The sequence below is a fragment of the Carya illinoinensis genome, chromosome 4 (genome assembly GCF_018687715.1).
Source record: "Carya illinoinensis cultivar Pawnee chromosome 4, C.illinoinensisPawnee_v1, whole genome shotgun sequence".
Classification (NCBI taxonomy): domain Eukaryota; kingdom Viridiplantae; phylum Streptophyta; class Magnoliopsida; order Fagales; family Juglandaceae; genus Carya; species Carya illinoinensis.
Window position 1 is genome coordinate 10,665,056 of NC_056755.1, and position 144,179 is coordinate 10,809,234.

The 144,179-nt window shown below is 35.3% G+C and overlaps 6 protein-coding genes, 2 long non-coding RNA genes and 3 pseudogenes across 15 annotated transcripts; 4 read left to right on the top strand and 7 right to left on the bottom strand.

The window, feature by feature from the left end:
* Positions 1 to 4,855: 4,855 nt before the first annotated feature.
* Positions 4,856 to 6,141, top strand: LOC122307757 (nuclear transcription factor Y subunit beta-like). Its single transcript, XM_043120839.1, has one exon. The coding sequence runs from the start codon at positions 5,319 to 5,321 to the stop codon at positions 6,018 to 6,020; it is 702 nt and encodes a 233-aa protein (XP_042976773.1). The 5' UTR covers positions 4,856 to 5,318; the 3' UTR covers positions 6,021 to 6,141.
* A 5,019-nt stretch (positions 6,142 to 11,160) lies between these two features.
* On the top strand, positions 11,161 to 15,072 carry LOC122307442 (protein CPR-5). Of its 2 annotated transcripts, none has more exons than XM_043120337.1 (5): positions 11,161 to 11,732; positions 12,304 to 12,360; positions 12,602 to 12,637; positions 12,779 to 13,516; positions 14,127 to 15,072. In XM_043120337.1, exons 1-5 carry the CDS (start codon positions 11,334 to 11,336, stop codon positions 14,655 to 14,657), a joined length of 1,761 nt encoding a protein of 586 aa, XP_042976271.1. In that variant the 5' UTR covers positions 11,161 to 11,333; the 3' UTR covers positions 14,658 to 15,072. The 2 variants fall into 2 exon arrangements, with proteins under 2 accessions (XP_042976271.1, XP_042976272.1); XM_043120338.1 differs by having other exon boundaries at positions 11,162 to 11,732; positions 12,782 to 13,516.
* An 869-nt stretch (positions 15,073 to 15,941) lies between these two features.
* Positions 15,942 to 24,528, bottom strand: LOC122307680 (protein HEAT INTOLERANT 4-like). The gene is made up of 14 exons (XM_043120713.1): positions 24,099 to 24,528; positions 23,351 to 23,389; positions 23,213 to 23,266; positions 23,066 to 23,129; positions 22,843 to 22,901; positions 21,779 to 21,903; positions 21,614 to 21,673; positions 19,232 to 19,290; positions 18,867 to 18,946; positions 18,611 to 18,649; positions 17,945 to 18,007; positions 17,811 to 17,858; positions 17,596 to 17,724; positions 15,942 to 16,304 (listed from the first exon to the last, which is right to left on the bottom strand). The coding sequence occupies exons 1-14, from the start codon at positions 24,258 to 24,260 to the stop codon at positions 16,257 to 16,259; spliced, it is 1,029 nt and encodes a 342-aa protein (XP_042976647.1). The 5' UTR covers positions 24,261 to 24,528; the 3' UTR covers positions 15,942 to 16,256.
* A 1,924-nt stretch (positions 24,529 to 26,452) lies between these two features.
* LOC122307681 lies at positions 26,453 to 34,153 on the bottom strand. Its single transcript, XR_006241797.1, has 2 exons — positions 33,873 to 34,153; positions 26,453 to 31,931 (listed from the first exon to the last, which is right to left on the bottom strand). It is a non-coding gene; the product is annotated as an uncharacterized LOC122307681 (long non-coding RNA).
* A 5,646-nt stretch (positions 34,154 to 39,799) lies between these two features.
* Positions 39,800 to 60,194, top strand: LOC122307197 (E3 ubiquitin-protein ligase RKP). 4 transcript variants are annotated; one of them, XM_043119895.1, is made up of 11 exons: positions 39,804 to 40,006; positions 40,269 to 41,956; positions 44,084 to 44,911; positions 45,988 to 46,148; positions 48,087 to 48,225; positions 48,644 to 48,727; positions 49,335 to 49,613; positions 49,710 to 49,841; positions 57,605 to 57,813; positions 58,532 to 58,736; positions 59,328 to 60,194. In XM_043119895.1, exons 2-11 carry the CDS (start codon positions 40,457 to 40,459, stop codon positions 59,625 to 59,627), a joined length of 3,837 nt encoding a protein of 1,278 aa, XP_042975829.1. In that variant the 5' UTR covers positions 39,804 to 40,006; positions 40,269 to 40,456; the 3' UTR covers positions 59,628 to 60,194. The 4 variants fall into 4 exon arrangements, 3 of the variants coding, with proteins under 3 accessions (XP_042975831.1, XP_042975830.1, XP_042975829.1); XR_006241645.1 differs by lacking the exons at positions 58,532 to 58,736; positions 59,328 to 60,194 and adding an exon at positions 56,666 to 56,788 and having other exon boundaries at positions 39,800 to 40,006; positions 57,605 to 57,743; XM_043119897.1 differs by lacking the exons at positions 57,605 to 57,813; positions 58,532 to 58,736; positions 59,328 to 60,194 and adding an exon at positions 53,444 to 56,659 and having other exon boundaries at positions 39,800 to 40,006.
* A 1,789-nt stretch (positions 60,195 to 61,983) lies between these two features.
* On the top strand, positions 61,984 to 78,113 carry LOC122307536 (protein ACTIVITY OF BC1 COMPLEX KINASE 8, chloroplastic). 2 transcript variants are annotated; one of them, XM_043120461.1, is made up of 21 exons: positions 61,984 to 62,635; positions 67,863 to 67,998; positions 68,463 to 68,629; positions 70,335 to 70,455; positions 70,587 to 70,687; positions 71,056 to 71,154; positions 71,951 to 72,061; positions 72,169 to 72,248; positions 72,375 to 72,444; positions 73,220 to 73,293; positions 73,396 to 73,465; positions 73,583 to 73,671; positions 74,315 to 74,439; positions 75,146 to 75,226; positions 75,316 to 75,376; positions 75,467 to 75,521; positions 75,612 to 75,710; positions 75,796 to 75,885; positions 76,269 to 76,328; positions 76,417 to 76,540; positions 77,594 to 78,113. In XM_043120461.1, exons 1-20 carry the CDS (start codon positions 62,177 to 62,179, stop codon positions 76,531 to 76,533), a joined length of 2,265 nt encoding a protein of 754 aa, XP_042976395.1. In that variant the 5' UTR covers positions 61,984 to 62,176; the 3' UTR covers positions 76,534 to 76,540; positions 77,594 to 78,113. The 2 variants fall into 2 exon arrangements, with proteins under 2 accessions (XP_042976395.1, XP_042976394.1); XM_043120460.1 differs by having other exon boundaries at positions 61,985 to 62,635; positions 77,626 to 78,113.
* Positions 78,114 to 79,606: 1,493 nt separating this feature from the next.
* LOC122307537 lies at positions 79,607 to 81,001 on the bottom strand. Its single transcript, XR_006241772.1, has 2 exons — positions 79,940 to 81,001; positions 79,607 to 79,849 (listed from the first exon to the last, which is right to left on the bottom strand). It is a non-coding gene; the product is annotated as an uncharacterized LOC122307537 (long non-coding RNA).
* Positions 81,002 to 83,655: 2,654 nt separating this feature from the next.
* Positions 83,656 to 87,377, bottom strand: LOC122306898 (cytochrome P450 71AU50-like). Of its 3 annotated transcripts, none has more exons than XM_043119455.1 (4): positions 87,221 to 87,377; positions 87,007 to 87,044; positions 84,599 to 85,509; positions 83,656 to 84,519 (listed from the first exon to the last, which is right to left on the bottom strand). In XM_043119455.1, exons 3-4 carry the CDS (start codon positions 85,484 to 85,486, stop codon positions 83,905 to 83,907), a joined length of 1,503 nt encoding a protein of 500 aa, XP_042975389.1. In that variant the 5' UTR covers positions 85,487 to 85,509; positions 87,007 to 87,044; positions 87,221 to 87,377; the 3' UTR covers positions 83,656 to 83,904. The 3 variants fall into 3 exon arrangements, with proteins under 3 accessions (XP_042975389.1, XP_042975391.1, XP_042975390.1); XM_043119457.1 differs by having other exon boundaries at positions 84,599 to 85,530; XM_043119456.1 differs by lacking the exons at positions 87,007 to 87,044; positions 87,221 to 87,377 and having other exon boundaries at positions 84,599 to 86,987.
* Positions 87,378 to 93,391: 6,014 nt separating this feature from the next.
* On the bottom strand, positions 93,392 to 94,968 carry LOC122306736 (annotated as a pseudogene).
* A 34,827-nt stretch (positions 94,969 to 129,795) lies between these two features.
* On the bottom strand, positions 129,796 to 131,582 carry LOC122308337 (annotated as a pseudogene).
* Positions 131,583 to 134,871: 3,289 nt separating this feature from the next.
* Positions 134,872 to 136,438, bottom strand: LOC122306235 (annotated as a pseudogene).
* Positions 136,439 to 144,179: the final 7,741 nt, after the last annotated feature.

Below are 144,179 nucleotides of genomic sequence, written 5' to 3' on the forward strand. Positions count from 1 at the left end.
GTCTGTATGGAAGTTTTTTGTTAACTTGCTGAGATTTGTAATCAAATCTCACTGTGGTAGTCCCAACTACCATTCCCCCCGAATGGTAGATCTTATTACAGGACCTGAAGGAGGATCAGGAGCTGACCAACTAGACACAGTCGACTGAACGACGGTGCGTCGTTAATGTTAATATAGTAGTTAAATTACTACTTGTACGATGGAGTTGCATCTCCAGTACTTTTGGATCATAACTATTTTGGAATAGTGCTGTGATCTTAGTTATTCAATGGATCTTTATGTATGAAGTATGTTTTAAGTATTGGGATATTTTCAGTTTGGTGCATAGTATTGCTAAAGAAAAAAATTATCCGCTGCGAATATTGCATAATGTTAGATGCATGTTAGGATTATTGCATCTTATATGTCATGAACGGGGGCAGGTAACCTTATGTTGCATGTCTCGACGCTTCAAATGTCCGTCCGATCCCAAACGGAATTTGGGAGCGTCACACGAACTGTACCGTCACACATCTTCAATTTGATGGTACCAATACCAGCAATCTCCAAGGCATGATCGTCTCCCATGAACACAGATCCTCCTGAGATAGGTTCATATTGATGGAACCATTCTCTCCGGGGAGTCATATGCCATGTTGCTCCTGAGTCAATAAGTCAGACATCAGCGAATCTTCTTCTACCTTCAGTAACTGTTGTTGCCTCACTGTATAAAATTTCACCATCATCTGAGGTGCTTGCTACACAACCCTGAGCTTTTGACAACTCAGGGCCTTTTCCTTTGGCTTCTTCGTTCTTCTTGAGATGCCAACACTCCCTTTTGTAGTGCCCTTTCTTGCCACAGTGATGACACTTGACATTCTTCTTACTTTTGGATTATGATCTACTCTGATTTTGACTCCCACTGAGGACACGTTCCGTTGATCTTCCTCTCGTCATTACCAAAGATTCGGCTTGCTGTGAACCTCCTGGTCTATCTTCTTTGCTTTTGCGCCGACTTTCTTCTTCAAGAACCGCAGCTGCAATATCATCGAAGACTAGAACTTCAATGTTGTTGGTTAAGTTGATGATGAGTTGATCATACGAATCAGGTAGACTTTGAAGTAGAATTTCAGCACGTTCACCCGTCTCTATGTTATGCCCCATTGCTGTGAGCTGTGAAAATAAAGTGTTAAGGGTGTTGATTTGGTCTGTCACCATAGTTGACTCCATCATCCGAAGGGTGTAGAGTTTTCTTCTCAAGAAAATTTTGTTGTGTAGTGATTTGGCCTCGTACAATTTTGTCAGAGTATCACATATCTCTTTTGCTGTCTTTTTCTCCGCCACACTTGACAATACTCCATCAGCTAGTGCTAGGTGCAGATTAGCAATAGCATTGCCATCCATCTCGTTCCACTTGCTGTCGTCAGTGATCTCATCGGGCCTATCTCCAATTGCCGTCAAGCAATTATTTTTCCTCAAAATTGCTTTTATTCTCATTTTCCACAATGAGAAATTACTCTCATTGAACTTCTCTATTTCGTACTTCGTCGCCATTATTGAAGATGCCTCCTTTCCACTAACTGGATCTAACTGTTGCACGAAAACCGGCTATAAACCTGATGCTCTGATACCACTGTTAGGCGCTTGTGGTACGGGGCATACAATTACAACTGAAGTAGAAATGAGAAAGAATAAAAGAAATAATAAGGAACTCCAATTGTAGAAGAATTTCACTTATAGCAAAAGGATTACAAGAATTTCTCTCTTGAATAAGGAGAGCACAATTGACAATACCCTCTCTTATAAAAGGAGAAAACTCACTCTTTATTATAAAATGAAAGACAATATATAGGAGAAACCTCACTATTTTTCTCTCTAAAACTCTCTCTCTTTCTCTAAATTTTTCTTTCAAAATAGGATAGGTTTTTAAAAGCAAAAACATGTATTTATAGGAGTTAAAGGAGGTAGAAGATGGCGGAAGCAAATGTGAACGCAAGCTTGATGTAGGTTGTCAACTAGCCACCATTTTTGACCCATAAAGGTGGCTTTGGCGATGGAAGATGGCGGAAGCAAATGTGAACGCAAGCTTGATGTAGGTTGTCAACTAGCCACCATTTTTGACCCATAAAAGTGGCTTTACCGCTACACTTCAGAATGCCAAAGAGATCTGATCTGGTGGAGAGGAACAAAAATGATAGCTCGAGCGAAGGCTTTGGGTCCATTACCAGATGCGATTTGGGAATTCTTTTGTTGTAGTCTTGGTGCAGGGAATATGAATCGAGAGAGTGTGTACTCTTCAGCCATCAAATGTGTCAAGAAGCCCATAGATTTTGGATGGGCTTCTACGAAGGATGCCATACCAAATGTGGCCCTTTGTTTGAAATCCCTAGGAAGATTGTTTTAGAAGTAGTCGATACCTTGGTGAGGTTGGTGTCTAATGGTGTGTTGATTTCAATACGATCACGTTGCCACACGCTTGCACAATAGTATGTGATGGCAAGATCCATCTCGAGCGCTAGATGTCCTCCCTTCCCAGCCATCACGTGATTCTTATTAAGTGCATCCATTGAAGGAGAAGTGAGATCGATCTAAAAGTGAAAGAAATTAATTTCAGAATTTTTAAAACAGAGGGAAAAGGAATCTTGGTGGAATCACCGTCCTTGCTCACTCTTCCTCTTCCACTAAAGCATGAAGCTGCTCCTCCATATTGTTAATTTTTTTTTTTCAAAATCCTTCTTGCTATCAATTACATGTTGATGGAGAATTTTAAGATTCTTTTGAATTCTTTCCATTAACTCTTTGATTTTGTCGAGGAGTACGAGAATTTCTTCCAAGATAGCACAGAAACTAGTGTCTCTCTGATATCACTTTGTAAACAAACCTGAAAATGCTTGATAAAATGTACTTAGAAATAACTCACTTCGAGGAGAGTAACCTCCAATTGAGAAGAAGAAAATAAAATGAAAATAAAATTATATTCAGATTCTGGACAAAGCAATCCGTACGCTCCCCACAATTATATGTAGGAATTCCCTAATGAAGGCTTCCCATCTGCTGGGCCTCCTGGCCATGGTTTAAATAACTAACATAAGCACAATAAGAAAATAGAAAGAAGTCCATTACATCATTACACTACTGGGGCCTAAGCCTATATACTTTGATGGTAAACAATGAATATTTATTGAAGCAATGTCTAACCCTGCCGGGCTTGATGAATATCCAGAATTAAGGACAATATTATATATAGCTCGGTGACGAAGATCTATCTTTATATACTAATTGCCTCATGAGGTGATGTATTGTTTGTTCAGATGCTTCCCGACATGAACAACATTTTGTTAGTTTTTTATTACAAGCTATTAATCCACCACTACCACCACCACCAGCATTAATATTGTTATGCATTTTAGTATATAGCAATGCTACATACAGTCGTAGAATTGTAAATACTGCGCAATCGCTTTGAAAAAGAGTGGGGTCTACGATTAAAAAGTTAGTTTTTTTTTTTCATGTGGATCCCATATTAATTCATTTTTTTCAAAGCGACTGCACGCCGCTTGCACAACCACGACTGCAAATATCATTTCTCTTTAGTATATATATACTTTGCAAGAAAGAGCACACAATTAAAAAGTGATTATTAATCTGGCCCTGGGAATGATCCACATGGTTCTAGCTACCACCTTAGTAAAACCCTTTTGTTTGAATATTAATGTAATTTTGGATTTCATAAAATACATGTATATGTTCTTATGTGTGAATGATTTGATCAAGAACCCGGCCATAAACAATGAATTAATGCTCTGATATTTATATATAAAGACTGATGATGAGCAGAGTAAGTAGCTTGCAAGAGATGGAGATCAGACGTTATAATTAAGAGACAGTTTCAAATTAGTATCATGTGAACTTAACAATGAGCTGTACGTATGTGAACAGGTAGGCATGCATTATATATTAGTGGCTGTTGCTAAATGCTAAATAAGGCAGCCATTTGTCACAAGCCTGGCCTGTTGAGACTTGATCAGAAGCCGCCGTACCTAGCTTCTAATTGTGTATATTATAACTATAATTAACGTAGCTAGCTATATATATATAGAGTTTGAATTTTGAATCACTTCATGCGGTATTAATAATTTTAAGTAGCGATCATGAATGAAACAAGCAAGCTGCTGAGCATATTTCAATAAATTAGAAGAATATATATATATATGCAGATAACTTTGGATCATCGCAGGCTACGATCGAGATCATGCAGGTCGATTTCACATGCAGGTCGAAAAGGCAAATTAATAAAGCCGATTCATAAAAAAAGGAAGAAGAAAGTAAACGGTCTTAATCACGTACAGCATATATATAAATCCTCAAAAATCAATTAATTCATTAGGATGCATGCATGCATGATATACTTAATTATAAGCTAGGCGTAAAACAAGTGTATATAATATATATATATATATATATATATATATATATATATATGAAATTCATTGAGGGAAGGCCGGTAGCTAGCTAGGGAACAAGGCGATTTTTCTATGAATTTCAGAGAACTTATAATTAAGAACCTGCAGCTTGCTTGATTAGGACAAGTTTGCACGCATGATCCTCGATCCATTTAACTGATCGCTGGCTTGAGGAATTAAACTGCTTCTAGAGAAATGGCATGCATGCAGCATGCCTGGTGGCTATCCTGATGTGATGTAGAGAATATTAGAAAGATAAAAATAAAGGGCAAAGTAGTGAAGAATATGTGCTAATGCCCTCCTCTTTTTACATTCCTTTTCCTAATTAAGATTGAAATCAACAGAGCCATTTATATAATTATATGTTGCTGGAATATTAATAAACCCAGTAAACATGCGCTCAGTAGCTAGATTTATATATGCAGTTAAGCTTCATGAATGTCGACCAATATTATTCATAATCTGGATTAATTTATTCCATCATTATTTGGCCATGTATATATCAAAGCGATCATCATGTCAACAAATATAAGTTATGCAGGGTACTTGATGTTGTTTAGTTATAAATGGCAAAAAATAGAAAATTTCAATGGTTTATAAGTAAAGATCTGGTTTTCAATTATGGATGTAAGTGAGAAAAATTCTCATAGATTGTTAGTCACCAAATGGTTTGTTTCCTATTTGTTCACATCAAACCGCCTTTGCACTTTTGCATTATTTTTTCTTTCTTTTTCCCAGCTTCTGTTAGCTTAAAAAGCCCATGCCTCCTTCCCAGTTAGTATTATAGATTCCTCAAATCCCTGCCTTCCCCTAAATATCACAGCCTTTCTTTCTTCTTTCCCCAGAAATAGACACAAATATTTTCTGTCCTCGGCCATGACAGGGAAAAGAAGCCAAACCAGCCCAGTTGGGAGCCCCTCGTCCGGAGACATCATGATCTCTTTGAAAGAACAAGACCGGTTCCTCCCTATTGCCAACGTGAGCCGTATCATGAAGAAATCGCTCCCGGCTAATGCCAAAATCTCTAAGGAAGCAAAGGAGACCGTCCAGGAATGTGTTTCTGAGTACATCAGCTTCATCACGGGTGAAGCATCAGACAAGTGCCAACGAGAAAAGAGGAAGACCATTAATGGTGATGACCTCTTGTGGGCCATGACGATACTGGGGTTCGAGAACTATGTCGGACCCCTGAGGAACTACCTCGGCAAGTATAGGGAGACAGAAGGAGATAAGACTTCCATGGCTAGACAGGGAGACCAATCTCCGACTGATTCCTGCACGGATCATGGCACTAATTACAATGAGATTCACAGAGCCATGAGTAGTAGTACTACTACTGCTAATTCTGTAGCGGCGAACGCAGATTTTCAGCGTTTTAGCGGTGGGTTTTATTCATTTGAGACACAAGTAAATACGGATAGTTATGGAGCAAGTGGAAGATCAGGCACGGTTTATGAAGAGAATATGGTGATTGGTGCTTTTAAGGGAAATGAATTCTGTGAAAATGGAGATGCAAATGGCAATAGAGCTGTGGCTCAAGCTCATGATCAGCTTTATCACGAAGTAGTTGAGTGGTAGAGATTAATGAAATATATAATTAATATGTAGTACGTAATATGTACGAGTTTCATGTATTTGTTGATGATAAATAAATGTTACATATATATATAGATTATGTACTTATTATGATCAATTATACTAAGGCTAAAGTTTAATTGTTACTTTATGATCTCTCAATTTTCGTAACGCGAAGCCAAGAACAAAAATGACTTTTATTGACATTGGAAGGGATATAAGAAATGATACAATCGCTCAAGTGTACTGTTTATTATTTTAAACTTTTTTTCAATTTTTTTACTTAGTAATTAAGAAAGTAATTTTTAATGTATCGGTATATTTTTTATTTTTTTAAAAATATTTAAAAATTATAAAAAAAATACAAATGTGCTAGGCGGCACGCCCAACGATCATTGCTGACCAGCAACCTAACACAACTTAAGGAATATTTAGAGTCTCAAATAAATAAGCTCATATATTAAAATGTCCAAATCTGAGACTCTCCAGGGGCTAAACTATGAGCCCAAAGGTTGATTGTAGTGATATATATTATAGATAATGGAAATAGGTAACACCTTCAACCAATCAAAAAGGTAATTATTTTAATTTACACGAAAAGTTTTCAAGATAAATATCGGAGGTCAATCATTATCACCATCATCACACCTAATCTATAAATAACGCCTAAAAGTAACATATTTAACGCATTCATTCATATACTTATATTGATATCACTTATATCTAACTTAGGCATCGGAATTCACTAGGCACCACGTGCCGCTCTCTCATTTCATTGTAGGTTATCCGTGGTATTGGTGATGTGAAACAAGTTCTTAATAGATATTTTGACAAATTTGTTGATGGTTGTCGAAAATGGTTATTAAGGAGGATGATCAAGAAATCAACAGAAACATGATTTTGAAATGGGAAATGCTATATCAACCGATAGTTTACCCATTTAAAATTTTTTTTTTTAATTCTTAGTGATTAAGTAAATATTATTAAATTTATGTATTTTATATAAAAAATATTTAAATTTATTAAAAAATGAATAAAATAAAAGCAAAAAATAAAAATAAAAAAATTCTAAAACAAAGTATTCAATTGGATCTCAATCCTTCTAACATGATCCTTTTGAAATGGAAAAAGCTCCCTTGCCGCCTGAGTGGTACCGACGAAGTGTATGCTTAAGTAAAAAAGAAAAATTATTTAGTAATTAAAAAAATAATTTTAAGTGTATTGATATTTTTTTTTTTTTTACTTTATGATTAAGAAATGGATTAAAAAAAGTGAACAAAACAAAAAAAAACAAAAACCACTCGGTATGAATGGGGCGGCACCCTTTTGAACTTGACGTTTCTAGGGTGCACTAAGGTACGAATATTGGAGTTAGTATTTTATACTCGAATGGTACTTTTAAGGAACATGTGGATTGTTGAAGGTTTTTGTCTTCGTATCATTGGTTTTGAAGTTGTCAAAAAGGAAAAAAAAAAAATCATTGGTTTTTCAAACTATATATTTGTCTTCTTAAAGAAATTAATAATAAATACAATTTAATTAGTCTTCAAAATTCATCCTCATTAAAAATTATATATAAGATTGAGAACTATAATATATAAAAGCAAAGTTTTAACTATTAAATAGTTAGAAGAAAAATATTGTAATATATCAGTACTGTAGAATTACAAGAAAAATATTGTAATCTATCGAGTATTTCCATACTTTTTGTGACATCCCCTTTTTACGTATATTTTCACTGAATGAGTATTTTAATTTAATTAAAATATTAGTTCTTTTATTGTAAATTATTATATTTTAGTTGAATTTATTTAGTTGTAATATTTGTTTTGTGGAGCTTTCTTAATATTAATTATCGTTTTGATTTTAAATTGTTGTATAATTTATTTTAGTTTGTTTTTAGTTTTAAAATTATGTTGTCTTTTTTATTAGTTATTTATTATATTTTAACTTGACGTGGTGTTTAAATTATTTTAATCATTTTATAGTTTTTTAAATTGTTTTCATTTGATCAGTTTCTTAATTCAAGATATGAGAACTGGATCTCACTTTCTTTCTTTCCTTTTTCTTTACTCCTCTTTTTCTTTTCTCCTTTTTTTTTCTTTTTCTTTCTTTTCTTTCTTCTTTTTCCTCCCCTGCTTCTTCCCCCCAGCCTGTGCGACCCAGCCCCCCTCTCCCTCTATCCGTTTTCCTTTAGCCGCCCAGCCGGCGCCACCTCCAGCCGTCGTGACCCACCTCCACCTCCGGCATGTCCCTTCCACACCGGCGAGCTCTATTACACCGGTGGTATGCTACATCGGCCACCCAATATCTCTTTTTTCTCCTCCAAACAAATGGGTTTTCAAGCCTTTTTCTCTTCTTGGAGCCACCAAACACGGCCAAATCAGCCACCAAGCACCACCAATGGATTCACCACATCAAGGGCTTCCTCCCCATGACTTTCTTTTCCCCTAACTCTCTCTTTTTCTCCGATGGGTCTTCATAGTTAGAGTTTCAGTTGTACCACCGTACGCCGCCGTACACGGCCACCCATGGTGTTTTACCACCACCATCTTGTTCATCTCATCACCATAACCTTCCCCAAGAAATTTCATGGCCAACGAAGTTGTGTATAGCTCTCACTCTCCCTCGGCCTCTTTTTCTCAAAGTTGGCCGATCTCTACTGTGCGCCACCACCTACGATCAACTCTCACTTCTAATAGCTTCATAAACCCCTTTAGGCCATTCTCTATCAATTTCAAGTCTTGGTTTGTCCCCGTTTGAAAATGAATATTTTACAACTCATGGCCAGTATATTTTACACTGTTACGTTACTTTTTCTCCACCGTTTGCAACGTCGTGATCCTTTGAAAAATATCTTATAGCGCTGTAAGTAATTTCTAAACTCTATTTTAGATTTAAATATATTATTACTTTTTCAATAAATTCATTGACTGGTTGTTAATTCTGGACTGAGTCCAACGAGTCAGGGGTCGGATGGATTGAGGATAGAGTTGCTTGTTATTGTTGATCTTGTTATTTATTGGATGGATTATGTCTTGAAGTGTGCATTGTATTGTGCATTTATTAAATTGAGAAAAACTGGCTTTATTTGTGTAAATGGGTTTTCAGGTGCATGAGTATCATGACCCTAAACCGGAATGGGATATTATCTCGGTGAAACTCCTCTGGTCATTCGGGAATGGATAATACTGAGTGACATCCCCTGCGTTGTCACTGGGCGACGACCGGATCGCACGATACGGTAACACTGTCGTGTTGACTCCGTGGTTCCTAGGCTAGCGGGGACTAGAGAATGGCCTGGTCCAGGTACGCATTGGGCGCAAGAACTGGGTATCGCTCGTTTAGGTATCACACTCGTAGTCGTTACCTGTGGTGTGGCACAGGAGCCAAACTGTGTGGATGATCCTTTGGGGAGATCATGGTGCATGCAATAATTGGATCGGGTTTTTAGATATTTGATACGGGTCATTTTCTGAGAAAATGTCGAGATTATGTTTGAGACTTTGTGATCCATTTTCTGGAAAAATGGTAGTTTCTTGATTTGGGATATTATCTGGGATATTGGCAAGGATTTGTTTAAAGGATATCTTTTAGGCCAAAATGAGATTTTGGCGTGCGTGGAAAACAGAAGTTTTATGGGATATGTGCATTTAGCATTCTTTTATGCATATTGTTGAGTATAATATATTTTTATCTTGTAGCGTTTGAATTTTTACTTACTTGCGACACTATTTTGGTACCGTAGATTTTGATACAGATGTCGAGGAGGAGAAGGATGAGCCCGAGGAGCCGGCTCTACCAGAGTTTTGATTTGGAGTTTTATGCATTGTAGTTTGGTTTTGAAACGATATTTGAAACTTGTAATATTTTATTATGTATGTTTTAATTGAGTTTGTATTAAACAAAAATTCTGATACTTAGTTATAAGATTTTTGTTATCCAATGCGTGTTTTTATTTACACACTTGTTACATGTACATACATTTGGCACTTGACGATAGGGTGGTAACCTGTATTGTCATCATTCCAACGTCTCGATTTCTACGTGTCCCTATGTGAGATTTGGAGGCGTCACACTTTTTATCTTCTTTATTTATTTATTTATTTATTTATTTAGTGGTTAAATAAGTACTTATAAATGATATTTTAATTTTTTTTAAATATCTAAAAATATAAAAAATACATAAAAATAAAATAAAATAAAACATTTAGCCTTCTCGATGGACAGTTTCAAGCATTTTTATGAAGAAATGATACGAGTCTCCCTTTCTTTCAACTCTGAGCTTATGTCTTCTATATATGAGTTTTACACCCCCATCATTTGATTCATTTCATATATTATATATCTCAAGATATTCTAGTTCTCAAGTAGAAATAAACTTTTATTCTTTAATGAGGTGGGCTTTAGGGGTCTCTTTTCCCTGCTCAAGCCCAATATCAGATTCCCTTTATTTAGCCCAACACTAGACAAAATTTAGAGGTGTAATTCAAAAATAAAAAATTTACTCATTATTTTTTTCTTATTATCTTCTCATCATTTTATAATATAATATCAAATATTTTTAATAAATTTTTTATTTATTTTTTAAATATATTATTAAAATTTATTTTTTTATTTTATATATTAATTTTTACAATATAACATATATCAGTTTATCTATTTTTCTTAAATCATTTAATATTATACTTTTTAATACTTTGATTCTAATATAAAATTAACAATAAGAGAGAAATTAATTTAAAATATTTATAATGATGAATATTTTTTTCTATATTTAGTGAGTTCATGTAATAAAATATAAAATAAAAAGTAGAATACAAAATTTATTGAATGGGACTTTTGAGAGAATTATTTAAAAAAAAAAAAAAAATTGTATTATAGAGCATTTATTTAGAGTGTTCTTAAATTATAGTTTTACAAATAAAATAATAAATAATTTTTAATTATTTAATACCATAATGAGAAAATGATAAAAATGGGGGTAGTTTCAAAATTTGTCATAATTATTGTACCGTTAGGGGATTATGAACAAATTTAATAGAAAATGAAAAGAAAAATAAGAATCACTCATCCCTTATAATATGAACGTGGCAGTCTGGGACACACTCCTCAAAAGTCAAACGTATCAAACTTCCGAGTTTCCTTTGTTTTTTTGGTTTTTTTTTTTTTTTTGAAAGGGATCAATTGATCAAACTTCGGAGTTGAGACTTACGCCGTACTTCCTTTCTTCCTTAAATCCTTCCTCCCACTTTCTGTCTGTCGGAAAATATACGTTACAATTTTCAGATTCAGAATCGTAACCCTTGCCTTTCCATGGAGGCCGCTCCCTCGCCTCCTCAGGAACCTCTTCAATCCAGTGCCTGCGCCCCCACCATCGATTTAGTTCCAACTCCGGCGGTCGAAGACCTTTCTCTTCCTTTATCTAAGGATTCCTCCGGCGACGAGAATTCGAAGCCCATCACCATCGTCCAAAAGAATAAGACCAGGAAAAAGAAGATTAAGAAGAGAAGGGTATTCCGAGGTGGATCTGATTTATTGTCTAATTCGTCGTCTGCTTGTTCTTCCTCATCCTCTTCTTCCTTTCCGGCCGCGCGCTTGGTGCTGAAACGCCGAAGCCCTAGGCCCCTTTTCGGTGCGGCGCGGCGCCGCGAGGGTAATGTGGCCGCGATTGCTCTACCTTTCGGAATGTCTGTCGCAGCTCTTGTTGCTCTGGTTCGAAACTCAAACCTTTTTTATTCTTGTCTTCTTTCTTGTATTTTTTGTCATTTCTATCTTTTGTTTTTAGTCGGAAAATCTTGGTTTGGTGGCGAAGTTTTATTTTGATGGCGGGTTTCCTTCTAATTCCGGTTCTTTTTTATTGTTCTTATTTGCTGCTGAATCTTTTTATTTGATAGGGATTTTCAAATCCTAAATTGGGTGAACAGGATTTTGATTTCTTTTTAATGATTAAATGCACTTGAGTTTTGCACCCAGTGGGATTTAGGCAGAGAACTCAGACATGGGCTATGATTATAAAGAAAAAAAAAATTGCGTAACTCAAAACACTATCACCATGTGAAAAGTTAAGTGCTTTGTGTGGGGTTCGTCTGAATTCAAGTAATTTTACTGAGCAAATTTGGCCACGAGGACTAATATGTAATGAACAATGTGTTTTACTTGTTTGAAAGTGTAACATATGCCACTTAAAGTATCGCTTGCGTAGATTTAAAATGGAACTTGTTTGATATATGTGCCTCCTTTTTTTGCTTTTTGTGGCTGACTTATAAAAAAATGTTGATTCTAGGTTCTGGAAACGAAAGACCCAGCAGGTGGAAGGCTGTCTGTGGATCATCTTTCAATGGTATAATCCTAGCCCTCTTATACGATTAACACGATTATAAACTTTGCCTAACCTTAGAGGGATCTATTCGGTCCTAGACCACATTGCTTTCCATTTATCATTCTTGGCATGCCCAAGGAAATTAACCAGTTCGTAATTTTTTGCACTGTTTGGGCAAACCTCTTGTACTTATTCTAACATGCTTATTATATGTGTTTGAGTTTGAATGATATATTCAATGTTGATTCATTCTTGCTTGTAGATCTGCACTTTGGCTGTCAGAGAATCTCTAGTCAATGTAAGCCAGATCTTAAACTGCTGACTCATCCATGACTCTGGTTTTACAAGTTAAGTTTCCCCTTGTAGTTCTTGCCAACATCACTCGATACAAGCAGCTAAATTTTTATCTTCATGCCTCTTTTGATTGCCTCTCTGGTAGCAGGTCTTTGGTGACAAATGCGATTGTTTTATGAATAATTTTGAAAAGTCATTTGGGAGCACCTTGAGGACACTTAGAGCGATCAATGATTCATATTTGGAAAAGGGAGGACAACATTTTAGCAACTTAAAAGTAGAAGGTTCTGCTTCACCTACGAGTTTTAACAAAGAAGGTTGCATGAGCAATTCTGCTAGAGAAGATTTTCAGTCAGAGGCATTCATGCAAACTTTTGCATGTCGGGATCTTTTAAATACCAGTGATGAGATAAGAGAGAATATGCTAACTGATTCTGGTAATCAGGAGTTTTCCCTGCATGGGCAAACAAACCAATTGGCTAATATCTTGCCAAGCATTTCTGGTTCTGTAATTGGGCAGTCCATGGTTAGCACCATTCAGAAATCTGTCGCAGAGCACACCCGTTCTAATGACCTTAAGACTTTCGAGCTTAGTCTTGCAATGGAAAAATTGAAGTTGAAAGAGACCCAGCTGGCTCTCAACTTAGATTTAAATCATCTAGAGCGATCAAAGTTGGCCATGGGTATATCAAAGGCGTCCTTTAAAGCTGAAAAATTCAAGAGCCAATTAGAAGACATGAGACACGCTGAGCTGCTTAGAAAGTGCATAGACTGCCTTGTTACTGGTCTGCTTTTCATGTCAGCTTCACTGATATATGGTGCTTATGTGTTTTCATACAAGAGGATTACTGACGCAACTGAATCTTGCACATCTTCACCCCAGGCAAGCATCATTTCTCCCTGGTTTGATGATTCTCAAAGATCCTGTTGCTCTTGTTTTGCACATCTTTACTTGCTTTTAAGTTTCACATATTATTATAGACTTGTTGTTCTTGTAGCAATAGGGATAAGAGTAAGAAATATATGTTGTTTGGATATTTATATGGTAATTAAATAGATTGCATTTCAAAATAAAATCCAATAATGTGAGTTCTCCAATACATCGATTATATCCCCAAATTACATTCATATAAAATAGAATGATAAGAGGCAAAACAGTCTGTGCTCTCGAAATTTTTTCCAGGACTTGTTTTGTCCAAGGTTATCTCTTAGTGGAACTCAATTTCTTTTGCCATGCCTATTGCTTTTATCAATAAAATTCTTCTTGACCTATAAAAAATAAAAATAAAAAACAATTTCTTTTACTGCTGCTGTTATTTTTAGAAATTTTCCGATCTTCAAATTAGTCGTCTGACATGAGTAGGACTCACATAAGACTGTGCACGACTCAACATATAACAGATGATTTAAAAAATAAATAAATAAACCTACATTTCTTGCCAATGCTAATTTGCTTGTTTAGGGGACAGATGATGTTATTTTCTCTGTTTCAGGAGTCCAAGTCTTGGTGGATCCCAAAGCCGGTGGCATCTTTTAATTCAGGGCTGCACATCCTCAGGTGTCAGGTTCAAGTTGTGAGTCGAATGCTGTTTGGTGTCTTAATGATTGTCATAATTGCTTGTTTGCTTCTCCAGCGTTCAGCAACGACAAAACAGATAATGCCAGTCACTTTCATGCTTTTGCTGTTAGGACTTGCCTGTGGTTTTGCAGGCAAGCTTTGTGTGGACACACTAGGAGGGAGTGGGTATCATTGGCTCCTATATTGGGAGACACTCTGCTTGCTGCATTTCATTTCTAATGTATGTACATCATCGTTGTTCGGTATTCTCCATGGACCTGTCAATGTGTCTCAAGGAACCAAAGGCAATGTTATATTACCCTACTGGATCCGTCGGTTTCTGTTCTATGCCACCTTGCTCCTGTTTCTGCCACTACTCTGTGGTCTTGTGCCTTTTGCGAGCCTTGGTGAATGGAAAGATCACTTTTCACTGCGGGTAAATGATTATCTGTTTCCTGGTGATTGAAGCTAGAGTTGGGTCTTTGAGCAGCCTAACTTATGAGTCTACTGTATTAGAAGCTGCCAACAGTTGTATATACTGAAGATAGCTCTGCTAGCACAGCCAGGTGTATTTATTCACGTGTTAGTTACCATGTGAGCCGTTTTTCTCTACTTGGGTCATGTGAGAAGATGTCAGGGATTCTGCTTGGTGTGAATTGTAATGTGATGCTGTTGTATCTTAGCCTTGCATTAAACTTAATAGATAATAAATTTGCTCTTGTATCATTCTGTTTTGATCTGTAGAAACCGGCACAAACCGGTTGAATGTCCACCGGAGGTGAGCCAGACCCATCTGTCTTTTTTGTGAGTTGGATTAATTGCCACAATTTGATGACATAAATGCTGAATGTATTCAATGCAAGGTTTTGAATTACGTTCCATTTCAGCTGGAATTTGCCGTTCTAGTATAATGTCCGGTACATTCTATTACTCCATTCTATTTTGCTTCAAATTCTGGTTCCGTTTTGGTTATTTTGGTCAAATTTCAGTCATTTCGGCTGGAATTGAACATTTTGGTCCCCTTTCCGTTTTAGGTTATTTTTATAATTTTCTTATACTTAAATAATATTTTTGTAAATTTGAAATCTAAACTATATTTAATTAATTATAAAATATAATATTTATATAATTTTAATTTTTTTATAACTTTAAATGTCTCATCATTCTCTATTTTTTTAAAATATCATTATTTTTAATAATTTATCTATTCTTTCATTTTGTTTCCTTATTTTTGTATCTTAACTCAAGTTTATGATTTTTTTTAATATATATTTATTTTATAAATATTCAATTCTTCTACATATATACACATATACATGATACATACTTATATATATATTTATTTCATTAGTTGTTAGTTTATATATACATATAAATATTTATATAATTAATCTCGAAACATATCAGCATCGAAATATTTCGTTCCAATGTTTTAATCAAAATAGTCATCAAAACAATATTCAAAACTTTGATTCAATGCTTTTAAAATTGATTCATCATTATTTCAATCTGATTTATTTATTTTCACATCCATTTACACGCCATATCTCATGAAGTAGAGGTGGAGGTGGCTAGTTTGAGAATCTCTCGCCACTTCGCACATTGGACAATGATTTGCTCTTGGCAAAATACACAGACAAGCTCTTTATTTCTTATTGTTTGCAAGATTGACATTTTAGTTGTGCAAAACTAAAGTCAATGGAATAAAAAACAAATATTCCTGAGAGAAATGGAAGAACCACAACAAACCTGAGACGTCGAAAACCCTTGAGTATTTAACTTGGGAGCTCAATAACTCATTTTAAAAATTTTGAAAAGCCTCAATAATGTATCTTACAATTTCATCCTATGGTGAGAAGAGCATCTCATTTGTCTGTCTACAAATTCTGAAACTCTAGTTTACATCCTCTTTTCCTCAGAGACACTTGCGCTCTGTCTATTAATGTGACACAGGCAACCGGGGCTTGCCTCCTAAAGGGGGGGAAAAAACTTTGGGCATCTTAGCTGCTTTGGCAATCTTGGCAGGCTGAGACCACACCTCGGCCATACTGATCCTCGAGATCAATCACAGAATCTCGTGAGCTTTTCCATAATACCTGTTTATGAAAGGAGCCTGCAAGGCCAAAGCACCAGACAAAAATGGTCACATACTTCCAAAGTTTTGCAGTTATAATTTTGAGGAAGACATGGCTTACTTCATAGCAGGCAAGGGGTCTACTTCAAAAAATTTTAAATAAATAAGGATGATTAAGAAACAAATCCTCAGCGCCTAAATCCATGTCCGAAAAGCCAATGCAGAAAAGAAGTAAACAAGTCCTACTCTTAAGCTTTGTCTCTATTCTCAGAGTACATACCAAGTACAATGCATCGAGGAATAATAACTTGCAGGACTTTCAGATTCTTGATATCGATAGTCAGGTATAAGTTCTCTTATAAAATCATGCTTGAACTTTTCTTTCTATTCTTTTTATGACGTTGAACCTCCCCAAGGAAGGACCCTTTGAACCCAACCCAGGAGAGTAAACCCGGATATACAACCCCACCCACCAGAACCACATAATATCAGACAATCCATGAAACATTTAGAACCAAGGAGTACAGCTCAACTAGGTTGCACCATGACCGGTAAAAGTCATGCTCAACTTGTCACAGCATACATCACAAAAATTGAAGCAAATATTTAGAAAGAGTCCAAGTCTGAGAAATGAATGAAATTTTGCACTCCCAACAAAGGTTAACTCTGCTTTGACCAAACAGACGTTTTCTGTTCTAACTACTTAAGGGTGTAGAAAAGGAGGGAGTTCATATGTTCTTCTCTAAAGGGGAAATCTTTCCTCAAGTTTCTGTAAAGGGGAAATCCTCCTTGATCAGAAAATTGAATCCTTCACGGTATCCTTCGGAGTTAATAAAAATTAAAATGACCAATCCAACCATTCAACGAATAACTTAGTAAATGGCAAACTACAGAGTCTCTCTTTTTTTCTTTTTTTTTAATCAATCTTTTACTAAATGACAACTGGTAATAACTCATAATTTTGACAAGTCATATACAACTCAGCTTTCTTTTTCAGATTGAACTTTTAAGCCCATTAACACTTCAAAACTTCAGAAATAATGCGGCAATAAACTGATTTGACCACAAGTTGTAAACAATCAGAGTTAATATCAAAGACTAACCTTACATGCTTTGTCAGCATGCAATATGCGTATGTGCAGATCAACTATTCATAACCTAGAAACTACAAATCAAAATCCTATCCGAGTCATTATTAGTATTTAAAACCTAAGATATTGTAAGTTGAATCCCGAATGCCTGGGTGGGTGGGGAGAGGGGACGTTATTATAAAACTCCAACATTTGGTACACCCGAGTTATTTGTAAAGCAGTGATTTCCAAAGATTTACCTTAACATTTGATACGTCAGGTGAATCTGGTGTTGGCACAGGGTAGAACTTGTAAAACCTCATATTCTCAAACGCCGCCTTAGTTTCCTCACTCATCTCTTCAAGCGCTTTTTTCCGAGCTTCCCTTGCCTATGAAAGAAGAAATTAGCAAACCTAATAAAAAATGTAAGCTCTTGAAAATGACACTTGACAACCATATCTGCCCAAGTACCTACCTCTCGATTAGCTTTCTTCGCCTCTCGAACTTTCTCCTTAACAAACTCCTGAAAAAGAGGAGGGGATCAACTCCTGTGTTGGCTTCTACAGATAGAAAAACTACAAATTACTTGCACATCAGTTGTTATTTTACCTTGAAGGCATCCTTTTGATCTTCAGACAATTCCTCTTCCTGGATTAGCTTGTCTGTGAATTCCTACAAATTATAGCTGCAATTTAGTACAATATCCGCCTTTTGCCCTTCTCCAATCCTGCTTCTTATTACCCTTTTTCAATTTTTTGTTCTTTCCACAGAACTGACAGGTGACTGCAAGACCTCATCTTACACAAGTTGGGAAAATCCCATCCTCAGTTCAGATATTTCACATTAGAGTTTATTAATGTAATAAAAAGTTGTCAGTTACATGAACAAACACATATAAAAAAATGACTGCCATAAAAAACAAATTCAAGGAGAAAGTTTGAACATCAATTGATTAAATGGGCAAATCCATCAAATGGCATAATAATTGCAGTAATTAACACAGGACTCAATAGCCATAGTGAATTAAAGTGAGAAGACCACAGGACTATAAATTCACGACTGCATTTTAGTATATAATAGAAGAAAAATATTGAAATTGATTCGGTACCTCAAGTTCATCTAACTCCCAATCAAATTCAAATGGCATAATAATTGCAGTAATTAACACAGGACTCAATAGCCATAGCGAATTAAAGTGAGAAGACCACAGGACTATAAATTCACGACTGCATTTTAGTATATAATAGAAGAAAAATATTGAAATTGATTCAGTACCTCAAGTTCATCTAACTCCCAATCAAATTCACAGAAAACCTGCACGGAGAGAAAGAGAAGTCAATTCACACAAGATTTAGGAGTCCATCTTCCATTATTATTCCAACTCCATTGAGCATCATGGAGGGATGTATAACAAAAGTTTGGATTACTTGGATGAACTTAATTCCATCTATATCCAAATAAATACAAGCATCATATTTAACCATCACATTTTGTAAGCACCATTATTTTACCAGCACATTTCATAACCTACCGGCTTTGGTTCTGCTGGAAATATTATTTGAACCTCAGTACTTTGCTCCAATTCATCTTCCTTTAAGGGCTGGTAAAAATCTGCCAAAAGAATTAGTTCAATTACATAGTGGCAAAGTAACAAACGTGGGAAGAGTTTTAAGTCTTCTCCAAGATGCTTCAGGAACTGTCTATAGGGTTTCGTAAAGCCAAAAGAAAAATCAAGAGAGTTTTTAAAGCTTTACTTTTTTTAAAGCCAGTTATAAAGACATTGATCATCCAGTCAATCAGGGTAAAGAGGGAGCTCATTGTCTTGTATTCTTTGGTAAGTGGTGATAAAGTTAATGTTGACGCAGCAATTTAAACAGTAGAGATTTGAGAACTAACAAGGCAAGCAGTACTCGTATTTCTTGACACGGTCTAACTTCAAGTGTTTCAAAGCAGCCCTGCACAAACAATTCATAAACAGAAGGAATAGTAGAGGTTATTATCTTGGGAATTAAAATCAAATCCATTAGCAGAGATAATACTTTGCTCTAGATTAAAATTGTGTATGATGCAGAAAAAAATCATAAATAACAAGGACTACACCAGTGGGAATCCAATACACTAACAACCTCTATAGGGGCCAAATTGAAGCCACTAGCAAACTATAGGGACCAATAATGGATTTAACACTTAGTGAGATTTCATGCTTTTCCTCCTCTTTTTCATTCATTCTTTCTTCCTGCCAACATACTTCATGCCTCTATCCAACCCCCCCCCCCCCCCCCCCCCCCCCACCACCCTCCAAGCGGCGTGTGGGTGTTGCTAACCCTCAAATGAACTTTTTTGGGCAAGGGGGAGGACAGGAACTTCCACTTGGTAAGCTGGCCCAAGGTGTGCTCCCCATTTTCCAAAGGAGGTTTGGGTATACAAAGAATGACCACGTTCAATAGCATTTTATCGGGGAAGTGGCTCTGGCACTATGCGAATGATAGAGGAAGTCTTTAGAAGGAGGTATGGTCTTGAAGTATGGTAGTTGATGGGGTGATTGGAGCTCCAAAGAGGTGAATGGGAGTTACAGTATTTGGTTATGGAAAAATATTAAAAAAAAAAAAAAGAAAGAAAGAAAGAAAGAAAAGATTAGGCAGAAATTTTCCCAACACTTCATATATAAGTTGAGGAACAAAACAAGGATAAAATTCTAGGATGATGTATTGTGTGGCGACCAAACCCTTTCTCAGATCTATTTGCCATAGCTAAGGAGAATAATCATAAATGGCAGACATCTTTTTTGTTATCAGTGCATTGATGGCACACAACTTAAGACTATCAAATGGATTTTTTCCCTCAATGAGAAGTGAGGTTTTTTCGAGTAGGATTGGGAGGTTGCTTCACTACCGCCTTTTATGCTAGGGTATATTCTAATTGACTAGGACTGGGATGGGAAGATAAGATGCGGTGGAGCATATTGAAGAGAGGAGTGTTTCAAGTAAAGTCCTTTTACAACACACAAATCCCTTATGACACCATTACCTTTTTTTTTGTCCCTTATCACCAGTACATTTTCATAAAAGACCATTTGGAGGAGCAAGGCCCTAATGAGAGTTGCCTTCTTTACATGGACAACTGCACTCAGTAAAATCCTTCCCCCAATTTAAGAAATTGTCTTGTCATGGTGGTAGATCTTTTAGAATGTTGGTGGGAGGTATAGTGAGAGATTGTGGAAGATGATCCCAATTTACTTGATGTTGGAGGGAAAGAAATGACTGTAGTTTCATTGACACCCAAAGAACATCAAGACTTTTTGTAGGCTTTCCTTTTTTATCTGCTAACCCATGCACCTCTAGCCTTACTTTGCAGGATTTCCTTACAGTAGTTTCATTGACACCCAAAGAACATCAAGACTTTTTGTAGGCTTTGCTTTTTTATCTGCTAACCTATGCACCTCTAGCCTTACTTTGCAGGATTTCCTTACTGTAGTTTCATTGACACCCAAAGAGCATCAAGACTTTTTGTAGGCTTTCCTTTTTTATCGGCTAACCTATGCACCTCTAGCCTTACTTTGCAGGATTTCCTAACTGTTTCCAATTTTTTGCACCAGCTGTATTTGTTGTATAGCCCCCAGTGTGCTTCAATTATAGGTTGTTCTCTTTCATTGATTATTAATAAAAATTATATAAAAAATTTAACCACAACCAAACTTCTTCTCGGCCTTGTCAAACCCATAAATTTTATTTAAGAGCTTTAACAAACCCACTATCAATTACAATCTAAACCCAAAAAGGGTTCAGATTTGTTTCTTTGAACTTTTCAACCCCAAGACAACACCCTTGACTACAGCTTTCCTTCTTAATTTCAATTCTAAACCCTCCTGTATATACCCAAAATCCAAATATTTTTCACCTTTTTGAGCCCCAAACCTAGCATACAGCCACAAATCCCTCAATTATCTGTTCTCTAAAATTTCTATAATCTCTACTACTTTTCTTGCAAAACTTCCTTCCAAATAAAATGAAATTCCACATTTTCCTTCCCACAAGTATAAACCTAGAGCCACAACCCGCCTAATTTGTGTTCTGATAGAATAGGAACAGCCAACCTATATTAATGGTAGGAAACTGCTAATCTACAAATTTAAGGGGCATCAACAATGAAGAGAGAAAGAATGTAAATAGTACCTGCCTCAATTGCAGGTAAAAAATATATGAGAATATAAATATATATGTATGCATGTATGTCTTTTTGTAAAGAGAGAGGAAGAGAGATAATGCAATGGCATAGTACCTTCTTTGAGTACATCTCAATATAAATATTTGAGAGTGCAGTTTATCAACTTGGCTCTCTCTGTAGAAGAATTAAAATGTGTAATTACATCAGAAATCTGAAGACTTTGGAAGACGGCCATAAGAAATAATCCATAAAATCAGTTGAAAGCAATATATTCAGTACCTGTTCTCAAGAGGAATATAAGGAACCCAGTCCATTTTCATTTGTTTCATTGGGATAATTTCTTCAGACTCTCTCTGAACCGAGTTTATCCCAATCTTATCAGAAGGAGGGAAGGGAGATACAACCTGTTAAACAAGGTAAAAAACCAGTCATTTTTTTAATCAACAAGAAGCTAAATCAATTAAAGAGCAAGAAAATGGAAATACTTATTGCAACACGAGCAATTATTTACTAGCATCAACTGTAATAAATATTTGATCAAATCCTTTGTTGCCTACAGTATAATTAATAAGATATAAGAAGAGCGATTATTGAGAAATCAAAAGACATGATTGCACCAGAGTCTAGTAAGAAATGAAAAAGAATATACATCTTTTAGAAAAAAATGGCAGTCTGCAGAATATTATAAGAATAAATGAAAAGCTCTAATGGTGTGACAGTCCAGAATCAACATTATTGGAAACCTAAATAACCACGTGACAATTCAAGTTATATACAAACTGTATCACTCATCTTACGTATTAGACATTTAACACTTACAATTGATAAAACAGACAGATATGACAAAAAATGAAGAAGATTCTCAGTAAAGTTTCACCCAAAAATAACATCAACAGGAGAAACCCAAATGTATCATATTGCACTAATCACCTGCATACTTGGATAGCACCTTTTGTGCTTTTTAAGGAAACTTATACTACTTATGCAAAAAATATATATCAAAAGTTTTAGTCTTTTAGTATAAGACAATATAACTTTTGTGAGTTAATATGCCCACGGATTACCGATTACATAAAAAAACTCCTAATTGTGCATCCAAGATGCAGTAACCCAAAGCTTCAAGTGAAATTTAGGGCAACACAATTCATGATAGAGAAGACTCGAGCATCTAAGAACAGCAACTGTATGATTTAAAGCAGCTGCAAAATTACAACCCCTAACGGACTAACTTCCACAGATCAACTTTATATACATTGATCATTACCTAAATCACCTAGATAGGTGATTTCATATAAACTTAGTTTCAAATGAATGTGCAAAAGCAACAATACAGAATAACTTACAGCCACTATAACAGGTATGCAGATAACTTTGCTATCACCCTTGAAAAAGACCAATTGAGCTGCAGTAACGTAAATGATGTGAGAACAGAATGTGAAGGGGAAATGAGAAATAATTGACGTCTAGAAACTTGGTGACTGAAATGTAATCAGATATAATTCACATGAAATAAAAAATGTTCTCTCATTTAATTTATTAAGTAATCCAAGTCAGTAAGACACTCACGTTCTGTACAACCAAAGAGATAAACTTTCTTCCCATGTAGCTTCCCCCCTTCTTCAAATGCATCCTGACCACAATTAGATCATTTCTCTAAGAACTAATCATTCCAAGTAAGCCTTTAGACTAATGAAAACGTAAGTTGTTACTTACTTCTAGATTTGAGAAATTCCACTTGAATTGGTAGACTGAGTCCAATTGATCCCACTGATACATTTTTTTGGTAATATATAAGCCAGAAAATGACAACAACAAGAACCTAACATGAGATAATCAAAAGATTTATCGAACCTCTGTCCCAACTGGGAATGCTTCCTTCCATAGGTCTTCCTGCATAAGCAAGACAGAAACAAACCATAATAGCTTCAGATATGTGCATCTCATTGTGGAGACACTACAGTGAATTTTTCGCTAAGCAAAACAAAAACATAAACCAAGACTGCAAGAGTGATGCCTTGTGATAAACTATACTTTGCCATAGCAATGCTTAGCAAAGCTATGACTCAAAATCCGCTCACGGTAAAAGTTAACAAAGGAAAATGATATATATATATAACATGCTTCTATGTGAATTCTTCTTCTTCTTTTTTTGTCTTAAACTGCTTGAAATCCTAATCGAGCTAAAAAATCCACTCAGCGGAGCTCCATGCAAGTACTTAGGTTAACTCAGCCAAGTGTTCATATATTCTTCGAAAATAGAATTGGCATGATACATTAACATTCTTCTATTTACTGAATTTCTTCAGCAACCAAATGGAGACAATCAAAATTGTGTTTGTCATCGTCGGCCTAAATAACGCAGATAAGAAATTTTATGATAACACTAACAACAATAACAATAATAATCACAACACAGTCATACATTGCAAACATACCACGAGGAGCTTCAAGAATTGGAGTAAATCATACAATGCTAATGCAATTCGTATCCAAATGAAAATAGCTTGTTTCCACGAATCAAAACGACAACCAACCAATCCGATATACAGAGTCAAATTCAATCGAGTTTGCATGCGATAACTAGGAAAGTGAGGTATACCAAGTTGCGCTTATCCTCGAAGTACTCGGGCTCGGAATCGGGTTTGCTGGCCTTGACCCGCTTAGCCCTAGTAGAAGTTGCTTTCTTTGACTTCTGAGGGCTCTCCTGCGAAGGCTTGGCTTCTTCCCTCTGACTCGCCTTCCTCTTTGCACCTTTCCTCATTGTTATTTGCAGCTCACAAAGATAGAGATACAAAATGGACAGAGATAGAGAGACTGAAGGAACAGAGATAAACAAGTTTGGGGCTTTGATTCGAAAGCGGTGGATCCAGATTTTGGAAATATGAAACTGAGAGAATTACAAAATTTAGTAGCAGATATATATAATTATATATAAACACACGCGCATGTATATGTATATGGATGTGTATATATGAGAGGGTTTGTGCGTGAAATAAACGCGGATGGTCCGAATTTGAAGAGAGTGAGAGAGGCGCGGAAACGTATAGGGTTTAGAGACTGGGACCGGAATTATTCAAATTTCCTGACAAAAAAATAAAATAATATAATATTAATATTAAATAATTCAACGGCGGCAAAGAAAGGACAAGAGTGAAAACGAACGGTAAAATATCTGTAATTTGTCCTTTACTTCGAAACTTCGATGTGCTCTTCTTTCGATGAAATGACATATTTATCCTTATCGAAAACGTTTTGAGTTTATGCTTTTTATTTGCAATTTGACAGATTTTCATGTAGAGGTGTAATTCGACACTGATTACATTCATATATTTTTTGTTATAAAAAGAATAATCGAAATTTAAATTTTTAACGTCACCTATACTCAAAACAAGTTTTTCATATATTAAAAAAAACAAAGGAAATGGGTGAGTATAAGGCCTATATTGAGAATATTAACCCAAATAAAAACCAATGATTCATAACCTTGAAACCTATTCAGCTTTTCTATTATCTTCTAAATTTAATTACTTTAACTTTTAAATATTAAAAATATTTTAAAATATTTTTGAATAATAATAAAATAATTTATAAATAGTAATAAATAACTTATAAATAATAATAAAATAATTAGAAAAAGAAGTTGTATTCCCACTTTTTGGCAACAAATGAGGTTGAAATAGAGGCGATAGGTGATAGATGGCATTGGCTTAAATGTGATATCAGTTAGAAGGCGCTTGCTTAGCAGCTTGAGAAAATGAGAGGCACAAATTTCTCAATCTATCTCACCAGCATGGGACTCTCCATGTGTATGGTGAACTCGTCAAAATTTGGGAGAGTAATCTTTCTTTTTAAGTAAATTAGATTTTTTAAATAAATAAAGAAAAACCCTAAGAGTAGAGTAACAATGGGGTGGAGAACTCAATAGATATCCCAACACAAACATTGTAACATGTAAAATTTTTTATAAATAAAAAAAATAAAAAAAAAAAAAGGAAAACTAAAATGTAACGATTCCAATTCCATAATCTATTAACTCGTAGGTGAGAAAAGGCCATCATAAAGGCACTTCTGTTAATTGAAGGAAAGTTCATTAATGCTGGGATGTGCACAAGAACGGTTCGATTTGTGGCTATTGTTGATGATCTTCTCTCCATATTGTTGGACAATTGAATATCCAAATGCAATTCCATAAAAAGAAAACACAAAACTCTTTACAAAAAGAGGCAGCAAACTTTGCAATAGTGCGTGAGGCTAATGCGTTAATCAAAATGAGGTGATGCTTCATGGAGAGGTGGAGCTAAACACTAGGAAGCTCCCTGTGGGGGTGTGTTTGGTAGGGTGGTGGGTGGCGATTGAGTGCAAATGCGAAGTTGATAGTCCTTAGAAGAAAGACAAGAAAAATCTTAGGGAAAAATGAAACATATTTTCATATCATACATGAAAATCCAACTAGCATCCAATTATAATTTGTTAGTGTCAAAAGAAGTTAGAGATTCGAGATGATATGGTGGTGCGTGATAGCCACGTGTGTTGGTGGTGGCACATGGTAGACACGCATTGAGCGATGGATGATGATAGGACAATGTAGTCATGGTGGATAAAAATTGAGCGGCACTACCAATGGCAGGATGAGAAATACTTTTCGAAAGTCTTCAATTTAACACACCCCGCATACCCTCAATGTCAACATATATGAAATATCAATTTTGCCCTCATTTAAATTAAATCATTTGCTTTAATATTCCTTTATTTCTCCACCAAAAACTAGCTCCTAGAGAGAGAGCATGTGAGGCTTCCAAATGTTCTCTAAGGGCTCTTCAAGCACAACAGAAACCGACTCGAGAGAGTGTTGCTCAAAGGCTTTTGATTCTTCATCTAGGGCTTTTCATGTTCAACAAAAACAAGCTTAAGAGAGAGCTACTTAGAGGCTTTGAAATCTTCACATAGGGTTTCTCTCTCACCACGCTATCTCTCTCTCTCTCTCTCTCTCTCTCTCTCTCTCTCTCTCTCTCTCTCTCTCTCTCTCTCTCTCTCTCTCTCTCTCATAGCTTGTCTCTATGTTTTTTTGTTTGAAATCATGCATGTGATTGGGAATTGGGTTTGGGATTTAGAGCTAGTTTTTGTTTCGAGGGTGTTAGAGATGATGTTTCTTAATCTAACTTCATGTTAGTTATGAATTTTCAGGGGGTGTTAGAGATGATTTGACTTCATATTAGCTATACTGTAATAAGAATGTTAGTTGTGATTTTTTTACTTCATGTTAAATACGTTGTAATTTTTGCATGTAATTCACAGAAACTGGTTTGTCAATTAACAACCATTTATATTGACAAACCATTACAGATACTAAATACTGACCATAGCTAACTGTATAGACCCAGAATACTAGCTTAAGTTCAAAAAATTATAAGTCTGACCACATGTAATGGTTATATGTACAAACCCAAAATACTAACTATAGTTGCTATGTGCTATCTATTTTCAACAAATTGGCATCTTATAAAAAATTGGTCCATATCATGTAGAGGTCTAGTGGTTGTCTTAGTTAAGTATGGCATCTTCATAATCATTTGCTATTATCAATAGGATTTGGCTGGACTTACCCCTATGTTGGTGCGGTTTGAGAGTACCACTCCAAATATCACACATACAAAAAATCCAGGGTGACAATTTATTACTTGCCCAAAATATAACATGGTAATTTCTCACACTATTATATATAAAAGTGTGAATATGTCAATATATTAATAGGTTCTTAATATTAACTAAATTGTTGCTTTCAATGGGTTTTGAAATACAGTTTTTCAAGTAGGTAAATGATACTAACAATAGAAAAGTTGAACTCATAAATACTATTTATGAAAGAAACCTTAGAAAGAGAGCTTTATGTTTAGCTAAGGGGGGATGGAGTCTTAAAGAGAGAGTTTCAAGTTTAGAAAATGGGAGATAAAGTCTTAAAAAGAGAACTATAAGCTCAAAACAACAAGGATAAACTCATACAGATGACAGACAATATTGAAAATAAGTATGATAATCTTCGAAAACAGGAGGTGAAAAATAGGTGGCACCATTATATTTGTGCACATGTTGGGGATTGTTCATTATAATTAACTTGTTCATTTTCAACCATTTTGGAGCAAATGGTGGCTCCAGTAAAGAAGGTCTTCCTCCATGATTATCTCTATCAATGTAGAAAGCACTAGTGTTGAATATTAGGCTTATATTATACTAAATAGTTTCAGACAATTATTTGATTAGGCTTATATTGTATTAGGCTTATAGTGTACTTTTGTATTACTTTTTTAAAAGATCCACTCTTCAATTTTGTGAATGAGATGTTGTAATTCAAGATTGTGATTTACCTTCTACTCTATGAATAAGATGTTGAAAAATATTTTGTAAAAGATCTACTTTTGAAGATTGTGTAATACTGTGTCGATCACCTTGTAGATGTTGTTCTCGTGAATATCATCAAGATTTTGTTTTCTTCATTTTAGGCACTTTGTTGTGCAACACATAATAAGAACATCAAATAACCAAATAAATTCGTGAAACCGATGTTCATAGTTCATACAAGTGATGTTCATAAAGGGTATTCAAACCCTGCGCGGTCAATTCCAATACAATTAAAAACAACCATACAATTGTTCATAATTGCTCTTACAATTTCTGTCAAAGCTAAACAATTGGCAACTATCAAAGCTAGACAAAAATTTTGTACAAAGCTAAACAATTATCTCATGGCAGCCATCAAAGCTAAACAATTGTCATAATTACATCCACATACTCAGATTTGTGTCAATTTAAAAGTAAATTGGAATAATCAATTCAAGGAAGATCTCTATTAGACTCTAATGGGTATTGTACATTCTTTCATTAGACTCCAATTTACCTTTCACAATATTCAGACTGAGACTTTTTTACCCTCTCCACAATTGCATCAATGGTATCTTTTTGTTTTGAAGGCCTTGGTTCACACAATAGGGTACATCAATGGTCTTTTACATCGAGTAAATAGTCTACCAAGTTATTGTATTACTCCTCAATAGCAGCATGTCATGGCCTTTTTTTTTAATCTCTAATCCCCAATTTCTCATCCTTTTATCTATTGTTGTCCTCTACTTTCTCCGCTTAAAGTAATAATGACTACATATACAAAGCCAATCATGCCCATACTTGGTGTGCATAAGGTTCCATTGAAAAAAAAAAAAAAATCTCTTCATTTTGTCTAACAAAGCAATGAAATCGAAAATGTGCAATGAAATGGGAGGATATGACCACACTTGACATATTGGAAAAATCTCTTATTTCAAATGAATTTTAATTCAAGATAAAACTCACTGAATAACGGAAAGATCCAATTACCATGGTGTATAATCCAAATAGCATTTTTCTTATGAAAAAAATCCTTTCATTTTGAAGAATTTCAATGCTTTTATAAAGAGAAAAAGATAAAGTAGAGGAAAAAAAAAACTGAATTTCTGATGATTTCATTATGGGTATCAAGCAGTTCTTATATATACACAGTTGTACACAACTAAATTAGATAACTATTTGCCACGTGGCAGTGTATACACACTAACTAATTTAAATTACTTTAACCAATACTCCCTCTCAAGATGGAGTTGTCAAATTATGAATGTCCATCTTGTTTAATAAGGTAGTGAAGAGGTCTCTATGTAAGGGCTTGATGAAAATGTTACTAAGCTGGTTCTTGGAAGAAACATGGAGCATTTTAACAATCCTATCTTAAATCTTATCCCGAACCAAGTGACAATTGATTTCAATGTGCTTGATTATTTCATGAAATACTAAATTTGCAGCAAGATATAATGCAACTTGATTGTCACAAAAAAGTAAAGCTAGTTGGGGATGAGAAATACCAAGATCAGTGAATAAATATAGCAACCATATGATTTCACAGCAAGTGGTTGTCATGGCTCAATATTTAGATTATGTAGAACTTCTTGATATAGTTGTTTGCTTCTTAGATTTCCAATAAATCAGTGAATCTCTAATGAAGACACAATATCAGGTCAATTACTTGCAGGAATCTGGGCAACCAGCCTAATCTAAATTACAAAAAGCTTTAACATGAAGCTCAAAGGAAGTAGAATAGAAAACACCTTGTACTATGGTACCTTAGATGTATTGAAGCACCTTGTAGGCAGCATCCAAATGAGGCTTTCGAGTATGGTCTATGAATTGGCTGAGAACTTGTGCAGAATAAGTAAGGTCTGGTCGGGTAATTGTCAAATAAAGAAGACGTACAACTAATCTTCTATACACAGTAGGATCATCAAGAAGAGAATCATTAGTTTTGGTCAATTCAATTTTTTGATCCACGGGAGGGAAAGTAGGTCGAGCACTAAGCATGCTTGAATCAGTAAGTTTGTCAAGAGCATACTTTCTTTGACAAATATAAATACCACAAGAAGATCTAGCAACTTCCAGTCCCAAGAAGTACTTAAGGGAACCTAGATCTTTGATGCAAAATTTATCATCAAGAAAAGCCTTCAATGAATTTACATTATCAACATCATTGCTTGCAATTGTATTGTCATCAACATAGACTAAAAGAGCAATAAAAGAAGAACCACTACTTTTAGTAAATAATGAATAATCCGACCCAGATTTGACATAGCCAATGCTAAAATTAGAATTTGACAGTTTTACAAACCATTGCCTTGAGCTTGCTTTAGCCCATAAAGGGATTTGTTAATTTTGCAAACTTTATTCTCCCCTTTTTTACCAAAACTAATGGAATTTGCATGTAAATTTTTTCATGAAGATCTCCATGAAGGAAAACATTATTGACATCTAATTGAACAAGTTGCTATTGTTTAATTGCAACAAGTGCTAAGAGACATCTCACACTAAGCATTTTAGCGACGAGGAAAAATGTTTTAAGGTAGTCTAGGCCCTATTGTTGAGTGTAGCCTTTGGCTACTAAACAAGCTTTGTACCACCTATGGAGCCATCAGAACAATATTTGAAATGATATACCCATTTATAGCCAATGAGAGTCTTACCAGTAGGTAAAATTGTGATAGTCCATGTATTATTGGCCTCAAGTATATGAATTTCGGATCCATAGCCACACACCAACATGAATCTTTAACAGCTTGAGAAAAGAATTGAGGTTCACTTTGAGAAGATATGGCAGCAATAAAGGACTTATGAGAAAGAGAGAATCGATCATATGGGAGAAAATTAGAAAGAGACTAAGAGATAGAAATTGCTTGCTGCTGAGAAGGAATGTCCGAGGAGTTGGGAGAGGATGAGAAAAGATGGCAATGATACTTCTATAGGAAAGTAGATGATTGTATATTCTTCAAGGATCTTCTAAGAGTAGGAGTAGAAATAGATGTAGGAAGAGAAGTAAGAAAATCAAATCAGTAGTGGTAGTAGGTAAAGAAGAAGTGGAAGAGAAATGAAACACATATTCATGAAATATCACATCTCGAGAGAGAAATATTGAATAGGATTCCAAATCATAAAACTTATACTTTAATACCAAAATAGTATCCTATGAAAACACATGCTCGAGCTCTAAAATCAAACATGTGTCTGTTATGGGTCAATGTGGAAGCATAACAAAGGCACTCAAATACTCTCAAATGATTATGGCTGGGAGGAACAGAGAAAAGAACTTCATAGAGTGATTTATTGAAAAGTAAGGGAGTAGGAATATGATTAATCAAGTAAGTAGTAGTCAATATACAATTACCCTAGAATATTAGAGGTAGATTGGCTTGAAACCTAAGGGCTCTAGCCATTGAGTAAGTGTCAATGTTTTCTTTCTACAACACTATTTTGTTGTAGAGTTTCAACACAAGATTTTTTATATAACACACCTTTAAATTGGAAAAATGAAGAAAGATTAAACTCAGGACCATTATCAATTCTGATTTATTTAATCTTAGAATTGAATTGAGTATGAATCATATTAAATAAAGAGATTAAAAAGGAAGGTGTATCAGAGTTTTGTTTCATGAGATATATCCATGTGCTTCTCAAGAAATTATTAACTATGGTCAAGAAATATTTTGAACCATCTGAATAAGGGTCTCCAAATATCACAATGAATAAGATTAAAGCAATGCTGAGAAATTGTTTGATTAGGAACAAATGATCATTTTTGCTATTTGGACAGAAGACAAATGGTACAAAGATGATTATTATTATCAGATTTGAGTACGAGTACAACATTGTGTAACCAATTCAATCTAGCAGATGATAAATAGCCTAATCTATAGTGCCATATATGGTAATTTGAAAGAGGTATACAATTGAAATTGTAAGAAAATATTGAGACAGAAGGAAAAGAATCTTGAGCCAGAATACTTGAGGTGACATAAAATTTTTGTAGCAGATAGTATAGACCATCTCATTTTTTACCCAGTCCAATCATCTTCCAAAAAGATAGGTCCTGAATGAGACAGTGTTTAGATATAAATATAAGACAACAAGATATACTATGTGTAAATTTGCTTGTAGAGAGAAGGTTGAAGTTGAAACTTGGAACACAAAGGACATTAAAAAGTACAATTTGATCTAAAAATTTTACAAGCCAACATGAGTGATAGAGACTGGATTTCCATTAGGCAATTTGACTATGGTATTGACTACAATATCAATTTTCATGAAAAAGAAAGTCAAATAAACAATATGGTCCATGGAACCAATGTCAACGATCCACGAGGTATTAACAAATTTGATTGAGAATATAGAAAAATGTGTAAAAGAGAAAACTAAATGATTTGTATCTTGAATGCTAAAGGGTGAAAAGATTAATTTAATACCTAAGAAATTCAACACAGATTGATTGGTAGATGAATGAGAACTACCTACTTGGTTAATGGAACAAGAAACCTTAGTTATGATTGTTGTTTCACAAAACTTAATAGTCGCTGGCACTGGTCAAGAGTTGCTGGTAGTTGTTCTTGAGAAATGAGGGTTTGTGCATTAACATGGTTGGTTGATGGAATTCTTGGCTTTTTATTGCGTTACTTAGGTGGTAACCATGAAACTTGTAGCACTTGTCTATCGTGTGTCTAGAAATCTTGTAGTGAGTACATATAGACTTATCTTTTCGAGGAAAATGTAGGTTGCCACCATTCTTTTGTGTAGTAGTCAAGAAAGCAGTAGTTTCAGCATTTGAAGAATGATTGATAGTGATTTCTCTATCTTTCTTCTTGTAGCACCAAAAATTATACTTTATTCAAGGGTGGTAGGGGATCTAACAACAAGATTTGAGCCCTCACATAGGAAAATGAATCATTCAGTCTCATTAAAAATCGCATCACTTATCTACGTTGTTGGTGGTCAAACAAAATCTTGTTGATTTCTCAAGTGCATGTTCCACAAGAACATCCACGTAAGGGTTCGTAATTTTCTAACTCATCCCAAAACCTCTTCAATTCAGTAAGATAATCACTAACTGAGAGCTGACCTTGAGAGAAATTTGAGATTTCTTTTCGAAGTTGGAAAACCCGTGGTCCATTGTCGTGAGAAAATCGGTCATTCAACTCATCCTAAATTTCCTTCAAAGTTCTCATGGACAACACACTATTGGCTATGGTCTTTGAAAAAGAATTCAAGAACCATGCTATGATGATGTTGTTGCACTAATGTCATGCCGCATTTAGAGAATCAGACAAAAGAGACTTTTGAATAATTCCATCAATAAAAGCCCATTTTATTCTTGGCACTAAGTGCTACAATCATCAAGCAACTCCAAGAATCGTAATTATCTTTTATTAACAGTTGAGAAACCAGCACAAACCTAGGGTTTTCTCCATTATGGATAAAATATGGATTTAAATAATCCTCAAATGAGGAAGTTGTAGAGGAAGAAGTTGACTTGATGATGAAGATAAAAGAGCCAATTCTCACAATCTCGTTTTGATCCTATGAATAATTTCAGTGTTTGTATAAGGAGAAAGTCATAGAGAAAAAAAGAAAGTAGCAAAAGAAAGAAATTGAAGTTTTAATGATTTCATTATGGGTATCAAGTAGTTCTTATATACATTAGATAACTATTTTTCACGTCGCATTGTATACATACTAACTAATTTGAGCTACATCATCTAATACCTTTGGTAACCTTATTCTTCACAAGACCATATACATCTTGGCATATCCGGCAACTCGCCATTACTTAGTCAAGCTCATTTTTTAAAAGAAAAAATTCTGAACTATTTTTTGTGGAAAAATCTAAATAGATTTTTTTATAGAAAAAACTCTTTCCTTTTAGATCTAGCATTACATAGAGAGAGAGAGAGAGAGAGAGAGAGAGAGAGAGAGAGAGAGAGAGAGAGAGAGAGAGAGAGAGAGAGAGAGAGAGAGAGAGAGAGAGAGAGGTGATTACCTTGGTTAGGAGGGAGGGACGATATTCTTCTAAATGAGGAAAATAAGAGAAACAACTTGATTGCAGAAAGCTTGGTTGCAAAAAGGAAGAAGTGAGGGAGTAATGTGGTTTCCTTGTAAGAGAAATGAAGAACTATGGCTGTGTTTGCAATATATATATATTTATATATATATTTAGTTTTATAAACATTAGCTGGGAGTGTGGTATGCTCTATTTAAGGGGGCTTCCTTGTAGCAGAGTTGATGGCAGGGTAGTGTGGTGATTTGGTAGACTAAAAACTCTAGATCTCTAACATTTAAAAGCTTAAAAAAAAAGAAGAAAACTAGAGAAAAAGAGGTAAAAGAAAGTGAAGACATAATGCAACTAAAACACTTCTGGAAAAAGAGTAACGGTCGAGAATGAGACTTAGATAGTGAGTTGAGATGAGATGCGTTGATATGAAATGAATTGAGATGAGGTTTGAATAGTAAGTTGAGATGAGATAAATTAAGATGAAAGTTGAATAAAATATTGTCAGAATATTATTTGTTAATATTATTATCGTTTTGAGATTTAAAAAAGTTGAATTATTTATTAGATTTTGTGTGGAGATTTAGAAAAGTTGTAATGATTAGATGAAATGAACTAAGATAAACCCTGAATCCAAATGGGGCAATCGTAGTATATATATAAATAGTAAGGTTTCGTTTGAATACTTAGAATATTTTAGAAATATATGTGAATAGTGAGATTGTTTGTAAATAGTAGTGAAATGATTTGAGTTTGGATGTTTATTGAGTTTTAGGAAATGAAAGAAAAAAAATTGAATAAAAATAATATTAAATATTATTTTTTAATATTATTTTTGTTTTAGAATTTAAAAAAGTTAAATTGTTTTTATGTTTTGTTTGAAAGTTTAGGAAAGTCGTAATAATTAAATAAAAAAGTTATAACTTTAAAATTGAAAAATATTTTGTATTTAAGTATGTTTGAAAATGAAATATTTGAGAATATATAAAAATATCTAAAAATATTCTTGTACACAAACATGGCCTTATATTCTGTTGTCCTTGTTGGAGTGTTGAAAGGTAGAGATTACTTGTTGGACATCTTTCACAAGAACAAATTCCTAAAAAGCAATCATGTGAACTTGAGCAAAAGCTATAATGGTATAGATGCTTATCCCAAAAGTGGAGAGGGGGCATGTGCCGTGTAAAACATATGAGTGGTTATGAATGAGTTATCCCAACATATATATTCTCAAATTTTGTGCTAGTAGAGCGGATAATAGCATCAAAGTTTACATAGAAATAGCCTCAGCAGTTGGGGAGGTAGATGAGGGAATATTCAAGAAAATACTTACATTTTGAAGGTATTATTAGGCATTGGGTGTTAGGTTGATCAAATGTAAGATATGTGTAAGCTAATGATGAGAGGCATTACTATTCATATATATGTGTAATATTATTTATCATCTCAATTTTCATCATGTTCTCATCATCTCATACTATGGTATTAGATGATTAGATATTATTTCTTATATTTTCATTCGTGAACTCTTTATTATCTAATATCACATCGTGGAATGATAAAAAAATACATAATGAATAGATTATATATATATATGTAGAGTGATGATCCATTACCAATTTGGAAACAACTTCCCTTGTATAAGAGAAGTGTGAATAAGAAGATGATTCCTTTACAAAGCCAGACATTTGTTATTGAGGTTTTATTTTATGGAGGATGGAACAATTAATTTTTGAGATACTTTTTTATTGAAGTACGTACTTGGCCAAGGAATTGCCCCATCCAACATGCAACAAACAAAAAGATTTGCACGAGGCAATGGCAATCCCACTAAGACAACAAAATGGCGTATGGGAGAAAACTCAATATTTATCACTCACTTTATTTTATTGATGTGACACCATAATATCATGTCATATGATTTATTTTAAAAAATATATTAAAAATAAAATTTTAAAATAATACTATATACAATGGTGAAGTACGTAAATACCGTATAATCATTTTAAAAAATGATGATATCTATTATTAAAAAATTAATTTTATTTTCATTGTATTTACATATTTTTTTTAAAAAATAATACAGCACTTACATACTCAATGATTATAAATATTATTTTTTAGTATAAATTAAGAGGTATAATAGTGGTACTCCTTAAATAAGCACAATCTCTTGATCTTGAATGTCACTATTAAAGTCACTATTAATTTAATTATTTAAATTATATTCTTAATACTATTCTTCAAATATATGTCAAATTTTTCTCAAAGTAAGATTAATATATAAAATATTTAATTAAATAAAATATATTGTAAAGTCAAAATTCAAACTTAAATATTTATTCTCATACTATATAAAATTAATATTTATCTAAAATATTTAAATTATTAAAAAAATAAATTTAATTAAACTTAAATATTTATTCTCATACTATATAAAATTAATATTTATCTAAAATATTTAAATTATTAAAAAAATAAATTTAATTATTTATATTATATTCTTTTATGTTACATAAAATGTTTGGAACAATCATAATAATAGAAAAACGTTGCACGCAACCAAGCCTTTTTGAATCAGGCCCACATCTAGAAGCTCCCCCGTACAACCTGCCCTCCCCTTAATAATGGTGATTCGTCAAACAAAGCCGCCCAGATCCAAGCTTCTGTCCATATCACCAATCTAGCCGAACTTTTTCCTTTTTTTCCTATGGATATTGGGAATTACCACTTCTAGTATTCTACCATCCTATGATTCCTATCCATATATGCACCCTTCATACGTGTAATACAACTTATCATATTTTTTCTCTGACCATTTTCTCATATTTTAAAAATTATTTTTTATATAAATTTATTATTTAATGTCATATCATAAAATAATAAAAAGATAATAAAAAAATAATGAATACATTTTTTACTTTCATAAAAGACACATAACTCGGACTGATATTGAATCTTATTTTGAACATATACTGAGGTAGTAATTTCATAAAAAAAAGTGTAATATTAAGTATAATTTTAGTAGGCGTAGCCTGACATATTTTATTTAAAAAATAGTTAGATCTATTATTAAGAAATAAGATTTCTTTTTGTGAGTTATAAATTTATCTATTTTATTTAAAAGTATGGGCATTTAAAATTGTATAAATTATTTCCTTAGAAAGATGGCATGAAAAACTCAAATCCACCCTCCATAGAACGAGAACTCTAAACTATTTTCATAAAATTGAAAGAGAAAGACTAATACCATAATAAAAACAATTTAAATCAAGATAAGCCACATTTTAATATACATGTATAAATTATATAACGCTTTGAAATTTTTATTTCACTCTAAGGAATCTCAATTTTAAAAAAGAGTGGTACTATTCTACCGTTTGCAGTTGACCGCTGCAAGTTATTGTTAGGCTAAAATCATCTAATCGTTTTTTTTTTTAAATTTTTATTCATATTTTTTTATTATTTTAAAATATTTTTGAAAAATATAAAAAAATTAATACATTAATAGTAATTTTTTTAATTATCAAATAAAAAATTAAAAAATAAAATAAAATATGTCAAAATAAGATATCAAAATAAGTGTTAAAGTAACATTTTTATTTAAAAAAAATCAAAACCTTCGTCATAGAGAACATATGCGAGCAGCAATATGAGTCAAGTGACTAGTGATATGACCCTTGCTTCAACAGGTGCCGTTCAAAATAGCGAATGCCTGTTGTTTTCATGAAGGGTTAACGGAACGGAACGGATTAAGTTTGACTCACTTTTTGCAAAGGCCGGGAAAAGCCCAAAGGAATCAAAAGGGACGAAGCCGGGATAGAGTAGGAGAGATTAGCTCGTTTGTTTTCGCATATCACATTAGATGAGTTTAGTTAAAAATTAAATAAATTATTATTAAAATATATATTTTTAATATTATATTTTAAAATTTAAAAAAATTATAATTATTAAATGAGATAAAATTAAATGAATTCAAAAAATTGTGAAAATAAATGAGACAACGATGGATCTAATGCGCACGTAGTGCGTACTGCGCATTGTACGCACCACGAGTGACCAAGGAGAATCTACGCTTGAGTGCGCATCTTGCGTACTGTAGTGTCATCGACTCAATAGGAACCCCCCGGCCAACAAAAATTCAACCCTCGAGGAGAGGTGGGTGAGGGGTTAATTGGGTGTATTCACTCACAGGCTTTTCAATCTACACGCATAGATAAATTCAAGTATTTAAAATTTTTAAATATAAAAATTCTAGAAATAGTTTAGACACATAGAGATTTCAATAAATTTATAAATAGATATAATTTAATATAAAATCTTAAATTATAAAATTATTTTTATTATAAAATAGATATAATATATTATATAAATCACATTAATTTATAAATTTCTTTTTATAAAATTTCTTTACAAAACTAACATAGCCTTCTATTTACATAATATAATATCATATTTTAAAATGTAAGTTTGTTTATTGGTTTATTGGTGTACTAGATAGGCTATAAATATCGGAATTTATTATATTAATATAAAAAATATTTGTATTTTAATGTTTTTAAAATTATAATAAATACGTTATTCTATTCTCAAGTCGATGTGTAGAGCATACAATCGATTTAAATGATGATATTTAATTGATAATATTTAAATTTTAAAATTGATTTTTTAAATCAAATTATATTATATAAGCACTTTATTATATATGTTATCTACATCTATTTATAAAGAATAATGTCAGATATAATTATATAAAAAATAGATTCCATCATTAAAAAAATATTTTTTTATGTAGATCTATATTTACATATTATTTTCAAAATGATTGTATTGAATTTGCATATTCTAAGACTAAATTTATTATTTCTCATTTATAAATAGAATTTTTAATAATATACATGGTCCGTTTTGTGTTCAGGTAGATAATAAGATTATATTATTTATAGAGAAAAATATATTTAAAAGTCTTATTGAAAGTTTAGACAGTGAGTTGAGATGAAATGAATTAAGATGAAAGTTGAATAAAATATTGTTAATTTTTTTTAATATTATTATTATTTTAAAATTTAAAAAAGTTGAATTATTTATTATATTCTGTGAAAGAATTTGAAAAAATTATAATGATTAGATAAAATGAGTTGAGATAAATTTAAGAGATTTTTTTTAAATTTTTTTGTAGAAAAGATAATATCATTTATCAATTGAAAAAATGATTATAGACAATTATCAAACCATAAAGCTTGAAAAATAATCTAAAATATTCAAACCAGGCCTCAAATCCAAACCGAGCCTTTTTTTTAACACAATCAGCATATTATTGTCGTGTAAGTTTATGCTAAGAAAATAATTGGTATTTTAATTTTCTTAAAATTACATTGAGTCTAACTATATAAATGATATGCTAAGACACCGAGTTTTACTCATTATTTGGATTGGAAAGTGGTTTCACTTTATCTTATAATTACAATTTTTTCAAATTTTTATACAAAAATATAATAAATAATTTAGTTTTTTTAAATTTTTAAATAATAATAATATTTTATTTAATTTTTATCTTTTATTTAAAATTATCTCATCTCAACTCTCAATCTAAACCGGGTAAATGAACACAATCCCATTAAAGATAATCAGAGGCAATATCAACGGAGTCTCAGCAAGACACGTGTCCAAAAAAACCTTGCTCCCAGTCTGAGAAGCACACTTCAAAAACTCTCAGATCAGAGTCAGAGAGAGATGGTTGACCGAGTTACAGGGAAACCAAAAAACAGAATAAAAAATTTAAAAGAAACGAAAACCAGAGGGTGCGGTTTGTACCACGTCAGCAACCCAGAAGCCCACAGGCGACGGACACGTGTCGGTAAATTTCTTCCTGGTGGGGTCGATCTGGTCGGGGTAAGGAGCGGCTGCTCTGGGGTTCGGTTCCTTCAAATCTCTCCCAAACTCTTGGCCCGTTGGCCAAACGCTAAAGAAAGTCCAGAACTTACAAAGGCATAAACACCCCCTTCTCTCTCTCTCCCCTCCCTCTCTCTGTCAATCAACGGCTCCTGTAAAGCCCTAGCATGGCTCCTTCTCCGCCGTCTTCTCAGTTCTGAAGCCACAAGAGACGAAAAACAAAACAAACACCTGTAAGTTCTTTAATTTGTTCGATTCATTTCGATTTCTGTTTGCTTGCTGAGGGAACTAAAGGAAGAAGGAATGGGTGAGAAAAATCATTGCATGTACTGTTTGTCTGGCGCCTCGGGTCGGTGCGCCCGCGGGGAGGAGGGGGGGAGGGGTGGGGTGGAGCTTCCTAGTTAACTTAGCTTAGTCATTGTAACGATTAAAAAGTTTTATGTATTGAACTGTGCATGCTGCTGCTTTAATTTTTTTCTCCTCTGCTTTTTCCAGCCACCAAACAGTTCTATGTAGATTGTTTTCGTCATATAGTCATGCACTGTGACTTGGGAACTTCAGGCTCCAGTGGTCAAATTGCTTTAGAAAGGACCGATATCTCTGCGAGTGTATCTGAATTTTGAAAGCATTTGGTCCGGTGCTGGGTCATCAATTGAAGGGGATAGTGATTTTATATATTGCTAATGGCCGAAGACGGCCTCCGGATTGGTGGGCTTTCTTCTGGTTTGGCTGTAATATTGAATGGTGAGGATGGTACAGAGAATTCGTCAAAAACCCGGCTTGTTTCATACTGCGATGATTTTTGTCACCAATCTGTGGAGCGAACTCTTGAATATGTATTTGGTCTACCTAACAAATCAATTTGTCCATTGAACATACCAGTTGACAGTAATTTTGTTCGCTCTATCATAAAGAATGAATTCTCAAACTTCCATGTGAACTTGGGTTCTTTGATTAGAAATATGAATGGACTTTGTATATATGATAATGGTTGCGGTCCCAATGTTGTTGTTCTTGAAGATATCAGCATTTGTGGTGATATAAGAATCATCAAGCCACCGTTGCTTGTAGAGAGTATAGCAAGGTTCAGTAGTGCCAGGGCTAATGCCTGTGTTTGGAAAGGGAAATGGATGTATGAGGTTATTTTAGAAACATCAGGTATACAGCAGCTTGGATGGGTAACTCTTTCTTGTCCTTTCACTGACCACAAGGGTGTAGGTGATGCTGAAGATTCGTATGCATTTGATGGAAGGAGGGAGAAGAAATGGAATAAGGAAGCTGAGTCATATGGTCAGTCGTGGGTTGTTGGTGATGTCATTGGATGCTGCATAGATTTGGATTGTGATCAGATCTCTTTCTATCGAAATGGCATCTCACTTGGAGTGGCGTTTCATGAGATTCGCAAGATAGGGCCCGAATGTGGGTATTATCCAGCAATTTCTCTTTCTCAAGGTGAAAGATGTGAATTAAACTTTGGGTCCCGACCATTTAAGTACCCTATTGAAGGCTATCTCCCCATTCAATCACCATCGTCCGTCACTTTATTTGCTACTCAGTTGCTGAGGTGCTTGTCAAGGCTTTTGGATATGCAAAGTTTGGGACGGGATGAGCATTATTCTATTGAGAAATTGAGGAGATTGAAGACACTTGTTTCATTTGAAGAACTTTTTGATACAGTATCTCATGGGATATGTGAGGAATTTTTCCATTTACTTGAAACTGATGCTGGGAGTGTGGAGTATATAGGCTGGGGTCCATTTCTGTCACTCATGATGGAAGTGTTTAGAGTGCAGGCACCACATGACTATTCAAGCTTGGATAAAGCGGTCGATGTCTTTCTAAAATTTGAAGGATCCCATTTGTTATTTGAGCACCTGATAAATGCCCTTTCATGTGGCTGCAAAACGAGGTCCTTGGTTCTCACTGAGTGCCCATTTTCAGGATCATATTCTTATCTTGCATTGGCATGTCATATCTTAAGACGAGAAGAATTGATGGTGCTGTGGTGGAAGTCATCAGATTTTGAATTCTTGTTTGAAGGATTTTTGTCACAGAAGTCCCCAAACAAACAGGATCTTGAATGTCTGATGCCTTCTGTATGGTGGCCTGGTTCATGTGAAGATGTTTCCCATGAGAGTGGCATGATCTTGACAACTACCGCTTTGTCCAAAGCAATCAATAAGGTGCATTTAATATATATTTTCATTATAACTATAAGTCTAAGAGTGTTCCAGTTATCCTTAATAAAAGATGTGAAAAATGGTGTTAGAAAGGAGAATAATTCTTTTTAAAGCACTGATCATATGATTCCAAGCATAGAAGAAAGCCAGATATAGATTTTTTAAATAGTATCAAATCTTTATTGATAGGCACAAAAGGTACAACGCAAGTACACAGGGATACTTTACCCAAAAAAAGCCAGCTAGAATATAGTTGGGGTAACCACATTAGTAGTTGTATTAACATTTATTCCCATTCTCAAATTTATATTGTTGGCTACATTTTTTAAGCGGTATTGTCAATTATAGTGGCAGTAAAAATTAGTTAGCACCATGCATGTGAACAACCCAGTGGTTCATAATTGAAAAGGAAATCCTGTAAGAATATTGTACTATGATAACATCCTTAAGTCAGTTCTCATCGTCTGATTTAGCTTGCACTTATATGGAATTGTTGGTTTATTTTATTTTATTTTATTTTTTATTTTAAGTAATAAAAGATTTTATTCCCAAGAAATAGGCATAAGTCCAAATACACAGGACGTATACAAAGGAAATACCTGCTACTTTCCAAGAATAAAAGGAAATCTAAAACAGAATTGTCGTTTTTTTCCTCATAACATGCCGTAGAAGTAAGCACATAATAGTTCAACAACAAATAGATAAAGTACTCAACTGTTCATGATTCGAAAAAAGTGGGTAAAGATCTTCTATTATAATAGCATTCTTGAATTTAGCATCATTATCTAAGGTTGGTTTGGATAGTGAGTTGAGATGAGACGAGTTGAGATGATTTGTGAATAGTAGTGAAATTGTTTGAGTTAAAATGTTTTATAGGGTTTTGGGAAAGGATAGAAAAAGTTTAAAAATATTATAAAGTTAAAATATTGTTAGAATATAATTTTTTAAGATTATTTTTGTTTTGGGATTTGAAAAAGTTGAATTATTTTTTGTGTTTTGTTTGTAAGTTTGGGAAAGTTGTAATAATTGGGTAATGATTAGATGAAAAAGTTAAAAGATTTGAAATTGAAAAGTGTTTGTGTTTGTGGTGTTTGGATATTGAGATGGGATGAGATGGAAGCATCTTTCTATCCTAACCAAGCCTTATTCAATTGGCACTTTTATAGAACTTTTTCATGAATAACCGATCATGAAATAAATGCACAAGTTTATGGGCTAATAATGTGCGGTGTGGCTGCCTTATAAGTTGAATTGGTAACATATTTTTATGCAGGCAAAGTGAATGGAGATACTTGTTTGACCTATTAATTGATTTTTTGGTGGAAAATTAGTCATATAAAATGGATGATACAAAGTGATATAAAACATGTAGCCTTGAAATACCAAAAAATAAAACAGCTGAGCTCTCTGACCGAGTTGGTCTTTCGCTTAAATCATCCCTGGAATGTTGAATGCTTACCAAAAGTAAGCTGATAATCATATCAAAGATTGGAAGGAAATATGTAGATGAAAATTGCAAGAGAGTAAAAAGGTTTAAATGAGCTCATGCTTCAAAGCGTCTCTCGTCCAGGTTTAAATGAGCTCATGCTTCATAGCTTCTTTTGTCAAATTTGTTTTCGTTCTCATCCAAACCATCAACAATTACTAATGTATCGGATCTTTGTTTCACATCACTGCAAAGTTAATTAGTTTCATATTAAAATAGCATATGTTTAGCTCACCTTCTAATTTAGTCTTTGGCTTGAATGAAGAATTCCTCTTCCTGCTGTGTGACCTTGGTCTGAACTAATTATCAAGGCAAGAAAAAGGCATTAGTCTGAACTGGCCACAAACTGATGTTATTTGAGGGACGCAGATCAGTTAAATGTTTATATATATGGAATTTTCTGAATAAAGTTAAGTTATCATCATTTATCTGTATTCTCTAAGTTCTTTATACAAGAGTTTATTGAGGCTTGACATTGTGGTGCGAAATATTCAATATTGACTACTTGTATGCATGGGTTCCCTTGAATTTTATTCTTCTAAGGCATATTCAGGTGCAACATTATGTGGATTAATTTGTTTGGATTCTAGCTTGACAATTTTTCATACTAATTCATAACTGAAAGGCACCTATTTTATTTGCAGATAGAAGAGAAGCATAGGGACCTCTGTCGCTTGGTCATTCAATTCATACCACCTCTAACACCTCCTCAGTTGCCTGGTTCAGTGTTTAGGACATTTGTACAGAATCTTTTATTAAAGAAAAGAGGTGCAGATCATAATGTACTGCCACCTGGAGTTTCAAGCAATTCTGTTCTTGTTTCTTTGTTCACAGTTATCCTTCATTTCCTATCTGAAGGATTTGGCATGAGGGATATCTGTGGCTGGTTGAAGAGCTGTGAAATGGTTGACCTCAATATTGGTTTTCTTCACAGGGGTGGTCAGCGAAGTTTTCCTATGTACTTATTTTTAAAAAATGATCCTCATCGAACTGACATATCTAGGCTTGGAGGATCATTCAGTCATCTATTGAATTCAAACCCTTCAAATAGTGAGGAAGCAGAAGTGATCAGGTGGGAGGAAGGCTGTATGGATGACGAAGAAACCAGAGTTACTCATTCAACCCGGCAGAAGCCATGTTGCTGTTCAAGTTCAAGTTATGATGACTTCACTAGAATCTCAAAGGATCCAATTAGATATACAGCCAAAAGTTCTCCAGGCCATTGCAACCATATTCCAGAGAGATCTGCTCATGTTGCTGCAGAATGTAGTGCTGGAAGTTTGACTGATGAGATAGTGGATAAACCTAGCTCCAGTGATCAATCTGAATCTGAATTCAGTATTCGTCCGGTCCAACATGTAGTGATTGTACCCCGGGAGAATGATGTTTCTTCAGCTATGCTACAAGAAGAAGAACTTCTAGATGCTTTGCTGCTGTTGTATCATATAGGTCTTGCACCAAACTTTAAGCAGGTAAGGACACCAGGGAAAATTTCCTTTTTAAATGATGCACGAGTTTTATTGTTCATTGTAAATGTAGCATCTGCATTTTTTTTGTAAGTAGCATCCGCAGACTGCATTACTTATATAAAAACATGCTCAAGTTTGTCTGATCTTAAAGGTTTCTATTGTTGCAAAGTTAGAAACATCATGGCCACATCTTAAGGTTTCTATTCTTCCACATGCTCAACTTTACCTTTTGCATGGTTGTTTGATCAGTCTGGAAAATTGTGCGTAACTGGATTATTTATTTCCATTTTTATGCTATCTTACATATGTCTGCATTATTTATAAAAGAATTACTGGTGTTGAGATTAACATGGTGATTTGTTTGATTCAGAGTGCCTTTATATGGTGGTTATACCTTTGTAATAAGTGGTGTTGCTCATAGGTGAAACTGACTTTTTGTTGATCTGTGCTCATAGGTGAAACTACCTTTATTTGCAGTGTTTCTTGATTTGAGCACTTTTTTTTTTTTTTTCCCAATTTACTAACTGCATATTCCCTTTTTTATATGCTTAGACGTTGCTCTTGTAACTTGTATATATCCTGTGTACTTGGGCATCTTCTTGTATTCTTAATGGAGCTTGCTTCAATGACTTTCTTGTATCTCTTGCTAGCTCCTTTTTATGTAACTATGTGTATGCTGTTTGTTTACCTACTGTGTACTTGGGTTATGCCTATTTCTCATCAATAAAAGTCTTATTTACTGATAGAAAAAGAAATATTCCCTTTTTTAAAGCATTTTCAGTCATGTACACTGTGATACCTTATGGGTATAGATGGTGTATGTGATCCCATATTGCTTGGGAGGGAGAATGTTTTGCTCTTTATAATGATTTGGATGGGGCTCCAATTGTACCAATGACTAGTCCTTTTGGAGTGGCCCAGATGTGGGTTAGGCTTTCCTTGAGGCGTTACATACACTACCCAAGACCTTTCATGCATGTGCACCAACCTGCTACTGAATAATCTCACTTGTATTTTTTGCATTCCTTGATTGCTTTGAAATACTTCAAATTATCTGAAGTAAATTTTTGGGATTGTAGGCATCATATTACATGTCTCATCAGTCCCAGTCAATCTCTGTGCTGGATGAAACTGATAAACAGATAAGAGAAGGAACTTGCAGTGAGCAATTAAAGCGTTTGAAAGAAGCCCGCAATTGTTATCGTGAAGAAGTTATTGATTCCGTAAGACATTGTACATGGTAAGATGAGCATGAGGAGATCTTTGTGGAAGTTCAATTTGGCTTGTGTTTATTTTTCACTTCCCTTATCCACCACCCAAACACCCCCCCCCCCCCCCCCACAAACCACAAAAAAAAAAAAAGAAAGAAAAGAAAGGAAAACAAATCTGTTTAGTTTAGTAATGTTTTCCTGGTCATGGCCACATTAAGACATTAAGATTTCCACATCTTTTTAAGTATAGGCTATAAATTGATACTGCAAGTAAAGCATAAGCCTTATGCTTGACTTGTATTTGTGGCTATGTCTGTACTCATTTTGGTGTGCAACTATTGATAAGTTGTAGGGGTATGCAAATTTCTGGCCCCTCTGATTCCGACTGAATCGGGGTGTTCGGAAATCGGAGTCAGAATCGGAGTAATTTAGACTCTGTCCGACTTTAAAAAAAAAAAAATCCAGATGCCGTTTTGCATCTGGATTTTTTTCAACTGAGTGACTAGAACAACGCCATTTTGCACACCACCAGGCACCATTGCTTTCTTTCTTTGGAAATCCTTCGTTCCCTTCATAATTTTATTTCTTTCTTTAATCAAACTTTGAAATGGACTGTTATTTCTATTATCAATTGTTTAGGACTTTTTGAATTATGTATTTACATGAATTATATTTATTATTATTTATTTAGGGTTCGGAATGGGCCCAATTGTGCCCATTTAGAAGTCAGAGTTCCGATCAGAAGTCGGAATTCCGACCACGATCAGAAGTCGGAGTTCGGAGTTCTGATCGGAGTTGAACTCCGATTCCTTTTGGAATCGGAGTCGGAATACGATTTGGACTCCAACAGAAGGAGTTGGAGCACAGGCCTAATAAGTTGTAGCTGGGAATTATCCACATTAAATACCTGCATCTCTCCTATCTTTCCTTCTCCTAATTGGGCATATGAAGTTAAAAAAGTTCAAGAATTATTATATGTTCCACAATTTCTTTGTTTCCCCCTTATTACCCATAAAAAATTCTTTTCCCCCCTTATTAATATCTGTTGGTGAAGTTCAACATCAGTCTCTCAAAAAAAAAGTTCAACATCAGTCGAGCTGATATGGGTTCATATACTGGTTAGGCCTCACCACCATAATGTTGAGACTCTTAAGGATAGGTTTGGACGGTGAGATGAGAATTTTTGGTTTTAGATGAAAGTTGAATAAAATATTATTTTTAATATTATTATTGTTTTGGGATTTGAAAAAGTTGAATGGTTTATTATATTTTATGTTAGAATTTGAAAAGGTTGTAATGATGAGATGATATGAGAATTTTGTATCTCATCTTAGCTGCCAAACCTACCCTACTATACCATAATGGACATACTTTTGATTATGCTGTCTTGATAAAGATGGTGATGTTGACATAGGTTGTTTTCTAGATGGCCTTTATCCTTTAAACAAAAGTGCAGCCAATTTCTGGAATGTGCTGATACTTCACATCTTTATTCTGTTGTATTTTATATCTTCCTGTTCAGTTGTGGCTGCCGTTTGTTTGAATCTAGGCCTCTTAATTTAGCTGCAGTGTTAATAGGTAATTTGCAATAATTTCAATGTTTGTAGTTTTAGATGGACATTTTTTTTATAAGTATGTTTTAGATGGACATGCGCTTGGCCTTTTCATTAAATGTTTGTAGTTTTCTACGCCATTGATTTTGCTTGGGTTATTTATGGCCATCAGAGCTTTGTCGGGGACGATAAGGTCCTTACATGCATTGATAATTTTCCTTCTTAACTTTTGTTAATAAAACTTATTATATATATATACACACCTTTTGATCAATATAAATTTTTACCAATCAAAAAAAAAATATATATATATTTATATAAAGATTTTTAGGAAAGTGACAGCTCACCTTGTGATTTGAAAAACTTGGTTTGCATTTGTACCCTTAGTTTCTAATATACTTCTATGGTTTACAGGTATCGCATCTCTCTTTTTTCTCAATGGAAGCAGAGAGGGATGTATGCAATGTGCATGTGGATTGTCCAATTGCTTCTGGTTCTTAGCAAAGTGGATTCCTTGTTCTTTTACATCCCTGAATTTTATCTGGAAACTCTGGTATATAACATCTTTATTCAGCATGAAATTTGGTAAAATCATGTTATATCACAGATATAGGTATTGCATAGAGTATGCATAACTTGTTTCCTTGTTCATCACCCACACATATAGTACATTATTGATATATTTTTTCAAATATATATTTTTTCTTCTAGCAGTACATTTGATTTGTCTTGAGCCATTGTTGAATGTGTGAGTTGCCATTTTATGACTCAAAAAGAAGAAAAAGGCTTGTGTTATGTCAAAGGATTTAGACATACCACATATGGCAAGTAGTATTAACATTTAATGAGAAATTTTGCTGATAACATTTGTATTTGCTTCATTTTAGTTTTCACTCAAGCACTCTGCACGTGTAGAGTTGATGATATTTTGTTTCCATTAACCTTATTATCAATTGCTATTCTCTATGCAGGTTGACTGCTTTCATGTGTTGCGGAAGAGTGATCCTCCGTTTGTTGCACCTGCGATATTTGTCAAGCAGGGACTTGCTTCATTTGTATGTCTCATCTGTTAATCTTCTTCTTCTTCTTCTTCTTCTTCTTCTTCTTCTTCTTCTTCTTCCTTGTATAATTTGGCATGACAGTGGTGTATGATCTTGGTTGTCAAACCTCTTGATATCTGCAACATGATTGATTATCAATTAAAATTGTTCTTTCTTATTTAAAATAATATAATACTAATGATATAAACAAGTACAGGTTTCACTGTCTTGTAAAAAGCCTTTTAACACATACTTTTGCGTGTTCATATCCTAAAAAGTGACCAAATTTTATGAAGCTTCTAAATTTTCATAACAAGGTTTTGAAACCATAGGCATGGTATATTTTTGCGTGTTCATATCCTAAAAAGTGACCAAATTTTATGAAGCTTCTAAATTTTCATAACAAGGTTTTGAAACCATAGGCATGGTATATTTTGACCTGCTTACATGTAGTTTTTGAATTATTATGACACATGATGCACTGACTTCCTAGTATATATCATACTTATTACTCGGGCCTTTTGCTCAGGTGACAGATTCACGATGTTTTCTTTATTCAGAATGTTTAATGTATTCAATAATGTGAGTCAATTAAGTTTATATGAGATGTTTTGTGGACCAGGTTACCTTTGTAGTAGTCCATTTCAATGACCCAAGGATATCAAGTGCAGATCTTAAGGATCTTCTCCTCCAGTCCATATCGGTCTTGATACAGTACAAGGAATATTTGGCAGCTTTTGAGAGCAATGAAGCAGCAATACACATCTTGCCAACAGCATTGATTTCAGCATTTGATCAGAGATCCTGGATCCCAGTAACCAACATTCTTCTGCGATTATGTAGGGGTTCTGGATTTGGTTCTTCCAAGCATGGGGAATCATCATCATCTGTGGTTTTCCAGGTGAATAGTTACCCCTTTTTTGATATATGACTTTTCAGTTACCCATTAGAGTCACTTCTGACCAGTTTTTGCTGTTTGGCCTTTTCATTCTCGAAGAGATTGCTACGGGAAGCTTGCATCAATGACAAAGATCTGTTCTCGGCTTTCCTCAACCGCCTATTTAATACTCTCAGTTGGACAATGACTGAATTCTCAGTTTCCATGCGTGAAATGCAAGAAAAATTCCAGGTATGGGTAATCTGGTTCCTATGGAAATGTGACTTTCTTTTCTCAATCATATTAATTTTTTTTTTTTTTTTTTTTTTTTGTGTTTGTTACACAACCTGTTTATTATTGAGGAGGGTATTTTCTTCTCATTTCACACAACATGCCATGATAAAGAACTTCTGATAACAGTGTGGGAGCACCACAGTAACTGTGGAAGGACTTTAAAAACAACCATCCCCGGGGGGAGAGGGGATGGGTGCACTGTGAGATGAGAATGTTAAGAATGTTTTTTGGAGGATCTAAGACAAATGGAAGAAGTAGATATTAAGTGGATTAGGAGTGCTGCAGCTGATCCCTATCTTTTGAGTTAATTTGGTCAATGATGATAATACATACGTAATGACCAAGGTAGCAAAATGCTCTGGGGATGTTGGTGTTGGTTTCACTGCTGTTTAGCATAATGAGTTCTTTTTTTAAAAATCAAATTGTAAACCTGGAACTAACGTTCATCTGGATTTCACTCAGCATTGACTAATTGGAACCACAGTGTAAACCTGGGTAACCTACGGTAATCATGTTTGTCCATTTTTCTTGTCCCTTTTCCCGTTACTTGGCCTGTTTTTAGTGCTGGGATGTGCTGTGCAAAGTATAAAGTGACAGCATTGCAATGTCGGAATTGAACTAACACATTTTTTTTTTATAAGTAAGAGATAAATATTATTGATCTGAATGAAATAGGCATAGCCCGTGTACACAGGAAGTATATATAAGAACACCTAAATATATTTTAGGAGCGATGAATTAAAGATAGGAAATCATAAACATTGTCCCCGTTTAGTACAACAGTGGAAAACCAAAGCAGTAAAGTGTGGAGAAAAAAGTTCTTCAACTCTGCCATAGTGCATTCCTTGTCTTCAAAGCAGCGTGCATTCTTTTCCGACCAAATACACCACATGATAAACAACGGGATCATCTTCCACTCTATTGCCATCAACTTGATGGCAGCCTTGCATCTTTCTTCAACAACCCAACAAATCCACCACACTTGAAGGCATAACCCAAGCAACATCAACCCTTCGAAAAATCTCATCCCACAACTCCCTTGTAACTCCAAAGTGTAGTAGGAGGTGATCCACAGATTTTTCATTCTTTTTACACACATAACACCAATCCATTACTACACACCCTGTCTTCCTCAGATTATCTGTGGTCAAGATCTTCCCAAGAGTGGCATTCCATACAAGGAAGGCTACTTTAGAAGGCACACGAGACCTCCAAATGTTCTTCCAAGGAAACGGCGGATGATCTTTTGTTGACAAAATTTTATAAGATGCCTTAACAGTACATTTCTTGTGATTATTAGACCTCCACTTCAAACGATCACACTGTGCCATAGGAGTCCCCATGGAGTATAGGAGGCTGAGAAAATCTGATACAATAGATAATTCCCAATCGTGAAAATTTTTGTTAAAAAGAATATTCCACTGATGAGAACCATGAGAGAATAACAGCATATTTGCCACTGAAGCCTCCCTATTAGCAACAATACGATAAAGAGCCGAAAAAGCTCTTTTCAATGCATGATCTCCACACCACACGTCCTGCCAAAAATTGATTCGATTGCCTTCTCCAACTACAAATCGAATATGTTTTTCAAAACATAACCACCCCCTCCTAATAAACTTCCATAAACCCACACCATACCCCCCTCTCACATCACCCTTCCACATCCACAATAATGCTTGAGGACTCCTTTGTATCAGTCCCCACATCCGCAATAATGATTTGAACTAACACATGGATAAGATGAATGTATATTTTAGTATTTTCACATGCTTTTTGAGTGCATGACTAAATTAGAACCTCAAAAGTAGGATATGATCAAATAGTCAAGTGATCAGAAGCAAAATGACACTCTCCCACCAGAATCTCTTCCCATAAGCTTAGTAGTGGTGGCCTGTTGTAAGGTTCAGATGAACTCGCCAACACATTTGATAAATGTGCTGGAAAAATAAATCCCCAGATGAACTCAATTGGACCATCTATCCCAAATCTCCCTGTGATACACAATTTTCCCTAATTTTTGAATCTTAAGGCCTCGTTTGTTTTCACAACCATTCTCATCTCATCTATTCTCATCTAATTATTACAACTTTCCCAAATTTTCATACAAAATAAAATAAACAATTCAATTTTTTTAAATTCTAAAACAAAAATAATATTAAAAAAATATATTCTAACAATAGTTTATTTAACTTTCAACTTTCAACTTTTATCTCAACTCTCATCTCTTCTCATTTGTGAAAACAAACGAGGCCGACATCTTTCCATCACAGCAGACACATTTTTTTGGTCTCAATTATACATAGTAACTAGTTGTGCACTGCATGGGCAAATTATTGAATAAGATTGCACCATTTATATAGATAGGTACAAACAAAAAAAATTAAGATTTTAATTCTTGTTTTGTACCAATAAATTAGGTTTAAAGAAGTAAAAATAATTTCTTTGTACCAAGGGCTATATTTGCATCGATTTTTTCTGCTTACTCAGCCTTTTAAATACATAAAACCCAGCCCAGAGAAAAAAGGCAAAAAAGAAAAATCAAACTGTGCGTCATTTCAAGATTTCCCAACTCTGGTTTTTCCATCTTCCTCCATCTCCCCCAATTGCTCTCTTCACTTTCCAACGTCTCAAGTAGCTCAGTGTCTTACAATTTGGGACATTGGAAACAACCATTCAATTAGAATTGTGCCCATAAGGAGGACAACCATTCAACAGGGAAGGAATCCTGTAAGTCCTATTTAATGTAACCATAGCAGAACTTGCAACTTCCACAACCTCCCCATCATCGCCTGCAAGTTACATGTTAAACAAGCACAGAGGGTTGAGCATTATGAATATAAAAAATACCAACCCTCTCTCTCTCTCTCTCTCTCTCTCTCTCTCCTCCCCCCCCCTTCCCACCTTTCCACCGCGTCCCAAGCTCTGCTGCTACTGCACCTCTGCACCTAGCATTCCATGCTGCCAATGTTGCTCCACCAAGAAGCCCTGCTGCACCACCACTTGCCACCCATCTTGGTAAGAGACATCTCTCTCTCTCTCTCTCTCTCTCTCTCTCTCTCTCACATTGGTCCCTCTCTCCGTATTCTCTCTCTCTTTCTCATCAGTCATGCCACAGAAGGAACAGCAGTATAGAAAACTGGATGGTTTGTGAGCATCAGCGACAACCTCTCTATTATAGGAGAAATAAGTAGTGCAATAAATTAAACAACAAATAGATACCAGCCCATGTGAAAAACTGGTGGAGAATTGTAAGAGATGAAACCAAAGGCATGATGAGATGGGGAATTGTAAGAGACATGAACGGAAAGTGAAGAGATGTGGCTAATTTTTTTAGACCATTGATGCACAATAAAATTAGCTGGCTGGAACTTGAACGGATATATTTACTTGAGAGAAGGATGGTGAATCTGTAAATTACTTGTGGCTAATTTTTTTAGACCATTGATGCATTGCTGATTGCTGTGTCATGTGCAAGAAGGATGGTGAATCTGTAACTAATCTCTTTCTTCATTGTGAGGTGGCAAAGTCTTTATGGTATGAGGTTTTGAGTTGGACAGGTTTATATTGGGTGATGCCAAAGAAAGTTGTAGATCTTCTTGCATGTTGGAGAGGCTTTGAGGGAAGGAAATGTGTAGCTGCCAGATGGAATATGATTCCCTTGTGTTTGTGGTGTATTTGACTGGAAAGGAATGAGAGATGTTTTGAAGACAAAGAGCGTTCTCTCGGAGATCTTTTTTTTTCTCTACGTTGTGTTTGTGGACTAGGATTTTTGTAAGGGATGAAGATAATGTACTGAATCTGTTTTAGTCTTTTTTCCTGCTTAGAGTGTAGTAGGTATTTTCTTTGTATACTTCCTGTGTACTTGGGCTGTGCCTATTCTTGGTAATAAAATATCTTCTTAATTATAAAAAAAAAAAAAAACTTGAGAGAAAGGAAGAGCAAGTGTTGGGTTTAGTGTTGTAATTAAAACAAAAGGAATTGATCAGACTGAGATTGAAGGGGCTGAAAATTGTAAGTGGAAAATGAAAATGGTGAAGCAAAATCAAATTGAAAATAGTAAAGTAATAAAATTAATTGAGTGAATGCTGAGGTGGCACAATTTTTTACAAAGAGAATGCTTTAGCTTTATATAAGAGAACGATTCACCGGTGGGTTTCTTCAACTCCTCTTGCGGTTTGAGTTAGGGAGATCCACTTTCTCCTTTTCTTTTTTTATTTGTCATGGAATCTCTCAATAAGATGATTGAGGGCCTGGTGGACGGGGGTTTACTCTAGGGATTTCCGGTGGGGAATGGCGATCTCAACATTTCGCACTTGCTATTTGCCGATGACACACTCATCTTTTGTAGAGCACACCTTGGACATGTTCAAGCCTTGAGGGCACTACTCCTTTGTTTTGCAGTTGTTTCAGGCCTGAGTATCAACCTTGCAAAGTCCGAATTAGTGCCAGTGGGGGTTGTTCTCAAAGCGGAGAATTTAGCTACAATCTTGGGGTGCAGGATATCTTCTCTTCCTGTGGAGTATCTTGGCTTACCTTTGGGTGCCACCTTTAAATCTAAAAGGATTTGGAATGATGTGATCGAAAAGGTGGAGTGCAGATTGGCTGCTTCTTGGAAGAGGCTGTACTTGTTGAAAGGTGGTAGGCTGAATTGATTAAAAGCACTCTTTCAAACTTTCCCATCTATTTTTTGTCATTGTTCCTGCTTCTCACAAAGGTGGCTAATTGCATTGAGAAGTTACAAAGGGATTTCTTGTGGAGTGGATTGGGGGAAGAGTTCAAATTCCACCTGGTTAATTGGTCAACGGTTTGTACCCCAATTTCTGGGGGAGGTTTGGGGATTTGTCACTTGAAGAAATTCAATCAAGTTCTTTTGAGTAAATGGTTGTGGAGGTACCAACATGAAAGTGAGGCCTTATGGAAGTCTGTTATTGATTCACAGTTCGGGGAGGCTTTGCGAGGATGGTGCTCGAATGAGGTACGAGGTACGCATGAAGTGGGGTTGTGGAAATACATTAGGAGCCTTTGGGAGTCCTTTCGAGGACATGAACATTTTGTTGTGGGCGATGACTCGTGTCAATTTTTGGTATGACAAGTGTGGTACCCATCGTCTTCGAGACACCTTCCCTGCTATCTTTGAGCTCGTTAGAGAAAAGGATGCAACGATTGCCTATCTTTTGGCCTTTTCAAATGGTTCCCCTCAATGGAATATTGATTTCAATAGGGCAGCCCAAGATTGAGAATTGGAGTCTATTACGGAGTTCTTTGCGGCATTGTATTCCATAAGTATTTCAGGGGGTACCAGAGACAAGGTGCACTGGAGCCTTTCCAAGAAAGGTATTTTCTCTGTTAGTTCATTTTATCAAGTGCTAATGAGCCCTAGAAGGACTATGTTCCCGTGGAAGAGCATATGGCAGACGAAAGCTCCTTCAAAAGCAGCTTTTTTTGTTGGACAGCATCCTTGGACAAGATCCTTACTGCAGATAATATGAGGAAACGACGGGTAATTGTGATGGATTGGTGTTGTATGTGTAAGAAGCATGGGGAATCAGTAGATCATCTGCTTTTACACTATGAGATGGCCAGGATCATGTGGGATGATTTTTTCTCTAGAATCGGGTTGTCTTGGGGTTATGCCTCTTAAATTGGTGGATTTCCTAGCAAGCTGGAGAGTACTCCATGGGAATTCACAGGTAGCGGCAATTTGTAGAATGGTCCCAATGTATATGTGTTGGTGTATTTGGAGGGAGAGAAATGCTAGAAGCTTCGAAGATCAAGAGAGAACTATGGATGAGTTAAAAGTTTTCTTTCGAGTCATTGTTCTTATGGGCGGGGGCCATAGTTTGTAATGGGCTAAGGGTCCTTGACCTTCTACTTTCTATTGTAACCTCTAGCTACGTGTTCCTCATGTATACTTCTATGAATATATTATCATCCCTTACAAAAATCCTAGCCCTCAAACACATTGTAGGAAAGAAAAAATTCCAAAGTTCTTCTAGAGAACGCTCTGTCTTCAAAACATCTCTCATTCCTTTCCAGCCAAATACACCACAAACACAAAGGAATCATATTCCATCTGGCAGCTACACATTAATTCCCTCAAAACCTCTCCAACATCCAAGAAGATCTACAACTTTCTTTGGCATCACCCAATATAAACTTGTCCAACTCAAAACCTCATACCATAAGACTTTGCCACCTCACAATGAAGAAAGAGATGTTTTACAGATTCACCATCCTTCTTGCATACCTATCACAAAATATATTGTGATAGATGTTACGCCACTTTGTGGTTGGGAGCAGGTTGTGTGCGATGTGCACACCCACCGTAGTGACTGACACGATGGTTAATGTGTGGGAGTTGGTCACATGCCTTGTGCATATTCACTGCAGTGATCAAAGCTGTGGTTAATACTGGAGATTAGTGTGTATTTGTATGTAAGAAATAGGTTTGGGGGACACGGCATGGAGTGACTTGTTATGTAGGAGGTTTCCAATAGTTGTTAGAGAGTTAGGCCCATAGCTGGCCTATTAATGAGATATCTTCAAACAATTTTTCAGTTGTTTAATTGACTTCTGTCTGATCTTTGAACTCACTGCCTTTTTCATTTTCTGAACTGTTCAAATGATGATAGTATTCTTTGACCCTTTCACGTGATTTAGATAGTAATTAATATGATTGGCTTAATCTATAGGCTGAGAATACTAGGTGGGATTGTGGTGAAATATTTGGACTTGATTCTTCTTTACTGTGCCTCTAAATTATCTAGTTTTGCAAACAGATGGGCTGGGTTACGGTTCTACTATGGTGAGTGGTTCACACATGGGATGGTGCAGCCTGGGTGTATTGACGAGCTGTCAGTGCATGATAAATGTGATGTAGGGATTTGAATATTCTAGTGGATGTAGGTTTTTAGATCCATCTATTTGCTTCTGCTGTTCCACATTTATTTCCTTGTGCTCAGGTCTGTTTTGAAATTGACTGTCTTTCTCATGTGGTCAATATTCATTAACCTGGAGTGACATTCCTTGTTCTTCCAGTTGTGGTGGTTGCTTAATCAGTATTTGGGTTGGTTTGTGCAGTTGCAAGGTGGTTGAATATCCTGCTGCCACACTAATTATGGACAAAAGTTCTAAAAAATTTTAAATTTTATCTTCTTTAATTATTTTATGCTAGAAATTTTGAGGATCGAGAGCAGATAACAGAGAATTTTCTTTCAATCCTTTGTTCCTTTTGATAGTTTCTACTAATTTTAATGGGTTGAATTTTCATGATTTTATTGTTTCTTTTCCTATTTCTAATTTAGTTTTCCTCTTGTATACTTGTGTATCTGAACTACGCCTTTTGCCTTTTTAGTGAAACCTTCTATTACTTATTGAAAAAAAAAAGGAATTCTTACCTGTTCTCAGACATGGAGTTTCGCTTTTTCTCATTTGTTTATGTATGTTTATCATGATTGGATTAATTAATTGTGGTAAATCACATGATGCGATTGAGTCATTAACGGTGCTGTATATCAAAAGGTTAATTCTCTGAATGCCTTTGAGGTTTTTGTCAGGTAGGGTAGTTTATAATAGGTTTACTGATATGCATTTTGCTGGCAAGTGCTTTTTTTTTTTTTTCCTTGTTTGAACCATTCCCCTCCCCATTTTGCCTTCCTAACACCTTTCTTCCCCCATTCTCCATCATGCCATGTAATAGTTGTAAAACATTCTTGCAGTTGCAGGTATCAGAGTTTCAGCAAATAAGAAAATGCAGTGTCATATTTGATCTCTCATGCAATCTTACCAGGGTATTGGAATTCTGTACCCATGAAATCCCTCAAGCATTCTTGTTGGGGACTGATACAAATCTTCGACGGCTAACTGAACTGATCATCTTTATTCTGAACCACATAACTTCAGCAACAGATGCTAAGTTTTTTGACTTGTAAGTTCCTGGCTATTAAATACAAGCTTGTGCTGTTCCTCTCCCCCCTGAATCTGTCTCCCCTTTTCCAATCAAATTTGCCTGAATCTGTTCTGTTTCTTGCAGTATTTGAACTTGTATGAAATAAGTCTATTTTCACACTAAGACTGTATGGAACATATTGATCGTTACTTCTTGGTACAAAGTAAAATTGGTTATAGTTTAACTTGATGTACTCGGCTGAGATTAAAAACAAGCTAATTTTGGTTGGCTATATGGATCCCATTATGCCAGTCATCCTTACCTAGGGCCACTGCTCCATTTACTGTTTAACAGTCATGTCTTTGCTTTTGATTTCTACCCACATCATTTTATGCCTCCCTTTTGCTCTTTTTTCTTGCTCCGTACTAAAGAACGCCGCATTCCCAAACCTAATATCATATTTGGGCCACCAATACCTTCTCATGGATCACTTGATATCTTATCATAACATATTGCCTGGAGAGGAATGGTCAGATTTTTGATGATCGTGAACGGACAATGGACGAGATTAGTACTTTTTTTCTTCATACATTATTCCATTGGTCGATTGTAATAGACTTTAATGGCATGAACGTACATGATTTTCTAGTATCTTTAGATAGTCATGCATAGGTGTGGTTCTTGTATATGTTTCGTGTACTTGGCTTCGCCTATATTTAATAAAATTCCTATTTACTGATCAAAAAAAATTTTGCAGGCTGCTTAGACGACATGGTCATTCTTTAGAAAAAGTTAACAGAGGCATGATATTGGCACCTCTTGTGGGGATCATCTTGAATTTGCTGGATGCCAGTTCAGGTGCAGAGTGCAGGGAGCACAATGATGTTGTGGGTGTCTTTGCAAGCATGGACTGCCCTAAAACTGTTTATTGTGGTTTCCAGTATCTCTTGGATTACAACTGGGTTAGTCCCTGACTGATTCCCCCTTGCCTCCTTTCTGTCTCTCCCCGTGGTTATGTACATTCATATTGGCATGAATCCTAATCTTTTCCCATCGTCTGGAAAATTGTTTCAGTTTATGAGACTCATTTTTTTCTTTTATTGTGCTATCGCTTCGTACAAGAACTTACTAGTATTATGCTGGTGATGCCCCCAACCTTAACCCTTTTACGATGGTTATTTGATTAATTGCAAATGTATAATAGCTGCTAGTAATTGGCCAAACTTGTGGATCTGGATTCTGTGTTTCCATACAACGGCATATAACTGCTAGCCTCGATGTCTTTTGGACATCTGTCATATTCCGTTTTCCCAATTATTACATACGTGGCTTAAGCTTTCAAGGCATTTGCACTAGCCCTTCGAATTAAACTTGCAACTTGTTCATGTCTATATTGGACCATTGGTGGGTGGAATTTGCTTGTCAGCTTGTGGGATAATGCAATTTGTGTTTTTAGCTCACCCCAATCTTGATTGGTTGAAATAACTAGATATTCTATCTGTAAAGATGAAAGTTTTAACTGGAATTTATGCTCTCGTTCTTACTTTCTCCAGGCTGGATCTTTCCGGGGGGATGCTTATCCTGGAAGACTTGGGCAGCTTGAGAACTTTGTGAGCATCCTTATCAGCCGGACTGAGTCGCAAGTAGTTGATAACATGGGATATGGGGGAGAAACTGAGGAGGATGATAACACATGCTGCATCTGTTATACAGGTGAAGCAGATGCCCGGTTCGTGCCTTGTTCTCACATATCTTGTTCTGGCTGCATAACCAGGCATCTTTTAAATTGCCGTAGATGTTTCTTTTGCAACGCAATAGTCACAGAAGTTGTCAGTATTACCAATGAACTGTGAGTTGGTTGGCAATCAGCCAGTTGCTGTTTAAGCTTCAACACAGAACTTGTTGAAAACGGTGGCACTCGGGAAACTGCTGCCCGCCTGGGAGAGATATTCTGCTCATTTGCTAGGGAAAAGAGTTGAGTTGCTGCAATTATAATTGAGAGTAATTGGTGCAATGCTAGTCAAAGTGGTCGGGGGAGATATTCTTGTGGAGTTTTATAGGAATTTTGTAGGTAATTATAGAGCATTAGTCTGTAAATATGAGATGTAAATGGCGAGAAAATCTCTCTCAAAACATTATCAGACATTTCAGAAAGGTGTCTGAATCAGTATGGTCCTTTGCATGATGCATGTAAGATTTAGATCCCCTATAATTTTGTGGATCTTAGAGCAGAATTAGATGTTATAGGGTGTGTATACACTGTTTCTCTCTCGGAAATCTACTTAGGATTTGGACAAAAGATGTTGATTAGTGTGTAAAATGCATAAATGCTAAGTAGAGGATGCACTCAGCTAGGAGTAGATCAGAACATGGCATTTGACAGGTAAAAGTTGTAAACTCTTGCGCCCCCCCCCCCCCCCCCCCCCCCCCCCCCCCCCCCCCCAAAAAAAAAAAAAAAAAAAAAATCACATGGAAAAGGAACGGATGAGGTGGATTACAATTGTTCATAATATTTGCTTAGCTTCTCAAAGATAGCATTACAGTTATAAAAATTCTATTTTTGCAAGTTGGTGGCAGAGGATATACATTCTATATTATTGAAATGACATGATTTGATTTGTAAGATTCCTTATACATTAGGCCAAGAGTCTAATAGTCTGATGGCATATGATTCAGTTATCCAAATGAAAAATCTGGATTCGAACGAAACTTCCCACCCCCTTTATCAAAAAAAGAAAAGATGTATTCTAATTTTGTGGATCTTAGAGTGGATAGAAGATGTTGATTAGTGTGTTAAATGCATAAATGCTTGGTAGAGGATGCACTCAGCTAGGAGTAGATCAGAACATGGCATTTGACATGTAAAAGTTGTAAACGGACGAGGTTACCATTTTCCACCGTCTGGTCACCCAGTTCGGCAACATATTTTTCACAAAAAGTTTAACGAAATTGCATATACATAAGAAAATCACACAAATCCAATAAAAAGTCTTGACAAAGTTACAAATTGCATAGATTTTCAAACCCACGGTTGCAACTAGAGAACATGCAAGTTGTGGTCTTACTTTTGTAAATTGTGGCTTGGTTGGGAGTTGTGACTTGTGATTCATAATAACGGAGAGAGGAGTTAGTTTAAAGGACGAGGAGAAGACGAATAGAAGAGAGAGTAAAAGATAAATGAGAGAGAAGAAAGGATGGTAAATGACCATCGATGCGTGAAAGGAAGGGGGAGAAGAAAAGGAGAGGAGAGGAGAGAGGGAAATAAGTAGAGAGAAAAATTAAGTGTCTATAGTTTGGGGCCGGAATAATAGGTGAAACCTAGCTACCCGCTCCTTGCCTTTGTGCATGGCTAGGTAGGTTTTTGCCAATTCGCTCACCTGCAACCCCGTCTGCCCTAGGCAGGAGCCAGTCGGTCAAGTACAAATACTTAACCATTGAGGATAAAGTGCATCACACTTCGTTGAAGATACCCTTCAATGGTGGTCCCCTCTATCGAACTTTATTCTCATTTGTTTAGTAGTGAATGCGGAAAAGGATGTTCTGCGGTATAGTTTGAAGGCTTATCAGTATTTGTAAGAATATGATTTTCATTGAATTTATTGACTATTGAATGAAGCAATATTTGATTCATAAGAAAAGATGAAAAAATAAAAAGAAGGACGAGGTGCGTCACAATTTTTTATAATATCTGTTTCGTTTCTCAAGAAATGTATCACAGTTCTAGAAAAATTATTTGTTTTCTATTTGTAAATTCAACGTGAATATAATGTTAATCTTAATTTAATGAGTTTTGCTGCATATAAGCCCACACACTAAATATAATATATTTTTTTATTTTTAAATTTTCTTTAAGTTTAGTCTTTTTAAACTAATTAAATTATTCTATTTATTATTTATATATTAAATATTTGATAAAATAAAAGAATTTAAAAAATAGAAAAAATATGATATATGATGTGTATATGGTGTGTAAGCTTATGCTTATAATTTTTTTTTTAATTTAATAAAATAAATAAGGAAATTAATCTTTTATAAAAAAGATAATCTTTTATAAGTGTTATTGACGAGGAGAATTGCAACGTGTTGTACACGTAAGCCAAAAAGCGTCCATTTTCCCTAGACGCGTTTGTGGCCAAGACAACACGACAGGGTTCTCACCCAATAAGAATCCCCAACTCCCGCGATGGTCATCTTTTCATTTGCCACGTGTCCTATCTACTTCCACCATTTTCCCTCCCTCCTTCCTCACTTACTGTCACCGTCCTAGTCGTCTTCTTCGTCTTGCAAATGTTTCTCTGTCCACAGCCACTAGAAAGCCTTTGGATTCGTTTCTGTGTTGCTCATTCAATGAAAAACTAGGTTAGGGTTCAATAGAAATTTCTCTTTGCAAAAAGCCTTGAGCATGGCCGCTTCTCTAACGTTACCCGAGCTCATTTTTCTATCTCCGCAAACAACTCCCAAACACCGGCTTTTTCTCTCTCATATTTCTGTATCCAGGAACCTTAGGTGCCGTCCTTCTTTTAGGAATCGAATTAGGGCTGTGAGTGAGGAAGGTTTGCTGGTAGAAGAGAGAGAGAGGCAATTGATCAAGGAATTGAAAAATGGAAATGGAGCTGCTAGTGCTGCTACTGGCGACACTGGTTACGATGTGTCTACTGAGTTGTACTCGAATGGCATTGTGGGCGTGTCTGAGCGTGAGAGTGGGAGCTTGGTGAAGTATGTGAACGGGAATGGTGTGGCCGCGGCGGAGTTGGTGGAGGAGGAAGATACGGTTTCGAAGGAGGACGGGAGGAAGAGAAGGATTGAGGAGATTGGTAAAGAAGATGCGTGGTTCAAGGGATCCGGGAAAGAATCCATTGAGGTAAATTGGTGTTGATTTGAGTATACAGTTCTATGGAATTTTTCCATTTTACCTATAAAAAAAATAGTTCAATGGAATTTGAAAAGAAAAAAAAACTTTGCTTAGCTGTTTTATTACTGTTTTCAATTTTGAGTTTAGTGAATTTGAGTACATACATGAAAACTACTAGATTTGGAAGTGGGGCCTAGGAATCACGTTTGAAGGACCTGGCTCTGTGCAAGGGAATGCAGGTTGAGTGTGTCCAATATTTCTCCTTCTTGTTATGGGCTGCGTGGAACGTGTAATCTTAACGGAGAATGTTGTGAGAAATATGTGTTACTTCTTACTGGTAACGTCCGGTGCTTTACCTCACGTTTCGCCTGATTCTTAAGGTTGGACTCATCTGCAACATATGAGCGTGGGGCTCATTTGCTAAATATTAGCGTGTTAGTAAAATTGAGGTGTTCGAATCTTATGAAGGGCCAAAGAGAAAAATCTAAAGAGAAAAGGCGGGTATTTAAAGCATCCTGTCATTGTCTGTCATGTAAATTGTAAGTGGGGTTTGATAGAAAGTTAAATGCTAGTTCATATATAAATATCTTATATTACAGCTAGGAAAAATGGTAATGGATACAAAGTATAAACGATAAGCTAATTTATGTGCTAAGCTGCAATGAAAGCACCAATTATTAATGAATAAAGGTACTCAACATTTATGTGTAATTGAAGAATTTTTTTTTTTTTTGATAAGTAATAAGAAATTTTATTAATAGGCATATTCCAGGTACACTAGAGGTATACATGTGAATACACCTATTTAGGATCTAGTAACTAATACAAGGAAATCTTAGAAACTGAGACCATTCAGCTCTAGACACACCTTATTCCACTCTACTAGATGGAATTTGAGCTCCTCGCCTAAGCCACTCCACAGAAAATCAAGTTGAAGTTTCTCCATTTTTGTTGCTATGCTGGCTGGGAGAGGAAATAGAGACAAGTAGTATGTAGGAAGGTTGGATAGTGTGCTCTTGATAAGAGTGGTCCGCCCCCTTTAGTTAAATACAACCTTTTCCACCCGGCCAATTTATTCTCTAATTTCTCCAACACCTCCTCCCAAATTACCTTGGCTTTGAAAGTAGCCCCCAAGGGGAGGCCAAGATACTTCAATAGCAAAGAAGAGACTCAGCATCCCAAAATGTTGGCCAACTCTCTAATGTTCCTTGCCTCACCAACCGCAACCATCTCCGTCTTTGCAAGATTAATTTTTAACCCCGATACCGCTTCAAAACACAATAAAATGGCCTTCAAAGCTTGTACATGTCCTGCATTTGCCTCACAAAACAGCAATGTGTCGTCCGCGAACAATAGATGTGAGATGTTAATGTTTCCCATTACAAAACCAGCCAAGAAACCCCCCTCCACCGCAGCTGACAGCATTCGACTTAGGGCCTCCATTATGATGACAAATAAAAGGGGTGATAATGGATCACCTTGTCGTAATCCCTGCGAGCTATTAAAGAAGCCCACTGAATCTCCATTTACTAAGACTGAGAAACGAGCTGTTGACACACAATGTCTCATCCACTTTCTCCATCTTGTCCCAAAACCACATCTGCTCAACATGTATAACAAGAAGTCCCAGTTGACATGATCATAGGCCTTTTCCATGTCTAATTTGCATAAAATACCTGGCTCTCCCGACTTGATCCTGTAGTCCAAATACTCATTTGCTATAAGAACCGAATCCAGTATTTGGCGCCCTCTCACAAAAGCATTTTGAGTCTTAGAGATAATTTTATCCATAACTGTGCTCAATCTATTAGCCAGGACTTTAGAGATTATCTTATAAATGCTCCCCACCAGACTAATAGGCCTGAAGTCTTGCACCTCTATAGCACCCTTTTTTTTGGGACCATTGTGATGAAAGTAGCATTCAAACTCTTATCGAATTTTCCATATGTGAAAAATTCCTGGAAAACCTGCATTACATCTTCCCTCACCACCTCCCAGCACTTCTGAAAGAAAGCCATAATACAGCCATCCGGGCCCGGTGCTTTGTCTTTATTCATTTTCCCGATTACTATGTGTACCTCTTCCTCTTCAAATGGTCTCTCCAACCAAACCATACTACTTTGGTCGATGTGCTCAAAATCTAATCCGTCTAAAGTAGGTCTCCAATCATGAGGTTCTGATAACAAGTGTTCAAAGTGTCCAGCCACATGATTCTTAATTTCAGCTTGATTTGTAAGTGCACCGCCATCCACGTTTAGGGACTCAATGGTATTGAATTTCCTGTGAGAGTTTGCAATGCGATGAAAAAACTTCGTGCACCTATCTCCCTCCCTCAGCCACAAAGCCCTTGACTTTTGTCGCCATGAAATTTTCTCCATAAGAATTACTCTTTCCAAATCAGCAACGACTTGCCCTTTGCGATTGCTCTCATCTCCACCTCCCTCCAAGCTTTGTAACTCTTGAAATAGATTTTTTTTTTTTTTGTAGCGTAACATCACCAAATATTTGCTCATTCCATAACTTCAAATCCTTTTTCAACGCTTTCAACTTTCCAGCCAATTCATTACTCAGGTTGCCCCGCAAATGATATGAGCTCCACCATTGTCCCACCAACTCCACAAACCCCTCATGTTTTAACCACATATTCTCAAATTTAAAAGGCCTTCTACCCCCTGGGATCTCTCCACAATCCAGCACAATGGGAAAGTGGTCCGAACAAATCCTAGAAAGCCTTTTTTGAGAGAGATCTGGATAATGTTCCTCCCAAGAAGGAGATATTAAGAATCTATCTAGTCTTGACCAGGCTTGGTTTGAGGACCAAGTATAATCACCCCCCATTAGTGGTACATCCATTAATTCCAGCTCATAAATAATTTCTGAAAATTCCTTCATAGCAAGAGTTTGTCGACCCTCCCCCGATCTTTTGCTAGGAAATCTAGTCACATTAAAATCTCCTCCAATACGCCATGGAACCTCCCACCATGAAGCCATGCTTGCAAGTTCATCCCAAAGCATCCGCCGCTCACAATCCAAATTAGGACCATAAATGCCAGCGAAAGCCCACACAAACCCATCTTCAAAGTTTTTGAACAAGCACCCCACCGAATATTCTCCCACAAACTTATTTATATTCTCCACCACCCTTTTATCCCACATAACTAATACTCCCCCTGAGGCCCCTTTCGAAGGTAAATAGGACCATCTTGCAAATTGGCAGCTCCATAAACTCCTTATGACTCTTCTTGTAATAATCTTCAATTTTGTTTCCTGCAAGCAAATAATGTCCAGCTTCCATTGTCTCAACCTGGAGGCGTTTGTTAACCTCATTCAACCCCCTTACATTTCAGCTCAGAATTTTTGGCTTCATTTAACAACTGAAACAGCCCTTCCCTTATTTCTACTACGACTTGTACTCCCCTACTTTCCATCCTTGCCATCATAATTAATAGACCAAGTAAGCCTTCTCAACTCCCTACTTTTTTTTTGATATAGCACCATGTTGATAGTGACTGGCCTCAATGGCTGTTAACAGTGCCTTAAATTGGTCTTCATAGCCCACACACGAGATCCCCACCACACTCTGCATCTTTATCACCTTGTTCAAGACCCAATTATGAGGTAAGGGAGTTATCATACTTATTGGAGAAGGATCCTCTGAGAAATCCTCACCCTCAAACAGAACCATTGAACCTTCCCCCTCCACCTCCCTTCTCTCCTTTTCTTCCACTTTTTCCCCTACCCGAGAGGCTTTAACCCCTTCTACATCTGGAATTTCATCTTCTTCCCCAGGCCTAGGCTGTTCTTCACTTGCTATGGGTTCCTCTTCCTCCAACGTCATGGTCTGTGTCTGATCCAAGCTTCCCATTGCACTCATCAGCCTTCCAGCAGTTCTCGGCTCACTCATCGGCGTGCTCTGGATCTCCTGCAGTGATGTCGGGTTGCACAGGATCAGATTTGAAGTTGTTGGCGTTTTCTGTCCCATCGGCGAGGTCAGCTCCTCATCCACAGACGTCGGGTTACACGCAGAGTCCAGAAAGTCTCCATCGTTGCCTAGAAGTTCTCCTTTTCCGTAACCACTGCTAAGCTGGCCTTCACCAGACCACCGTCTGCCTCCTCCAAGACCACCAAAAAAATCTGGATTGACTTTGTCACCCTTTGCTCAAGTATCAGCTCTGATATCAAAAGGGCTGGATCTCGGCCCAAGCTTGAGGAAGAAGTGGGTGGATACGGGGAGGAGGTATCCCGCTTCATCCGATATTTCGGCCAAGCCCAAGCCCAAGCCCATGTTTTGTTTTTCTTCCGCCCTTTTGATAAGCCATTCAATTTTTTCCTGCATGGATTTGACTTGTGCCACCAGCTCCTGTAACACGCCTTCCTCCCTTTCCATATTAAGGCCATCATTTTCTCTGCCATTTCCTACTACACTCTGGGTAGCAGCTGGAAAAACACCTCTCGGCAGACCTACCCTATCTCTCGGCTTGTCCCATATTCTGACATTGGAAAGCTGGTTACTAGGCCTCTGTTGAAGAGCCTCCCTATACGACCGAGAGGCATAATGCACAGCCTTCTCTGGTGGTGGTAGGACAGCAGGGCTTCTTCCCACCTCCCTCATCACCTCCATCAACATCCTCCATCCCCTACCATCTTTGTCCTCTGGTACGCAAACAGAGTTTCTGTGGCCACCTCCTCCATATGCCACCACCTCCATGTATCCACCCCTGAAATTGGAGCATCTCTGTGCAGTGTAACCTCTTCCTCCTTCTCGATGTGCAGAATAGAACACCTTCCTCCCACTTTTCAGAAAATCCTCCATGGCTTTAATGAACCATCTAACCATGTTCAGACCCAAACACATCTCTGTTATCACTCTTCTCCCTCTCTCAATAATGAACACTTGCACCCCATCTCTAAAAACCTCAAATTCCTTAGCTTCTATAACCACAAATTTCGAAAGCCCCATCCCACTTAAGATTTTATGTAATTGAAGAATATAACCTGAGGTATCAAACTTGGAATTAAGTTCAGGTTAATGGTTGGTTGATGGTGTTGGAAGTGGCTGTTTTGTTTATATAAATATATATATGGTTGTTCACAAGAGAGTTTATATCTGTCTATCTATCTGACCACACATACTTATCAAAAACAAAATCTATCTGTCCACACACACACACACACAAGCAACATGCATATATATATTTATATATTGAGAAAAGTCTTTTTGTGAAACATTTTGCAGGTTTCTGTTGCACCTGGTGGCCGCTGGAGTAGATTCAAAACCTACTCAACAATACAGAGGACCTTGGAAATTTGGGGATTTGTTCTGACATTTATCTTTAAGGCTTGGCTGGACAATAAAAAGTTCTCTTATAGAGGTCTGGCACTTCTACCGTATTGAAAATTTCCAACAATTGAAAGCATGCAGTTTAGTATCTGTTCATAATAAGACTCCAATGCTGTGTCATTGAGAATGGCTTTGAAAACCTAGCAACCTTTTTGAAATATGTGATTGTCCATCTGAGTTGAAGTGAATAAATAAAGCAAGATTTTTGCAGTATTTAGTGACTAAAATTAATATTTTGTAAGTGTCAAGCATGAGAAAGCTGTTCAAAAGGCCGTGGTGCAATATTTGCAAAGGGTTGTACCGCCAAACTTGGAATTGCTTTCTAAAAGTAAATTCTACTAGATTCCAATTAGGAGCAGGCTTGATATCTATAATTCACTTGATATGATTTCATCTATTTAGATAAAAATGGAGTTTTTTTTTTTTTTTGGTGGGGGAGGGGCGAGTGGATGGGGTTGTTAATCTAGATCTGATTTTGAAGATGTGGATTTGCAGGAGGAATGACAGAAGAGAAGAAAGCTTTAAGGCGGAAGGCCCTTGCCAAGTGGCTTAAAGAAAGTATTTTGAGATTAGGTCCTACATTCATCAAAATTGGCCAGCAGTTCTCCACAAGGGTGGACATTCTTGCACAAGAATACGTTGATCAGTTGTCAGAACTTCAGGTTGAATTTATGTTATTTTAGATGTCATTCATGAGTGCTTCATGCCACAGTGTGTATCAATAATGTTGTGTTGATTGGCTGAACCATCTTGGTACTTGCCGCTTGGATGCTTCTTTTAAGTTCTTATTTGCACTTCACTGCTCTGCTTCTAATTCTCTTCACCACTCCACTGTCTAGTGCTCATCTTGAAATGAAACAGATTAATAATGTGTTTTCATCAACCTTTTTTCCCTTATAACTTTATGACTGTTGTTCATTTAGAGCCTTCTGAGACTGAGATAGGTTACTACTTTGTGATCTCATCTAAGGAACAAACATGAATAGCTAGCCAATAGCAATCTAGGGTAAGAAAGAGGGTTTCTCATTCCAATTGTACTTTCTATATTTGAGTTCCCAGTATGGCTAACAAGTGAGCAACCAATGTGTATTGGTTTGCTTTATATTTCAATTTTGGGGAAGGTGTTGTGGGGTGGAATGGGGAGAGATGTTCAAATAAAGGTTGAAGTCCTTTGAACTCAGATATATTTGTACAGCCCCCAGTAATATCATTTTGATCATTTATTTGTGGACAATAGTCACAATACTCTTGAAAATGTACATCAATGTCAAAAACCTCAAAGAATTAGTGTGCCTCTTGATGTGAGACATTCAGTTTAACATTCTTTATAATTCTTCATCTATGCCATACTAATGACAACTGGACTTAATATTCCCTTTTCCTTTGTTTGATGGGTATATCTCTTTTTCTGAGAATAATAAAAAATAAATCAACAGCAGATTTTTTATGTACAAAGAAATAAAAGCTATTTAATTTTCCAAGGTATATGTGGTTGCAATATATATATTTTTGTAATAGGTAATCAAGAAAAATTCTATTCAAATATGTGGTTGCAATATATTATGTTCCTAGATGTAAACAAGTTGATGGGAAAACTTCTTTTCAACTTAGAGAAGTAAAGTTTGTCAAAACATGATGATGCAGATAAATTTATTTTTATTTATTTTTTTAATTTTCTGTTCTTGCCTAATAGGAGCTAGAGACATGGTGACAACAACCATAACATATGGACCACTTTTCTTTACCTTGCCCCCTTTTTCTTTCTGGGCATTCACCATTTCTTTGCTATCAGAACCTAAAAGTAGAAGTTAAGCTTGTTTTTATTCTTATCTTTCTGAAAGAATAAGTTAACTTCTCCCTAAAAGTAGAAGTTAAGCTTGTTTTTCTTCTTAAAGTGGAAGTTAAGCTTGTTTTTACCTATGAAAAAAGAAGAAGTTAAGCTTGTTTTTCTTCTTACCTTTCTGAAAGAATAATTTTGTACACTTAGGGAATTTTTCTTTAAAACTCTATGTCTATGGGCTCAGGCTAATGTAATGAACGGTGATGATGTGTTGGAGTTAATCTAGTTTTTTCTATCTTTTTAGTCGCTGTGTATAGGTATTTCCTCTTGTATACTTCCTGTGAACTCGGGCTATGCCTATTCATGGTAATAAAATTCTTATTAATTATAAAAAAAAAAGAATAAGTTAACAACAGTCACTAGATATTATGGCCCTGCTTCCTGTGTACGTTGGCAATGCCTATTTTATTCTTATTAATAAAGTTTTTTTTCATAAAAATAAAAGATATTATGGCCCTGCTATCTTTTATATATTGGTGATTTTTCTTGTAAAACTGAATTGCTTTTTTTTTTTTTTTTGGCTTCAGGATCAAGTTCCGCCCTTCCCTTCGGAGACTGCTATGTCTATAGTTGAAGAAGAACTTGGAGCTCCTTTGAGTGATATATTTGATCAGTTTGAGTATGAACCAATAGCTGCTGCTAGTCTCGGTAATTTTTATTTGCCTTTTGATGAACCTAGCTCAATGTACCTTATATGTTCTAGTTACAGTAAAATTGTTTCTTGATTTTTGCAATAGCTTATAAGATTTCAAGTCTCAAAATACTCTTTTTTTATGCAGGTCAGGTTCATCGTGCAAGATTGAAGGGACAGGAAGTTGTTGTTAAAGTACAAAGGCCTGGTCTCAAGGATCTTTTTGATATTGATCTTAAAAACCTGAGAGTTAGTTTTCTATTGTTAATTGCCAGTACTCATCATATATTAATTGTGGCCTTCCATGCTTTCTTTTGCCTGCAGAAATCGAAATTTTTTATTAGATTATTGCTTAATATAACAAAGACACTTGGAGAATTATTTATTTATTTATTTATTTTATTTCTTTCTCATTTTTGTAATTTTTTTATGTTTCTTTATTTATGTCTCCATGCGAGTATGTTGTATGTCTGTATGAGACGTGTCTGTATGGGCATGCACTTGTGTCCTGCCGCTCATATATAAACATGTCTGAAAGTTATTTCTTGATATTTATGCATGTTAACAGGTTTGTCCACTCTGACTTGCATTGATACTATGGCCATTCTTTATTCCAGGTAATTGCAGAATATCTTCAGAAAGTTGACCCAAAGTCAGACGGTGCTAAGAGGGATTGGGTTGCTATCTATGATGAGTGTGCTAGTGTCTTATATCAGGTAGTCATATTCCCTTTATAGGCTCATTCTTGTGCTTGGGTTTTGATGGAATTTCAGACCTTTTTCTACATAAAGTTAAGGCTCATAAGATGCCCGTCTGTGAGAGTTGCTTTGTTTAAAGAAAAAACAAATCAATATTGATAAACGAATTGATCTGAGACAAGGAAGTTCATATGGAATAGTAGGGGCTGGGACAGGATACACTGATAATATCATACCAAAACATTTAAGGGACTTTAGGAACAGCATCAAGGATAACTTTGAAGCAAGTTGATTGAGATGGTTCCATCATTCAACAAAGATGAGGGGAACAAAAAGGAGTGTGTGTCAAGGTTATAATATAATTGACTTATACCTTGTTAAGGATCCGAATTTCAAACTAGTTGGAATATGATAACCGAATAATGTATAATCTGCATACACTTTCAAGAAGGCTGACTTGATAAGAATATGCTCCAGTGTTCTGAAATGGGGCTGATGGAGGATTGTATGTGATCTACTTTAAGCCTAAAAGTGTGAAAATTATAACACTATTTGGGAAAAGAAATTGCATGGGATTGCCTTTTCAGTTCACTTCTGTTTCAATTCAAAATACTTTAGATTTAATGAGCAGAACTTTTAACACATATTAGGATCATCTTTCGTTTGAAGTTGGTCGGTCCCTAATAGGTCTTTGATGCAACTTATACTCTCGTTTACCTTGATATCAAGCTCTCTCTCTCTCTCTCTCTCTCTCTCTCTCTCCTTTTCTTTTATTTTTCCTGCTCAATTAGCAACTAGAATTTTCAATTTTCAGGAGATCGATTACACAAAAGAAGCTGCCAATGCAGAACTATTTGCAAGTAACTTCAAAAATATGGATTATGTGAAAGTTCCATCAATATATTGGGAGTATACGACACCACAGGTTTAATCTTTTAGAAGTCATAACCTCAACCGGTTAACGTGATTATTATTTACCTTTTAATATCTAACCTCTTTTGATCATTATCATTATAAAAATTTTGCATGTAGGTTCTGACAATGGAGTATGTCCCAGGGATCAAGATAAACAAGATACAAGCTTTGGATCAGCTGGGTGTTGATCGCCAAAGGTTAATCCAATCTCATGCCTTACATCAGGCAAAACCTAGTTTGCATGAGATCACCTACTCCTGTACATCTTGATGAAAAGTTAATTTACCTGTAACACCTGATAATTCTATTTCTTTGTTTTCTAGGTTGGGTCGATATGCTGTTGAATCGTACTTGGAACAAATTCTGTCCCATGGTTTTTTCCATGCTGATCCTGTGAGTTCCTGCTGTTGCTTTTTTGTTTTAATGCTATAAAGGTTGATAAAGCATGCCAAGATTAGGACTATTTTCTAGATATATTATTTATAATTTGTTGCACTGTTTTATTTGGATAAATATAAGTTATACTACCTTGGTTCATAGAGGAGTTTAAAATCCCTAGTGATCATATAGAGAGTCAGCTTTTTTTATTTTTTATTTTTTTTGGTGTTGGTGGGGGGGAGGGGTTGCTGGCGGAGTGACTGGTCATAAGTCTTATCTTTTGTGGTGTCAGAAGGTCCCTCTATAGAGTTATGATAGTATTTGCTGAGGAAAAAGCATTTCAGGGCTAAGGGCTGGAGCTTTATTCCCACTCCCAGTAGTCTGTCTTCAGTAGTTTGCTTGGGAAGTAATCTTTTGTAAGCAGGAGAGTAGCGCTTCGCAGCTGAAGGTATAGGCAAGGCAGATTTAGTAAAATAGGAGAAAAAGTATGGTGTATAAATATCAGAATCATATGAAGAATTAAAAGAGATGGTCAAGAACACCCTCTTGGAACATTCTTGAAATCGTGCCCTTGCATTCTTTATAACATCACTTCCCCCCCACTCCCTCTTTTTAGCCTCTTTCAAACATAATACCCTGATAGAGAGTTTAGGAAGCTTGCACATCCTATGATTGTATCTAGCATTACTCTAGTTTCAGATCCTGCCATTGCATATCTGTCTCGTGGATACCTATAAAAAAAATCTGTCTCGTGGATGTAACCGGAATCTTTATTTGTTTCTCTCTGCAGCATCCTGGAAATATTGCTGTTGATGATGTCAACGGTGGGAGATTGATATTTTATGATTTTGGAATGATGGGAAGGTATTTTCTGGTCCTGTGTTACCCACTCTAAGTATCCTTTGATTCTTTTCCATTTCTGTAGCATCCTATGGTGACTGTCCTGTACATTTACTCTCCCTGTAGTATCAGTCAAAATATCAGAGAAGGTTTGCTCGAATCATTCTATGGAGTCTATGAGAAAGATCCAGATAAGGTAGTTGATTCCCCTTAAGGGTGGTGGCCATCATTCAATTATCATATTTTAATGATATTGCAGTTCCTATGCTTGGTTCTTATGTACTTACTGGTGGGAACTCTTATGCTAGTGCAGGTGCTTCAGGCAATGATTCAAATGGGTGTTCTTGTACCTACTGGAGATATGACTGCTGTCAGACGAACAGCACAATTCTTCCTTAACAGGTGCTCCATCTTTTCTTTTTTTCTCTCAAATTTTCTAATATGTTGATGCTTTTACTTTCTTTAGTAGTTTATTCCATTAACTTTTTTTGAAAACAGAAATAAGCTTAAGTTCAGTGATGCCTCAAGAGCTCACTTTGGGGAAATACCTCCATGTCAGGTCAAGTGTAATACCCAAAGAATACTAACAATGCTTCCAGCGGGCTAAATTTGTTGCACTATAGATCTGGCACAAGTCATTTCGAAATTCAATAGAAAGGAAGATATTAGCTGTTGTCTTATCCTTCTGTAAACCAAGAATGATGCTTGAATTTAATCATATACAGGGTGGGATTGAGTACAGCCAGGCCCTGTGTGTATTGATTGGGAATGCTAATGTTTTTTCTTTTTGAGTATTAAATAAAATATGGAGCTTTTTATTCCTTCTTTTTTAAAGCAGTCCTGTTTACCTATGAAAAAACAAAAGATGAAGCTCTTGGGTAATATCAATTAACAAAAATGTCCTGCCAATTATATATTAGACATTTTTTTTCCTGCCAAATTGTCTAATGTCAATCAACAAAAATGTCCTGCTAAATTTTTTGAAGACATTTTTTTCCTGGTTGAATTTTTCTGACTCTAAAATTATAACCTGTCTGTTTTGCAGTTTTGAAGAGCGTCTTGCTGCACAAAGAAAGGAAAGAGAGCTGGCGACAATGGAGCCGGGGTTTAAAAAGCCATTGAGTAAGGATGAAAGAGTAATGAAAAAGAAACAAAGGCTGGCTGCAATTGGTAATTCACCTGGTGTAGATCTTATGTCTGTGATAGGTTTTATCATTTTTCATTAAGTTTTGAATGTCACAACTATATGGCAATAGATTTTGAGAGATAAGTGCATGTGGTGGGCATAATCAATACAATTCATTTTGGGATATTTTTTTTGTAGAAACATAAATAATAATTTGGTCTTATGATGTTTAGGTATATTCTCAGGGATAGCAATCAATTGCAATACCTCTTACATGCTTCTTACCAGCATAAAAAATGGGAACTGGGTGGTCCTCTGTTTTATTGGGAGTCTTGACTTTTCAGAGAAGATTCTGTTCTGGGGTCAGTTTTGTCTTGTTGAACTTGAGACATAGGAAGTTAAGGCATACTCTGGGGTTAGAATAAGAAAACCCTCTGCTTGTTTGATGCATACACATGCAACTGTATTCTGCCCCATTAAACCTCGAGATTTTAGAAGTTATTTAAATTGTTCATGGCTAACTGAATAACGAATATTATGTAATGTATCCATGCATGTACAGTAACATGTGTGCATATCTGCATAACAAATATAATAAAGTAAACAGATAGCTCTATCTTATCTTTGAACTTTCTACCGTCAGATCAGTTAGTTGTGTGAATGTTCTACTTTGGATAACAAAAGCAAGTGCTAGGGTTTTCACATGTTCCCCATGAACATGAGATTCTAACTGTTGCATTCTCCTAACAGGGGAAGATCTATTAGCTATTGCAGCAGACCAACCCTTTCGATTTCCCGCCACATTCACATTTGTTGTTAGAGCATTCTCAGGTAATATAATAAGAGATTTCCGGCTTGATTGTTTTGAATTGTACATGCTACATGAACCTCAGACCAGTAAAATATTATCATCTCTGCAGTTTTGGATGGCATTGGAAAGGGCCTTGACCCTCGATTTGATATTACTGAGATTGCCAAACCGTGAGTTTGATCTTTGCTTCTTCCAACTCTGAGATTTAGCAAGCTAGATATTCCTTGTTTCTGACAATCCTTTGATGCTTTACCTCGTAGCTATGCGATGGAGTTGTTAAGGTTTAAGGAAGCTGGGGTTGAAGTTATCCTGAAGGCAAACTCAAAACTCTCTTGACTTTCTCATTATCTTTTGCATTGCTCTGTTCTGTTTCTCAATTTCTTATGAATCTTATGAGTATTTCAGGACTTCAAAAAGAGATGGGACAGACAATCTCGTGCGTTCTACAATTTATTCAGACAGGCTGACAGAGTTGAAAAGCTTGCAGAGATTATCCAACGATTGGTACTTATTAAAAATTTCTTTGATGTATTATGTTCCATTGATCTGGTGGGTTTCAAATTGATTTTCCTTTCTCCATTTAATACAGGAGCAAGGTGATCTGAAACTTCGAGTTCGAACCTTGGAGTCAGAGCGGGCGTTCCAGCGTGTTGCAGCTGTTCAGAGGACTGTAGGGAATGTGAGTTTACCTGGCTTATCTTCTAGGGGAATTGTACAAGTGTTATCCCTCCACTCCTAGAGCAATTTGTTTATTTGTTTTTTTCCTCTTTCCTTCTTCTGCAGCTTCATCAAATATAAAGTAGAGGGTTTATGAATCTTGGAGGGTTATTGGGCCTTGGGGGATTCAAGTCTCCCATCATCAGAATGAGGGCCATAAAATAAAAAGGGGAGAGAGAGGGTGCATACGTGTGTGCGCACGCGTGAGAGAGTGTCACACCAAAAATGCACACATACAATAACCTGGGGTCTCTAAGACAGAACTTAAAAGACTAGCAAAATGTTTGTAATACTCCCTTTAACATGTTATCTCCTTGATTGTATCTCCTTTCGACTAATCAACAGGCTGTAGCTGCTGGGAGCCTAATAAACCTTGCAACGATTTTGTATTTTAATTCCATACGAGTAAGCTATCCCTTTTAATATTTTTTCTTTATGGCAATACATATCTCTTTGGGGCTTAATTTTTATTCAGTAAATTGTTTATTTTCAGGTGCCTGCAACTATGGCATATGTCTTCTGTGCATTTTTTGGCTTTCAAGTTCTATTTGGCATTATAAAGGTCAAAAAACTTGATGAACGGGAGAGGTTGGTAACAGGAACTGCTTAAGCCACCGGTAAGTGAATACCATTTGCTCTTCTTCTGGACAGCTGGAAAGTTGCATATATGAGTGTCTGTCATGTGTGACCAAACACTACAAAAATTGACAGAATATAGAACATATATCCTACTTCCTTGATGTCAACTTGTGAGCTTTATTTAACAAGTCAATTTCTGTGGTGGTGTTCAAGCTAGGAAAAAAATGACATTATTTTTCACAATTCATTTCTGATATTCAGCAATGTTTATCGTTTTGTATGAATCTGTGCACGTAAGTGGTGTTGGAAGTTATTGGATGGTAGAAGATCGTGGATATATGTAAGCCGAGGGCCTTATTGGAGAATTCATGTGAGCATGGATGATCCCATGTATAAGCTACCAAGAAAGTGGACAAACGTGTTAATTTATTTCCCCTTAATCTTTACCTTTTAGAAAGGCTTACAAGATTGGATTCTAAATCAAGTGAACTGAATTTGGAGCACCTTTGGGTTACCCATGACAATCACCTTGGAGTTTGACCTTTGTATGGTAGATTATGGTCGTCATATAGATATCAGGTCCCTCAACACCAGAAAGTTACTTTGTGGTTTTCATCCTCAAACTGAAGGCTGATTTAAAGCACCTATGAATAGAGTTTCTCAAGTCAGTTTATTATACTACTGAATAAAATTGTGTCAACCAAATAAACAGGTACATAGTTGTGCTGTTTCTATAAATCTTGAACTCTGGAACCATCATCGAATCACCATTCTTTACCTTGGGAATAAGTTACTGAGAGTCTCACCCACTATTATCTGTCATAAGCAACTGTTCCGATTAGGAGCTTATAAAATGAAGCTGATGATACATGCCATGATGACGAAATGCGAATTCTTTTTTACTGTCTCACCGCTGCATGATCAAATCAGAAACTTTCTAATGGCTATTGGAATGTGCTTATTCATATTGATCATTTTGTGTAATCTGTCTTCTCATCTAGAAGTGTTAAGCATTTTACGGGTTACATTTTTATGCTATACCATAGAAACTGCTGTGAACTTTTTATATTTAATGGATCTTAACCTTACAGCCAATTTGTTCCCTTGGTCGGGCTCATTTCAGATCTAGAGTGCAGACGGTGCTCATATGAAGTTTTATGATCACCCAAGTCAGATGTCCATTCATCAGAAGAAAGCAAGAGCTTGAAGGAGCATGTCATGAGGGGTTCTTTACTCCCCCTTTTTCTGAGAAAAGGACGGTAGGTCCCTTTACCCTCAGTATAAGCAAGAGCTTATGGGGAGATTTGCGCTTGTAATTAGGTTAGCTAAGCTGTTCCATTTTAATTTTGAGTTTTTACAAGAATTATCCCAAAAGGACTCTAGTCTATTTTGACCTGATGCCTTGAATCGCAAGTTGGTGGCCCATAAAGGATATAGCTTTCAGCCCCCAACGAGGAGTTACATTTATAATTTGTAACGTTTCTATGGTAGATGTCGGCATTGTAGTCATCTTTAACGGGGGGATGAATGTCTACTAATGGTATATAATTTTGTAATATAAGAAAAAATTATGGTAAAATAATTATTCAATAAATTATGCTTCTTTTTTAATGTTTCTGCTTTGATTCTATAAGAAAGTTATGGTAGTGTATCACATCACTTTTTTTTGTGTCTATCTTAATGGTTAGATCTTAGAGGCAGTAGTAGACAGGAGAGTAAAGATTATTGTCACAATATAAATATTCGAAATGTTTGTAAAAGACCCTTGCGCCATTAAACAAAAAAAAAAAAAATAAAATAAAAAAAAATCAGAAATCCTAAAGATTCCCACATGGTCATGTTCCCATAATTAAGCTAATAAGAAGTCTCTCAGCGAGAGAGAATCTTCGATGACATGACCATTGTCCTAGTGCTTGAAGCCAGATCAGCTGAACCCAAGTTAGAGGACAAGCATTGTTTTGTTAATCACCAACTCACACGCACCAAGAAATATGTTGGGAAAGAAATTAGTATAAGCTAGCCCTTATAAGTTAGACTTAGTTTTGCACAAATCAATTGGTGTATTTAAACTTCAAGATCATGAGCCAAATCTAAATGTTGGAAGACTTCACATTTCTGGGTTTCAGTAGACACCCATCCTATTTCTATTGTGTAATCTGTTGGTCTTGTTGCCTTGTTACCCCTCAGTTCATTTAGATAGAGATGTATGTGTTTTTCTCTGAGTCTTTTATTTAAGTTAAAGAAAAATACTAATTGAACCGAAGATGTGCACCAATGAGGCATTTCTTCTATGTGTTTTTTTATATATAAATATTTAAAAAAAATGCACAAAGGAAATGCACCAGCGGTGTACATGATCGGTGCACATCATCAGTCCACCCCTTAGATAGACCCTGAGTTAAAACAGCTTGAAAGGTAATGTAAATAAATATTAGACAATTTGAGACTCTTAAAAGTTTAGAACACTTTTGCATTCTTCTTATATAACGATCTGTCTTCTTTCTCTATATCTTATTTGTTACATATAATAATAAAGTAATATTACATTTAAAAAACTTCGTAATTAGATTATAAATATTATTAAAAATTAATAATTTTCTGTGCATAACACGGGTGTGGGACAAGTGCTTACAGAAATTCTAATAACCAAGGGGTTGAAGAACGTACAGACATTTTTGCTTGTATTGTAATGGCAAGAAACTTGCTTATGATGATCAAATGATTGAAGCAGTTGAACAGGTTTTAAGCTTTGTGCCTCTAAGTTCATGAATGATACAAGTAGAGTTCACAAAAGAAAGCAATCAATTAACAATCACACCCCTATATCTGATCTGCAGCTGTACATTTTGCAGCAGAGATTACTCCTACTCTCAAGTCTCTCTTATTCTGAAATCTGAAGTCCCTTAGCTGAAAATTACTATTGCAGGCTCATCCCATGACATTAGATAGACTTAATTTTCATCTTCTTTTCTAGATATTGTTGGAAACCTGCAAGTTTAATAACTTTTTCAAGCAAGATCACCCTTTCGTAGGTGATCAGAGGAGGGGGAGCTTTGTGAATTGTCATGATTTGGTGGCAGAACTAGCATCAGTGGAATCCACTATGAACATAATGTCAAACTAAGCTTCAATATGATTACCTTTTGACCTCACTAAACTTCAAAAAACTAGTGTTTGGACTCCAGCTACAAAATGATCCATTGAAAGCAAATTTACATTACAAGGAGATAAATTATCTAAGGAAAAGAGTTGGTGTAGATATAATCCTCATTGACAAAAACATTATCTTCTGGCTCCTCGTTTCCTTCTCTGCACTCGGAAATCTCCTTACTACACCCAGCTCTTCCCTGCATCATATCCATTATCAATGTCTAGTTAACAACAGTAACTCTTTACTTTGTGTGTGTGTGGGGAGAGAGAGAGAGAGAGATGACTACATTTGCAGAAGTCCCTGCAGAGCCCACCACAAATTCATTGGTGTTTGCTTCGCCTTGAGCTACAGATACAAAACAGTAAAAGAGAACAAAAAAGAGAGAGCGAATCTTGAAGATGTCATTGGTACTTCTTTAAAGCCTAGTTGTAGTGGATGATATGAGAACAAGCAAAAGCTACTACCACTATATATGAAATCTTGAAAGCTACTCGGTGCAATGCAATTTTCTCTAATCCAATCTTTTATTTATGAAGTTTGTAAGTGTTAATTATATATATTCTTTTGGTTTGTCTCCTGATTCCTCAGCAGCAAGCTCAGTCCTCAAGATGGGTTGGCTACTCCTTATGTCTTGTCCCTAACTAATATATAAATGGGCAAGGAAGTTGGCACTGATCATTGTCACTTGTTTAATGGGTCTCCAAGCATCCTCTTTCTATCCACATCCTGCTGATCTACCTAACACTGTCATCCAAAGAAGCATTAACTTAATTTTGCCATCTGAGCTTTCTGTGTGCATACCAAAGTTTACAAGAAGTAGCTCTACAACAATGAGATTAAATATATGTACAGTTCGCAAGAAAAAGAAATGGGTTTAGCACTCAATGTAACAGGGGGAGGGGCGACCCAAAGAAACGAACTCTAATCACAAGGCAACAAAGAATGATGGTCAAGGTAAAAATCGCGTTGTCACGTAACATAACTATCAAAATTTCATAATGTCATGTGCAGCGAAACATAAGATTGCGGAACTTTTTCAAAATTTAATATGAACAAATGTAAAATGAATAAATATAATAAAATCCATACCTCAATGGGCTTTGATCAACGAAGGGCTAACTTTGCAGTATGTCATTTGTATGACTGGGCAAGCATCAGGTCCATGCAGGGTGTCGTATCCATGATACTGCTTTTGCTGTGGGGCTCCCAACAGCTTCTTCATGCATTTGTTCGGCCTACATATCAAAAGCGCTGAGTTTTTAATAAAATAGGAAATATTTTGTATTTACAGATCGTATTTACTATTCTTGTCATCTTAAGACATGAGTATTTTATTATATAGATTAAATCAAACACGATCTGCTTAATTAAATCAACCAGAACTTAAACCCTTTCTAGTATCAGAATTATACATATATATCAGGCGCCTCCTTCCTCTCTCTCTCTCTCTCTCTCTCTCTCTCTCTCTTAAAATTAAGGTTCCAGATCTAAGTTTCACTAAAAGGAAGGAGGTTTTGACTTCCTCCTCCTCCTCCCACTCCTTCACTTCTTCCTCCATTCATCCACATTGTTTATTAAGATTTTCTTTGCGTAGTTTTACTTCGCTTTCTTGAAGCCAAAAAAGATAGATCTACTGCTTTCTGTCAACTCCCAAGAAATGTGCAGCACAATCAAATTCATAGGTAAAAATCATTAGGAGGAAAGTGGTGGTTTTGCGAAAACCAACCTGTGTGGTTCTCACACACCACCCACATCTGCGCTTAGTCCTCACGTGTCACCCCCTTTTGGCAGCTCTTCTCGACACACACGCTAGATCACCAGACTTGCCACCACTAGACCTTTCAGATCTGACTTGTGTGGCTGAAAAAACACAAGTATGTTGTTTTTACGGGCTGTCACAGATTCTTAAGTCTATTGAAGTTGGTCCAAACTATAATATGTCATTTTTTGCATACATCTTAGTGTTTTTCTTTTTGGTTTCCTTATTGTTAATTAAAATAAAAAAATAATTCATCTCTTGAATTTTTATCTATAGAGATTGAGTCCTCTATTTCTATAAAGGGTGAGGTTGAGTCTTTGTTTACGCAGAGAGTATTGTCTCTTGAAAGTTTGTCTGTAGAGAGTATGATTAGCAATAGTGAAAATCAGATCAGTCATAAAATGAAATAGTATATTGGTAGAGCTCCAAATACATTATTTTGGTTTATAATGTCATGTTTGATATGGGAACATCCTAGAGTGCACCCAGTTATGAATATAAATTTATCTGATAAATGAATGATGGCAATTTTCCTTCCAAAAAAAAAAAAAAAAAAAACAACTAAAACTTAAAACCTTAACATGACTCATATAAATAACGGATGATACATCACAACCTGCATAATCTATTTAATAATCGATTGGAATTGGATTAACATGACATGACTCGTCTTGTCTAGTTTCATGCAAATAAGTTCAATTGACTTGTATAACCCGTTTGAACTAATCGACATAATTTTATATGAAAATTAATATCTATAAATTTTAATAGCCACATTATAGTTAATATATCCAAAAAATGTCAATATTTTTAAATTATTAACCTATAATAATATCAATATTACAATTCCAACAATAATAAACATAAGCATATTGTATAGTAATCTTCAAATAAAATTTAAATGGGTTATATGGGTAAATTGCAGTTTAAGAGGGCTGACTTATTAATTATATTTTATCTGTTCGGTCTATTTTAACCTGAAGTCATTTATATCAAAGTTAAACCCATTTATATGTTGTATTCATATTGATTGCGGTTGGCTGGAGAGCTGTTCTTCCCATGGATGCTTCAGTACTGCCATTTACTGCCGAGAAGAGTAATAAATGCTTGTGAGCTTGTATATGGTGGGTGGAGTATTTCACATACAATAATGTCTCTCTTATTTTAGGAAGATTTTTTGGATTACATATTGCACAGAAAGTATAATGAGTTGTATAAAAGCAAATCTCAAAGGAACATCATATCTTGAAGATTTCTAATAACATGCAGAGTGGGACAGGGACAAGCATTACCATAAAATCAGCAAATATAAATCGCCAACAAATCCAGATATTCCACATACGCATTAGTATAGACCACAATAGAGAGAAATAGAAAGAATATTTTCTTTTTCATTTGTGAAGGCGACGACGACGGGAAATAGCCAGTAGATGTTTGGCTCTAGGAACTGTAATGCCAAACTCCTCGGTCATGTCCAACTCAGTGGGTTGCATGTTATTAAGAAGCTCCCAATCAAAGCAATGAACAAGTTGTGCCACCACGAGCAAAATTGCAGACTGTAACCCCGGGCAGCCTCTTCTCCCAAAGCTGAATTGACTTTGATATAAATGAGTATTTTATTATATATATTAAATTAAACACGTCTGCTTAATTAAATCGACCAAAACTTAAAACCTTAACACTACTCATATAAATAACGGATGGCACAATACAACTTGAATAACTTGTTTAATAGTTGATTAGAATTTGATTAACACAACACGACCCGTCTTGATCGGTTTCGTGCGAATAAATTCAATTGACTTGTATAATCCGTTGGACCTAATTGACATAATTTTATATGAAAATTAAGGTCTACAAATTTTAGTAGCCACATTATATATACTTAATCTCTCTAAGAAATGTGACTAAATACCAACAAAAAATGTCAATATTTGTAAAATATGAACTTATAATAATATCAATATTACAATCCCAACAATAACGAACATAAGCGTACATATTGTATAGTAACCTTCAAATACAATTTAAATAGATTATATGGATTGTTTGCGACTTATAAAGAGGATTGACCCGTTTATTAATTATGTCTAATCAAGTTGATCTACTTTAATCGAAACTCATTTATATCAAACTTAAAACCATTTATTTCATGTTGTATTTACGTTGACTACTAAGGAGAGCTGTTCTTCCTAGGTACTTCATTGCCATTTACTGTTGAGAAGAGTTACAAATGCTTGTGATTAGCTTATGTATGCTGACTGGAGTATTTCATATATAAATTATACAATGATGTCTCTCTTATTTTATGAATATTTTTCGATTATATAGTGGACAGAAAGTACAATGAGTTGCATTAAAGCAAATCTCAAACTCAAAGGAACATCATATCTTGAAGAGTTCTAATAACATGAGTGTGACAGGGACATCATTACCATGAAATCAATAAATATAGATGACAATAGAGTAAAGAAGAAAGGAGATCTTCTTTCTTATTTGTGAAGGCGATGTCGGGGAATAGCGAGTAGATGTTTGGCTCTAGGAACTGTAAGGCCAAACTCCTCAGTCATGTCCAACTCAGTTGGTAGCATGTTATTAGGAAGCTCCCAATCAAAGCAATGAACAAGCTGTGCCACCACAAGCCGAACCCCGGTTAGACCCAACTGTAACCCCGGGCAACCTCTTCTCCCAGAGCCGAATGGGAGAAGTTGGAAGTCACGTCCTTGGAGATCAATGCTACTCCCAACAAACCTTTCTGGGAAGAACTTCTCAGCATCAATCCAAACACTTGGGTCTCGCCCAATTGCCCATACGTTCACTAACAACCTAGACTTCTTGGGGATGTGGAAGCCTTGGATGGTGATGTCCTCTGTGGCCTCATGAGGTAGCAGTAGAGGTGCTACTGGATGTAGTCTCATGGTTTCCTTTACAACCATGTCCAAGTATTCCAGCTTATCCAAATCTAATTCGTCTACCATTCTCTCCAAGCCCACTACATCTTCTAGCTCCTTTTGAAGTTTCGTCATTACCCTTGGATGCTTGATAACTTCTGAAATTGCCCATTCAATTGCTGTTGCAGTAGTGTCCATTGATCCTGCAAGCATGTCCTGCAACAAAAATCATCATTAGGAAATTAGTGATTGTTAAATTTGAATCAAACAGTATACAAGTTCAACGAATGAATACCAAAATTATGGCCTTGATATTGGACCGTTCAATATGGTACTCGGAGTCTTCAGGTCCCATGAAGTTCAGCATGACATCAACAAAGTCCTTAATCTTATTTTCATCATTGGATCGGACATGATCGTCGATAATTTTCTCAAAAAAGTCATCAAATATCTTACTAACTGCCTTCATGCGTCGCGTTAGCCCCTGAAGGTCAAGGAGACCAATATAAGGAAGGTAATCACCAAGGTTAGGAGTAGCAACTAGATACATACCCTCTTGAAATACAGCCTTAAATCCTCTCTCATCAAAATACTTATCCATGTACTTCTTCCCAAACAACATACGACAACTCATATCCGCGCTGAGGGATGAGATCTTGGTACTGAGATCAACAACAATACAATCAGAGGCAGCCTTTTCAATAAACTTCACCAGTAGGCCAAGCTCTTCTTTCCTCATGGATCTGAAAGAATTGATTTTGAGGTTGCTAAGCAATTCAAGGGTGCACATCTTGCGAATGTTGCGCCAATAAGGACCGTAAGAAGAGAAGGACAAACTCTTTTGCCCATAAGAGACGTGCTTTGCAAACTCACTAGGTGGTCTACTAGCAAACACCTGGTCATGAGCTTTAAGAAACAACTCAGCAGCTTGGGGGGAGGAGGCAACAATGGTGGGCACAAAGCCTAAGCGCAAGTGCATGATGGGGCCATATTTTTGGGCTAGTCGGTGAAGATCTTGATGAGGAAATTCCCCAAACATATGAAGATTCCCAAAGATAGGCAAGCCTCTTGGACCAGGAGGTAGTTTCTTAGTCTTGTTCATCCTTCTCCATGTCCATTCTCGCAAGAGATAAGCAAGAATAACCAGCACAAATATCGTCGACGTCCAAGCCAGAATAGGCATGTTTCACATAGATGTTGTTATGGCTACAATATCAGAGTATTTATCTACGACATGGAAATTGCATAAAATATTGGAACGGTTTGGATATAAAAAGTCTTTTAACTTATTTATCATTACAGCTGTCTAAATTTCACATAAAATACAATAAACAATTCAAACTTTTCCAAATATAAAAAAAATAATATTAAAAAATAGTATTCTAATAATATTTTATTCAATTTTTATCTCAACTCACTATCCAAATCTCCATGTTCATCCTTCTCCAATTACTCCCTCTTACTCTTTTTTTTTTTCATTTTCATGAAAAAAAGAGAGAGAGCATAAATAGGTGATCTAATCATGACTCTAATCTCAATATGTGCTCGTTAATTAGTTCAACCCAAAAATTTAAACATATAAGCGAAGAGATGGAAAATATTAACATACATAAAAGAATACAAATGGTACTGTATGTTTCGAAAAGATAATAATGTTAACTGGAAATGGGAAAGACAGGAATGCATGGGAAATTAGGATGGCATGAACATCGATCAAAAGATAAGCCATTGTATAACAGTGTAGTTTCAAGAAATGGCATAAAGTAATGTAGGTCGGCCTCTTTGATGTAAACATGGTGAATGATGATTGGAAGTTCAGGGAGAATGTGATCTAGAATTATGGTATAAATAACAGAAATTAGGGCTGGAATTTGGCTTTTGAAAGAAAAGAAACAAAGAGAGATGGGTGTAATGAAAAAAGGATAATTTTTAAATACAAAAAGCTATATTCACCGAAAATGGGTCCCAAACATGGGTCCGATTGTTTTTATTTTTTTTAACTTAGTGATTAAAAAATTATTTTTTAGTGATGTTGTGAAATTTTTTTTAAAAATATTTAAGAATATCAAAAAATGATTAAAAAATAATAAAAAAATAATTTATCTTCTCACGACGAGTCTCGTGCTACATCGGCTTTTTTTAAAATTAAATAGATAGCTCATAAATTTAGAGATGATCTATGTACTATACTTTTGTTCTACTTCCATCGAGCTATGTTGATGCGTTATTATTATCAATATTTGGACTATTTCTTATAATAAGGGTGCAATATCCAAGACAATGAATTAGAGTGTGAGTGCGATTTGTACTATTTTATAGAACATCACAACACAACATTAATATTAATATGCAATGTAGTTGGCTGGGTGAAAATACAAATCTCTATCATTATGGTTGGCGTGCACACAACAAGAAGTCTTTTGAAGGAATCATGTTATAATTTAAAGAGGAATCTTAGATATAGTCTTAATCATATACATTCTTTTTTCAATAATAAATCAACCATGTCATAATTTCTATCCCATTTAATGCAAGGAAAAAAAACAACCTCATCAAGCAGTACTGCTCAACCTCCAATATCTAATCAAGCAAGAAAAGACAAAAAGAAAATCTCAAACAAAAAACTGCAACAAAAAAAAAAAAACAACCTCTAGGAAAAAGTCGTCATTTCCATCTCAGATAATGCAAGAAGAGAAATAATACCTGAGAGAGAGAAATCTTGGAAAAAAGAGGATGCTTTCCTACAATAAACAAAGGTTTAAAATAAAAGTTCAAGCCGAGAATGTCCGAAAGGAACGAATCAGTTACAGCACACAGAAAACGAACAAAAAAAAAAAAAAAAAAAAAAAAAACCAAACAAAGACTAAATTCAACCACAACCTAGAACTGTGAAATCTAGCTAGTCCAGATCACTAACCTCCCGGTCGGGGTGTCGTGACAAGTAAAGATTTCGGAATCGTGAAGAAGTATAAAAGATGAGATCGATATATATAATCAAAAATTTATATGATGGACCCTTGGAGTATTCAATTGGTTTTCAATCAGCTTGTGCTCATGTCACAACAATTAATGGCTTGACAAAGCAACGCAAGGGAAGAAGGCTTGCCAAATAATGCAATACATTGTCCGTGAAAGTGAAATTAAACGGACTTCTATTGTCTATTTCTATCTATTTTTTAAAGTTTGAGACAAGTGAGGCCGATTTCACGTGTTGAACGGACTTCTTGACATAAAGACAGCACATGCATTTAATGGCTTCCAACAATTATAAAGCAAGATTCTTGCACACGTGAAAAAGGAACCAAGGTACACTCAACATATCTTTGTATTCTGCACCAAACAGAGGCTCGTAAGAAAGCAAGATTTGGCTGTGTTTGGATACTACAGTCATATATTCTTAGCATACTTCACGATTATTTTTTATTTTATTATTATTTTTTACTATTATTTAATATTCTGTTATTATTTATCATTACATTTCCACTATTATTCACAACACTTCTCACTATCCAAATCCAAATCCAACCCAATTTCATGAAAATAGAAAATCCGCATCATTCATTCGAAAGCGAGAACGATCGAACACTACTGTTGCGCTTTATGCTGAAAAAAATATTATATACCAAACCCAGAAATAGAGAAAGAGAAACAAAATGTAGATGAAAAAGCCCACAAACAGCATAGGGAAAGGGAATACGGAGATAAACCGCAAGAGAAACGGTAGAAATGGACCCTTTGAGTATGCAATTGGTTTTCAATCTTGTGCGAATGTCACATTATCTCACAACAATGGCTTGACAAAGCAACGCAAGGGAAGAAGACTTGGCCAATAATGCAATACATTGTACGTGAAAGTGAAATTAAACGGACTTCTATTGTGTATTTCTTTTTATTTCAATCTATTTAAAGTTTGACACAAGTGAGGCCGATTTCACGTGTTAAACGGACTTCTTGACATAAAGACAACACATGCCTTTAATGGCTTCCAACAATTATAGAGCAAGATTCTTGCACATGTGAAAAAGGAACAAGGTACACTCGACATATCTTTGTATTCTGCACCAAACAGAGGCTTGTAAGAAAGAAGATTTGGCTGAGTTTGGATACTATATCAGATATTCTTAACTTACTATTATTTATTATTTTATTATTATTTTTCATCTATTTTTTCTTATTATTTATTATTTTTTTACTATTATTTAATATTCTATTATTATTTTTCCATTACTTATTCACTATCCAAACTTAACCCGATTTCATGAAAATAGAAAATCCGCATCATTCATTCGAAAGCGAGAACGATCGAACACTACCGTTGTGCTTTGTGCCCCTTCGTTGTGCGAAAAAAATATTATATACCAAACCTAGAAATAGAGAAAGAGAACAAAAATATAAATGAAGAGCAATGCTACATGCAGTCGTGGAATTGCAAACGTCGTGCAATCGCTTTGAAAAAGAGTGGAGTCCACGATTAAAAAGTTAGTTTTTTTTTTTCATGTGGGTCCCATATTAATTTATTTTTTTCAAAGTGACTGCACGCTGCTTGCACAACTACGACTGCATATATCATTTTTCATAAAGGAAAAAGCCCACAAACAGCACAGAGAAAGGGAATACGGAGATAAACTGCAAGAGGAACGGTAGAAATGGAAATCTGAAGATAATAAGATAACGAAAACATGTTGGAAAATGTTACTTGAACTCTTCAAATTAAAACTTAAGGAAATAATTATTAGTAAAATTTTTTAAAATTTTCTTTAATGGTTAATAATTAATGTTAAAAAAATACTTAAAAAATAATTTAAAAAAACCACATATTTATAATAGCGATATGCCCATCAGTAAATGTTGACCGCGCATGCACTCGCACCACCAAAACATATATAGCACACCACAGTAGTTGAACTATCTCATCGTTAGAGTGGTGTACACTATAACCTATTTGGAAGGCTAGGATCGAACTTTCAAATTTAATAGGAGAGAGATGTCAATAATTGAAAGATGTATCAAGCGCAAGACACTTCTGATCGAAACTGTTTATTTATTTTCACATCTTCGTGATCATTTAATTATTTATTATCTCCGTGTTTTTAATTTTTATTTATATTAAAAATATTTTAAATATTTATCTCTTCAAACAGTAATATTTTTAAAATCAATACTTTCCTAACAATAATATTTTTTAAAAGCCATCCTTTTCCAAACGGTCAAATTTAGGAAAAAAATAGATCATCTCAATGGTGACATTTTTATCAAATTTCAACTATAAAAAATAATGTAAGTATAAGAGAAAATATAGATGATTGGATGAAGAATTTATTTTATTGGTCAAATAAAATATTTAAAAATAAATAATAACTTTTCATATTTAGAAATCTGTTATTCAAACGTCAAGATTTTCTCCCATAATAATCCGTTGAACGTAGAACGTCCCCTTTTTTAAGTTAGGTCCGTTTACTAAATTTTAATCAATAAGCAATGGGATCAATGCTCTAAACCTTAATGTTGACAAGAAAAAAAAGGGTAGGGTTGTGTTTACTCACGTCTCTGCTATCCCTTGTCTCGTCGCCATCTTTGTATGCTGATGGAAGATCAACGTGAATCACACAAACTACAGAAGGAACAGTTCTTCCATTGAAAAATATGAAGATCAACGTGAATCACACAAACTACAGAGGGAACAGTTCTTCCATTGCAAAATATTAAAAAAAGACAATATGTCTCTATTATTACTTTACGTCAAACACCATGTACAAAAAGAACTCAAGATTTGTAACCGGTTAATAAGAAATTATTTTAAAAGAAGAAAAATTATATATACAAATCCTAAATGTACTACTTCCATAAAAGTCTTTTATAAAAAAAAGTAGACTCTACTATAAAAAAAGAGTAAAAAATTCACTTTTGATTAATGAAATCTGTATTTTTACATAAGATTTATACAAGACGTGAATATTTGAGACTTGTATATAACATTATTAAAAAAAAAAAAAAAATAGCAATGAAGTTATGTGACGCCCCCAAATCCCCACGCCCGAACACGGGGAAATCGAGACGTCCGGATGGTGACAACCCGGGTCACCATCCTATCGATGAGTGTCAAGTGTGTGCAAGACAATATAAGTGTACAAAGAAACACGCAGCAGATAACGAAAGTCATAACTAAGTACCAGAATTTTTCTTAACGTAATACAAGCTGTTTAAAACATACATAGATAAAATATTACAAAAACACAAATACAGTTTTAAACAAATATAAAACATATCATCAGCAACCCGGCGGAGCCGCATCCTCGGGCTCAGCCTCATCCTCTTCGTCCTCTAACTCTGCACCAAAAGCTACGGAACCAAAAATGGTACCGCAGGTAAGTAAAACCCAAACACTACCAGATAAAAACACATAAAACTCAAACAAGATGCATGAAACATGCCCAATGCACAAATCCCATAAAACACAAGTTTTCCACACACGCCAAAAACCCATTTGGCCCAAAAACACAACCTTTCTAACTAACACGCCAAAAGTCACATTTGGCCCAATATTTCGCCAAAAGTCCATTTGGCCCAATACCACGCCAAAAGTCCCATTTGGCCTCTCAAACCATTATCCAATTTTAACCGTATGCACCATGACCTCCCCTAGGGGTCATCCGCACACCTTGGCTCCAGTGCCACACCGCAGAGTACCACCACGCATGTGACACCTAACGAGCGATGCCCAGTTCCGTGCCCCGCACGTTCGTAGCCAAACATCCTCTAGCCCTCGCCAGCGAAGGGCCACGGAGTCGGTGAGTAGAGCGATGCCCGGTTCCGCGCTCGGCGCGTTCGTAGCCAAGCAACCCCTAGCCCCCGCTCCCGTCGTCTAGCGACAACTCAGGGGACATCACTCAGTTTATTCCGCTCCCGAGTGACCAGAGGAGCTCCATCGAGATAATAACCCATCCCGGCTTGGGCTCGTGATACACACGCACCCGTAATACACTTACGCCAATACACAGGCTTTTCACACAAATCCACAAACACACGTGCATGCACCATGCAATGCCATAACAATGCATGATAAAATAATCAAACAACATAAAACAATTAAACAGGCAACTCCGTCCTCCATCCATCCGACCCCTGAAACTCCTCGGACTCAGTCCGGAATCAACAACCAACAACAATAAATAAATTGAATGAGCGATATATATTTAAATCTGAAAATAGGGTTTGGAAAATACTTACAGCGCTATATGGCAATTTTAGAAAACAAGCGGCGTTGCAAACGGCGGCGAAAAAGCAACGTCACAGTGAAAATTCACTGTGGCCATGGGTTTGAAAAACTCACTTTTGAACGGGGGCAAACTAGGACACGAAATTGATAGAGAATAGTCTAGGGATGGTTGTGAAGCTATTGGAAGTGGTAGTTGGCCGAGGGTGGCGGCGGAATCGCCGGAAATGGCCGGAAAACGCAAATCGAAAACTAAGCTCGTAGGAGCTATTCCGGTGGTCGTTGGAGGCCGGAAATGGGTGGGTTAGGACGGGAAGGGACCGGTGATGAAGTGGTGAAGAAATGGTGGCCGGAGGTGGAGCGACGGCGGCGGATCGGAGCAAAATCCGTGGAGGCTTTGGAGGGCTATTCCGGCCAAACGGCCGGCCGGTTGGGGCTGAGCTTCGGAGGGGTGGTGCGCCGGAGGGAGATGAAGAGAATGAGACCGGTGGCGAGCCAAATGGTGGCCGGACGGCGGTGGGCCGGCGGAGAGAAGGTTTCGGCCGTGAGGGAGAGAGAAGAGAGAGAGAGAGAGAGCTCGGGGGGGACGACGCGAGAAGCAGGAGGACAAAAAAGAAAAAGAAGAAAAAGAAAAAGAAAAGAAAAAGAAAAAAAGGAAAAAGAGAAAAAGGAAAAAGAAAAAGAAAGGAAAAAGGAAAAGAGATGTAGGGAAAAGAGGAGATCTAATCCTCATTCCGGGAAGCAAAACTAAACCGCCAAAAAGAGATTAAAAAATCACAAAACAACTAAAAGAAATAAAACACAACATCAAATAAATTAAAAACTAATTTTAAAACGCAAATAAATTAAAATAAATAACTAATATATTAATTAAAATGAAAACAACCATATCAGCGAAAATACAATCAAAATCGGGTCATCACAAGTTAGGCTTGAGATTGATACGGGTCACCACTCCATGTCCAAAGCCGCTTCACGCTCCATGGCTATAGTTTGGAAACAGGTGGACCAACTACTCAACGTGTCTCACCCTAGCCTTCAGATCGGCCTTTCTTTTGTTATAATTTTTTTATTATCATTCTCTCAACATGACATTAAATAATTAGTCAATAATTAAAATTTAATAAAGGCAATGATACACTTACAGAGATTCATAATCAATCAATGCAAACATATCAATTCATGGAAAATAAAATTCAATTTTATATAAGTATCAATCATGTAATGTAGAGTTTTAGGTTAATTATTTTTTATACAATAAATAATTTATATTCATTTACGAAAATTATTCAACTGCAGTCTTTTTTCATTTTGTTTTATAAATTTATATAAAATAAAACCTTTTTTTTAATAATAACAAACATAAGCATGCATATTGTATAGTAATATTCAAATAAAATTTAAACAGATTATATGAGTTGTTTGCAACTTAAGAGGACTGACCCGTTTATTAATTTTATCTAATCAAATCGATCTATTTTAATTGGAACTCATTTATATCAAACATAAACCCATTTATTTCATGTTGTATTCATGTTGAGTTGTTGACTACGGTTGGCTGGAGAGCTGTTCTTCCTGGATGCTTCACAACCATTTATTGCCAAGAAGAGTTACAAATACTTGTGATAAGCTTGTGTATGTTGGCTGGAGTATTTCACATACAAATTATTCAATTATGTCTCTTATTTTTTGAATATTTTTTCAATTACCTATTGGACAAAAAGTACAATGAGTTGCATAAAAGTAAATCACGAATTCAAAGGAACATCATATCTTTAAGAGTTCTAATAACATGAGTGCGACAAGGACATGCATTACCATGAAATCAGCAAATATATACGACAATAGAGTGAAGAAGAAAGGAGATCTTCTTTCTCATTTGTGAAGGTGAGGGCAGGGAATAGCAAGTAGATGTTTGGCTCTAGAAACTATAAGGCCAAACTCCTTGAACATGTCCAACTCAAAAGGTAGCATGTTATTAGGAAGGTCCCAATCAAAGCAATGAACAAGCTGTGCCACCACGAGTCGAACTGCGGTTAGACCCAACTGTAACCTCGAGTAGCCTCTTCTTCCAGAGCCGAATGGGAGAAGTTGGAAGTCACTTCCCCGGAGATCAATGCTACTCCCAACAAACCTTTATGGTTGAAGAACTTCTGAGCATCAGTCCAAACACTTAGGTCTCACCCAATTGCCCATACGTTTACTAGCCACCTAGACTTCTTAGGGATGTGGAAGCCTTGGATAGTGCTGTCCTTTGTGGCCTCATGAGGTATCAATACAGGTGCTACTAGATGTAGCCTCATGGTTTCCTTTACAACCATGTCCAAGTATTCCAGCCTATCCAAATCTGATTCCTCTACCATCCTCTCCAAGCCCACTACATCTTCCAGCTCCTTTTGAAGTTTCTTCATTACCCTTGGATGCTTGATGACTTTTGAAATTGCCCATTCAATTGTTGTTGCAGTAGTGTCCATTGATCCTACAAGCATGTCCTGCAGCAACATCATTCTCAGGAAATTAGTAATCAGCAAAAAATTTGAATCAAATAGTATACAAGTTCAATGAATGATTATGAAAATTATGGCCTTGATATTGGACAGTTCAACGCGGTACTTGGAGTCTTCAAATCCCTTGAAGTTTAACATGACATCAACAAAGTCCTCAATCTTATTTTTATCTTTGGATTGGACATGATCGTCGATACTTTTCTCAATAAAGTCATCAAATATCTTACTAATTGCCTTCATGCATTGTGTCAGCCCTTGAAGGTCAAGGGGGCCAATATAAGGAATGTAGTCACCAAGGTTAGGAGTAGCACCTAGATGCATACCCTTTTGAATTACAACCTTAAATCCCCTCTCATCAAAATCCTTATCCATGTATTTCTTCACCAACACCATAAGGCAACTCATATCCGCGCTGAGGGATGAGACCTTGGCACTGAGATCAACCACAATACAATCACATGTAGCCTTTTCAATAAACTTCACCAGTAGGCCAAGCTCTTCTTTCCTCATGGATCTGAAAGAATTGATTATGTGGTTGCTAGGCAATTGAAGGGTGCTCATCTTGTGAATGTTGCGCCAATGAGGACCATAAGGAGAAAAGTACAAGCCCTTTTGCTCATAAGAGATGTGCTTTGCAGCCTCACTAGGTGGTCTACTAACAAACACAAGGTCATGAGCTTTAAGAAACACCTCAGCAGCTTGGGGGAAGGAGACAAAAATGGTGGGCACAAAGCCTAAGCGCAAGTGCATGATGGGGCCATATTTTTGGGCTAGTCGATGAACATCTCGATGAGGCAATTCCCCAAACATATGAAGATTCCCGAAGATAGGCAAGCCTCTTGGACTAGGAGGTAGTTTCTTAGTCTTGTTCATCATTTTCCATGTCCATTCTCGCAGGAGATAAGCAAACATAACCAACACTAGTATTGTCCACATCCAAGCCATAATAGGCATGTTTCACTGAGATGTTGTTATGGCTACAATATCTTATCAGTATTTATCCATGACATGGAAATTGCATAAAAGAATAAAAACAAGCTTGAGTTAACTTCAATGTCCTAAATACTATTAAAAAAAAGTTTGAACGGAGTTTGAACGGAGATTTATTGTAGAAATATCTAGCGAGAATGGAGAAATGTTTGAATGGTATATATTCCGGTCAAATGGTGACAGAATGTTTACAATTTTTTATGGCAACACAATACCTTACTTAATTATCGACAAATATTTATTTTATATAAAAAATTAGCAATTAGATAATATCTATAATAGAAATCAACAATTAATTTAGAAAAGACAAATACGATTCATAATTAAATTAAATTTACAAAACAAAAAATATTGTCTATAAAAAAAAATGCAAATAAAAGATATAGACTACTACGACCCCAACTCTCTATGCACATCCTCAATTACAGCCAGTTGTGTCTCTAATTGTGTTTACCGAGTACTGATCATGACCTGAGTCACAGACATGACATCAATTTATGTACGTAAGTTAGAGATGCTAGCATTAATATCTATACATAAATTAGATATGGCACTAAGGATCTCCGTAAGCATTGCATTAATCACCACTGATGTCTGTATGTAGATCTCTCCATGCACTATATCTGCCATCTCCTCATGAGTAGATATACGTGATGCCTCAGCCTGTGGGATGTTTCACCAGCCAATACTGTGACGCCCCCAAATTGCGTTTGGGATCGGACGGACATTTAAAGTGTCGAGACATGCAACACAAGGTTACCTGCCCCCGTTCATGACATATAAGATGCAATATTCCTAACATGCATATAACATTATGCAATATTCGCAACGGATAATTTTTTTTAGCAATACTATGCACCAAACTGAAAATATCCCAAATACTTAAAACATACTTCATATATAAAGATCCATTGAATAACTAAGATCACAACACTAGTCCAAAATAGTTATGTTCCAAAAGTACAAGAGATGCAACTCAATCGTACAAGTAGTAATTTAACTACTATATTAACATTAACGATGCACCGTCGTTCAGTCAACTGTGTCTAGTTGGTCAGCTCTTGATCCTCCTTCAGGTCCTGTAACAAGATCTACCATTCGGGGGGAATGTTAGTTGGGACTACCACAGTGAGATTTGATTACAAATCTCAGCAAGTTAACAAAAAACTTCCACACAGGCTAATGATGCATGGATGACAGTAAAAACATAAATGCATAATCAAATTCATAAGTAATTAAAGCATAATTTAGCGTACAACATAGCATAATTGACATAACTTAAATTGAAACATGAACTGAACTTGACTTGACATGAACTTGACTTGAAACTTGACTTAGCATGAACTTGCTCTGAAACTTGAATTAACATGAAAAATACATACTCCACAGTTGTTGTGGCCCCATGTATTCTACGTGTAAATACATACTCCACAGTTGTTGTGACCCCATGTATTCTACACATCACAATGTAGTTAAATACATACTCCACAATTGTTGTGGCCCTATGTATTCTACACAAACTGAATGTACTCAAGATGAAACGTGACTGGAATATGAAAGGACTGGAGACCTGACGTAACATAACGTGATTTGAACATAACTTAAAATACATGACCAACTTGAGATAGAAACATTTCGTAACATGGCATAACATATAATAGACAACATATTTAACATGACATACTTGTAATGTACAGTAATACATGACCGAATATATTATGTAACAGATAAAAATTGATGACAGAATAAATTCTGTATAATAGACAATTACGTGATAACTTGACATTGCATGACATATATGATAACATACATACATACACTGTAGTTCCTTTACTTAGCACACATACACAGTAGACTGCTAGTAAGTTAAAAGCTAACTTACCTCGATCTCCGCATTTCTTATAAAACTTCAAGTGCGATCACGAGGAACTGTAATTAGTGATTCTAAAAGTTAGAACTCAATCACTAATAATTTGAAATATGGAAAATACTAACTTAAAGAGTAAAATTTTCATTTTACTCTCTACATGTGGGAAAATGACCGTTTTACCCATAACTTAAGGATTTTGCATACTAACTCCAAAAGTTTCCAAACTTTACATTCCTCATGTAAATTTTGTCCTAAACTTAAATATCAATTCAGAAAAATTTAAAACAAAACACAACAATGGAAAACACACTATGGCCGAAACATCCAGAGGCCATTTCCCTTGATTTTTGTTGCAATTCCTTCCAACTTCAAAACTCATGCTTAAACCAAAATTTTGCAACAAACATCTTCCGATCCTAAGTTCAAAACCATACTTAAAACATCCATTTAGAAAAAGCTAATAATCAACACCAAAATTTTTTGTAAAAAAGATCCAAGCACTTGAATCACAAGTTTTGACCTTAAATCAAAACATTTCCAAGAATTTCAAAAATCAAATCTTACTTCTAACATATTCATAATATCATCCTAACATCAACCATGCTTTAAATCATCAAACTAAAGTCACCAAAATCACAAAATAATATTTGGAGTTTTTGGTTTTACACTTAGTCCAAAAACAAAAACTTTTTCCTCAACTAGTTTTGATAAATCTCTTGATCTATGACTTATAAATATATGATCTTAAAACCAAACCATCACATGGTTTAAAAAGATGTCCTAAAATATATATAATTTTCTAATTCAAGATCACATGGTTAGAAATTAACCAAAACATAAATTTAGCCAAGAATATCCACACTTTGACTTATCTGAATATCTCTTTGCATAAAATTTCATAACTTTGAAACTAACATCAAATATCTTCAAAATAATAATATAACATGTATATAAGATGCTTAGGATCCTCCAATAAAATTATCAAAGTCATTAGAATAGGTTTAGACCACCAAAGAGTTAAACTTTCTCAAAACAGAAACTGTTTTTCTTCTTCCAGTTTCTAAGTTTCTAAATCTAAGAAAATCTTTCGTCAAAACCTTTAATCATGCAAAAATCCTCAACCAATAGCCATATATACATGTTAACAATACTCCATAAAAATTTCGGACCAATATCTATCCATTAGCTTGGTCAAAAACTCCAAACTATAACATATTCTCCAGTTTATCTCCCAGAATGACCTTTCTATAGTTTATATAATATTTTACTGATCAAATGATCTTCAAAATGGACAAATAATATATCCATGTAAACTATACTAAAAAAGGAACAACTTATATGAAGGAGACTTTATGATAAAACACTTACAAAAGCTTGGAAATGGGCATGCAAAAGAACTCCTAAAAGCTGTCCGAGAGAAAGTATTTGATATTCTTTTAAGGGAACGTGTAAATGAAGATAAGTTTGTAGGTGATGGCTGAAGATACTTATGGACGAGATAAGGAAGATGATAAGGCTGGAGTTGAGAGTTGAGTGTAGTTTTCTCCTACCCAAAATATCTATAAAAGATTATCTCATAATATTCTATCCAATAATATCTACAAAAATCAACTTAAGATATTTTTATCTAATAACATCTATAAAAATCAACTCAAAATATTTTTACCCAATAATATTCACGAAAATTACCTCAAGATATTTCTTTTTATTTTTATTTTTATCCAATAATATCCACAAAATCAGCTTAGGCTATTTTCCAAAAGTGAAGAGTATACTTAGAAGAGTAAGGTGGCTAAAATCTTTCCATGTGTCCTATTAAAACTTTCTAACTATCTCCAATAATCAAAAACATACTTTTGATGCCATAGTGAGTAATAACATCAACTATACGATTAATAGATTAATGAAAACTTATCGGGTCTTCACGAGATTCCTAAAGCTAATAGAAATTTCACCGTTAAATTTCTAGTGGGCTGTTACAAATACACTATGATCTCTTGGGTGTGCATCACCCTGAGTATTGACCGGTTCTAGAATAGGACCACGAAGGCAAAGTCTCGATTGACCTTTGCTTCGTGATAGCGTGGAGGAGTTGATAGGTCCAATTGGCTTCTAGACACGCTTTGCAATATCTGGCAAGACCCTAGTATGTAGCAGAAATCATGCTATTAGGATCCCAAATGGAAGTATATTTGTCGTAATGTACTAAGCCTTTGATCAAATTCTAGTAAATATATAACCCACTAGGTCGATAGGCAACCTATGAGTGATGCGTATCATAAATTTTGCCCGATCCATGCCAACCTCTGTCTTGTGTCGATGATAATCAATGTTATTGTAGCTGCGGCCATTATTCTTTGAAAAATGTAGCCGCTTGGATTATTGTTAGATAAGGATATGTGTTTTTAATCTAAAGTATCATTATTGTTAGGATAGTGCCTTATTACTGACTGCTTTCTGCTGGGATTTCCGTGTGAATTATTAGATTTCATCTAGAAGTTTCCTTTGCCAATTCCTTTAGCAAACCACAACAACCAAGCAGCCTCAACACCCAAAACTCCTTTCTCTCTCTCTAGACTCTCTCTTTCGGTGCCTCTGCTCCAGTGACTTCCTTGGGTAAGCTTCTCTCTCTGCCAATAGGAAAAATTCTTTCTTTCTGTATGTCGATTGTTAGATAGAAGGGATTTTGTATAGTAATGTTGATGGGCCCCAAGATGGATCGAGTCTTAAAATTTTTTTGCAAGTTCTAGATGTGGCAATCACAAGATCGAGAGAGCTAAGAAGAGTAAGGAAGCAATGCAAGGATTTGAGTAATCTACTTGGGGCGTGTCTATCAAGAGCCCAACATGCAAGATGTGCTTGAAGGATAAACAACCAGTTTTGATTCATTTGATACAAGCTTTAGAAGCGGATAACAACATGACTTAAAGGCGTTCGGCACTTCAAGGTTTTCAACTTGTTTAATTCATTTAAAGGACATATTTTATTAGTTTAAAATAATTTGATTTATTATGAGAAGGACTAAAGGGCATGTTGGAAACTTATTATTTTGTTGAATTAGGATTTCAAGATGGTTACTGTAGCGTGGCACTATTCACAGAACTGTAGTGTAACACTGTTCACTCTGTGGTATTTTTGGAAGATGTGGCCTTATTTTGGCCTAGGGTTATTGTTGTTGGGGAGTATTTAAATATCTTTGGCTGCCCACTTCAAGGTTAGACAATATGAAAGTTTATGAAAATTGATGAATTTTATTTATTGTGAGTTGAGTTTATATCCTCATGTTATTGATTGAATGTTTGAATTTATCAAAAGTAAATCACAACTTTTGTGGCGTTCTTCTTTTGTAATCTAGGTTCTTAAGACAAGTTCTTTAACGGATCTAAATTTTAATATAATTTAGGTTCTTGAAACGAGTTTTTCAACGGGTCTAGATTTTTTGATCCATTGACTTAATTTTGGCTTTTTTAGGTGAGTTTTCAAATTGATTGTAGGTTTAAGGATTTTCAATTATGCAGGTTCACATCATCTGATGTATTGTTAAGTTTAATTTTACTTTTTCCCCTTAACTTTGAAAGCTTTGCCAGCAGATTGTTTGTGACTGTTGTTTTACGTGGGATATGGGCTTGAATCTGGTTTGGGCTCAAGCTATCTATTGCTAATATTTTTAAGTTGGGCTTAATTAATTGGTTAGTGTTTTAAATAAGTGGACTTGGTGTATGATTTACTAAAGATATATCAAAGTTATTTATGTTATTAATTATTAATTTTATGGTGACAATTCAGTAGTAACTAATAAAGAGTTTATGATTTGAATATTTCTACCATATTTTTTAGATATATATATATATATAATATTTGAAAGATTCAATTTTATATTAGTATTTAAATTATAGTAGTGTTTAATTTATGTTAAATGCTTTAATCTGATTAAGTCTATTTTATTGAACGAAATTAGGTGATTGGCTTTGGTGGATTTTATTATAATTATGTACTAAGTTGTGAATTTAAAATAAAGGAATATGTTAAGGATATGTAAGTGATATTAATATTTATTAGATTTCTTGAATGGTTATGTTAAATTCAAGAAACGTAAATCTGTTTTAAGAATTTATGTTTTCATGATTTATTTTAATGGAATTGTATTAGTCCGAGTATTTTACTAATTTATAATATGCTTAACTAACTTTAAGATTCAATGATTTTGTATGAAACTTGTTGTGTATTAAATGATTTTCCATGGTATGTATCAATCAAGCAGAATGTTAGGATACGCTCTCAAGACAAATTCAGTGACATTTAGTACTTTGTATAGGTGACGAGTTACGAAGTAAGACTCATGAAACAGTGCAGCGAGGTAAGTAAATTTGATCATAAATTAGGATCATCAAAGTTCAACTTATATAAGTACTATTCAAGCCAGTTCATTGACAACCATTATTTATGTACCACTCATGTCATATGCAAGCATGTCACCAAGCACAGCACACGATCATGTCATTCCGCATCATGTTAAGATTCAAAAATTATAATTATGTACGTATGATGTCATACATCTCATGTGCATAAGACACGTAAGTTTTTATGATCAAGTTACATAGGCTTTCTTATTATCAAGTGTAAGATAATAGAAGATAAGTTATGATGGCCATTTAGATGCATGATACCAATGTGATTTTATGGGTGGACGTGCAAGTCATGGACCTAAGCGTGGTTCACCATAGTATACTAAAATACTATTAACAGTTCCCCTCGTGGTCACAGGATGTGGAGCCGGTGCACAACCTCACATACAGGGTTAAGTGTGTTGGCCAATATGATAAGTAAGATAAGCCAGATAATTCAAGACAAGTCATGCACAACATGAACATCAGCTGATTAGTCATGATTTTAAGTTCTCAACATGAAATGATTTATGAAAAATCCTTATGTTTATTATATTTACATTGTGATGGATTTCTTATTGAGTTTTCTAACCACCTAGGCCAGGATGTTGATCAACACAAGTAGGATTGCCAGGCTTAAAAGGAGCAGACCATGAATTTTAGAGACCTTCTTGTGTGATATTTCTAGTTCAGTCATTTTAAGAACATTTTTAGTTATGTTTTTTTAAGACAGTTTATTTCATAGACTCTTTTAAGTGATGAACAATGTTTTCCACAAATTATGCAAGTTTTCCATAAATTTAATGCTCATATTAACTAAGCATTTTGTTGGTGATCCTAATCAATTTAAAGAAAGAACTAGTTATTTGTTAATTAATTTAAGTGCCCTCTATTATCTATTTTCGTTGGTATAAATATGTATTTCTAACTAAAATTATGATAAGAAATGACTGCCAATGCCATATTGGAAGAAAAAGTTCATAGCTAGATTTCCTTATTATTTTGTCCAAAATGTACGATAATTATTAGTAAAATATGATGGTACTATTGATTTTATTAATCTTACATATGGTAATATTGTAACTACTATTAATAGAATTGGTTTGACTATTGATAATGATTTAAAATTAAACAATCAAATGGATAAATAAAAGAAATTTGCTAATGAAGAACTGAGTACTTTTTGTGAATAGTTTGGTTATGCTCTATTATTGCATCCTTCTAGAAGATATAGAAAGGGAAAAAGAATCTATAAGAATTATTCTAACAAGAAACGAAAAATATAAAACACCTTAAAAAAAGGTAAAAGATAAACATATCCATAATAAACCAATAAGAGGCACAAAGAAGTATAATAAGAAGAAAAAATAAATTGTATTTTATAAATGTGGAAACATTGGTCGCTACAGGTAAAATTGTAGAGTCAAATAGAAAATTAATAAATTAGATATACCCGAGACATTAAAAAAAAATTATTCAAAAGAAATTTATCAATTAAAAGAATCAAATCCTTCAGAACAATCCTCTGATAGTGAATCAGAAGAAGATGTGGCTCATGTTTGTTATTGCCTAGATAAAAATAATTGTATTGTAACAAAACCATTAATATTCTTTCAAAACATGAAGATATTATTTTAGGATTAATTGATAAAATTAATAATCCACAAGAAATAAAATATTATTTAGTAAAATTAATTGTCTCATCAACTAAAGAAATTAGTTTAGTAAAATGATCCATAGATCAACTAAAGAAAATGCTATGTTTCTTCCATAAAGGTTGCCCAACATCAATGGACCCTATTACTCGTTTTATTTTATGGTTTCTTCTGACATTACATCTTTCATCCTCTAATTGTTTCAACGTATCATCAGTTGTTGTCATAGTAGGTGGAGGATTGGTTTCTCGTGTACCATCAAATGCTCTTGCCATCATTCTCCACCTATGATTTCTTGGTAAGAATTGTCTATGCCCCATGTAAGAAAACTTTTTTCCATGTTGCAACCATCTAGATTGTGTATTACCCATATAACAAGGATATGTGAAACGACCTTTCGTGCTCCACCCAGACAAATCACCATATGCAGGAAAATCATTGATTGTCCACATTAAAGCAGCATGCATCATAAATATCTCTCTAGAGGAAACATCATAGGTTGGTGCTCCAAACTTCCATGGTTTCTTCAATTCTAATATTAGAGGCTCTAGGTACACATCTATATTTATTAAAGGTGTTGATGGGCTTGATATAATCAATGATAACATGAAAGTTGATTGTTTCATGCACTTCCAAGGAGGTAAATTATAAGGTACCAATATAACTGGCCAAGTATTGTAGGAAATACTCATGTTACCAAAATGATTAAAGCCATCTACAGATAACCCAAGCCTAACATTGCGAGGATTAGAAGCAAAATCATAATGTTTTGAATTAAATGTCTTTCAAGACAAACCATATGCCGGATGCCGTAGTACCCAATCATCTGTGTGGCCTATAGCATGCCATTTCATTTGTGAAGAGGTATTTGACGAGATAAAAAGCCTTTGCAATCTTGGTTTCAATGGAAACTATCGTAATACTTTCGCTGAACTTCTTTTTACCTCTTTTAGACATTTCATCTAGAGAATCTTTTGGCTTCCACTTTGATAGTCCGCATATTGCACATATTTCTAAATTCTCATTGTCCTTCCAAAATAACATATAACCATTGTGACACACCAAGATATTCTTGTATCCAAGCCCTAAATCATTCATATACTTCTTTGCCTTGTATGTATTTTTAGGCAATGATAATTCTTGTGGGAGCAACTCTTTCACAAACTCATGCAATTATGTAACTATGCTATTACTCCATCTACCCAAGTACTTCATATTCCACAGATGCACAATAGCACTAAATTTCGTGTGCTTTGTACACCCTTCATATAGTGGTTCATTAGTATCTTTCAACATATCATAAAATTTATTAACTCTTCTCTAGAACCTTGTCAATTTTCATCTTGGACTTTAGCTTCTCCAGCTTCCACACTTATTTCCGGCTCACTTTCGACTATGTCAGGATCAAACATAGGGAAAACATCATGTAACATGACTATCATCCCACTAGAGCCTTCATGAGTTTACTTATTATTGTCTTGGGCATTGGTAGCATGGTAAGATCTTTCCCCCTTTCTCTCCCCATGAGCATACCAAATGGTGTAATCTTGGGAAATTTCATTGCTGATCAAATGATCATATACTATGTTGGGCATGAATAGCAATCCACATTTTCTACATGGGCAACAAATTGACATATTTGTAGGACAACTCTCACATGCAAACTTCAAAAACTCCTTGACACCATCGACATGATCTTTTGTATGTCGAAGTGTTTTCATCCATAGCTTAATTATATTTGAAACATGAAATTAGATTTGAATGAGAATGTGAGACCATCAATCACTTAAAACTTAGTCTAGAAAATGATATTGAACTCTGCAAAATAAAGGATAAATTGGAATATCAAGATTAGTTAACTCAAATTAAAATTTTAATATTAAGCCATTTCATGCAAGCTAGGTTTGCAAAAAAAAATCCACTTCTTTTAAACATAGGGATTGGGTGGCATGACATAGTTTTCGGATTTTTAATTTTTTGGTTAGCATAAAACTTAGGGGGTTATTTAATACAGGCCTCGTTGCAATGGGAAGATCTCCAAGAAAGTGGATCAAAACCATACTTTTGGGATTAAAAAAAAAAAAAAAAAACTAATCTAGTTTAATGTAATATTTTAAATTAAAAGTTATGAAATTATGACTTAAACTCAAAATTATTCCAAAATCTTTCGTTCTAAAAAAATAAGTATTCTAAAATCTCAATCCTTAAGTCCAAAGACCATCCTTATTAGATTAGCAATCTCAAAAGTTTAATTTTGGCTAATATCACATAGTTTACGTTTTGGATATTCCATTCAAAACCTATTTCCACATTAGATTATCTATATACTCTATATATCATATTTTCAAATTATTAATTTTATTTTTGATCATTTTCTATCTAATTTATTTTTATTATATTTTATAGTTCTATCGATCATATGTTAATTAATAATCATATTCTAATTAAATTATAGTTTAAACAATTATATTTTTTAATGGTCATTTAACGCTAATATTATCTATTTTTTTATTTAGCTCATCTAATATTCCATATAAATATCTTAATTACCAACCAAATTGGATATTACTATTAATGAATTAAAATCATGTTCGAGATGAAACAAAATACACTCAATTACCGATAAAAAAGAAATCACTCATCTTAGACTGAAAACTAACAAACTAATTAGGAACGCGTGTAAAACAAACCGATCAGTATGCAAACGAAGGTAAAATCACTTGCCACCATTGGTGAGGAGGTATTTTCCATAGTTCATGTTGAGATTAATAGAGAAAAAATTTAAGCAAAAATATTTAGTTTTTGCAAAAGTAGAACGTACGCTATAATACAAGCAAACGATAAAGTAAATAATACAAAGCAATTGGATAGAAACTCCATGTGCTAACAAAATTTAAGTGAATAAATTAAAAATAATAAAAATTATCCAAAATCCCCACTTCGCCTGCATCAACCATAAAATATAATAACTTAACAAAGGAGCAAATGGACTTACAGTACTGTGATCTACAACAGAGTTGATTAATAGAGAAGGGATTGACTCGGTCACTCGGTCTTATAATGTGAAAGGCTTCAAGAGACAATGAAATTGAAGGCCAATAAGAAAGAGATTTACATGTCATGTGTCACGGGTGTGCTGGGGGCAATGGCCTTGAAGAAGGTTGCTGAGTGCAGAAGAGGGAAGTGTGAAGTTTGTGATAAATAACGACTTTAACGGCTATTAATGTGTAGTAAACAATACGGGGTAAACAATACAGGGTGTTTTGTATTAAAAGGGACTTGTTGATGTTTAGTAAAACGGTGTGTTAGTTTAAGTAATACGGTGAGTTTTGATAGTTAGAAATTTGGGTGCGTATTTTGTTGTATTAGTTGCTTTTTGAATTTCTGGATTCACTCTGCGAGTATAAGAGTAGTAGAGTTCATGCATGTAAGCATATCGGTTGAATAAGAATCTTGAGTCTTGGAGGTTGGGAGTTCCTCGAAAATTCCCAGTTCAGATTCTTTATGGAATCTGGAATTTAAACCATTTGTGTGTTGCGATATTCTCTACTACTTTCTAGTCTTGTGTGTTGTGAGTAGTTAATCATCGGAAGAAATCTGAATTCTGGGTGATAATCAGCAGTTCTTGATTATCAAGAACGTTACAAGTGGTATCAGTGAAGTTGATTCTGGAAGTTGGGATGGCAGAAGGTACTCGGGCAGCATTAAAGAATCAGCAAGAAGCGCTTGTAGTCAACAAGAATCAGCAAGATGGGGTTAAGAAACAATTGGACCAGCATCAACAAGCAATTAATGGCATGAATAAAAGGTTAGACCAAGTTTTTGACATGTTGCATGGTTTAATTGAAATTGTAAATGTAATTTGTCATAAAGATAAATAGACTGAGAGATAGAGAGGCTTCTAATGAACTAAGAATTTCGGAGGAGAGGTCTGTTTTTCAAAGAAGTTTTCGACTAGACTTTCCACATTTTAGTGGTACTGATCCTTCTGGTTGGATTTTTAAAGCCAATCAGTATTTTGATTGTTTCCAAGTACCTTTCCATCAGAAGTTGATGGTGGATTCGTACCATATGGAAGGAGAGGCATTAGTGTGGTACCAAAATGCCTTGGACTCGGTGCAGTTCAATTCTTGGGAATCTTTAGTGCTTGCATTACAAGTGAGGTTTGGGCCATCAACATTTGATGACCCAATGGAGGCTTTGACAAGATTAAAACAAACAAGTTCGATTAGTCTATATACATTACAGTTTGAGGCCTTGGCAAATAGACTAAAAGGGTTGTCCGAGAGGCATAAGCTAAGTTGTTATGTTAGTGGGTTGAAAGATGAGGTCAGAATTCCTATCAAGATGTGTAACCCACTCAATCTTGGTGCTGCTTTTGGCTTAGCCAAGCTGCAAGAAGAATAAGTTTTGTCTTCAAGAAGATCTTGGAGGCAAAATGTCCAGCATGCTAATAAACCATATGTTGAAGGGCCTGTTGATTCAGTTAATAAAGGGCCGAGAAGTATGTTTCCTTTGAGGAAGGTTAACTCTTCCCAAATGGATGAAAAGAGGAAAAAGGGCTTATGTTTTCATTGTGAGGAAAAGTGGAACCCATTTCATGTCTGTAAGAACCCTTGTGTGTATTTTATGTGTGAGGAAATTGATGAGGAAGAAGTTAACAGTTTGGAAGAAGTCGAGACACAGTCTTTGCCAGATTCTAAAATACTAGAGTAGGATTTTGAAGTTCTGGAAGGTTCCATACATGCCATTGCAGGTGGTATTAATAGTAATGCAATGAAGTTGTTGGGTAGAATTGGCTCTTTTGCTGTGGAGATTTTAGTGGATTTAGGGAGCACTCATAACTTTCTGGATCCATTGGTAGTTGAGGCAGCTAATTTGACAGTAGAAAAGGATATGGGGTTGCAGGTGAGAGTGGCAAATGAAGCCAAGATAGTGAGCCAAGGAAGGTGTGTAGAGCCTGTTAACATTCAAGGTTCTAAATTCCTAGTTCCATTTCATGTTTTGACATTGGGGGGATGTGACATTATTCTTGGGGTCCAATGGCTTAAGACATTAGGATCCATTCAATGGGATTTTACAAACATTTCTAGGAGTTTATGGTAGGTGGGAAAAAGTTGTTATTACAAGGCCTTGTTTCTGGTAATGTTCAAGAGGGTAGTAGTGGGAATCTGTTAAAATCCTGTTTTGTGAGGAAACAAGGATGGCTTTTGCAATTAGTAGCAGCACAAGTAGAAGAAAATAAAGAAGAGATGCAACCAGAAGTACATAACATTTTACAGCAGTTCAAGTATGTTTTTGAAGAACCAATTGGCTTACCTCCACCTCGGGTGTTTGACCATAAGATTGTTCTGAAGGATGGTTCTGCACTAGTTTCTGTGAGGCCCTATAGATACCCTCATTATCAGAAATCAGAAATTGAAAAGATTGTGCAAGATCTATTGAAGCATGGTGTGATTAGACCGAGCCAAAGCCCATCTTCCTCACCTGTTCTCCTTGTTAAGAAAGCTAATGGTTCATGGAGAATGTGTATGGATTATAGAGCTCTGAATCAAGAAACCATCAAGGACAAATTTTCAATTCCTGTCATTGATGAACTTCTTGATGAGTTACATGGAGCACAATACTTTTCTAGCTTGATTTAAGGTCAGGCTATCATCAAATCAGGGTGAAGGAAGATGACATCCCTAAAACAACATTTAGAACTCATGAAGGCCATCATGAGTTCTTGGTAATGCCTTTTGGGCTTACAAATGCCCCTGCTACCTTTCAAGGGCTGATGAACCGTGTTTTTAAGCCATTTCTTAGAAGATTTGTTTTAGTCTTCTTTGATGATATACTAGTATATAGCAAAAACTTGAATGACCATCTCGAGCACTTGAAAACAGTTTTAACTGTTTTATAGCAGCATACTCTCTTAGCTAAAATGTCCAAGTGTAGTTTTGGGGTCACTAAGGTGGATTATCTTGGTCACATTATATCTGTGGAAGGGGTTAGAGCTGATCCTACAAAATTAGCTGCTATGGTTGAGTGGCCAATTCTTAAAAGTGTGAAGGCATTGAGAGGGTTTTTGGGGTTAACTGGGTATTACAGGAAGTTCATAAAAAGCTATGGATTTATAGCTGCTCCTTTAACCCTTTTGTCGAAAAAGAATTCATTTGTGTGGACTAAGGAAGCTGAGGAAGCCTTTCACAAATTGAAGAATGCAGTAGCTAATCCTCCAGTTTTGAAGTTACTAGATTTTAGCAAAGAATTCACTATCGAGTGTGATACTTCAGGAGTTGGGTTAGGGGCTGTTTTGATGCAAGAAGGACATCCAATAGCTTTTTTTTAGCAAGGCTTTGAAGGGTAAAGCATTACTACTGTCCACGTAGAATTTCTAGTTTTGGTGAGTGCAGTGGGTAAGTGGAGACCTTACTTACTTGGCCAGCCTTTTAAGATCAAGACAGATCAACAAGTTTTGAAGTTTGTCTTAGAACAGAAGGTAGCTACTGAGGCACAGCAGAAGTGGATTTCAAAACTTATGGGTTATGATTTTCGAGTAGAGTACAAAAGGAGTAGGGATAACAAAGTGGCTGATGCCCTTTCAAGAAAAATGGAGGATGAATCAACTACATTGGCTTTAATTTCCTTTCCTACACCTCTGTGGTTAGATGATTTGAGGCAAAATTATTCCCTTTCTAATGAGATTACTGATGTCATTAGTGCATTACAACAAGGTCAGCAAATTTCACAAGAGTTTTCTCTGCAGCAAGGACTTTTACTCAAGAAAGGAAAATTGGTAATTGTGCCTGGATCTCCATTTCAACAAAAAATTTTGCACCACATTCATTGTAGCCTAGAAGCAGGTCATGTGGGGTATCATAAGACCCTTCAGAAAGCAAAGATGGATTTTTATTGGCCAACTATGAGGAATGATATTAGACAAATGGTGAAAGAATGTCAAACCTGCCAAGTCAATTAAACTGAGAATGTTTGTCCAGCTGGGCTATTACAACCTCAACCTATTCCTCAAAATCCTTAGTTTGATATTGCCATAGATTTCATTGAGGGACTTCCCAGTTCAAAAGGCATGACTATGATTCTAACTGTAGTGGACAGGTTGACCAAGTATGGTCATTTCTTTCCTTTAGCACATCCATACACAGCCAGCAGGGTAGCTGAAGTATTTTTCTCTGGGGTGTTTAAGGTTCATGGCTTCCCTAAGACCATAGTGCTTGACAGAGATGTGATATTCAAGAGTAAATTTTGGACATAATTGTTTAGAATGCAAGCACTGCACTAGCATTTAGTTCAGCTTACCATCCTCAATCTGATGGTCAAGCTAAAGCTGTAAATAAGTGTGTGGAGCAGTGTTTTTGGTACCGTACCGTACCAGCCGGTACGGCTGGTACATTCCGTTCCGGTCACCAGGCTGGTACAGGTAAGGTACCTGTTTCGTATGGGCTGAAATACCGACCGTACCGGCCTGTATTTCGGCCTGTGTACCGGCCGATATTTCGGTATTTCGGCCTTTATTTGTTTTTCATTTTTTTAAGTTATAATCTCATTTTTTGACCCCCAATTCATATCAGACTATTTACAATTTATATATACATATGTATTCATGTATAATTTATTTATATATAGATTATTATTTTGAAATATAATTTATATATATAATTTATTTATATATTGACTATCCCGAAATGGTACTGGTACCGAAATATTTCGTTCCAGTGCCTTGACCGGTACGACATCCGGTACGGTATTCAAAACATTGATGTGGAGGCCTATTTGAGTGCTTATGTTGGTTCCAAACCAAAAGATTGGTGTAGCTGGTTACCCATGGCTGAGTGGTATTACAATACTACTGTCCATTCTTCCACAGGATTTTTTCCTTTCCAAGCCTTATATGGCATTCAACCACCAAAATTGCTGACTTATGTGCAAGGCACTACTGCTAATGAAGTAGTGGATCAGCATTTGAAAACTCGAGAAGAAGTATTAAGTCTCTTGAAGGAAAATTTGAAGAAAGCTCAAAATCGAATGAAGATGCAAGTTGATAAAAAGAGGATTGAAAGAAGTTTTGAAGTTGGGACTTGGGTTTTTCTTAAACTGCAGCCCTATAGACAAAAAACAGTGGCTGTAAGACATAACTTGAAGTTATCTCCTAGATATTTTGGACTATTCCAGGTGATTGAAAGGATTGGTTCTATAGCTTACAAGCTTAATCTGCCCTCTTTATCAAAAAGACATCCTGTATTCCATATTTCCCGCCTTAAAGAAAAATTAGGGGAACACATTTCTCCATGACTTCCCACTTTACCACCTGTTGATAATGATGGGGTGGTTCAGCTTGAGCCTGAAATAATTCTGGAAAGGAGAATGAAGAAGGTAGGAAATCGTGCTTGTACTGAAGTGTTAGTGAAATGGGTGGGAGCTGCTGTGGAGGAAGTTACTTTGGGATCTCAAAAATTCTTATCCTCACTTAATAGGGATTTTTTTGTGATTGTCACATGTGTGCCTTGGGGGCAAGGCCTTGAAGAAGGGGAGATTGTCACGGGTGTGCTGGGGGCAATGGCCTTGAAGAAGGTTGCTGAGTGTAGAAGAGGGAAGTGTGAAGTCTGTGATAAACAGGCATAACATGTGCAGTAAACAATACGGGGCGTTTTGTATTAAAAGGGACTTGTTTATGTTTAGTAAAACAGTGTGTTGGTTTAAGTAATATGGTGATTTTTGATATTTAGAAGTTTGGGTGCGTTTTATGTTGTATTAGTTACATTTTGAATTTCTGGATTCACTCTGTGAGTATAAGAGTAGCTGTAACAGCCTGCTAGAAATTTAACGGTGAAATTTCTATTGGTTTTAGGAATTTCATGAAGACCTGATAAGTTTTCACGAATCTATTAATCGTATAGTTGATGTTATTACTCACTGTGGTATCAGAAGTGTGTCTTTGATTATTGGAGATAGTTAGAAAATTTTAATTGGACACATGGAAAGATTTTAGCCACGTTACTCTTCCAAGTCTACTTTCCACTTTTGAAAAATAGCCTAAGCTAATTTTGTGGATATTATTGGATAAAAAAAGAAATATCTTGAGCTAATTTTCGTGAATATTATTGGATAAAAATATCTTGAGCTGATTTTTATAGATATTATTAAATAAAAATATCTTAAGCTGATTTTTGTAGATATCATTGGATAGAAATATCTTGAGATGATTTTTATAGATATTTTGGGTAGGAAAAACCTACACTCAACTCTCAACTCCAGCCTTATCCTCTTCCATATCTCGTCTATAAGTATCTCCAGCCACCACCCACGAACTTATCTTCATTTACACTTTCCATTAAAAGAATATCAAACACTCTCTCTCGGATAGATTTTAGGAGTTATTTTGCACGCCCATTTCGAAGCTTTTGTAAGTATTTTATCATAAAGTTTCCTTCATATAAGTTGTTCCTTTTTGAGCCTAGTTTATGTGGATATCTTATTTGTCCCATTTGAAGATCATTTGGTCAGTCAAATATTATGTAAACTATAAAAAGTTCATTCTAGGAGATAAACTGGAGAATATGTTATAGTTTGGAGTTTTTGACCAAGCTAATGGATAGATATTGGTCTAAACTTTTTATGGAGTATTGTTAACATGTATATATGATTATTGGTGGAGGATTTTTGCATGATTAAAGGTTTTGATGAAAGATTTTCTTAGATTTAGAAACTTAGAAACTAGAAGAGGAAAAACAGTTTCTGTTTTGAGAAAGTTTAACTCTTTGGTGGTCTAAACCTATTCCAATGACTTTGATAATTTTATTGGAGGATCCTAAGCATCTTATATATATGTTATATTATTATTTTGAAAATATTTGATGTTAGTTTCAAAGATATGAAATTTTATGCAAAGAGATATTCAGATAAGCTAAAGTGTGGATGTTCTTGGCTAAATTTATGTTTTGGTTAATTTTTAACTGTGTGATCTTGAACTAGAAGCTTATATATGTTTTAGGACATCTTTTTAAATCATGTGATGATTTGATTTGAAGATCACATCTTTATAAGTTATAGATCAAAAAGTTAATCAAAACAAGTTAGAAACAAAAATCAATGGAAATAACATATGAGAATTTCGGCCATATGGAGTTTTAATAGTTGTGATTAGTTTTAAATTTTTCTAAATTGATATTTGAGTTGAGGATAAAATTTACATGAAGCATGTAAATTTTGTTGACTTTTGGAATTAGTATACAAAATCCTTAAGTTATGGGTTAAACGGTCATTTTCCCACGTGCAGAGAATAAAATGGAAATTTTACTCTTTAAGTTAGTATTTTCCATATTTCAATTTATTAGTGATTTAGTGCTAACTTTTAGAATCACTAATTACAGTTCCTCATGATCGCGTTTAAGGTTTTATAAGAAATGCGGAGATCGAGGTAAGTTAGCTTTTAACTTACTAACAGTCTACTATGTATGTGTGCTAAGTAAATGAATTACAGTATATATATATATATGTGTGTGTGTGTGTGTGTGTGTGTGTGTGTGTGTGTGTGTATTATCATATATGTCATGCCATGCCAAGTTATCACATAATTGTCTGTTACATAGAATTTATTCTGTCATCAGTTTTTATCTGTTACATAATATATTCTGTCATATATATGAAAACTGTTACATAATATATTCTGTTATGTATTGCTATACATTACAAGTACGCCATGTTAAGTATGCCATCTATTACATGTATGTCAAGTCATGTAATATTCACTGTTGCAAGTATGTCATATTAAATATGTTGTCTATTATATGTCATGTTACAAAATGTTTCTATCTCAAGTTGGTCGTGTCTTTCAAGTTATGTTCATGTCACGTTATGTTACGTCAGAGCTTCAGTCCTTTCGTATTCCAATCATGTTTCATCTTGAGTTACATACAGTTTCGTGGGGCCCACAACAACTGTGGCACACGAAGTATGGGGTCACAGCAATTGTGACGCATACACTACATGAGACACAACAATTGTGACAAGTAGAATATATGGGGCCGCAACAACTGTGGAGTATGTATTTAACTGTATTGTGACACGTAGAATACATGAGGCCACAACAACTGTGGAGTATGTATTTAACTGCATTATGACGTGTAGAATATATGGGGCCACAACAACTGTGGAGTATGTATTTACACGTAGAATACATGGGGCCACAACAACTGTGGAGTATGTATTTTTCATGTTAAGTCAAGTTTCAGATCAAGTTCATTTTAAGTCAAGTTCAGTTCACGTTTCAATTTAAGTTATATCAATTATGATATATTGTATGTCAAGTTATGCTTCAATTACTTATGAATTTGATTATGCATTCATGCTTTTACTGTCATCCATGCATCATTAGCCTGTGTGGAAGTTTGTTTTGTTAACTTACTGAGATTTGTAATCAAATCTCACTGTGGTAATCCCAACTACAATTTTCCCGAATGGTAGATCTTGTTACAGGACCTGAAGGAAGATCAGGCAGGAGCTGACCAACTAGACACAGTCGACTGAACGACGGTGCGTCGTTCATGTTAATATAGTAGTTAAATTACTACTTGTACGATGGAGTGGCATCTCCAGTACTTTTTGGATCATAACTATTTTGGACTAGTGCTGTGATCTTAGTTATTCATTGGATCTTTATATATGAAGTATGTTTTAAGTATTTGAGATATTTTCAATTTGGTGCATAGTATTACTAAAGAAAAAATTTATCTGCTGCGAATATTGCATAATGTTAGATGCATGTTGGGAATATTGCATCTTATATGTCATGAACGGGGGCGGGTAATCTTGTGTTGCATGTCTTGACGCTTCAAATGTCCGTCCGATCCCAAACGGAATTTGGGGGCGTCACAGTAGCAGAGTTCATGCATGTAAGCATATCGGTTGAATAAGAAGCTTGAGTCTTGGAGGTTGGGAGTTCCTTGAAAATTCCCAGTTCAGATTCTTCATGGAATCTGGAGTTTAAACCATTTGTGTGTTGCGCTATTCTCTACTACTTTTTAGTCTTGTGTGTTGTGAGTAGTTAATCATCGGAAGAAATCTGAAGTCTGGGTGATAATCAGCAGTTCTTGATTACATCATGCAGTTGCCACTCCATCGAGAAAACCTTCAAGGAACGTCAAAGGCCAATAACAAAAAGCGGATTATACAGAATATGTGAAGCGATAAAACAAAAAAGTAGAAGAAAAAGCAAGACAATGAGTTGGATAACCTCGTGATCATAATTTAGGTATATATTGAGTATCTTTTGATAGCTTGTTTTTATTTTCCTGGATTTGGTCGGTAAGTTGTTTTTTGATTGAAGGAGATTTCATTGATATGCAAGTTTTTGAAATTCAATAACAGGACATCTTTCATTATATTTGTTGATTTTTCTGGATTTGGTCTACAGATATATATGCAGAGTATCTCTTTGAGTATTTCTTTGATGGATACTTGTGATCAATGTTTTACACACTTATCTCTTTGAGTGTGTGTGTATATATATATGTTAAATACGAGATCTTGTTTACATATTATTTGCTTGGTTTGTAATTGTAGAGCATAGATCTGATTTATGTTAAATACGAGATCCCGTTATAATTGAATCAATCAATAACTTGGAGACCACCGCTATAACACAGAAATCAAGAAATCTGTAGCGATTGATCAGAAAGTCGATCGGTTTCGACGATTAGAAGGGTATAGAAGCGGTCCAACAATTATTAGTAGGATTAAAAAAAATGGAGTTGACGGCTTAATGCTTGCCAGAGAGAGTTCTATGCCCTTAGGATAAAGACTCAAATTATCTTCCTTTTATTGCTTGCACCTACCAGAATTGGCACATCTCTACGGGCGAGCCGTTTAGATCTTTCTCTCTCTTTATTTATTTATTTATCAATTACTGCAAATTTTTAAAAACCAAAGGGACAAACACATGTATAAGAATTTAAAAGAGACGTGATATATTAGGATTTGAAACCACAATCTTATTATTAAGGAATTTGAAAGAGTGAAGTGGGTTTGACATTAAACAATAAGGAATTTAATTATATAAAAAAGATATAAGAGGAAATTCATTAATCACGTGTTTTTTTTTTTAAAATATGAACAATATAATTTTAAAATACAAATAAAAGGTTAAGTTAATATAATTACCAGTACAAAACTAATAAATGTTTGGCGAATAATTATACGTTAATTACTAGGGTAATAATATTAATGCCGGAAAAATTTCTGTCTTACCGGAACAACAAATAAGCATTGGAAATAATTTATATTTATTGGCACATACAAAAATGCTGGATATGTAAATGCAGGTAAAACTTATTATTTACTAGCGCAAAATTAATAAATTAGCGGCGATTTTATAAATGCCGTAACAATTATATATTTTTACTGGCACAACAATGTAAAGGCCAACAAAATTTCTAATTTAGCGGCAGGAAAAATAAGTGCCGACACTAATATATATTTACCAGTGCATACAAAAACACTGGAAATGTCAACGCCCGAAAACTTATTATTTACTGGCATAAAATTAATAAATTAGCGGTGATTTTATAAATGCCAGAACAATTATATATTTTTGCTAGTGTTGCAACAATATAAATGCAGGCAAAACTTCTTATTTATTGGCACAAAAAATAAGCGCCACCAATAATATATATTTAGCGGCGCATACAAAAATATCGAAAATATAAAAGTCAGTAAATTGTTTTTTTTTTTCTTTTTTTCAACAAAAATGTCAAAAATATAAATGCCGGTAAATTGGTTTGTTTTTTTTTTTTTTTCATAGTGACGGCAAATCATATCCAATACCATTTGAGCCCCTACATGGTTTGAAGACATCAATGAAGATGTATAGTCAGAGTTTGGTGGTGATGGTTACGATGACGGTATGGAGCAAATGCTAAGTGAAATTGGTGCGGGAATGTTAATGGATGAAGTTGATACAGACACATCAAATTCAAATAATGCAGGTCATAACACTTTTACATTCTTATGGAATGATTTACAATGTGAGTTATATCTAGGATGTAGAAGGCCTAGTAAGTTGTCATTTACAATTAGACTACACATAAAATCCATGTGCCGATTATCAATTAAGGCGATCAATATATTACTTGAGTTGTTTAAAGGGGCACTTCTATATATAAGACAATATTATACCTCGCAACTTCTATGAAGCAAAACAATTGAAGTGAGGACTCGAGTTTGATTACAACGTAATACATGCATGTAAGAATGACTGTTTTATTTTGGCGAGAGAATGAGCAATTGAACTAGTGTCCCATTTCCCATAAATCAAGATGGATATCTGAGAAGAAAAATGTGCCACAAAAGATCGTACGCCACTTTCCATTGATACATACATTACAATGGTTATTTATGTCATGTGTAACGGCTATTGACATGACATAACACTCATCATCTAGAGTTAGGAATGATAGTGTCTTGTCACATCCTTCTGATTCTCAGGTTTGGAAGGAATTTGATTTGGAATACTCATGATTTGCTGAAGAACCTCGTAATGTGCAACTTGAGTTTAATCCATTTGGGAACATGAGTAGTACTAGTCATAGTACTTAGCCAGTTGTACTTATACTGTATAATCTACCACCGTGGAAGTGTATGAATAATCCATATTTTATGATGAGTTTGCTCATTCCAGGTTCAAGATTACCAGTAAATGATAAAGATGTACATTTACTGCCACTGATTGTAGAATTGAAAGACTTGTGGGAGAATGGGATCCACACATTTGATTCATTAACAGGTAAGCCATTCAAGATGCATGCTGCCGTATTATGGACAATAAATGATTTTTCCTCTTATAGAAACTTGTTAGGTTGAAGTATTAAGGGAAAAATGACAGTCTGACTTATAACAAACATACCCAATCTGAATGGCTTACGTATGGGAGGAAACTATGTTTCATGGGTTATCATCGATTTTTACCTGTGACCATAGATGGCGTGGAAATTTTAGTATGTTTGATGACACTGTTGAATGGGGGAACCCTCCACCATATTTATTTGGCCAAGATGTTTTCAAACGATAATGTTTTCAAAATCAATGTTTTAGTAACAATAAATGTTTTTAAAAATCATCTCTTCTAAAATGGTCAAGTTTAGGAAAAAAAAAAATGGATATGTCAATGGTGACATTTTTGTGGAGTTTAAATTATAACAAATATGAGTATAGGAGAAAATATAGATAATTGAACGAATAGTTTATTTTGTTCTAATAAAATATTTATAAAAAAATATTTAGGAATGAATAGTAACTCTCAATATTTAAGAATCTATTTTTCATATGTCAACTTTTTCTCCAATAATAATCAGCCAACCATAGAACCCTTTTATTTTTTTTTGTTAAAACCTAGTCCTCGTTTGTTTATACAAACATTCGCAATTCATCTAACTAATTATCACAATTTTATCAAACTTCCACACAAAATGCAATAAACAATTTCAACATTTTCAAATTCTAAAATAAAAATTATACTAAAATATAATATTCTAATAATATTTTATTCAACTTTCAATTTTTATCTTATCTCATTTCATCTGTGTAACTAAATGAGGCCTTAAATCTCTTAATTTTAATCAATAAGCTATGGGAATGCTCTAAAACCTTGATGTTGACAAGAAAAGAGAGTAGGGTATTGTGTTTACTCATGTCTCTGCTGTCCCTCATCTCCTCGCTATCATGGCATTCTGATGGAAGTCATTTTCAATGTGAATCACATAAACTACATGAAACACCCATACGGGCAAGGCTTTCTTGTCCCCGCAACAATCAACCACTACTCTTTCGCTAGAGTCTCTCTACACTACTGTGTTTTAACTCCCCTTTCATGAAACTAACAAAAGTCTTCAGTTGAAAAATGCATCCCAGAACACCAATAACCAATAGAAACAATGGACTTGGAATCCCTTATCACTCAGATAGAAGCTCTATCATGGCAAGAACTTCCCCTCAACAAGTTTGCTATCCACTCAAGCATCAAGGCAGCCTAGAACTTCATCCAAAAATTCCTCATTAAAGATCTGGAACCCAACCTTTTCCTATTTACTTTCCACTCTCCACAAGACAAGCTTAGAGTGCTTAACCAAGCACCATGGAACTTCAAAGGTCATATCCTAATCCTAAAGCCATGGTCTTTAGGTTCTACTTTACAAGAAATCTTCCTTAATCACTCCATTTTCAATCTCCAAATCCATGGTTTACCTCTGGACCACATGACCCTAAAGAATGCTACAAACATAGGGAAAGCTGTTGGCAACTTGTTGAGGGTTGAAGAAGACCCAATTTTTGACATAGCATGCAAAAAAGTATATCAGAATAAAAGTCAAAATTAATGTCACTAATCCTTTACGACAAGGTTTCATATTACCAAGAGTTGGTAATCAAGAGACTTGGATCTCCTTTAAATAGAAGAGGTTATCTGATTTCTGCTATGCATGTGGAAGATTGGGTCACTCCCAAATCTTCTGTAACTACCAAAATACCCCACCCACGAGCCCTCTAACCACTCAGACATTTCATCAAACATCAGACATGCATGAATCAAATGAGCTCAATCTAATTCCTCTCAACCAAGCTACCGAGCCATAGACATGGAAATCAAAAGGGAAGGAAATCCTAATAGAAAACAACCAACAACAAAGGACAATCCACCTCTCGGTTCTCAATCCAAAAGAGCATACCTCTATGGGCAACACACAAGGGTAGCCGGAGCTTCATAGCTTCTTTCCATCACCGGCATTCTCCTCTGTGCAAGCTCCAACTGCGGTGCCCCAAGAACATAAATTACTGTTCAATTACAGTGCAACACCAACATTCAATTCAGCACCAACCAACCTCACTCAGTTCAGTGATGAATTCAATTACTTCGCTGTTAGGCCATCACTCGATTCAACTCTATAGAACTCAATAGTCAGATAAAATTTATCCCTCTCACCAGTTGGAACAAAGATTATTTTGACTGATAAGAAGACAACAGTGCATCAGGTGGAATTTATCTCACAAACCGCAGGAGTGTCAGCTAGGAGATACACCCTAGGAAAAGTACAATGGCGACATATGTATTTGACAATGCAAGGCTTTAAAGCATAGCAAGCCAAACAAGGGCCAAATCAACTGCAACCCATATATGTGAGCCCAACTCTTTCATTTCATCTTTGTTAGACAAGGCACACTCTTCTTAGACAAACCAATTGAAAACATCTTCTCCCTAAGGCCAACTACCACCAGTCCATCAAGCCCAACTATTCTTTCAAGCCCCTTAGTCCCACTAGTCACCCCCGAAATACTCAGCACCCGAAGCCTCTCAAGCCCCTCAAGCCCAGATATTTCCTCAGCCCTCAGCCAAATAGATTCAAGCCTTGTCCCACATAACCTAGCCTCACCCAGACCAATTAGTCCCAAGCAACCAATGTCAAAGAGGCCAAGTATCTCAGCTCCCTCAAATGACCTCCAGCCGCTGAAGAAAAAGATGCAAATGACTTATAAGCCTGAAACGCCCTACAAAGATAAGGACACAACCAAAGATCATCACCCAGATGATGCAACATTGGCTCTTACCTTACTAGAAATGCAGTCAGGCTCATTGGGCAAATTAAAAAAAATTGAAAGAGAAGGTCTATATGTCACCTTACAGTAGGCCTTTGTCACCATCACCAGGAAAGTCCATAAAAGCTAGAGAGGCAAGCTTCAAAATGCCTCCCCCATCTAAATGAAGACACTGATTTGGAATTGCAGGGGTGTAGCCCGACCCATGGTAATTAGAAGTTTAAAGGGCTAATATTAGGAAAAATAACCCAGATGTTATCTTTTTGTCAGAAACCTTGATGTTGGTAAAGTGCACCTTATCTATTGTAAATAGCTTAGGTTTCCACCAGTTTGTTAGCCATCCAGCTTCTTGTAAAAAAGGGGGCCTCCTACTTTTGTGGCGTCTGGGTGTACAAATAAAACCTTTTCATATTAATATGAATGCAATTTTAGGTATAATTTACTCAGATCCTCCACATCAACCTTGGTTAATTACATATGTCAATGCATCGGCTCAATGGAAATTCAAAGCAAACTTCTGGAGCTACTTGGATTCAATGCATCAAGCATTCTCAGGTCCTTGGATTTGTATGAGAAATTTTAATGACCTTCTTAACCAATCAGAGAAATATGGAGGGCGCCCAATCCCCTCACATTCAACTGGTGGCCTTAAATCTCTAATGGAAAAACATGGACTTATTGACATTGGATACACAGATCCAAAATTCACTTGGTCAAATAACAGACATGGCAATGCCCTTATCAGAGAAATATTAGATCGTACAATAGCTAATAAAAAATGGCGCCTACTTTTTCCGGATGTAGCATTGCACCATTTAGCTTCCTTGGCTTCAGACCATCACCCACTCCTGCTACACACAACAACAACTCAACAAAGAGTCTCATCATTCAAGTTTTAAGAGTTCTAGATTCATGAACCACTCAGCCAGATCATAATCAGAGAAGCTTGGAGCAAACAATTTAGGGGCAACTCGGCTTACATACTATGCAAAAAAATAAAATCCACAAAGGAAGCCCTCAAGCTATGGAACAAAACTCACTTGGGAAGAATTTAGACCAATATTCAGAAAACAGAAAGTGAACTACTAGAAATTCAGAGTAGTCCAACAAGTGTTTACAATCAAGAGAGAGAGAGAGAGAGAAGCTTCTTCGATTCAACCTCCAAAAAAAAAAAAAATGAAGAATGAGGAAATCTTATGGCATCAGAAATCAAGAATTGCTTGGCTTAGATCCTTGGACCTCAACACAAAATTTTTTCATCTATCAGCAACAATCCAAAGAAGAAGCAATGTGATAGACTCCATCAAACTGGGACTAGGTAATTGGACAATGGATCCCACTATTATTGAATCATCTTTTATTAATTACTTTAGGTCCATTTACACTTCCTCAAATCCACAAATTTTGAAGCAGCTAGAAAATTTATTTGAGAAGCAGATCTCAGATCAAGACAATGAATTACTTAGTGCTATGCCAAGTGAGGAATAAATTTCCAGTGCTTTGAAACAAATCTCAAATCATAAAGCACGGGGCTCAAATGGAATGACAACAGTTTTCTATAGACATTACTAGAGTATAATAAAAAGGAGGTCATTGCAGTGATTCAAAATTTTTTCAGAAGTGGAAAACTCTTGAAGCAAATGAATCATACTAATATAGCCCTCATCCCAACAATCTAGAACCCAAGTGGCTCGAGCCAATATCGCTCAATCAGCCTCATGAATATCATTTATAAAATCATCATAAAAAGTTTGGTAAACTGTTTCAAATCCACTCAAGCCAACATCATCTCCCATCTTTAAACAACTTTTGTTCCTAGCCACAACATAAAAGAGAACATGATAATAGCCCATGAACTGTTCCACCACCTCAAGAGGAAAACAGGGGAAAGAGGTTTAATGGCCATAAATCTCGATATGGAAAAAGCTTTCGATCTTGTTGAATGACATTTCCTTTTTACAGTGATGAAAGTATTGGGTTACAACAAAAAATGGATTAATCTGATCAAAGAATGCATCACATTAATGGCAACTTTCTCCATCCTAATAAATGGCTCACCAAGTGGTTTCTTTAAGCCACCGAGGGGATTAAGACAAGGAGACCCGATTGCACCTTTCCTCTTCATACTGATCATAGAGGCATTATCAAGAATTTTATTAAAAGCTGAAACCCAAGGAATTCTTGAAGGAATAAGACTCAACAAAAATAGCACATCAATATCTCATCTACTCTTTGCAACGACACCATCATCTTTACGAAGGCAAGTTAAAGGAATGCCCAAGTAATTTCTGACAGTTTGGAGAAATATCAACAGTGGTCAGGGCAAAGAATCAACTTGAACAAGTCCAATCCATATTCATCGTGAGAAACACTAACTTAGCATCCAAAACCATAGTCTCTCAGTGGCTTCCATATAAAGCCTCCTCTTCGTGAATGAAATACCTTGGTCTCCCTACCTCTTTCAACAAAGCAAAAAAAGAGAACTACAATGAATTGTTGGATAGATTTGAAAAAAAGATTGGATGGTTGGAAATTGAAATTATTATTACAAGTAGGAATAACTATGCTAATCAAAATGGTAGCCAGTACCATTCCATCTTATTACATGTCTTACTTTTAGCTACCAAAATTAGTATGCAAGGTACTCAACTTCAACTTCAAAAATTTTTGGTGGCGCTTTCCAAAATACAAAACTCATAATCTGACTCTAAAGTCATGGAAATTTATTTGCCAACCAAAAAATCTAGAGGACTCGGCCTCATGCTAATGAAAAATATGAATCTAGCACTATTAGTAAAGATAGGATGGGAAATGAGTAATAACAACATGACATTATGGCACTGCATTCTTTCGGCAAAATACCTTAAAACCTCGGGTTTTTGGAGCACAAAGTCAAAGTCGTCACATTCATGGCTATGGAAAGGAATGCTACAAAAAAGAGACCTTCCCAAGAAAGGAAGATGCTTCCAAATCAACAATGGACTTTCGACTAATGCTTGGTTAGAACCATGGATTCCTACAAAGGAAAATTTCAAGCCAAAGCCGATCCAATCAATGAATCAAGTTCACCCCTCTCTTAAAGTATATGATTTGCTCATTGAAAACCCAAGATCTTGGGATATTACAAAAATGAAAAATTTTTTTGACCATAAAAGCATCATGGAAATTCAAGAAATACCTTTGCCAATCAACTCCTTGAGACAAGATAAACTCATATCGTTCCCGAATCACAATGGCACAGTCAAAACAACTTACCATATAGCAGTTAATGATCAATGCATGGTCTAGAAAAAATTTCCCATTGTCTTTTTTCAAGTCCATACGGAGTCTAAAAATTCATGATCGCCATAAGTTGATACTATGAAGATTGCTTTGGAATATTCCCCCTACCAAAAAAAGATTGAGCTTTGTCATCCCCCAACTTGGAACAGAAGAGTGTCCACTGTGTAATGAAGCTGTAGAAACCCTACTTCACCTCTTCATAAAATATCCCATTAATTGGATTTTATGGCAACAAAGCTCTTGGCCGTTAAATCTCCCACACTATATAAGACTCTTGGCCGTTAAATCTCCCACACTATATAAGACTGGATAAACTAGTATTGCGAGTGATGAATATTGTGGACTTACTGTGATTAATCCTCTGACCTGACCAAACTTGATATTTTTCCAAACATTCTGAAATTTCTTGGGCATTCCTTTCATTCGCTTTCTCAAAAATGATGATATCATCAGCAAATAACAAGTGCGAAATTGAGGGACCATTATCATTTAAGCGAATTCCTGCAAAAGTTCCTTAAACTTTCGCTTGAACAATCAATTTGGATAACACTTCAGTAACATTATAAAGGAAAATGGTGAAATGGGGTTACCTTGTCTGAGGCCTCTTTATGGATTAAAAAAATCTTGTGGTGTTCCATTAATAAGGATTGAGAAATAGGTGGTGGTGACACATTCTTTTACCAATTTGATACCAAGTTTGATTGCCATAGTCCTCCCTTTCGAGTATTTTTTTTTTTTTCTTGAGGTGATGGAAAATTTTATGAGCAATCATTATATTTTCTTTAAAGGTGTGACCAGGAACAAAAGTTGTTTGGAGTGGGGAAATGATATGAGGAAGAGCATATTTAAGTCAGTTTTTCAAAATTGTGGAGATGATATTGGTTAACCTGATTGGGTGATAGTGTTGAGGAGCACTTGGATTGGAAATCTTTACGATCTAAGTAATATTTTTGTGATTAATTTGTTTCAAGAGTTTTCCATGAAGGAAGAAATTTTGTCGGGTGCCAATTACTTCCTTTTTATGATGGCCCAATAATGTAAAAGAGACTAGTCATCTCTTCTAGCCCCGGGCCTTTGTGCAATGGGATTTGTTGTTGTAGCAATTTCAAATTCATTTGGAATAACATAGATGAATGTATTTTCAAGATCAGTGATTTGCCTCTCAAGAGATTTTCAAGAATGGATAGTGTTGTGGATGAGTATGTGGACCGATAATGATTAATAAAAGAAGATTTAGTAAGAGCTTGGTCTATAGTCCAATTACCTAGTCCCATTGAGGGAGTCTATTGCATTTCTGTGCCTCCAGATGGTTGTTGAAAGATGGTAAAATTTTGTTTTGAGATCTATTGAAGTTAACTAAGAAATTCAGGATTTTTTATGCCAAAGAACTTCATAATAAGAGTTTGGTCTATAGCCCAATTATCTGGTCCCATTGAGAGAGTCTATTGCATTTTTGTGCCTTCAGATGGTTGTTGAAAGATGGTAAAATTTGTGTTGAGATCCATTGAAGTTAACAAGGAAATTTGGGATTTTTTATGCCAAAGAACTTCCTCATGCCTAATTGTTCTTGAAGGCTGAGTTGGAGTTGTTCTTTTTCTTACTTGGTATTGAGAAAGATAGGTTAAGACTTTGAATCTCGAGCAAATATTTTTCTATTTCTTGAATGTTGACTTGAACCTTCCCAAACTGAGCTTCATTCCAATGTTTGAGAGCTTCTTTGGTGGACTTGATATTTTTGCATACCAAGCATTTTCCTCCATCTAAGAATTGACAAACGCCGCATCTATTTCTTCCTCCTCCACGCTTTATGTGATCGCTACTGCATGCTATAATAATGGACATTATGATAATTATTATTTTGTTTACTAGTCCAGGATTTTTCTTTTTAGCTTTCTAGTGAAGTTGTTTACTTGAGTATGGCAGGCACAGAAATATTCTCCCCTTCGATAGCGAGCAGGAAAATTGAAGTAAAGATTATTTATTTAATATTAATATATTAAACCTTAATTAACTTTAGGTCAGCTGACACGATGCACAAGAACAAAGTTTTTCATACCATATATTACAATTGGTAGCTAAATGCCATCACAATTACGTTAACACAATGGTTTTATAAAATAGCTTTTAAGTCTATTTCTGAGCTACATAGATAATGACAATTTAATAAATAAGCTAGTCCACGAAATTAGTTCTTTTAATATATACATCCAGTGGAAGAGATTATATTTTAAGCTATTATTGATCTTGGGTGTTGGGTATTATTGGGCCAAGCCATCGCATGCTTGGTTGGTCATCAGCTTGGGGTAAAGGGGTGACAAGTCTACCTTGTGGATATTATCCTAGATAGATGTAGGAGGCTTGTGAATTTTGATCAGAAAATAATTGTGTATATATATATATATATAATATCAATAATTCATAATAAATGTCTTGTTGGTGTTTTAAAACATTAAACCATTCTAATAAACTCATCCTACTTTTGAAATTGCATAAAAATGATATGGTCCATCGGAAAAAATAAATTCTTTCTCAAGGGTCTTATATATTTATCTATTTTTTAAAAAAGAGTGCGAGATTTGCATATTCTAAGAATGTAAATATCATTTCTCACTATAACAAAAATTCATTTTTGAGACTATTTTTGCTTGGAACGAAATGAAAATCATCACAAAAAATGAGATGTAGGGACAAAATTCAAATTTCATCTCTAAAAAATGATAGAAGGTGTTTACTGTTCGAATATGTTCGAACGGTATATGTAGGGACTAAAACTTTCATCCCTAATAAAATAACTATTTGACATTGACAAAAAATGTTTGAACAAAGTAAAATAAATATTCGAATAGATATCATATATGGTCAAACAAGAATATGGCGCGTTAAGTGGACATTGACTTACTGTTAGCAAAACATACAACAAAGTTCAAATGTCAAGGTTAATCAATGTTTGAACATATATTATATATGATCGAACGAAAAATTGGCGGGTTAAGTTACTAAATTTAGCGGGACATTGACTTACCGTTCGAACAAATTATTATAACGTTCGAATGAATAGGTTAATCAATATTCAAACGTAAAATAAAGAGTTCGAATGGAGATTTATTGCATAAATATCTAGAGAGAATGAAGAAACGTTCGAACAATATATATTCTAATCAAATGGTGCCAGAATTTTTACAATTTTCTATGGCAACACAATACCTTACTTAATTATCGACAAATATTTATTTTATATAAAAGATTAGCTATTAAATAATATATATACATTTATATATATAATAGAAATCAATAACTAATTTAGAAAAGACAAATACAATTCATAATTAAATGAAATTTACAAAACACAAAATATTCTCTATACAAAAAAAAAAAAAAAAATGCAAATAAAAGATACAGACTACTATGACCCCAACTCTCTACATGCATCCTCGATTGCGGCTAGGCGTGTTTGTAGTTGTGTCAGCTGAGTACTAACTGTGACCTGAGTCATAGACATGACATCAATTTCTGTACGTAAGTTAGAAATGCTAGCATTAACATTTGTGTATAAGTCAGAGATGCTAGCATTAATCTCTATAAGTAACTCAGATATGGCACTACAGATCTATGTACTTATGCATCAATCATCACTGATGTCTGTCTACAGATCTCTACACGCACTATATTTGCCATCTCCTCACGAGTAGGTTTGTGATGCCTCGGCCTGCGTGGATATTTCATTGGCCGATACTCCATGATCTCTCTGGTGTGCATCTCCCCGATACTTCGATCAGTTCTAGAATAGGAACATGAAGACGAAGTCTCGATTGACCCGTGCTTCGTGATAGGGTGGAGGAGTTGATCGGTCTAACCGACTTCCAGACATGCTCTGTAATATCTGGCAAGACCCCGGCATGTAGCAGAAATCATGTGATCAGGATCCCAAATGAAAGTATATCTATCATAATGTGCTAGGCCTCTGATCGAATTCTAGTGAATATATAACCCACTAGGTAGATAGGCACCCTACGAGCGATGCGTATCATAACTTCGCTTGATACATGCCAACCTCTATCTTGTACTACCAAGGATCAATGTTGTTGGCGATGATCAAGTTCATGATCCTGAAAAAACTAGATAAATTTTCATATTTGATGCTCTTCGTCCCATCATAGGGAGGAGAATCTAAACCAACAACCAACTGCTTCACCTCATGATCAGAGAGGCCATTGAGTACATCTCTATCAAAGCCCTCATCCTCAGCCGTCTCCCCATCACCCATTGCTGAAGACTCACTGGGCACCAATTTCGGATACGTTGTGTGCAATCATGGGATATCAATGAAATTGACAAGTATGTTTGCTGAAAGTGTCGGCGAATATGTCATCATCACATATGAAACAACCGATCGAGCTCTCTATAAAACTCATAGACATATTGATATAGGAAACAAGGTCCCATGCTTCGTAGTTCTGGTTGAGGATAGGTGTCCAACCACGTACGAAGGAGATAGCTGGCAAGGAACAACCCTCCCAGAGAAGATCCTGAAAGTCAAAGATTGACGTTCCAACAAAATAGTCCTCTCTCGAACTGGTTTGCTAGGGGTTGTCCTGGTCTGCCACGATTTCACCCCCTATAAGACATTGTCAACCTGAAATTTGAAAAATAAAATTAAAAAAAATAGTTATAAAATATCATACATAAACCTCACAAAATTATAAACCAATTAATATAATTTAAAAATGTTTTGCGTTATACAGTTTGAACAAATAATTAAGCATTCGAAAGGTGCAAAAATCTCAAACGATTACACAATCGTTCAAACGGTATTGAAAGCATAAAAGCATTCGAACGTCAAACATATGTGTTCAAACGCTTTGATGGTCACTCAACCATTCAATGCATGAGTCAAACATAGATGGATTATCTGAATATGAAATATTAAATCATTTTTAAGAAATGATTATGGTTGTTACTGCTTCTAAAGGAAATGGAAAGACAGATCATCAAATGGCTCACATTATTGTTATAGGTTTTATTGGTCAATTAAAAGACTGGTGAAATTATTATCTTTCAAGTGAAAAATGAAATAAAATATTAAACCAATATAAAAGTGATGAAAGAATGCAAATAATCTAAACAAAAGATGGCCAATCATTAGAAAATGTTGTTAATACTTAATATTCAGATTTACTAAGCATTGTGTTAGTGATCTTATTCAATCTAAAGAAAGAACTAATGTTTTTTTTTAATTAATTTAAGATGCTCCCAATTTTTTTTTTTTTTTTTGTTGGTATAAATATGTATTTCTAACTAAAATTATGATAAGAAATGATTGCCAACAACCATACTGGAAGGAAAAGTTCACAGCCAGAAAAGAGTTGTAAGGGAGTTTTAGGTTAATTATTTTTTATACAATAGATAATTTCAATTCATTTAAGGAAAATTATTCATCTACAATGTTTTTCATTTTGTTTTATAAATTTATGTAAAATAAATTTTTTTTAATAAAATCATGTAAAACATAATTTTATTTTCAATGGAAGGTATTGTAAAAATCGTTAAAAATCTATTTATTTTTATTTTTTAATAATAGAAAGATTCTTGTTTTTAATAGTATGTCATTTCTATAATTGGGCAAACATAAGATCCATGGGTGTTGTATGCATGCTGCTCTTGTTGTCGGGCACCAAACAGCTTCTTCATGCCATTTGTTCGGCGTACATATGAGAGGCGTTGAGTTTTTAATAAAATAGGAAATACATTGTATTTCCCTATCGTATTTTTGTCGTGTTAAGACATGAGTATTTTATTATATACATTAAATTAAACACAAACTACTTAATTAAATCGATCAAAACTCCTTAACATGGTTCATAGCCATTTTTTATCAAAACTCAATTTATATGATAGCCATTTACTGTTGAGAAGAGTTACAAATGCTTGTGATTAGCTTATGTATGATGGTATACAATGATGTCTCTCTTATTTTATGAATATTATTTCGATTACATATTGGATAGAAAGTACAATGAGTTGCATAAAAGCAAACCTCAAACTCAAAGGAACATCATATCTCGAAGGGTTCTAAAAACATGAGTGCGACTTGGACATCATTACCACGAAATTAGTAAACATAGACAACAATAGAGTGAAGAAGAAAGGAGATCTTCTTTCTCATTTGTGAAGGCAACGTCGGGGAATAGCAAGTAGATGTTTGGCTCTAGGAACTGTAAGGCCAAACTCCTCGGTCATGTCCAACTCAGTTGGTAACATGTTATTAGGAAGCTCCCAATCAAAGCAATGAACAGGCTGTGCAACCACGAGTCGAACCGCTGTTAGACCCAACTGTAACCCCGGGCAGCCTCTTCTCCCAGAGCCAAATGGGAGAAGTTGGAAGTCACGTCCCCGGACATCAATGCTACTCCCAACAAACCTTTTTGGGAAGAACTTCTCAGCATTGGTCCAAACACTTGGGTCTTGCCCAATTGCCCATACGTTTACCATCAACCTAGACTTCTTGGGGATGTGGAAGCCTTGGATAGTGATGTCCTCTATGGATTCACGATGTATCAGTAGAGGTGCTACTTGATGTAGCCTCATGGTTTCCTTTACAACCATGTCCAAGTATTCCAGCCTATCCAAATCTAACTCCTCTACCATCCTCTCCAAGCCCACTACATCTTCCAACTCCTTTTGAAGTTTCTTCATTACGCTTGGATGCTTGATGACTTCTGAAATTGCCCACTTAATTGTTGTTGCAGTAGTGTCCATTGATCCTGCAATCATGTCCTGCAACGAAATCATTGTCAGGAAATTAGTGATCAACAACAAATTTGAATCAAATAGTATAAAACTTCAATGAATGATTACCAAGATTATGGCCTTGATATTGGATCGTTCAACACGGTACTCGGAGTCTTCACACCCCATGAAGCTCAGCATGATATCAACAAAGTCCTTAATTTTATTTAACTCTTTGGATTGGACATGAGCGTCGATAACTTTCTCTAAAAAGTCATCAAATATCTTATTAATAGCTTTCATGCGTCGAGTCAGCCCCTGAAGGTCAAGGAGACTAATATAAGGAAGGTAATCACCAAGGTTAGGAGTAGCACCTAGATGCATACCCTCTTGAATTATAGCCTTGAATCCCCTATCATCAAAATCCTTATCCATGTACTTCTTCCCCAACACCATAAGGCAACTCATATCCGTGCTGAGGGATGAGACCTTGGCATTGAGATCAACAGCCATATAATCAAAGGCTGCCTTTTCAATAAACTTCACCAGTAGGCCAAGCTCTTCTTTCCTCATGGATATGAAAGAATTGATTTTGTGGTTGCTAAGCAATTCAATGTTGCACATCTTTTGAATGTTGCGCCAATAAGGACCATAAGGAGAGAAGGACAAGTTATTTTGCTTATAAGAGATGTGCTTTGCAAACTCACTAGGTGGTCTACACCTGGTCATGAGCTTTAAGAAACAGCTCAGCAGCTCGTGGGGAGGAGACAACAATGGTGGGCACAAAGCCTAAGCGCAAGTGCATGATGGGGCCATATTTTTGGGCTAGTCGATGAAGATCTCGATGAGGAAATTTCCCAAACATGTGAAGATTCCCAAAGATAGGCAAGCCTCTTGGACTAGGAGGTAGTTTCTTAGTCTTGTTCATCCTTCTCCATGTCCATTCTCGCAAGAGATAAGCAAGAATAGCTAGCACAAGTATTGTCCACATCCAAGCCATAATAGGCATATTTCACTCAGATGTTGTTTTGGCTACAATATCTGAGTATTTATACAGGACATGGAAATTGCATAGAAGATTAGAAAGCTTTGGAAGCAAAAAGTCTTTTAACTGATTTCATCATTATAATTTTTTTAAATTCTCACACAAAATACAATAAACAATTCAAACTTTTCAAATCTCAAAATAATAATATTAAAAAATAATATTCTAACAAAAATTTGAAAGAAAATTTCAATTAGAGAATGTATGAAAGGAACTAATCAATTACAGCACACAGAAAACGACCAAACAAAGGCTAAATTTAACAACGACCTATGCAGAAATTAATCACAAAAAAAAAAAAAAAAAAAAAAAAAAAAAAAACAAAAAGCTGTGAAATCTAGTCCATCCTAACCCCCAGGTCGGGGTGTCGTGACAAATAGAAATTTCAAGATCGTCACCAAGTATAAAACATGAGATCCACGCAGAGTATGCAATTTGTTCTCCATCTTGTGCTCATGTCACATCTTGTTCTCAATCTTGTGCTAGACAAAGCATGAAAGCAACGCAGGGACAAGACTTGGCCAATAATGCAATATATATTGTGAAAGTGAAATGCAAGGAGATTTACTCATTTCTTTATATTGTCTATTTCTTTCTATTTCTATCTATTTAAAGTTTTAAGACAAGTGAAAGCAACGCAGGGAGAAGACTTGGCCAATAATGCAATATATTGTGAAAGTGGAATGCAAGGAGATTAACTCATTTCTTTATATTGTCTATTTCTTTCTATTTCTATTTATTTAAAGTTTTAAGACAAGTTAGGCCGATTTCACGTGTTAACCGTTTTTCTAAGACAACACATGTATGTAGTAATGGCTTCATATAATTATAGAGCAAATTTCTTCCCCACGTGAAAAAGGAACCAAAGCACCAACGGCGGAACCAACAATTATGTTGAGGTGGAACAAACTTTTCTACTATGACACATTTATGGAAAGAGTAATAATAGATACAGTTGTAAGGTTGCAAGCACTAAGCACTACGCATTGCCTTTGAAGAAAGAGTGAGGTTCTCCATTAAAAAATAATTCTTTCATGTGAGTTTTAGATTTACCTAGCTACTTTTTTTAAAAAGAGTGGACGGACTTTGCACATCCTAGAACTACTAACATAATTTCTCTTATGTAAATTAAAAAGAAATTGAAAAATTACAAAAATATAACTACATATAAAAGTATATTTCGGTAATTTGCTACGTACATGCAGAAATAAAATTATAAAAACACAACTTAATATATGTTTCAGAATCTAACGATAATGTTTCATAGAATAATATTCATCCATTGTTATTTTTGTAATGAAATATTTAGAATTTATTTTCTTCATATAAACTATCAATAGATCTTTTAAAATGTTATCTTTTATTCTAGTATGTAAGCTACTTTATCAGATTTCATATAAAATCTAAATATTTTTTTGTCACATTAAACATATAATGCTATAATTGAAAGTTTACATAAATTTTTTTCTTACTCAATGGAGTGTAGAGGATAAAACTTTGCAACTATTTTTCATATAGGTCATTGATCTTAAATAATTTTTCTTATATTTTCACTTTAGATTTCATATTAAGAAGCTCAATATTGTATAACAAAAGAAATTAGGGGATCCATATATATTAATAAACTTATTATTTCTCCTAAACTTAGTTTAAAGTTTAATTTCGAAGAGGCCACATCCTTAAAAATAAATAATATATAAAAATTAAACAGAATTTTGGGACTATAAGGAAGAAACAAAAAAACTAGAGAGATGAATTTTTAGGTATATTGAAATTTTAAAAATTTGGAAGAGTATATAGAGATTATAATTTTTTTTTTTGGGTGGGTGGGCATTTCCTATCTTTATAGAATTATGTATAAAATTTAGGGGATATATATTGTGTTTTCAAAAACTTTGTGGGGGCCATTGCCCCCCTCAAGACCAACGTGGGTCTGCCAGTGCAACAATCTGCATGTAATATTGTAGAGTTTTAAAAAAGTTGTAAGGAATTTTTAGGTTAATTATTTTTTATACAATAAATAATTTCTATTCATTTAAGGAAAATTATTCAATAACAATCTTTTTTTCATTTTTTTATTAATTTATATAAAATAAAATCTTTTTTTAATAAAATGATGTAAAAATAGACGCGTTATCACGTAAAAGGAAAATGAACAATTGTAAAAGGAATAAAAATAAAAATAATAAAATCCATACCTCAATGGGCTTAGATCAACGAAGGGCTAACTTTGCAGTATGTCATTTCTATAACTGGGCAAACATCAGGTCCATGGGTGTACGTTGTATGCATGCTGGTCTAGCTGTCGGGCTCCCAACAACTTGATCTTCATGCCATTTACTCGGCCTACATACGAGATATGCTGAGTTTTTAATAAATTAGGAAATACTTTATATTTACCGATCGAATTCTTGTCGCGTTAAGATATGATTATTTTATTATATACATTAAATTAAACACGATCTGCTCAATTAAATCGATCAAAACTTAAAACCTTATCACGATTTATATAAATAACCTGCATAATTTATTTAATAATCAATTATAATTGGATTACAACACGACCGTCTTGACCCGTTTTCTGTAAATAAGTTCAACTGACTCAAATAATCTATTTGATCTAATTGACTTAATTTTATATGAAAATTAGTATATATAAATTTTAGTAGCCACGTTATAATTAATATCTCCAAAAAATTTGACTAAATACCAATAAAAAATGTCAATGCTTTTAAAATATTAACTTATAATAATATCAATAACAAACTTATATATATATATATATATATATATATATATATATTTATATATATATATATTTATATTGTATTGTAATCTTTAAATAAAATTTAAACAGATTTTATGGGTTGTTTGCGATTTAAGAGGATTGACCGTTTATTAATCCTGTTTTATCAAGTTGATCCATTTTAATCCGAACTCATTTATATGAAACTTAAACCAATTTATTGTTGTATTCATGTTGACTGTAGTTGGTTGGAGAGCTGTTCTTCCAAGATGCTTCACTACCGGCCATTTACTGTTGAGAAGAGATGCAAATGCTTGTGATAAGCTTGTGTATTCTGGCTAGTTTATTTCACTTACAATGATGTCTCTCTTATGTTGTGAATATTTTTCCGATTACCTATTAGATAGAAAGTACAATGAGTTGCATAAAAGCAAATCTCAAGATCAAAGGAACATCATATATATCTTCATGAAGAGTTCTAATAACAGGAGTGCGGCAGGGGCATGCATTATCATGAAATCAACAAATATAGATGACAATAGAGTGAAAAAGAAAGGAGATCTTTCTCATTTGTAAAGGCAACAATGGAGAATAGCAAGTAGATGTTTGGCTCTAGGAACTGTAAGCCCAAACTCCTCGGTCATGTCCAACTCAGTTGGTACCATGTTATTAGGAAGCTCCGAATCAAAGTAATGGACAAGTTGTGCCAACAGGAGCCGAACTGCGGTTAGACCCAATTATAACCCTGGGCAGCCTGTTCTCCTGGAGCCGAATGAGAGAAATTGGAAGTCACGTCCCCGAAGATCAATGCTACTTCGAACAAACCTTTCGGGAAGAACTTCTCAGTATCAGTCCAAACACTTGGGTCTCACCCAGTTGCCCATATGTTTACTATCAACCTAGACTTTTTGGGGATGTGGAATCCTTGGATAGTGATGTCTTCTGTGGCCTCATGAGGTAGCAGTAGAGGTGCTACTGGATGTAGCCTCATGGTTTCCTTTACAACCATGTCCAAGTATTCCAGCCTAACCAAATTTGATTCCTCTACCATCTTCTCCAAGCCACTACATCTTCCAACTCCTTTTGAAGTTTCTTCATTATCCTTAGATGCTTGATGACTTCTGAAATTGCCCACTCAATTGTTGTTGCAGTAGTGTCCATTGATCCTGCAAGCATGTCCTGTAATGAAATCATTGTTAGGAAATTAGTGACCAACAACAAATTTAAATCAAATAATATACAAGTTCAACGAATGATTACCAAAATTGTGGCCTTGATATTTGAACGTTCAACAAGGTACTCAGAGTCTTCACACCCTATGAAGCATGATATCAACAAAATCCTTAATTTTATTCAAATCTTTGGATTGGATATGAGCGTCGATAATTTTCTCGAAAAAGTCATCAAATATCTTATTAATAGCTTTCATGCGTCGCGTCAGCCTTGAAGATCAAGGGGACCAATATAAGAAATGTAGTCACCAAGGTTAGGAGTAGCACCTAGATGCATACCCTCATGAATTACAGCCTCGAATCCCCTCTCATCAAAATCTTTATCCATGTACTTCTTCCCAAACACCATACGACAACTCATATCCATGTTGAGGGACGAGACCTTGGCACTGAGATCAACAACAAGACAATCAAAGGCAGCCTTTTCAATAAACTTTACTAGTAGGCCAAGCTCTTCTTTCCTCATGGATCTGAAAGAATTGATTTTTAGGTTGCTAAGCAATTCAAGGGTGCACATCTTGCGAATGTTGTGCCTATAAGGACCTTAAGGAGAAAAGGACAAGTTTGTTTGCCCATAAGACATGTGCTTTGCAGCCTCACTAGGTGGTCTACTAGCAAAAACAAGATCATGCACTTTAAGAAACAGTTCAGCAACTTGGGGGAAGGAGACAACAATGGTGTGCACAAAGCCTAAGCGCAAGTGAATGGTGGGGCCATTTTTTTGGGCTAGTCGATGAAGATCTCAATGAGGAAATTCCCCATATATATGAAGTTGCCCGAAGATAGGCAAGCCTCTTGGAGCAGGAAGTAGTTTCTTAGTCTTGTTCATCATTTTCCATGTCCATTCTCGCAGGAGATAAGCAAGCATAACTAGCACAAGTATCGTCCTTGTCCAAGCCATAATAGGCATGTTTCATTTAGATATTGTTCTTATGGCTACAATATTTGAGTATTTATCCATGACATGGAAATTGCATAAAGGAATGCAAACAAGCTTGAGTTAACTTCAATGTTATGAATACTATAAAACAAATTGGGGTGGGCTAATGTATGGATGATTGGGATTTGTAAAATTATAACACTAATGTCCAAATGGCACAGGCCAAATGGTAAAGCATCTCACTTAATCATGCAAAATCAGTTAAACATTATAGGTCACAATTAGGTTAAATCAAAGTTTAGGACGTTGATATTCACGAGTAGTTCGGCCTCTAGTAGGATAGTTTTATTTATTATTATAATATTGTTTGCTTGAGTACGGCAGGCACAGAAATATTCTCCCCTTCGATAGGGGTCAGGAAAATTGAAGTAAAGATTATTTATTTAATATTAATATATTAAACCTTAATTAACTTTAGGTCAGCTGACATGATGCACAAGAACAAAGTTTTTCATACCATATATTACAATAGGTAGCTAAATGCCATCACAATTACGTTAACACAATGGTTTTAATAGCTTTTAAGTCTATTTGTGAGCTACATAGATAATGACAATTTAATAAAGCTAGTCCACGAAATTAGTTTTTTAATATCCAGTGGAAGAGATTATATTTTAAGCTATTATTGATCTTGGGTGTTGGGTATTATTGGGCCAAGCCATTGCATGCTTGGACGTTGGTCATCAGCTTGGGGTAGAGGGGTGACAAGTCTTCTTGTGGATCCTAGATAGATGTAGGAGGCTTGTGAATTTTGATCAGAAATTAATTGTGTATATATATATAATATCAAGAATTCATAACAAATGTCTTGCTGGTTTGTTAAAAGATTAAACCATTCTAATAAACTCACCCTACTTTTGAAATTGCATAAAAATGATATGGTCCATCGGAAAAAATAATTTCTTTCACAAGGGTCCCGTATATTTATCTATTTTTTTAAAAAAAGTGTGAGAGATTTGCGTATTCTAAGATTGAAAATATCATTTCTCACTACAACAAAAATTCATTTTTGGGACTATTTTTTTTGGACGAAATGAACATTGTTCCAAAAAATGAGATGCAGGGATGAAATTCAAATTTCATCTCTTACAAATGACGGAAGGTGTTTACCATTTGAACATGTTCGAACGGTATATGTAGGGACTAAAAATTTCATCCCTAATAAAATAACTATTTGTCATTGACAAAAAAAGTTCGAACAAAGTAAAATAAACATTCGAATATATATCATATATCAGAATTTTTTATCTCTTGCTGAGACATTGTGAAGGATGATGTTGTCGAGGCTACGAGAGATTTTCTTAGTGGGACAACATTGCCAAGATACTATTCCTCGTCTTATATTGTGTTCATTATTAAAGTTCCAAATCTGAATAGTTTTGATAAATTTAGACCAATTAATCTGTGTTCTGTGGTTTATAAAAGTTTTACCAAGATTTTGGTGAAAAGATTGACGCCACTGTTACCAAGAATAATTTCGCAGGAGTAGGGTGCGTTTATCCCAGGGCGTAGTATTTTTGAAAATATCACCATTGCTTATGAAATGGTGCACTTGATACACAGGAAAACTCAGGGAGGTAATATTGTTATGAAGGTTGACATGGCTAAAGCTTATAATAGAGTCCACTAGGATTTTCTCTTAGATGTTCTGAAGGGATTTGGTTTTAATGATAAATTCTGTTGTATTATTGCAGAGTGTTTGAAGTTTCCTGGGTTTTTAGTTATGATGAATGGGACATACAAATGATTTTTTAAATCATCCAGAGGATTACGTCAAGATGACCCTCTTTCCCCTTATATGTTTATTATTATGGAGGAAGTTCTATCTCAATTACTCAAGAGGAGCTTTGAGAAAGGACGAATTGGCAAATTTTATCATCCCTGGGGTGCACCTTTGGTTTCTCATTTATTTATGCGGATGATTTTCTTGTATTTGCTAAGAGAGATGCTCAGTTTGTTAAAAGATTAACTCAAACGTTTGAACTTTATGAGATCTGGTCTAGCCAAAGTATTAATAAGAGGAAATCGGCAATTTTTCTCTCCAAGCACATTAGACTTGCACGGCATCGTGCTTTACTAAGAAATTTTGGGTTTAGGAAGGTATGTTTTTGACTACTTATCTGTGTGTTTCTTTGCTCTTTGGTCATTTAATGGCTAGGCATTTGGAGTTGCTTGTGGATAAAATTCGAGAAAAGGTGGCAGGGTGGAAGTATAATTATTGTCTCAAGGTGGGCGGCTTGTTTTGCTTAAACATGTTCTATCATGCATGTCTACTCATCTCTTATCTGTGCTGAGTGTTCCTAAAGTGGTTTTGAAGATGCTTAATTCTATTTTATCTTCTTTTTTCTGGGGCGAGGTGAATGGAAGTGCTAAAAAGAAGTGGTGTTCTTTGGACAAGTTGTGCAGACCTACGTTAGAGGGTGGCTTGGGTCTTTGAGATTTCTCTGAAGGTTCTGCGCTCTCTTCATGTGAAGTTCGCTTGGCATCTTATGGCGGTTGATAATCTATAGACCAGGTTTTTCAAGACGAAATATGCTCAACGTGGGCATTTATTGCTCGCAAAAAATAATACTACTTGCTCTCGTTTCTGAAAGTCCATCATATCCATATTACCTGATGTGTGTGAGTAGATTCTCTGGAAAGTCATAAGTGGACGTGTTTCATTCTGGTTTGATCGGTGATTGGATAATGAACCACTTTGCTTGAGGGTGCCAGACATGACCAATCCGTTAATTCAGATTCGGGAGTGCTGGGTTGACAGGTCCTAAGATGTTGAGGTTTTGGAAAATTTGGTTGGTACCGCTCTCATGGAGGACATTGTGGCTTCGATCTCTACGGGTAAAGAAGGGGAAGATGTCATTGTAAGGAAGCCTGCCTTGGATGGGAATTTTTCATCGGCTAGTGCTTGGGAGTTGATTCGATTTAAGGCAGATAAGTCTCCAGAATTGCAGTGGTTTTGGCATAAAATGTTGCCGAAGAAAATCTCCCTGTGTATATGGAAGGCACGTTTTTAGTGCTTACTAGTGGACTCTCGGGTGCAATCTTGTGGTATTTCCATGGCATCAAGCTGTGATTGCTGTGTTGCTAAAGAGGTAGAGACCCTTGATCCTATTTCATGGTTAGGAGAGCATGCAACTCAGTTATGGTAGAGGGCAGCTAGAGAGTTTGGCATTACGGTTTTGCCAATGCGAACTTGGTGGGGATGTGTGTCTCAATGGTTTGCTCTTGCCAAGAAGAAATCTCAACTCGGTATTCTCATTGGTGTTTTGCCTTGTCTTATCACTTGGAAGCTTTGGCAGAGACGTTGCAAAGCTAGGACGAAAGGTGGTGTGGAGTCTATTGAAGGCGTGGTTGGGCATTCTATCGGGGGACTATACGAAAGTGCACTCTCTTTCATGTTTGGATGAGAGGCAATTACAGAATTTAGGCCTACCCGTGCTGCCCATCTAGGGTCGACAAGTGAGGTGTGTCTCATGGTGCAAACCATCATTTGGTTATGTGAAGCTCAATGTTGACGGAAGTTGTCGAGGGAATCCAGGGACTTGTGGTGGAGGAGGGGTGATTGGGATAGTGGTGGCTTTGTTTTTGGGGGTTTTTCTGCCTATTTTGGTAATGAAACAAATAATGAGGCTAAACTTAGAGCCCTTAGAGATGGGGCAGTGCTTTGTAAAGCTATGGGATTTCGTTTTCTGGAAATCGAGTGTGATTCGCAAGTAGTGGAGGATTGGGTTCTCGCTGGGAGTTGTTCTGTTTGGTATCTTTGGGATTTTTGGGAGGAAGTTTTGAAGGCATTACAAGGTATTAATTTCTCGATTCAAGATCAGTTTCGAGAAGCAAACCAAGCTGCTAATTTTTTGGCACGTCGAGGCAAGGAAGGATTTACATGTAGTTTCGAAGGTGAAGTTTCTATGCCTAGGCATTTGAGGGGTATCATCATATTAGATAAGCTGGGCTTACCTTACTTACGTTTTTGACTTGAGTTTCTTTCTCATTTGTTTTTGGTTATAGGCATGTTTAGAATGGTTTTCTTTATGGTTGTTGGCATTGGCTTTCAATTTGTTACCACGGTATTCCCTCACCATAAGTGAGGCTTTTAATAAATTGGGAGGGGGTCACTTATGGACAGGTGACCTTCATCTCTTTAAAAAGAAAAGAAAAGAAAAGAAAAGAAGATATCATTAATGGTCAAACGAGAGTATGGCACGTTAAGTGGACATTGACTTACTGTTAGAAAAACATACAACAACGTTCGAATGTCAAAGTTAATCAATGTTCGAACATATATTATATATGATCGAACGAAAAATTGGCGGGTTAAGTTACTACATTTAGCGGGACATTGACTTACCATTTGAACAAATTATTATAATGTTCTAAAGAATAAGTTAATCAATATTCAAACGTAAAATAAAGAGTTCGAATGGAGATTTATTGCATAAATATCTAGCAAGATTGAAGAAACGTTCAAACAACATATATTCCAATCAAATGGTGCTAGAATTTTTACAATTTTCTATGGCAACACAATACCTTACTTAATTATCGATAAATATTTATTTTATATAAAAGATTAGCCATTAAATAATATATAAAATAGAAATCATTAATTAATTTAGAAGAGAAAAATACAATTCATAATTAAATTAAATTTACAAAATACAAAATATTCTGTATAAAAAAAAAAGAAATGCAAATAAAAGATACAGTCTACTATGACCCCAACTCTCTACACACATCCTCGACTGTGGTTAGGCGTGTTTCTAGCTGTGTCAGCCGAGTACTGATTGTGACCTGAGTCGTAGACATGACATCAATTTCTGTATGTAAGTTAGAGATGCTAGCATTAACATCTGTGTATAAGTTAGAGATGCTAGCATTAATCTCTATATGTAAGTCAGATATGGCACTATAGATCTTTGTACATATGCATCAATCATCATTGATGTCTGTCTACGGATCTCTACACGCACTATATTTGTCATCTCCTCATGAGTAGGTCTGTGTGGATGTCTCACCGGCTAATACTCCATGATCTCTCAAGTGTGCATCTCCCTTAGTATCGACAGGTTCTGGAATAGGACATGAAGACAAGTCTCGATTGACCTGTGTTTCGTGATAGGGTGAAGGAGTTGATCGGTCTAGTTGGCTTCTGGACACGCTCTGCAATATTTGGCAAGACCCCAGCATGTAGCAGAAATCTTGTGATCAGGATCCCAAATGGAAGTATATTTGTCATATTGTACTAGGCTTCTGATAGTGAATATATAATCCACTAGGTAGATAGGCACCCCACGAGCGACGCGTATCATAAACTTCGCCCGATCCATGCCAATCTCTATCTTGTGCTGCCAAGGATCAATGTTGTTGGCGATGATCAAGTTCATGATCTTAAATAAACTAGATAAATCTTCTTATTTGATGCTCTTCGTCCCATCATAGGGAGGAGACTCCCTGGGCTCCAAGTTCGGATACGTTGTATGCAATCATGGATTATCAATGAAATCGACAAGTATTTCTGCTGAAAATGTCGGCGAGTATGTCGTCATCTCGGATGAAACAACTGATTGAGCTCTTTATAAAACTCATAGACATATTGATATAGGAAACAAGGTCCCATGCTTCGTACTTCTGGTTGAAGATCGGTGTCCAGCCACATACAAAGAAGACAGCTGGCAAGGAGCAACCCTCCCAAAGAAGATCCTGAAAGTCACAGATTCTCACCTGACATTCCAACAAAATAGTCCTCTCTCAAATTGCTTCGCTAGAGGGTTGTCTTGGTCTGCCATGTTGTCGTCCCCTATAAGACATTGTCAACCTGAAATTTGAAAAACAAAATTAAGAAAATTAGTTATAAAATATCATACATAAACCTCACAAAATTATATACTAATTAATATAATTTAAAAATTTTTTTCGTTATATCATTCAAACAAATAATTAAGCGTTTAAAAGGTACAAAGATTTCAAACAATTAAACAATCATTCAAACGTCATTGAAAGCATAAAAGCGTTTGAACGTCAAACATATGTGTTCGAATGCTTTTGATGGTCACTTAACCATTCGATACACGAGTCGAACATAGATGGATTATCTGAATATGAAGTATTAAATCATTTTCAAGAAATGGTTATAGTTACTACTGTTTATAAAGGAAATGGAAAGACAGATCATCAGATGGCTCACATTGTTGTTATAGGTTTTATTGGTCAATTAAAAGGCTGGTGGAATCATTATCTTTCAAGTGAACAATGAAATAAAATATTAACCCAATATAAAAGTGATGAAAGAATGCAAATAATCTAAACAAAAGATGGCCAACCATTAGAAAATGTTGTTAATACTTAATATTCAGATTTACTAAGCATTTTGTTGGTGATCCTATTCAATCTAAAGGAAAGAACTAATGTTTTTTTAATTAATTTAAGATGCTCTCAATTATCTTATTTTCGTTGATATAAAAATGTGTTTCTAACTAAAATTATAATTAGAAATGACTGCCAACAACCATAATGAAAAGAAAAGTTCATAACTAGAAAAGAGTTGTAAGGGAGTTTTAGGTTAATTATTTTTTATACAATAGATAATTTCAATTCATTTAAGGAGAATTATTTATCTACAATATTTTTTCATTTTTTTTACAATTTTATATAAAATATAACATTTTTTAATAAAATGATGTACAAATAATTTTATTTTCAATGGAAGGTATTGTAAAAATCGTTAAAAATCTATTTATTTTTATTTTTATTTTTTAAAAATAGAAAAATTCTTATTTTTACTTAAATAAAAAATAGACTACGTTGTTACGTAAAATTACTATTAAAATTTCATACGGTCATGTGCAATGAAATATAAGATTACCGATTTTTTCAAAATTTAATAATGAACAGTTCTTTTTTTACTACGTATAGTCACTTTTACATATTTTTTGTGCATTCCATTGATGTTATTTCAAAGCAATTATTTTGTATAAAAAAATGACGCAGCCAATCACATTAATGAAATGCGCAATGAATACGCAAAAATGACTTTACATAAAATTTTTATATAATAAGAGATTATAAATCCATATCTCAATGGGGTTTGATCAACAAAGGGCTAACTTTACAGTATGTCATTTCTATAACTAGGCAAACATCAGGTCCATGGGTGTTGTATGCATGCTGCTGTCGGGCTCCAAACAGCTTCTTCATGCCATTTGTTCGGAGTACATATGAGAGGCGCTGAGTTTTTAATAAAATAGAAAATACTTTGTATTTACCTACCGTATTTTTGTCGTGTTAAGACATGATTATTTTATTATATACATTAAATTAAACACGAGCTGCTTAATTAAATCAATCAAAACTTAATGTTGGGGAAATCAAGACACAAGCACACACACACAAATTGACAACAAGAGTTAACGTGGTTCGACAATTAACTACGTCCACAAAAAAGAACTTCACTATCAAAATAATGGAACACATAGAAATATTACAGAGGAGGAGGATCACACTCCACTCGACTCAACTCTCTTTCTTTTCTCTCAAAGCTCACCCTGGCTCTCTCTTTTTCATTTTCTCAGCTCTTCACGCAAGAGCTCTTTCTTGCTGTAATTTCTTCATCAGATAGCCTCTCCTTTTATAGGAGAGGCTTGAGAGGCAGGCATCCTCTATCTCTTACAAAATAATTCAGCTATAGCAAACTAAGACCAACTTT

Bases quoted from the DNA above. Each gene is read 5' to 3' on its own strand.
- LOC122307680 (XM_043120713.1), bottom strand. From the start codon at position 24,260: ATGAGGAAAGGTGCAAAGAGGAAGGCGAGTCAGAGGGAAGAAGCCAAG. The intron at 23,390-24,098 runs GTATACCTCACT...TTGCTTATGCAG, and splicing joins TCGAGGATAAGCGCAACTTG to GAAGACCTATGGAAGGAAGC. The intron at 17,859-17,944 runs GTAAAATAACAA...CCTCTTTTTCAG, and splicing joins ATCAAAAGGATGCCTTCAAG to GAGTTTGTTAAGGAGAAAGT.
- LOC122307757 (XM_043120839.1), top strand. From the start codon at position 5,319: ATGACAGGGAAAAGAAGCCAAACCAGCCCAGTTGGGAGCCCCTCGTCC.
- LOC122307197 (XM_043119895.1), top strand. From the start codon at position 40,457: ATGGCCGAAGACGGCCTCCGGATTGGTGGGCTTTCTTCTGGTTTGGCT. The intron at 48,728-49,334 runs GTATGTCTCATC...TTTGTGGACCAG, and splicing joins AGCAGGGACTTGCTTCATTT to GTTACCTTTGTAGTAGTCCA. The intron at 57,814-58,531 runs GTAAGTTCCTGG...AAAATTTTGCAG, and splicing joins GATGCTAAGTTTTTTGACTT to GCTGCTTAGACGACATGGTC.
- LOC122307536 (XM_043120461.1), top strand. From the start codon at position 62,177: ATGGCCGCTTCTCTAACGTTACCCGAGCTCATTTTTCTATCTCCGCAA. The intron at 73,294-73,395 runs GTATTTTCTGGT...CTCTCCCTGTAG, and splicing joins GATTTTGGAATGATGGGAAG to TATCAGTCAAAATATCAGAG. The intron at 75,711-75,795 runs GTACTTATTAAA...CATTTAATACAG, and splicing joins CAGAGATTATCCAACGATTG to GAGCAAGGTGATCTGAAACT.
- LOC122307442 (XM_043120337.1), top strand. From the start codon at position 11,334: ATGGAGGCCGCTCCCTCGCCTCCTCAGGAACCTCTTCAATCCAGTGCC. The intron at 12,638-12,778 runs GTAAGCCAGATC...CCTCTCTGGTAG, and splicing joins TCAGAGAATCTCTAGTCAAT to CAGGTCTTTGGTGACAAATG. The intron at 13,517-14,126 runs GCAAGCATCATT...TCTCTGTTTCAG, and splicing joins CTTGCACATCTTCACCCCAG to GAGTCCAAGTCTTGGTGGAT.
- LOC122306898 (XM_043119455.1), bottom strand. From the start codon at position 85,486: ATGCCTATTCTGGCTTGGACGTCGACGATATTTGTGCTGGTTATTCTT. The intron at 84,520-84,598 runs GTATTCATTCGT...TTTTTGTTGCAG, and splicing joins ATATCAAGGCCATAATTTTG to GACATGCTTGCAGGATCAAT.